At 39.5% G+C, this 106264-nt stretch overlaps 1 protein-coding gene across 2 annotated transcripts; it reads right to left on the bottom strand.

The window, feature by feature from the left end:
* Positions 1–44846: 44846 nt before the first annotated feature.
* Positions 44847–96343, bottom strand: CNIH3 (cornichon family AMPA receptor auxiliary protein 3). 2 transcript variants are annotated; one of them, XM_086460648.1, is made up of 6 exons: positions 96263–96343; positions 71294–71362; positions 68220–68267; positions 49466–49578; positions 46855–46998; positions 44847–44874 (listed from the first exon to the last, which is right to left on the bottom strand). In XM_086460648.1, exons 1-6 carry the CDS (start codon positions 96341–96343, stop codon positions 44847–44849), a joined length of 483 nt encoding a protein of 160 aa, XP_086316774.1. The 2 variants fall into 2 exon arrangements, with proteins under 2 accessions (XP_086316774.1, XP_086316775.1); XM_086460649.1 differs by lacking the exon at positions 68220–68267.
* Between the last annotated feature and the right edge of the window lie 9921 nt (positions 96344–106264).

Raw genomic sequence — 106264 nt, 5'->3', positions numbered from 1 at the left:
CCACTCTGAGGGTGTTCACCATAACACCTTCCGTCAGCAGACTCCAAAAGATCTTTTCTTGGACCTCTACCATATCTTTCCAGTAGGCAAACTACCAAAACAACAGGATAAACAAACAGATTTTCATTCTCCAAAGAGAATGCTCACATCTTTGTGAAAGGGTATAAAATTTACAAATTGTAAATTAGCATAAGTCCTTTGCAAATTATGGACCGGAGTCTGACTGGCAAGGAAACAGTAAAGTGGCAACAGGCAGATGTACTTTTGTAGAAATCTTCCTTACCTTTCACAGAAGTATAGGAGAGAGAGGACTGGCTACTAAGCACTAATTAATTGTTTTGAATGAATCATTCTGTGCTTTAGCCAAAGCAAGTAGCAGATCTTTTATTACAGACGTTTTGAAATGAATCACTTGTATTTAAATCAAGGTTGTATGTCAAATTCTATGCTACAGCAAGCATTCTGAAGGCAAACGAGCAAGATCAAAGCCTCCCCCCCAGTCAGGCTCCCAACATTTATTCTTCTCTTCCAGTTTGGTTTTATAGAAGCTTAGTACCTCCTCTGGTAGAAAATACATTTCCCCCATTTTAACAACAGTAGCTGCATTGGTTTCTAAGCTATGTCTGCAATTTTCTGACATTTAAAACAAGTATCTCATACATACAACAAAAAGTTTAACTTTAGCATCCAGCAACAATCCAATTATGTAAATTATGCAATTATCACTTCTTCCATGCCAGTTTAGTGTCATACTAGTTCTAAAATTTACTGATGCTAAAAAGAAAAAGGGCTTCAAAGTTGAGTTGTCTTCAAAGACATTTAAGAACTGATGAAACATCATGCAGTGTGGTGTTCATATTCTTAAAAGGTATTATTTTTAGTGCTTCTTTTAGGAATATCAGTAGTCTGTGCTCCTGGTGAGATGGATTAGCTCTCTACTCTGACTGAAAGTTAACCCGGCAAGCAGATAAATACACATATAAAGCATTTTCATTCATTTTCAGCTAAATTAGCGAGACAATTCAACATACTGGCCATGAAATCACCGGTTCAAATGCAATAGAGAGGGTGGCTTAAAGCCAGTCTCTCAGCAGCCTTACATGGGGCTAAACAAGTTGTGAGATGTCATTCTGAGATATAGAATGAACTTTAGTCTTTTGTCATTTTTTAAAAGAAAGTGCTGTCAAGACTAAACAAAGACTAATCAATAAGTCACTAAAGGCTTGCCTGTTTACAATGCAAACAGTAAAAGAACAGAAAAAGCAAAGATAAGTCATGAATATTACTAATTTTCACTCACAACTATCAGCAGAGGGTATGCCCCTGTTCAAGATCAGAACACGCAGGATGTGAGTTAGTGGATTACTGGGTGCTAAGTTTTAAGCTAACTGTCTTCTGATACACCTAGTCTTCCACTGTACCACAGTTCGAGATGTAAACACATGCCTGAGCAAAAGGATGAGCTATGTCCAGCTCAAAGCCAACAGAGGACTTGTCTTTAGGAGGGACTAGAAAACTCTTAAAGCAAAGAAAGTAACATAATTGCAATGGGAATACAACATGATAATAAATGAAAAGCACAATGTTCTTTCTGTGGAGATCTCTGGGTTCGTGTTGTTCTGTGTGCTGTGCAATATGTTACCTTAGACACAAATGAAGCTATAACAGTCCAATATTCTTTGTTTTGCATAGCTGTATTCTCAGAGACAGCCTGTAAATCATATGCGTTGTAGGGAGTTTTAAAGTTGTTCCTGTTTCGTTGAAGACAATATATATATCCCCCACTATCTTTTAGCACTAAAGTTTTCTGTCAAAAGAGGAAATTATTTACATATATATATATATAAAATTTATTTTTCATTATTACAAGTTACATATCTGTATATTTTACTATGAGAAGTAAAAAAAGGACCCAAATGTTCTGATGCTTAATAGCAACACTGAATTGATTAGAAAGTTATTCTATTATCATAATTATTTAGAGTGGAAAGAATGGAAAAATGTTCTTTTTGGTTCCACCAACAGCCAGTTAACTATTACTACTTCTTTTTGAGCAAACAGTCTCCTATTGATGTTACAAGCTTTTTATCCAAACCTGGACAAACTTTTTAGTAGTTATGTTTCTCCACCCATAAAAAGTGGTAAGCACTGTTAAGATCAAAAAATCAACATAAAACTCTTTAGTAGCAAATAGCTATACAATTAAAGATTGTAAATATCAATGATACCTAGTTGTTTTGAAAATACGTCATTACAGCCGTAAGAAATTTTAGCTTTGTGTACAACTGTAATGCTTCTTAAAAATTTTGCAGCCATATCTGAAATCAAAAGTCCCAAGGGTCAAAATATAACACAGATTTTTATTGTGCATCTGAAATATTTCGCAACATTGTGCACATTGAAAGAAATCTGATTTTTTTTGGTTGCCTTTTTTTTTACATTAAAAAAACATGTATGCAAGACTGTAATTAAACCAGGTATGTGTCTGTCTGGCTTTGAATGCACCAAACTAGTAAGAGAACACAGGAGGTGTTCCATTTGGCTACATCAAGAGCTGACTCTCCAGTACCACTCACAACAAATACTGGCCTCCTACTTGGCATATCTGATCAGGACAGACATGATGACCACATGACTTAGTGCTAGAATAGCTCAACTATGGGGACCACTGGCTAAGTACTAACTTTAAGGAATTGCTAAGGACCCAGAGATGGAACAAAGAATTCGAGGTACCACTATTCTGACCATTTCCTCCCAGAACTCTGCTAAGGCTATGACCATTGCAAAGTGTAATTTGGCTTCCAATTCCTGTTTTTAAAAATCAGAATTCAATCCTGCTAATTAGAATTCTAATAGTTTATTCTCTTTAAATATTTGGTTGATTCTAAGAACAGATCTATCCTTTTTCAGAGACAAAAGCTTTGAGGAAATAAGTATTTTTGGATTTATAACCAACGTAATTTCTGGACTGTGTAATTGCACAGGATGTGGAGAAGGGAAAGTAAAAATCACTGTAAGCGTGAACTCCTGAAGTCCAGCCACATCAGCCTCTCTAGCTAATTGTTCACACGGCGGCAACTTTGTTTGCCAGCCAAGTTTGCCTCGAAGCCTCAAAATATGCATTATAACATCATCATCATCATCATCATCGTCATCAATTGGCTCTGGTACAATGAGAAAGGAAAAAAAAAAGTATTGTCCCTGTCCCCCCCCCCCCCTAAAATCTTTAGATTCATTACACAAGCCAGCCAGCCATTCATCCTTTAGTTTCATTGCATAAGCCTTAACAAGTGTGGAGGATTAGTCTAATGTTATTCAGACTAAGTTGGAAGACATTGAAAACACGTCTTAAAGTCTTCCTCAAAGAAAATAACAAGCCATCAAATATTCCAAATTTGTTTCACTGCAGTTGAAGGACAGTGGTTCAATTGACTTCAAAGTCATTTCAATTTCCAATGATTTTACATTGATTTGGTGTAATTCACACAGCAAAATTCAAAGTGCTCAAGAGAAAAAACATGATTTACTGCCCAAAGGCCTTCTCAAATGCTAAAAAGAGTGAAAGAATGAGAAAGGGCTCTTAAAGAGCAAAATCTCAGCTAAACAAAAGGAATGGTGAAAATAAAAGAATAACAATAATACTTTTCTTTCTAATGTTGAAAAGAAATTCCTTTTTAAATGGAAGCATATGGTTTCCATAGAAATCGGACCAATCCAGTCCTGTATAGAGCACTTGAGCTGAACAAAAGACTCTGCAACATTATAGAAAACAATCTGAGAAGTCCTGGAAAGCATTAAAAATATTTTTCTCATGGTTTTAATCACATGTAACCAAAATTTAAAAAAGAAAAATAATTGGAATCCAGTTGTGGTATCACTCCCTCCCAGTTTTCAGACTCAGCAATGGATATTTTTAATTCAGAAATAATGATCAAAATCTAGTTTTCCTGACACTAATCCTAGAAGGCAAGTAGGAAAACACGACTACTCTTTACAAACCTTCTACTCTACAAAGTGTAGCTAACTATAAAACATAAACATCATCAAAATAAAAATTCAAATGCCATCTGAAATTCTGCTGTGAGATCAGGCATAAAACCCCCCAAACATCAGAAGGTGAATACAGATGGTAGAGTTGTTAGCTTTTGAAATAAGATTTTAAATGACAGCACTCTCATTTACGGCTCTGTCAGATCTCCCCTACACAGGGATGAGGAAAGGGATGAGGGAAGGCAGTAGTAGTTGAGTATGTTCTCCATTATATCCATGTAAATCTGGAGTAAATACATCAGCTGTACAGGCATAACAGCACCATCTTCCCTTCCAATACTACAGCTTACGTACCTGTTCTGTCATAAGAATGAACTTTGGTTCTCAAAGGCTTTTTAGAAGATCCTTTAACTTTTGGTTTCTCACATGCCTTTTTGTGGCAACTTGCTTCTAGCTATTTTGCTGTTTGCATTTCAGTCTTTCTAATATTATCTGCAACTGACACATTAAAAAAAATTAATTAAAGCAGATCATTATGCACAATTATTTCCTAAATTAAGACAATCTTCCTACAAGTTTACATTTCTGCAACAGCTACTTCCCCAACTGCATTCTGATGGGTTAATATTTGTTTTTAGAGAGACACACCCGCACTCACACACACACGATGCTGTTTCTTTTTGCCAACAGTACATTAAAACTTGTATTCAGACCATCAGTTGATGTCAGATACTTCAGTTTGGTTGGATAAGAAATGTAATACTTGTATTTTGTGTGTCCCATGAGGTAAAGAGGATAACACTCACTTTGACTTTCGTTGTTTGTTTGGCCCTGTTTATTATTAGAAAACCGTTTCACACATTCTGTAAGAGAGAAAGCCTGGACCTCAGGAAAGCAGCACTGCTCAGCAATAGCCAAACATTGGTGCCTTATAGCCACAAATATAAAGCACAGGACCACATGGACTACTTCGAAGAAAGTTAACCCTATCCCAGCCAGACCCAGTACAACCCCACACTTCAATGCCTTTTTTAACAAGGCACTGTTTCTCAGTTTTCATTTTTACTGTACTAAAGACTTATAGGACACAATTATTCAAAAAATATTTTCTGCAAGTTTCATGCAAAGCCTTGTCCAAAAATTACTGATGTACATGAACTCCAGCTTGCAGACTTGCTTGAATTTTGACCTGTTGAAATTAGTTTGAAACTTGCAATGACTTTCAAAGAGCAAGAATTGTGTTCACAAGGCCACCAAGTCTTTGTGAGTAGTTTTACTTCCCCATACATACAACTTCCATGAATTATGGTTTTGTATTTTAGAGAGATGATCTCACTTCACGCTTCAAAAAAACCCAACAAGTTAATTGGAGGACAATAGGAAAGACTCATACATTTAGTTTTCACTAACATCCACTGGAAAAGTTTTCAAGACCCATTACACAGCCTTCTCACTTGAAGAAGCTTTGAATAGTTAAATCTACACAGACAAGAAGCACTGATAACTGTAATATTTTAAAACTTTCTCTTATGCACTTTGCAGTTGGTATACCGAGATAAAGTCAGTGTTACATCTCTACTATTCTATTGTTTCCTTTTTGGCTTTTAAAAGATGTGAATTTTTGTAGGAGTCTTTTTGTGTGTTCACCACCTATAAAGAAAGTGTTGTTTGCATCCCCTGTAATGCCCAGACAAAAAAAAAGATCATTCCCTTCTAAAGGCTTTCAGAGAGGATGGAGTGTATGTTCATGCTACAGCTGCCCACTGCAATATTATATCTCAGCAAATATTAGAAGCCCAGTAAGTTTGCTATTTTTGGCAGAAAACCAGAAAATGAATTATCAGACCACGCTTTGAATAAAAACTGGAATGCCTGTGACTTACAGCACTCTGCTAGAAATGCACTGGAGGACACTGTATATTTACGACTGTTTTGAAAGGAATTGTTACGATGATGCGGAAAGAAAGTCATATCTTTTATTACCGCACTTTCTGTCATTTTAGGTACTTTACCACGTTCAGAAGACTAAGGTGGTGTGCCAAAACCATGCCGAACTCCTTTGCAAGCAGAAGTTGCAGGAAGTGTCTTTTTCAACTTCTCACTCTTTGACATTACAGATGCCAGTTTGGTTATGCTCCTTTTTACCTTCATTGCCTCATGCTCTGACATGCTAGTAGGCTGACAAACAGATTCTTCTCTTCCCTCCTTATGTATTCTTGAGAGTCTAAAAATTGAACAATATACTCTTTTAGGAAAAAACATGAAAATTCAGTCGTACGGGCAAAATTGAACAATCAACTAAAACTCAACTTGTATAACGGTTTGCATTTATGATTAAGGTACATCTGTCCTATGGCACAGAATTAGAACTTTATTCATGATGAATAAAACATGCAGTGAGGGTGAGGAAAGAAAACAAAATAAAATTACAGCCCTGCCTCTTGTGCTCTGACTCTATGGGCATCAGAAGCAATATTACATAAAACCAGATCATTAATTTGCTTTGCCTCAAAATTCATTGAGAGGAAACTGATAGACAAACTACTTTTTTTTTTTTTTTTTTTTAAAAAAAAAAAAAAGGAATTTAGGCTAAAATACTCGAAGTGTGGTTTTAATCCAGTCCACAAAATTCAGGAATGGAGGTTTGCTGTAAGAAAGTGCTTGTGTCTCTTCAGCCTCAATATATTTTCCTTCCTCATTGCCTGTACGAAAGGGAAAGGAAACCAAAAGATGAACTGTGACAGAAGGCTGGGGATTATGAACTTCTAAATCTTCCTGCCACAGGTGTCTGTGGAGGATGACAGTATGAGGAGGTTCAAAAAGGGAAAAGACAAGTTTACGGTCAACAAGTTCATAAACAGATACAAGGCAGCACTACAGCCCCAAACATTCATAATCCAGTAATTATGGATGGGAAACTGACCGCAGAAGGCAGGCAGGCTTGCATGGTCTCCCTAAATAGCCTCTACTCCTGCTAATGTTAGAGACAGGATCCTGGACTTCACTAATCCCACTACAGCAATTTTTCTGAACCTTCAATTCTTGGCAAGTATACATCATCCCTTCATCTTGTCATGCCACTTCAAAGTGTTTTGGTACAGTATTTGAGAGCAATATGAACACTCCTTTAGTTTCACTTCAAGACAATAAACATTAACCAATTAAATCAACTCAGTCTTCGCATCCATTATTACATTTGAAAAATACTAAAGCTTGTCTTCTTTTATACAGGTGAAAGCAACACGGTACAAAGGAATACATTTGCGCAGGTTCACATAATATATAATTCCCCATTGAGTAGACTAGATTCCATTTACAAAGACTTCACTAGCACTTCTTCAGAATTCAGTGAGATAAACTAAATCAGACTCTATGGCAATGGGCAAAAATGTTTACGCTGGAGTGTCAATCCAGGCTTCACAGAATTCACAGGGAAGAAGCCAAAAAATTCAGTAGAGGACATCCACTGCTGTTTCAAATTTTAAGTATCAGTGAACAAAATGCTACCATAAAGAAATATAACTAGACATACATATTTCCAAAACACATGCCTTCTCCCTTATTCCTGTGTAACAGGTCTGCATGGCAAGGTTTTGGTAGCGGGGGGGGGGAGGGTTACAGGGGTGGCTTCTGTATGAAGTTGCTAGAAGTTTCACCTGTGTCGGATATAGCCAACGTCAGCCGGCTTTAAGACGGACTCACCGCTGGCCAAGGCCGAGCCCATCAGCGACAGCATTTTTCGCCTCTGTGATAACGTATCTAAGAGAGTGAAAAAGTTGTTGCACAGCAGTAATTGCAGCAAGAGAGATGAGTGAGAATATGTGAGAGAAACATCCCGCAGACACCAAGGTCAGTGCAGAAGGAGGGGGAGGAGATGCTCCAGGCGCCGGAGCAGCGATTCCCCTGCGGCCTGTGGTGAAGACCATGGTGAGGCAGGCTGTCCCCCTGCAGCCCATGGGCAGTGGAGCAGATGACTGCCTACACCCCGTGGAGGGCCCCCACGCCGGAGTAGGTGGATGCCTGAAGGAAGGTGTGACCCCGTGGGAAGCCTGCACCGGAGCAGGCTCCTGGCAGGACCTGTGGCCTGTGGAGAGAGAGAAGCCCACGCTGGAGCAGGTTTGCTGCCAGAGACCCCATGAGGGGGGCTCACGCTGGAGCAGTCGGTTCCTGAAGGACTGCACACCATGGAGGAGACCCACGCTGGAGCAGTTCGTGGAGAACTGTAGCCTGTGGGTAGGACTCACGCTGGAGAAGTCATGGAGGACTTTCTCCCGTGAGAGGGACCCCACATTGGAGCAGGGGAAGAGTGTGAGGAGTCCTCCCCTGAGGAGGAAGGAGTGGCAGGAACAAGTGTGATGCACTGACCGCAACCCCCATTCCCTGTCCCCCTGCACTGCTCGGGAGTAGGAGGGGGAGAAATTGGGATTAAAGTTAAGGCTGGGAAAGAAGGGAGGGGTGGGGGGAAGGTGTTTTAAGATTCGGTTTTATTTTTCATTACTCCTCTCTGAGTTAATTGGTAATAAATTACATTTTCCTTCAGTTGAGTCTGTTTTGCCCGTGACGGTAAATGCTGAGTGATCTCCCTGTCCTTATCTCAACCCCACAAGCCTGTTGTTTTTTTTTCCTCTCCCCTGTCCAGTGGAGGAGGAGGAGGGATAGAGTGGCTTTGGTGGGCACCTGGCATTTGGCCAGGGTCAACCCACCACGTCCTGGTTTGTGTTTCCTTTCTGTGCTTGCTCTGTAAACTGCTGTGCAAAGAATTGGGTATTTCTTCTCTACTGAGGATGAATGGGAACAAAGGGCAGAGAAATGCACTAATTGCAGTAACTATTGAGGAGTGGTCTTATAATTCAAAAAAACACAAAGAAGGCTTTGGATGGAATGTGGAAAACATTTTCAAAAACGCAACTGACAGCTTAAATCATCTTTCATTGCAAATATACAGCATTTTACATGCATGAAAATGTACTTATTAGAAAGAATCTTACTAAATTACTTGAATAACTGTGCTCAGAGCACTAAAATTAATGTCTAGTACTTTCATATGGAGTATGAAATTGCTTTCTCCTGTTTCCATCAACCTAGGCCTGAAATAGTTACAAACCTTCAGAAAAATAAATTCTAAATTTAGAACAAAAAATTGTTGGTTTTCAGGACACTTGATCCAAACCCTAACTAAATGAAAATACTTCCATTAATCATATAAATTAGATTAATTTACATGGATTTACAGAGGAAGTAAGGGATTCACATTTATAAAATGTAGAGCTCTGATATTGGTTATTCAAATTAGCATTGTAAAATAGAATTTTGCCACCTTATATGAATGACAGGAATAAACAGTTTATACTGGATAAGAAAAAGCTAAGCTAATGTAAAACAGAATATAATACCTCTTTCATATTTAAGAGCTACAATTTACTGCTACGAGAAGATATTTTAAATGATGAAGTCTAACTATACTGTAGTATGTTTGGTAAGAGCAATTAAGTAATGTGAGGCTCTCCGTTGTACTCTGCTTTGGAGAGACAGAGGGTAGTGGGTTAGGAATAAATTAAGTAAATTCCACCAATAATGGCAGGACCATAGCTGGGTTTTAAGCAAAAACTCTTTTCTTCCAAATTCCCATATTTTAATTGTTACTCAATATCAAACACTTCCTCCAGGAAAATGCCTCAAGATAAGTGACAGCCTCTGAGGTTTTCCTTTCAAGGTTCCTAGGAAGAAGACTTTCACTCTTGTGACTACACAAGCATTAAACATGCAATCGACATGTATTTGTATAACATTTTCCCAGGCAGAAGCCAGATTAAAAAAAAAATAAAAAAATGCTGTACATAAAAATAATGTAAATCTAGGATTATCCTAGGTATACCAAGTTTATCCAAACAAAGTCTGCCTGCCTATGCATTAGCTTAACATCACTTTTTTCAGTCTTACAAAACTTCCTAATATCCCCAAAGCTGCACTGGCAAACAAAATGAGTCATAAAAAAATTACTTAAATATTAACACTGTTACAAACTCCCAGAGAGTCTCTACAAGCCCCTATATTGTACAACTTCTGTTTATATTTTGGGGTTTTTGACCACTCTTCAGACACCTCTAACAGCTCAGCAAGGCTACGCTTTCAGCAGTCAAAGCTGGCCAGGCTCAGAGCTCGGTCCAGAAGTGCACATGCAACAGCCCTGGCTTTAATTTAGGAGTGCACAAGCTAACCCTGACTCCAGGATTAGCGGCAACTGACCAGAATTTTTAAAGATTAATTTTGAGGACCCAGATTTAGAAAGGATTCAGGACATATATACTTTTGTATTTAACTCTAGTTTAAGACAGCATATAATTGTTGCAGCAAACTCTAAGTCAGACTTTTAGTGTAATGGAACTATAGCTAGGAGGATATTAACTACAATTAAAATATTAACACATAATCTAGTTTAAAGTCACACACATCCTCACCAGTTCACTGTTGTCTTTTTCACTGCTGTCAGCTGGTTCACACACAATATACCTGCCTTTTACCATATGCAGTACCTCTGTCCTCTCTGGTTCAAACCAGAGATGAGATACTAATTTTTCTTTCAGCATTTTGTTTTGTGTATCAATCTGGGGTAGGTATCCTTCATCCTAACAGTAAGAAAATAACTATTGAATTAAATCTGCAGCAATGGCTGTCTCCCCACTATGCCCTCAGCATGAATTTCATACTTGAGAAGATCTGCATGCCTTATTAGACCTTATTAGAAATCAGGTGGTGTTTGGATATTTGTTTCTGCAGTGTTGGAACTGAAAGATCACACAGTTGACAAATTAAAAATGGTTAATTGTACACTAAGTGGCAAATTAAACATGTATTTGCTTTGAAAAATTAATAATGTAGAACTATATAGGCAAACACATTTACTGCACTGTAACAATTTAGATAAAAGAGAAACATACATTTTTACAAGGAGCTCTACAAGAAAAAATTAATTTCTGAACTTTTAAAGTCATATACACCATATATGAAAAGTATAAAAGACTCTGAAAAGTTATTTTGAGTACTTTTTAAAAATCCTAAATCCAGCAAAAAGTAGTAATCTAAAAAATCCAGTTCAACAAGACCATTGTACTTTTTAACCAGGAAGACATCAATATAGAGTAAAAAAGCATTGAAAACCACGACAGAGCAGCAGTCTTCATTCCCAAGTTGCACATCTCACTCAGATGTCATATTAGCTTAGCTTCCCAGTTAGGTCCCCTTTCTCCATTCCCTCACATACTTCGGAATCACAGCATTATCACACTCCAGTCATGATTATACGTAATGTGGTAAAACTGTCCAGCATTATAAACTCTAACTGGTGTCTCTATCTCCAGAAGTTCATTTGCAACAGTTAATTATGAACTGAATATATATGAAATAAAAATTAGATCAAAATAGATTACTGCAGATCAGCATCTGCAAAACTAGGGGTAGGATCTGGCTCAGCATATGCTAGCTCACTACACAAAACCAGCTTGTTCTGTATTTACCACTTGTAAATTCTGCTCTCTGCTGCCATCTGCTTAAAAGGGTCAAGGAAAAGCAGCTCCCTCCTTCCATTGATTTGGCCTTTGTGACGGACAAGAGGGAGATACATAATAGGAGAAAGCAGTCTGGCAGGATACGCAGTTCCTTGGTCATCCTCATTTCATACGTCACTAGCTTACAGCCTGTAGCTCACAGAATTAAATACTACTGATGACCCAATAGCTGCTATCTAGAAAAAGATGCTTTATTTGCATTCCTTTAAAAATATTATGAACTATTTAGACCAAATGCTTAACTTCAGGAAGTACCTCTGAAATTATGTTGCATATTGCATTTTCAGTGATTTAAACAGAGTAAGTACAAGAATAAATGCTGCTTGAAATGTTGGTCGCTATTGTATATTACATAAAAGAAAGTGTGTGATGTAGACAAAATAGAAAGAGGTGAAGATCTTGCCTTGCTTCGCATTCAAAATCCAAGAGGCTTAATTATTGGCTACAGTGTCTTTTGTCTGGAATTTGAACTTCAGCGTAACAAGTCAATGAGGCAGTTTCCGATGCAAGTTAAGGAAATTCGACAGCAGAACAGAATTTTGAGGCTGCAAACTTAGCTGATCCCCTGACCTCAGTTTTCTTCCCCTGTTTCTCTAGAATCCACAATTAGCCCTGTGCATCAGGGCTCAGGTCGCTTGAAATTAGTAAACGGAAGGAAGGAGGACTTGTTTTATTCCAGTGGCTGGGATGTCTTCTGAAACCACACAATCATCTTTAGGTCTAGCTGTATCCACAGTGACAGCAGGTCACTATGCCTGTTGGATTAAATCATAGAATCATCACAGAACAGTTTGGGTTGGAAGGGACCTTAAAGATCACCTAGTTCCACGCCCCCTGCCATGGGCAGGGACACCTTCCACCAGACCAGGTTGCTCCAAGCCCTATCCAACCTGGCCTTGAACACTGCCAGGGAGGGGGCAGCCACAGCTTCTCTGGGCAACCTGTGCCAGTGCCTCACCACCCTCACACTAAAGAATTTCTTCCTAATTTTTAATCTAAATCTCCCCCCTTTCACTTTGAAACGGTTACCCCTTGTCCTATCACTGCATTCCCTGATAAAAAGTCCCTGCCCTTCTTTCCTGGAAGCCCTGTAAAGATGAAGTGCAAGACAGTAAAGCATGAAGGTATTTCATTCGTAAGGTTATTATGAATACCCTTAAATATCATCATGTGCTGATGATGTTTGCTGAATCCTGATCTAGTATTAATGTGGAAGTTTAGTCTATTTCTAAACATCTGGTAACATTACTTTTTTGTCAACAAAAAAGCACCCTGTGTTGAGAAGTGACACTTTTCCCCTTCTTATAGCACTAGTTTTCAAACTAAGTTTCTAGCACTCTAAGACAGTATCAGCAGGCAAGTGCTGTGAGAATTAATTCTTGAGGCAGCTGCAAGCAAATGATGACAGTAACCTCTTCAAACCACTCCTCCTAGATCCAGGACATCCACTCACATCCCAAGAACACAAAGTGCTGCTCTTTCCTCACCATTTCTTACCACTCAAGTAGTAGCTAATATTCCCACAACCAACACACTTTCAGACATCAGCTGCATGTTCCTCAGTCTCTTTAGTGCAGAGCAGATAGTTCAAAGCAATGCAACAACTAACTGTGCACCAGAACCGATCAGGGCAGTTCACAGGCAAAGTTAGCTGAACTGTGGAAGCGGTAAGCTCTAGCTGAGTAGCAATAAACTCTTTACCCATAACAGCTAGATCCAAAAAGACTACAATCATGGCTCAAGTTGGCATATATGCTAATAATGCTATATACAGGCAAAACGGTTTTTGATACAGAAGCAGCTATACTAACAATAGGTACACAGAAGTAACTAGCGCCTCTAACAGCAATATCTCGCATCTCTTCTAAGAATCAACTGTCACAAGTCTGTCCTGTACCCCTATCCTGTTATGCCTGTCCAGCTACATCCCCAAGCTCCTCCTGTAAAAGCTTGAGATGTAGCATCATTAGTGAAAACAGAGGGGATTTACTGTGGTTCATTTCATTAACTTCTAGAGCAGAGCAAGATGAGAGAGCTAAAAAGGAAGGAAAATGAAGAAGACTGAGGGCACTATTTGTGTTTCTTGAACAGAAACAAAATGTAAGTCTGCCTTTTTTTTGGAACAAGGATCAAAAACTATTAGTTGAAGTATAACAGATATTCAATAGTTTATTAAGGACTCAACTGATCAAATAATATAAGGACTTGAAATCCAGCTGATGGTCAACTGAAACACTTGGTATTCTCAATTGCCCGCAAAAAATGTTGAGAAACTGATAAAATGCATAACTGCTTGAAAAACATGATTTGTGAGAATCTCTACCTCTGTTGTAGATACTTAGTATTCATGCATGTCAGAATTTAAGCATAAGTGTAAATGAAAACCTGCAAATGTTGTGCTGTAATGAAGAGGGACAGGATATTCAAGACATATCAGTGTTATCTTCACCCTCAGCAGTCATAAGAAACTATTTAGTGGCTTCTTATAGCTGACCTATGATATATTTTCAAGAAACAAAACACAAACCTTTCTTAACTGCTCAGCTTTTTCTAACAAGGACCTGTGACACAAGCTCAAAGACAGCCTGCAGGCACTAGGCTATTCATACAGCAATGCTGCCAACAAGCAGCCCTTAGACACTTCTTGAATCAGAAGCTGTACACATTTAGTAACCCTCAACTGGTAATTTATTTTATTGCCTGTAGTATCACACAACCTTAGACTCTTCAGGGTCTGCTTTCTTACTACTCTGAAGAGTTCAGTGGCTTTAACAGGTACAAGTCAACTTGTTTCCACCCCCACCTCATAGTATTGGAGCCCTCTAAACACAGGAAAGGTGGAAAGTTAACATAAACTAAGCCACGACTGAAGATACCTACTTTTCCACTGCGGGCAACAGCTTTAATATTTCTCTGTTTAAGGATCGATTGTGCAAGCCTTCTCTCTGCACTGAAAAAGCATTCAGAGCGCCCAGCTCCACTCGCCATCCCCGCGGCCACTGGCTCGGCCGTTACCTCCAAGCAGGAGCCGCTGGGCAGGATGCGGCAGGGCCGCTGGCCACGAGCGCTGGCCGTTGGCAGGGACCGTTGCAGGTGCCCAAGCGCTAACGGCTCACCCCAGCCAGGCTGTGCTGCCCGGCCTTTGTGGCACCAGCCTCGGTTTGTGACGTACCAACCTCTGATCGGAGGCTGGACATTGCAGCAATAAAACCCCCCAATTGAGAGCTGAAGTATGGTTAATTTTTGTCAAAAAACATTCAATTTTTGGTGAAAACCATTCTGTGGTAATGCTGAGAAAAGACAACAGTAAATTAGTTCATTAACTTCTTTCAACAACTACTGTAGTAGGGCTCTGCGTCATGGAGAGACACTTCAAGCTACTGGAAATTCAAGAAGACATTAATAAAACAAATACTTAGGTGAAATAATCAGATGTTACTACCCACTCACCAAAGTGGATCAATAAAACTATTTAGTACTTTGGTATCTTGAAATCAGTCTGTTTATAAGTTTTCTTGAGTCCTCAGTGCATACAGATTATATCCTTCAACTTGTTTCTCATTAGTCATAACATTATTTCATAATTAAAAGAACAAAGTATACTTTAAGAAATGCAAGAATACTTTATCTGAACTGCCAGACTGTCAGAAATCTGAAAAGGAAAACAAAAGTCTGCTCAGGACTAATTTGTCCGTACTTGATTGGACTATACATGGCTTTCCCTAAAGATGTAAATGGTGACTAATCCTCCATTTGTTAATCTGAAACACTAATCCTCAAATAAAATATTATTTTTTCAAACACATTAATATGAACAAGTCTGTCTTGGTGAATCAGTAACAAGTATCATACTGAGGAAACAGAATCACAAGAGCTACAACAAATAATGAAGTACTTGCAGGAAACTTGTCTGTTCTTACACTTATGCACAGGAGATTTGAATGTAAAGCTCCTATTGAAGCCACTTGTAGTTAACATTGAGCAGTCATAAGAATATAGAAAATTGGAATGCTAAAAAAAAAAAGTAGTATTTTCCAGTCATTAAAATGTATGGCTTAATTTTATCTGCAGATTTTTCTGTTTATAAATGTTTGAGGTTTATGAAAGATTTAGAAAGGATGACTCCTGAGACTTTCAATATTATCCTATTATTCTAGGACAGGTTCAGCTGAAAAATGTTCACTTTTAATCCAAGAACAAAAAAATTATTTTCTAAGTGCTACTACAAATCTGTATCCAATTAATTTGAGAAGTGGTTCCAACTATGTTTGCTGGACTAAATAATTGCATGAGTCTGGTTAATACTTGCACCCAGAAACATTCTATGTGGCTTTGAAATTAGCTTCTAGTGTTTTAAGTTTATTTGTGACATATGACTGTATTGACACATTCTTTTGTGGATTTATGTAGGGTGATTTCTCTTTGTGTAGGAATTTGTGCTGAGATAAATAACATTACTGCAAAACTGATTGAAGGATGAAGTGCTCCTAACCAAATAAAGCAAACAAAATTAAAATGAACACACGCTGACAAATTTACGGTTTGATAAAGCAAGCACTGTATTTCATTAGGGAGTATGAAGTAATGTTTCTAAAAGAATTTTGACCCTAAACCATTACAAAACTAATCTGAGGACATTCAGGAATGGCTGGGGAATAATGTTAAGAGGAATCATGTTTTTCCTGTATGATTTATAAGCTAAGTATATTTAAATAAAAATCTTGAAATAGTTCATTCAGTGTATATAACCAAAAATAAATAGAACACACTAATCAAAGCAGCTTGATCTACCCAAATCCTACCAATTTTCACTGGGTTTTTTTTTGTGTTGTGGTAATGCAAAAGAATATTTGTAACACATGAAGGTCCCACTGTGTTGGGAATCCCAAGAATGACATGGATAAATACCTATGGACTCACAAGAAACCTATTAGTAGTTATGAGTTAGCTTGTATAGGAACTGATATAGGAAAATTTTTACTCACTGTATAAAATGAAGAAGCCAGAATGAAATGTATTTTTGTAGCAGAACCAGAACCCCTCCAAAGAAAAACAGTATCTCACCTTGTTTAGAGTGGTGATGAAGTACCAGAGTATGGCCCTAAATAGCAAAGACTATGGAAGTGTATGCCTCACTTCTGTGGCTGAAGCATTCTGACACTCATGCAGGATCCAGTGGAGAAGAGATTTCTTGAAGAAGCTTTTGTGAGTGGTTTTTGCAGAAGTATGGGCAATAACGTACACCGCTTTTCAGGAAAAAATGGTGGAAGCCAGTGTTTCTTTGCAGCCTCTGAGGGTCTCCTAGCCAAGCCAGCTCAAACGCCCCTTGGGTATCCCTTTGCTGCATGACTGCTCCCATTTACCTTCAAAGCATGCTGAATCTTCACATGCAAAACAGTGCCAGCAGAGTGCCATGTTCTCTGGCTTTACCTTTTTCCAAGTGGTTCTTTTCCTATTGTGAGTGCAGCCTGGTACTGCACACTGAATTGCTTTCACATTAATTACAGTAACACTGATGGGACTGCATTAACTTGACTGCTCCATGGATGTGACATATAGGTTGTTCCCCAACAGATTCTCTGTTATACAGCAAAATGAAATATTTTCTCTTCACAGGAAATATTAAGGCACATAGGTCATGGTCTGTTTGGATCTCTCAAATTTCAGGACGATACTCTGTACATAAAATCTTATTTTATAAGCTTGCTAGGAAAGAAAATAAACACAGCAAACAATGGCTCAGTCCCCTTTGCAAGTGAATTCACCACCTAATTCATGAGCTTTCTAACTCTTAAGTTCTTTTGATGGTACAATTCTCCCTCACCTCCTGGGCCACTCGGTACTTAATGTGATCCCCCCCTCCCTGGGCCACATACCAACTTAGGGCAAGTCAGGTATAGACTGCAAAAGGCAGCAGATCAGAATGCTAAGGCTCCCCTTAACACTACCCGGCCCCTACTTCTCCTGTTGTCCAGGAAGCTGCAATGCCCAACAGCCCTGTACATCTGTACCTACGTCGTGAACAGCGTACTGGAGTGTTAAGGCACTCCCTTAACATACCTGGCTCCTGCTTCCCCTGTTGTTTGAAGAACAATAGTAACAGACAGGCCTAGTACATCTGTATCTGGATTGTGGCCCAAAGGGAGAGATACCAGAACTCTAAGATTTACTGAGTTCTGGGCCTGGGCAACTGGTGGAAAGTACCAGAACATTACATTGTCCGAGTTGGGCTAAAATGGAAAAGTACCTCATGAAAGTCAATTATCTCAGACCCTATAAACAGCGACCCCAAGTGAGACCTGTTGAGTTCTCCTGGATTGCAGTGGGCTGTGACCAGCACCTCCCCTGGGCTGGGACAACTCTCCGTACTGCTGGTGACTGGTCAGGGGTGAGAAACCACCCTCCTCAAGACTCAACCATTGCCCACTGAGGAATGCCAATGCATTGTGAGTATTTACTCCAAAACTTGAAAAGGGAAATTCTAACTATAGGCTTGCCTCTTCACCTCTCTACCTATCTATGTGTTTGTCTGTTTGTGTCGTATACGCATATATGCTTTAATTTAAGATACCTTGTAATAAGTTAGTGTGAATCTTGTCATTCTTGATCCATAACCAAGTCGCTGTTATCATCATGACATCTTCTACTAAAATTACCTTATTAAATTTTAAAAGGGTTGATTAATTCATAACTCTCAACTCTTAACTTGTAACTCATGCACCTGCGAGCAAAGTAGTTCCATAGCCAAAGGTGAGAGGAACCATTAAGGAACAGGATTATATGATATAAAACCCCTCAAATTAAAAAAAATAATTTAAAAAAATTAATAATGATGTGTTGTAGAGATATAGAAACTTGTGGACAAAACCCCAAACATACTGCATCAGAACTGACAAGACTGCAAATCAGACTGTTCCCTGATAAAAAAAAACAACCAACATTGTTGTCCTTACAAACTTTAGCAATACTGTTCTGCACTCTTTCATATTAACTATATTGACTTCAGTCAAATTTCACTATGTCACTGTGAAATACATTTAAGGTTTCTATTTCTGACTTAATTTGAAGGTACCAACAGCACAGAAAATGCCCTCAGAATCGGCCTTGATTGTCAAGCTTACGGTCAGCTTTGCCAGCAGACCTGTGGTGGGTTAACCCTGGCCAAAATGCCACCGAAGCCACTCTATCACTCCCTCTCCTTAACTGGATGGGGAGAGGAAAAAAAAATAACAACAGGCTTGTGGGGTTGAGATAAGGACAGGGAGATCACTCAGCATTTACCGTCACGGGCAAAACAGACTCAACTGAAGGAAAATGTAATTTATTACCAATTAACTCAGAGAGGAGTAATGAGAAATAAAACCAAATCTTAAAACACCTTTCCCTCACCCCTCCCTTCTTTCCGGGCTTAACTATGATCCCGATTTTCTCTCCCTCCTCCTCCCCAGTGGCACAGGGGAAAAACAGGGAATGGGGGTTGGGGTCAATTCATCACACTGTTGTTTTCTGCCACTCCTTCCTCCTCAGGGGAGGACTCCTCACACTCTTCCCCTGCTCCAATGTGGGGTCCCTCTCACGGGAGAAAGTCCTCCATGACTTCTCCAATGTGAGTCTTCCCACGGGTTCAGTTCTCCACGAACTGCTCCAGCGTGGGTCTCCTCCATGGTGTGCAGTCCTTCAGGAACCGACTGCTCCAGCGTGAGCCCCCCTCATGGGGTCTCTGGCAGCAAGCCTGCTCCAGCGTGGGCTTCTCTCTCTCCACAGGCCACAGGTCCTGCCAGGAGCCTGCTCCAGCACAGGCTTCCCACAGGGTCACAGCTTCCTTCAGGCATCCACCTACTCCGGCGTGGGGGCCCTCCATGGGGTGCAGGCAGTCATCTGCTCCACCGCCCATGGGCTGCAGGGGGACAGTCTGCCTCCCCATGGTCTTCACCACAGGCCGCAGGGGAATCGCTGCTCCGGCGCCTGGAGCATCTCCTCCCCCTCCTTCTGCACTGACCTTGGTGTCTGCAGGAGGTTTCTCTCACATATTCTCACTCCTCTCACTCACTGCAATTCCTGCTGCACAACAACTTTTTCACTCTCCTAAATACATTATCACAGAGGCGAAAAACGCTGTCGCTGATGGGCTCAGCCTTGGCCAGCGGTGAGTCCATCTTAAAGCCAGCTGGCGTTGGCTACATCTGACATAGGGAAACTTCTAGCAGCTTTGTACAGAAGTCACCCCTGTAACCCTCCCCCCCTTGCTACCGAAACCTTGCCACGCAGACCTGTTACAAGACCATATAGTGCTGAGAACTTGAAGGCAGCCTAAACATAACACAGAGGTCAGCAATGATTACCATTTAATGTGGCAATTCTTATTAAAAAAAATGAAAAAGAAAAAATCCATGTAGACTGAACCCCTGTGATTTTCTAATAAACATCACTTACTTTTATATGTTATAGTTTTCCACCTTATGAGAGCTGAGCTTTCGCCCTAAAAGGCAGAAACTCCCAATTCTTTTAAAGTAAACTGACAAGGCTGTTCATGACCTTGCCTTCTGCAGGATTTATTTTGTCTTCTGAGTTTCACTTAAGATATAACAACAAATGGTGATGTGTGTCAGCTCTGCAGACTTCACTGAGACTTAATTTCTAGTGTTCTGCAGGGCTAGTCTAGAACCTAATAAGGAAAGTCAAAGAAGATCCTTCAAACAGTATTAATAAAGAAGAAAGATGAATTTTAGCTTCTTTAAAAGCACAGCTTTCATAGTAATCTGCTAGACAAGCTACTGACATTGGACTCCTCTAAAATGTTTTATGTTCTAATCTTTGAAAATGCCAGAAGTGAGAAGCACATACTGGCAACAACTACGCAGTCAGGTGCCTGGTCTAGCCCTTGTTATATATATATCCATTTTTTAGAAAATTTGTGTTCCATGTAACACACTGAAATTCTTCATAGAAAGTATTTTTCCAGCATGTTGGCAAAATATTCTTGATCCAGTTTACAATGGCTTCCACTACTCCCCATTATTGAAAAATGTTAAAAGCAGCAAATTTGACTAAGTAGCCTGAAAGTATACAGCTCTCATTCAATAAAACTCCAAGAGGTTCTGAAAGAACAACCCTAGGAAAAATACCAAATTTTCTTTTTTTTTCCTAATCAGAAGTCGTTATCCAAAGATTTTGTTTTGAGAAGTCAGTATTGTCATTGTCCTACAGATGGTTATGTAGCTATTTGCCTCTATCTCTCCACAACTCCAGTCAGTCAATAACTGTCAGGAAATGCCCTTTACCATCTGTCATTACAAGTTATTCATAAACTTGATGGAACGCTGAGGAAGAGTCTGGGCAATCAGATGATTAAATGTCTGGTGCCTTAAATAGAAATATTAAATAATAATGAAAACTGTCAGCCATTAATGCATAAATACAAACATTACAAACATGCACACAGATTTTTTTCTCATTTCCATTACAAGATTGCTGAAAAAATATTGAGCTGACAAAGATATATACCACTGATTGATTATTCATGCCCATCAATGTTCTCATTTCTCTGGGCTGGAAGATTCAAGCTGAAAGTGGTATCATGAATAATTTTTATATTCATAAAGTAAACTCTGTATTCACAATATGGTAAAAACATTGCTGCTGTTGGCATAGATCATCCCTAGAAAAAGGAAAGAATCTAAGGGAACGTCAAACTGGTATTAATAATGATGTTGGTGATAATGCAGGATTATAGTAACTGTAATAAATTGTTTAAAGAAAGACCTTTTCTATTGTGCATCCAGTAAAAGTAAAACTGATGAAGCAGGACACACAGTTCCAGAAGAGTGTTTTTAACTCTGTATCAAAAGAAACTTTTGGAACTTCCACTTTTCTCTGGAAATGTCACACTGGTTTCCACAAGGTAGTCATAAAAACTAATCCAGCATTCCTGAAATGAAACTCCTCACTGAATCATACACAAACTCCACTTCGTAAGTAGGATAGCTTGTTCTTAAAAAAGAAAAACATAAGCGCTCTGTTGTATTGTCATTAACTGTAATCTTATCAGGGCATCATCCATATCCAGTCAGCAGAAGACCATTAGATCACACATTCTTTTGAGCACAACTCCCACTTTGCCTGAAGGAGGGAGGCAGAGATGTATCAAGGACTGCATTGCAGCAGCGTAGCCACCACGAGCTGTGCAGTTTGCCCACCTTTCTGCTGAAGCTGAGGAGCTGTGTCCTTTGTGTGTTCAAAATGCAGCTGAGCTCGTGTTAGATACGGAGTGCCCAGTAGGAAACCTCTCTCCAGACACTAACTACGGTCCATCCTTAGACAGGATCAAAACATCAAACTGCAGAATGTTATTCAAATAACAGCTGAACGTATATAACAATATTTACAGACAAAGAGGAGGAAAGATACAGAAAAGGTGACTTTTTTAACAGGAACCCTGAGACAGTCTAATTGTATTCCAGAACAAACAAGGTATCTTGCTTTTATTTAGTCATATATTTGCCTCAGCGCTGGTCCCTCCCACCCCCAGTACTGAATGTACCTGATATACAGGAAAGCTTACCGTATGGTAACCAGGAGATACCAGAATCTGCTCTTCTCTCTTGCTGGTAGATGATAAACACACATGCACACGTTACCTCAGACAGAAACACTCACGCACACACAGATGGCACTGGTGGCCTCATCCTGCTCCCTCTCTGGCTGATCAGGATGAATGTCCTTTAGTGGAAAATAGATATAAATGCACATCATGGCCCCAGCAGCTGGCCCTTGGATCCTCTCAGCTCCAGTTGCCTCATACACAGACACAGACATGCAAACTGGTCTCAGCCAGCCCCAGACCACATGGTCTGGCTAGTAGCTGGCTCAGACCTCCTGATCCCCCCAGTAGCCCCCTTGTGACATGGAACTCTTCAGTATCCGACCCAGACTTACAGCCACCTTGATACCTGGCTCTCAAGTCTCTTATCCTGCTTGCTGCTGGTCCTGTTTGATAGTCACTAGTGATTGCACCCGGACAGATGTGCCCAGACGATGGGCACGGACACTCATCTCTCCCATTGGGGATACAAACCCCCTGCTGTGACCTGCTTTTTTTAGCGAGAAAACAGCAGACTGCACTGATGAGGCACAGGCGGCAGTCAGACAACGTACTGAGCAGCCCTGTTGACACGTGTCGTGTCTGTCTCCTCTTATCCCCTTATCCTTCTGTTTTCTCATACTTGTCCCTCCTCAAATCACCTTGATCCTTCCCTTTCCCCACCTTTAGTTCCCCTTCTAAACACCCCATCACAGGTCTTCCTTCCCAAAATCTCTTCCCCCGCATCCCGTAATATCTCCCATACCACCAGGCAGTAACACCCTGACTGACTTATTGGGGCTTCCCCCATCTTCTATGCTTCTTTGTATCATGGAGACAAGCCCTTAATCACATCACCTAACATAACATGTTTAAAAAAACCTATGATTAACCTATTGAGGAAATTGTTATTAGATACTTAATGTTTTATAGGTGCTTCCCCTAGAAGGTTCAGTAAGTGTATAAGGGATCACTGCCTGAGATGCAGTTATTTCTACATAGAAATCAGAGATATGTTCTCACTAATATTACAGGTATATTTTTAGAGGATTTCATCATCTGAAACCATGTCAAGGATAAGGAAAGGGAGGTTAAATAGCAAGAACTAATCCTCGAATTAGCATGACAGACCAGTTTTATATAAAAACACACAGTGAGAGAGTGATCAGGGACTCACTTTCCTCATCTCACAGGAACATTGGTTATTTTATTTCTTTTGCTGAAAATTTTTTAGTTAAATCACATCTAGGTCATCCCTTTTACATTCTTAATAACTACTACGGGCATTTCTCACATAAATTGCATCCTGCATTGTTGACCGCAATTTCAAATTGTTAGCCTAATTAAAGAGTCTCAGACTCACAAAACATTAATCAATCATGAAGTAGCTAGGCAGCACATGTGTATATACTTGCTTAAAATAAAACAGCTAGAAGATTTTTCCCTGGTAGTTGTGCTTCTTAAGCGATTTTGAATACCGAATATTAGCACATAAGTAATCACTTTCCCGTCAAGTTTGCCCAGGCAAAAAATACATCCAAGTCCTCTGCAGCATCACATTCTCAACAGTCAGCAGGAGAGCAGCTTCATTACGTGGAATTGCTTTGTCCCTCACCTACTGCCTGTCACCAGTGCATGGCTTCACACATACAATGTCAACACAGTGGGATGTGTTGTACCTGCCCTTTACCTATGATACAGCTCGCTCTGACATGCTGTAAGTTATTCTTATACTTTGGAAACCAACCATGATGTACTGTGCTCTGTGTCTCAGGACACAGGGAAACCACTGCCAATCTGCCACAGAATCACCTGATCCTGTGCTGTCCCAATGGTCTGGTCCCGCACACTTCACTCAGATTGTAAATTTGGACAATAAAAAGGAAATGCTCTGGTTAACTTAGAGCTACGCTGGGGATAGTTTCATGCAAAGTAAGTCATCATTTTGCCTCACTAGGGAAATTGCTTCCTTTTGATTTATTAAGAGCACCTGATTGAACTGCTGTACCGTAATTTTTCAGTTGTTGCTATCTTGAATCATTAACAACCAACAGTTCAGTAGAATAACAAAATCCATTTCCCTACAGTCATGTGAATTCTTTGCTCTGCCTACATTATATGAGCCCTGCAATAAAAATTTCTCCAGTGTCTGTAGACCATCACTTCAGCCTCCAACAACATAAACCAGAAAGAGCAAAATGTACATGAAAGGTGGTGAACTACAGTGCTGAACAAGACAAGTGGGTCTGAAAAAATTGTGTCTGCACTAGGTTAAGCTAAAAAAGGATGAGTGTCTTACTGGCATTAGAGACAGAGTAAGTTTTCTGGATTTAACCAGGACAGATTTTAGCGAAGTCACAGTGCTAATATAGTAAGATTACAGAAGACATGACCTAGCTGAAACGGAAGTTAAATAGACATAAGCACAAATTAACTTCAGTTAATTTTGTCACTCAGTGTTATTATTTACTGAAAATGGTAGGTCTCCCATTCAAAATCTCACCTTTTTTGAATACAGTTATTTAATAAATATATTTAAACGCCTCTATTTTATTGTTTTGTTCACCTTTTTAAAGAAGGACCTTCTGGCTCACAAAGAGGACAATATATTACTACAACTAGGCAACTAATCTTCATCTAAGAAGGTTAAAGTGACACAATATCATACTTTTCTTTAAAAACCAAACACAAGATATGGATTTGTTTTAGGAAGACTAGGCATGCAAATATCACATTAATTAAAATAATGCAGACTTTTGTACTAACATCTCATATATAAATTGGTATCTCAGTGCAGTTCAGCACCAATTAAAATACAAACATGAACATGCAGAGCAGTAGCAGAAGTGCATAATGCTCTTCAGAGCCACCTGATTGTCACGTATCAATGAACGTTAAGATAAAATGTCATTCTGGCTTAAAGGAGCCTTTGTAGTTAAGAGCACACTGTATCATGTAAAATAGATAAAATATGCTAGACCACTGTGAAACCACTATAGTCCTCACAGACCATCATCAACTCTTACCCACTCTCTCCTCATTAGCTGCCCTTGATAGCAAGCAGCCGCAAAGAAAGGAACTGCAAACCTGGACTCAATATTAGGAATTAGTATTTACAGTAGATGACTGATCAGCGAAATTAATTTTCAGTTTTAATATTGATGCATCAGGTTATCTTTTCTGGTAAAAGAAAAAGGTGAGTTTTATTAAGCCATACACATCTTAAATTGATCATTTGCAATTTGCATTAGGGATGAAGACACCAAACTACAAGAACTAAACAATTCCATGTCAGGCCAGGCAAGGATGAGATAATACACAAAAAGTATGTGAGTTCTTCGAAGAAAAGGTGTTGTCTCAGCACAATCACTAAGGAAATAATCCAATATCTTTAACAAAAGGGAAATCTGGGATGTTAAGACTTCTACTCAAGAAATTAAGAAATGGTAGCATCAAATAACTACAGCTGCAAAGAAGCACGAAACCCCCAAAGAGGTGGTTACTTCCATTGTTTAGTCCCTCCAATTCTCTAAGCAAAATTCAGGCTATGTTGAAGTTAACGTGTCTACGTTTAGCCTGTACCCAAGGCTAAACTATAGCAGTTGCTCTGTCACTGATGACCCCTCACCAGCGAGGGAAGGGAATCAGGAAAAGGAGAGCAGACCTGTGGGGTGAAGTGAAAACAGATTTAATAAAATAGCACCACCAACAACAAAGATATATAGAGCTATACTTAGCCAGATGAATATGCAGTGGTCACGAGCAACTAGAGGGCAGCCCCCAGGAACAGGAAGAAGCCAGAGAAGGAACCTCACAGAACTTCTCCTTCCTCAGCAAACCTTCCCTCTTTATAATGACCACAACGTTACGGTGTGGGCTATACCTGTAGCTGACTCAGGTCAGCTGTCCTGGCTGACTTGAAACTGCTAACAGCCTGCTGAGCATGGGCTGTGGTTCTATCCCAGCCAAACCAGGACATAAAGGTAAAAAAAAAAAACAGGGGGAAACAAAAAAAGGCAAAAAAAAATATATACCCTGTGCAGATCAGTGGCAGGGCTGACCGTCATTTTGTTCTCTGAACTGCTCTTTTGCCCAAAGTTCCCACCTAGAGATTTCTTCCTGGATTGGAAGGAACATGTCAGATGCTTGTACATGCATGTTTTCTGTATAGCCTCTGAGCTGTTACATCTGAAATCAGATATACAATCCCCAAAGGCTGGAAATCCTTTGTGATAATATTCGTACTGTTGCAGGTGTGCAGGTGCTGTGATTATCTCTGCAAATAGCTAATCAGACCTGTTACGCTTAACAAAAACAAGTCAAAGTTTAAGTCACCGTGGAATACTCAGCCCTTCGCTTCAATGCATGAATGAGTTTGAAAGGAGCAGGCTGTTACAATAAAAATAACAGATTTAACTACTAGTTGCTTTTCAGGGAAGAATGCATAATGGAGCAGTTTGGTCTTAGAAACTTTGATGGATTAAAAAGTGAAAAGAAACCAAATGAAGAACAACTTTGGATCTTTCCTTTAATGCCATGTAATGTGGAATTTATAAGCAAATTTAATTAAATAATAGATACAGAATTATCAGACTTCAGTTGTGACAGCAACAAGCTCCTGCAGTGCTTATAATTATCATTTATTCTGCAATATGAGACAGGTCTGATTAGAAATTGAAATCAGCAAGCTGGAGTTCAGGATTGTACTCGCCACTATTATTTCGCTCCTGTGCTCCGAGTAATTGCAAGCTTCCCAGTCTCCACACTTGGAATCATGCTTTCTTGGAACTCAGATGACCAGTAAGAAACATATATGGAAAGACAGAACGAATGTATCAGTTTACTTGTCTATTCTTCTCCCTTGTCAAGTGGACTTTTGCCTTTATCAATTAATTTAGCCTGATATCTCCCTGCTTCTCTTGTCATCTTTATTCTTTCCTCCTGATTTCAGACCGGAGACCCACCAAATATTTATGAGTTATGCTTAGATATTGTGGTAATACACAAGTACGACAGCAGCTCTTGGAACCAGTAACTGCTGACCCTTGCCAGGAACTCTAAACTCCACTTATGCAATTTTACATGCCAAGAAATAAATCACAGTCTGTTGCACATGTTAGTTTGTGTACAGATTTTGCCATTCCCACAAGTGTTCTATCTAGTCCCTTCTCATGCAACAGTTAACTCACGCTCTGTATACATCACATTTACAGAAACTGTACAGCTGCATTTAGACATACAGTTGATACAGACCATAAACTAAAATTACATTTCCTATGTGGCATTTCCTAATTAATAAAAATCCCTCTAATGAATGCTTAAGTTTTGATGAACACATTTCTTTTTATTTGATTTACACTATAATAATGCTGTCAATGTTCATGCAGCACTTAAAAGGTTTTCTGATCCTTCCTCCTCCTGGAAGTCTCACTCAGTCTGGAATATGAAGCACAGCGTCTGCATTAGTATTCACTGTGTGCATGGCAACACTGACCTTGTGTCTCAAGCAATTTTAATATTTTAGAGACATGAGGATTAAACTCCATGGGAACCCAGAACATAATAGTGGCAGGGCAATAAGCGATGAAATAAAAAAGACCAAAAAAATCATGTCCTATGTGACCACACATCTACATCAAAAATAATTTTTCCGTCAAAACAAGCAGTTAACTATGCAACAAGTAATTAGGCAAATAGTGTCATTATTCTTTAAGTCTCTCAGAGGGTGTTTGCTACGGTTAGTGGAGAGCTGGTATTGATAGTGATAGTGAGCATGATAGTGATAGCGATAGTGATAGCTTAGGGGATGACTTTGATTAGTTCCTCCATTATCCGCTGTTTAATCCACAGAATGTCAAATGTCATCACTTTATGGGATGAATGACCTGGATCACAAGTACCCACAGCCCTCAAGCAGACAGCAAATATCTAATCAGTAAGATGGAATTTTTGAAGAGACCTGTTTTGAAGTCCAGGCTGTTTGACCTTCACCTCTCTGTCTTGAATCTCCAGCTGTGAAACAAGGATAAGAGCTGGTGTAATGTGGCTGCTGGAGTAAGCTACAGCGGTACAGCCATTGGCCTGGCCAATCCACCCGGTGTGGCAGAGGCCAGCACTACTCCTGCGTGTCACATCTTTATATAACACTAGTAGAAGTTGAAAATGTCCTAGATTCTTAGGCGTAATGTACAGTGCATGAGTGAAATGTTATTAGTAAAAGTTATCTATGCCACAGAAAGAATTGTTCTGTGCTATAAAAACAATAAAGTGGCTGGCAGTATAGGGAAATGGGTATTACTCATGAAATACAGTCTTCCAGCCTGATGGATGCTTTGGATGCTTCAGAGAAGGGACTGAATTGTCCCTTCAGACTGAATTCTTGCACCTTTAGCTTTTCTGCATTTTTAGCATTTTTAAGTTTTTAGCAATTTTGCTATTTTACCATTTTCTGCAATTTTTTTTTTCCAGTTTAAGCATCTGTGTTGTTCTTACAGTTTTTGCTGGTTTGGTGGGTTTTGAGGGATTTTCATGTTTTATGTGATTTAGCATGTTGTAGCATGTCATACTGTTTTCTGCATTTTTTGCTTTTGTGTATGTGTGCTTTTTTTGTGGGTTTGTGGTTTTTGTTTGTTTTGCGTGCTTTAGCAAGCTTAGTGTACTTCAGTGTTTTAAGCAATTTTTGTATGTTTTAGTGTGTTTTAGCATGTTTTATCAGGTTTATCAGAGCATCTATAGCTTTAATGCAGGTTTTGTGGTGTTTTTGCACTTTTTTTTTCATTTTTAGCAGTTTCAGCAGTAGAGTATATTCCTTTTGCCTTTTTCCAAGCCACAGGGTACTTCATAGCAGCAATAAAAACAGCAGAGAAGTGAGTCTGTCCCCTGGCTACATCAGCCTAATCATCAATTAACTAATTTCTGAAGATGAACCAGCAGGTTTTCCCCAAGACACTACCAAAGCAACAGAGAAAAGTAGAGAAAACATTTTCAAGAACAGCATATTTTTTAAATTTATAAAAAGAAATTAACATTTTTTCTTATTTCTCTCCTCTTGTCTCTAGTGAATATTTACAAATCTTTCCCTCTTCAAATGAATGGAAGGAATTTGGAAACCAGAAAGCCAAATTAGGGCTTAGGCAGAATATTCTCAAATTACAAATAACCCAGTGAGGAGTTTGGTCTCATTGTGAAACTAAAATTGTCATCTGAGAACATAAATATAAAATTGAGTTGTTTAGTATCTATCACAGCTTGGGCTCAGACAGTAAATGTAATGTATAAAATTAACAGCAATTCTACTCTTACTATAGTGTCAGAGCATGACATAAGTTACAGTAAAAATTTGTAGCTGTTGCTTTTAATATGTTTTCTGGTGTGGAGATAGGAAGTGACTCGCAATTCCTGCAATAAATGAAATGCTTTTATGACAACCAGATCCAAACCAAGCCAACTCTAAATCAATTATGTTCTTTACCCCAGGATTTTAAAGAGCCCTAAAAATTCTGGCTTCTGCACATCACTGGTGTGAAGGATCCAGTCCCACCTTGGTAGCCACAGTTCAGAATTTGGAGAACAGAACCACATCATCTCCTTAAGGACTTGCCAAGATTTCAACCAGCCTTTCTGACAGCATAATAAATACCTAGCATGTCATGGGTTTTTTGCTTTTAACTGCCATTTTTTGAGCTGGAAATGTAATGGAATTGCTATACCACTGTGCAACCCCAACTTGCCTAATAAATTAAATACTCCAAATGAAAATGAATGCATTTTTGATCCACCATTACTAACTGTTTCTGTAAGTCAGAGCTCAGCCTGCTGTGCTGCTGAGAGCAAAAATTGCTCTTTGGTAATTGAGTGATCACTTGTTAGGCACCAATATCAGTTATGTGAGTTTTCATTCTCAAGCAGATTCTCAAGCGAATTAACTTCACTGACCTGAATCAGAGGATTGCAGGAGCACTATTTTACAGACTGCTTTAACCATTGTCTTTCCCTTCACTTGCTGATTGCGAATAAAACCAGGTAATTCTGGTAACTATCAGTCAACTAGCATATTCCTAAGAGCTATCATTCAGCCAGACCTGAAAGACTTCTATGCCATGTGTCGCAACCTACAGCTCTATGAACCGCTCAGAGTGCTAACAAAGTGCATTAGATTTCTTACAAACAGGAGCTGAGCTGATGAACTTGTTGGGCTATTATGCAAAGTTAAGGACTTGCAATTTCTTAAAACCAAAATCATTCAACAATACCATTTTAAAGGCTTCTATAGGCAAGGCAGCTTTCATAATAGGACATGCAATTTAAACATTCAAAATTCCTTGATTTCAAGGTACATAGCATTTGTGAGCTGTGATATCAAGACTGTTCTTTCCTCTCCAATATTTTCCATCCAGAAATTTCACTATTCATTACAAAATTGGATATTTCAACATTCACCCAATTTTAGACAGAGGGGAAAATCAATGTTCTTGAAAATGAAGTGATGCCCCATTGGCAATAAGTCATTAGAATAATCAGAAATAAACCTAAGCTTCCCTGTCAAGTATTTAAATATATTAAAATATGCTGTCTGTGTTCATTAGAAAAGGATTTCTTTTGTTAGCAAAATGTGTCACACTCGATGTATTCAAATTCCTTTACAAGCTATAGATAATCCTTTCAATGCAGTGTCGAGACTCAATATCTTAATCTCCATTGTAAGGATGAAAAAACAGAAGTGTAGAAATGTTAGGCCATTTGACCATGATCACATACTGAACCTGTGTCAGAGTACAGTAGTTCATCTGCTTCTCAAGTTTGCAGCAATGACAAAGAAAATGTACCTTAGAAGGTCTGGTGGGCTTGTTCAAATGACCACCTACCCATACTACTGATTATTAAAACAAACCAGCCTTCTCAGATTGGAGGAAGAGAAGTGGCTGCTTGGGAAGAACAGATTTTTGCTTTTTTCTGAATTTTCTCTTCCAGTCCAGCAACAATAGAACAAAGAGACGATCCAAATTCTCTCACTCTCCAAAAAGATTCAGTCCAGATTTTAAGGCCAGGGTAGTTTCAATTCTATCTTAATGTCTTTTCTCATTCCCACTTAGTACATAATGCCCTGAATGCCAGAAAAACAAGTCATTACTTTCCATGTAGGGTCTTTAATGACTCCAGTGGGAGCTCCAGCAGCTTCACCTGCCATGGTTTCAGATGTTTCTGTTTGTGACCACCCAGCCTGCACCACGCTAGAAGCGGCAGAGGCAGCAGATGCGTGCAGGCTCCCCAGACAACACGGTCTGCAGTACTGTCGTATGGGTTCAAAAGGCTGGTAAATGTGAGCTGATACTTTTCACCGGTGTGGATTAGGGAACACTCATACAAAACTGTCTTGTCAGCAGAGGTGCAGGGGCAGTAGCTTCAAGAAGAGAAACGATGATAAGCAGCTAGGTAAGCTGCTTGGGTAAGTACTGATAAACTGCTGCAATGAGACCAGGAAAAGTCACTCCAGCGGTGAGCAGTCAGCTTTGCTCAGGTGAATGGATGGGCCACTAAATACTCCAGTTTATCTGCTACAAGTGTCAAATGGGTTCAGTACTTACACACTTTCCATACTCTCCTGCTTCCCTTCAAAGTTAATTTTCTTCATTCACTTCTGTGTTCCCCTCTCTCCTCTCCTTCTTACAACGCCATACTACTTGGCTTGGGAATAAGGATGAGCAATACTTCTGTTTGGAGTTGTACGTGCCTTTCAGGTGGCTCGTCAGAAGTAATGCTTCTGCTGCAGAATCACAGGCCAGAGCAAAGAAGCTGCCCTACAGCTCTGTTTGGTCAACAGATTGTATGTTGCAAGGGCTAACACACAGCTTTATTTCAGTTTTAAAAGTAGCTGTTTTGGATTCCAAATACAAATAGGGAATTGGTCCAGCTGGGTATCTCAGTCCAGTCTGCCCAGCCGGATAGCTGCCCAACTGGCTATCACAGTTGGAGAGCTCAGGGAAGACTTCTGCTTCACGGCAGCTGTAATTTAAACACACAAAAAATAACCACGCACAGTTGCATGTGGAGCAGAACAATGAGTAACACAGCGAATACAAAAATGTTGTTCAAATCACCCAAACTAAAAATACATGCAATTATGGTATCACAAAAAGGGAGAAAGGCTGAAATAAGGCATAGAAAAATAGGTGCAGAAACACTCAGAATTCTGGTATTGATAGCTAAAAAAAGAAGACAAAGTGGTTCATAACAGAACTTGATAATGAATATTGTAAAGGTGACACATCAGGTACTTCTGTCTTGCCAATCTCGTAACAGAGGGAATGGGGACAACACTGTTAGATGTTCCTCTAAGACTCTGGCCACTGTAGGAAACAGGTGACTGAGCTAGACAGTCAGTATGAACAGTTAGGTATGAACATCAACTGGTACGATCATCCCAGGCACTTCAAGATCAGCACCTATCACAGAATGAGGTCAGTCTACTTTGCCTGCAGTGAAGATACAGAACAGCCACCTCATCCATACTCTGGTTTCCCAGGATTCTGCTGTTTGACCTATGCATGGACACTTCACATAGACACCAAACCTCCCATTTTTTGTGAAAAGTTGTAGCTCCAGACACCACCTAGCAGAAACTGAGGAGACAGGTAATGGAACAAACTTGCCAAGAAGGAACAAAGAGAGACCGCTAGACGTTCAGCCACTGTGACTGATTGTAGGTGGATCAAGAATCCAACCAGTAAGTTTGATCCTCATGTGAAGAGTGGTCACCAGTCACAGTCAAACAAAATACACAGACCAATACTATGAGAGTTTTCTGAACATACTGGAGAAACCACAGACTCAAAGTCAGGTTTAAAAGAGAACACATCACTTCCAATATCGCATGGTAACCTCTTTCACTCACTATTCATGAAGAAGCTTTCCTGATAAACTCACCTCTGCACATATAGCCTGCAGGTTAAGTCATCAGTGACTGAAACCGGAATTTTCATAGTTGGGTAGAATTGATAAATACCTGTCTACCCTGAGAGGACATAAAGAGTCTGTAGCCTCACTACCAATCAGCAGAAGACCATTAAACAAGTTGTATATTTTTGCTCCACCTCTCCAGGGTTACTATATCACTTTAATGTATTGCTGAATGGAAACACTGGAGAAACAAAGCTAGAACTTGCAGATTAATGCATCATTTAACATAATAAGAAAGTTGATCTCAGCATGGAACAGCCAATACCAGTTCCCAAGCCACTCCAGCAGTCAGAATCAGTAAGGCAGGATGGAGTCCTACCAAGAGCCCATCGTTCCTGATCACTGGCAAGGACATGGCAAAGCAGCTCTGCTCCATTTGGGCTTTGCAAGGTTTCAAGAATCTTTTGTAGATCAGTTGCTCTGTCTTTATGAGAGCCTTGAAACAAGGTGCTTAATGAACAATGCCTTAATCCAGGTGAAAAACTATATCCAGAGTTACTGCAAGTCATAAAGTTCCAGGGTAAACTTTTAAAAGGGCAGGTTATTTTCACAGCCAACAATACTGGTGACTGTAAAAGTTGTGTTAACAGTAAACAAATTTCCAGGTCTTTGAGTTCTCAGTGCTTGCATGCAGTACTTCAAACTCTAGCCTCTAGCAGGGTGAGGCACAAAAACAAGATGACAAAATAAGAAATGACAGAAGTAATGTCCTCATTTGAGAACACACTATTTGTCTCTGACAAAATTTGTACCAAGCTCTGGGAACAAGATACCCGCTGGAGACAGAAGTGTGTTTCATGGATGTTAAAACCTGTCGCAGAAAGAAAACAGAGCCCTATGACTGCATGAAAAAAGCATCACATCATAATCACATCACAATTACACAATAATCACATCACATTCATAATTACTCCCAGTGCTCTGGGCTAAGAGGTTATCTCTAGATATGGTCAATGGATTCATTATGATTAAACAACAATATATATATACACATATATATATATTTAAAGATTTTATATATATTCCTGTAGTCTGGCAGCTTTTATTGCGATTTCTCTGGAAAATATCCTTCTAATGTTTGCTACATAGGTTTTGATTTACACTAGAAACACAGGGACAAGACTTTCTAATGTATCAGTGGTCAGCACTGAGTGCTCATAGAGGAAAAAAAAATAGATACAGTCATAACAAATTGTTTCTGAACTTCTTTGAAGCTTAGAAAACTACTACTACAATCCAAAGGAAGCTCGACAAGGTTCATCAAAGATTCATCAGTTGTTGTTGTAGACTTCAAATGATGAATGAGAGAAGGTACATTAAAATTCTGCTGCTGCTACCACTTCAGGAAGCTTTTGGAGGATAAATACTGCTTCTGCTTAAAGGCAACAGGTTTTGAAAGAATGATTCACATTTTCCAATATCATTTAAAAATCTTATTTAATAACTAACTTAAAGGGACATTGCCTGCTCTTGTAAACCAAACCCATGATGGGAAATACAACAGATTCCTTCACAGATATCCAAGGCCCAAACGCTGGCTGCTGCTCTAAGAACGACAGTGCTCTGCATGACAGGCAGGACTGATCAGCTTTAATTTTTCTCCCACAGACCTTGCTAACCGTATTTAGATTTTCAAGGCCAAAGAGTCAAAGAACGAGCACATTCAGGGAGCGCCTTCAACATCCCTTGAAAAAAAGGCTCTCAAATGACCTGAGGTGGTGTGGCTTACAATGACTGCACAGCAGCCCCTCTGAACCTGCCAGCAGCACTTGTCAAAAACGAATTTTAAATGAACTTGTTAGAAAAGCCACTAGAGCCCAGAAATACAGCTTCCTCTTCTTGCTCAGTATAATCCTATAAGTGGTATTACTGCTTGGACCTGCTATAAGTGGTAGATACACAGAGAAACAGAAGAACACTTCCCTTTGTTCATTATATTAACACATAAGAATTTATTTAGCTTCTAGATAGTGTGCGTGTATGTGCATCTCCAGCAGCATGAAGTTAAATACCAAACTATTTAAAGGTTTATAAATGGACAACAAAAGGGATATAGAAAAACCTTAGATTCCTTCACAGTTCATCTCATCCAATCTCTTAGAAAATATATACATACATACAAAAAAAAACCCAAAACCAACGGTCTGCTTGAGTGCTGAACTCAAGGATCTAGAACTGGAATATTAAGTGGCCAAATTCAAGGATGATATAAACTGTGGTGGAAGAAACAAAGGTTAAACATGTATCCACTTTGCAGAAGTTTGGCACTGCTTAATATATTAGCTTCCCAGTTGGTTTTACTTCCCTTCTGATTATAAACAGTGGTCCCATAGCGGAGTTAATCTGTGAACACTCCTCAGCCACTGGCAGTGCAAAATCAAGTGCAATGGCTCAAAGCCCAGATACCCACCAGAGACCTGCATGACTCCACAGCAGGAAAGGTTAGAGAGGGCTCATACCAGTGCTTGCAGCTGGGGCATGTTCCTGTCTGTGAACACAGCTCTGCTGTTTTGCAGCTGGGTTATATCTACAAAAGCCTATCATCCTTTGCCAAATAGAGGCAACTTCTATGCTTCTGACCTAGTCTAAGAACAAATTTGTGCTAATGCAGATAAATACATTTAAACATCATATTCCTGTACACATGTGGCTTTATTCATATTCCAGAATAAAAAGTATTTCTATCAAAACAGCTCATTTCCATTTGTACCTAGTTATAACCAACATAGGATAATTTTATTCTCAAATAAACTTCCACAAGCAGACAAAGTCGGGATGAGAACCAGTGCCGCTGTTCTAGTCTGAGCTTGCACTGCATTTGCTTTCAATGCAACACTGAAAGATGAGTAAAACAGGATGCCACCATGTGATAAAGGAAGAGGATAAAAGGGCAGAGCAAAGAGGAATTAGAAGGGTGCAAAATACTGAAACAGGGAGCTATTCAGATTTTTTTTTAATTTTTTGTATTTTAGTGCTTTTTGGCAGCATCAAAGTACAGCATTACATGTATTCAGAGGCTAAAGCACACTTAAGTTTGTGAGCAGGCCCGAAGACACAGCAACATACCAGGTCAGGTACTGATCTTGGCAGCAGTGGAACAAATACATTTTGACTAATTCCACTGAATTCAATTGCTTCCTCCCATGAGAAAAAGCATTAATTATTTAAAACTATAATACCATCTAGACATGTAATTTGTAGTTTCAGCTATGCAGTGCCAGTCATTACTCAGTGAAAAAAATGGCTCTGTCTCACAAGAGTTCATAATCTGAAGTGACAAGACAGACAAAATGAGGGAGAAAGGAAGTGCTATCTCCTCCAGTTAGGAGATGGCGAGCTGAGAGATTAAGTGCCTGCCCAAAGTAACAAAGGAAGGCTGTGTAATGGGCAAGAACCGAACTCCCATTTTCTCAGTTCTGATAACTCAACCATGAGACCTTCATTTCTTAAAGAGGGATTATCTGGCTTTGCCTTATTTTTATATCCTTTCTGGTTAGCTGATTAGAGGATGGACCCTGCAGTTAACAGGAGTGAGTAGATCGCGCTGAAACAACATTTTAAAGTGCCTAAAGTATTTAGGAGTCTAAGGGTTCATCTGTAGGGAAAGCAAATCTAAAGAGCAGCAGAAGGCCTGAAGAATACGTTAGCTATCCCACGTTAACTTCCTCTGTAGGCACTTGCAGTGCAAACTACCTGTGAAACTGCTGACCTTGCTTTACAAGGCTGTAGCGTATAGAGTGCAAATACAAGGACCTGGTGAGGAAGAGCTACCACACAGCAAATTCTTATTGCTTTCTCCTGAAGTCTTGGTACGCGGACAAGTGTTTCGAACGAACAAACACAGCAATGGTGCACCTGGCCTCAGCTGCTCTCTCTGATAGCAGCTACCTCCAGACATTTCAGAACGAAGTGGAAAATACTTTGTAATACATAAGGTTGTCATAGGCTAAATAGTCTGCTGAACTCAAACCACTGGTAATTGGATGGCTCCTGAAAGCTGCGGGTTTCTAACTCTTATTTAGTTTTATTCTTTCAAATATAACTATGGAAGTGTTTGTTATCTATATGAGGGTATAGGCTTACATGGAACAATACTGAATATTTGGTGTCCTGATACTTGCATCTCCTGTGCCAATGCATTCACTGATTAAAATGGGGCATATATTTCATGTTTCACATCTTTGCCTTTCAACTTTCTTTTACTGCTCCCACTGTTTTTCTGTTATAAGACAGGACAGACAAGAGCCCTCCTCCACTGGTTATTTTATACTACTTTATAACTCATTTATATACCTCTTCATGGCTGGATGACCTCTCAGCACTAGAAGAGCAGAAATGCTGAAAATCAGACCTGAGGAGAAACACATTTCAAAGACATGGATTTAGTACACTTTGATACGTATTAAAATGCACCCAAAAAAAAGGTGGGTGTGAGGAAGGCTTCCAAAACCAATGTTGTGATGCTGGTTATTAGGCACAGGAAATAAATCTTCCTTTCAGACAAATAAAAACCCACCCCAAAACACTAAAAGCTGAAGCTCAAGAAGAGGTCAGTGAAAATCGCTCTTGCCTGATAGTATTTTTCAACCTGGAGACCCGTGTGTGCTTGTAAAGACAAGGTAGGTCAACATCATTGGCTGCAAATGGCTAAGAGGAGTTTTGGACTGTGATGTTCTTACCTTTTGAAAGGGCAAGTGATTCAAAGTGACAAAGTGGATGTCATCTGCTCTGTAGTAAATGTAGCTACATGACGAGATGTTTCTGGGCAGTCTGGAAGATATAACCAAGCTTGTATTCGCTCATATTCTTGCAGAACTGTTGTTGTTGACAAGAGCAGCATTCAAGTGGGCTTCAACAGTCCAGAGACCCACAATAAATGACATCAAACCTAGAAATTACCTTTGAATAACAAGGCTCTCTAGAAATTTATTAATCTGCCATGTTTGCTACAGTTTGTATTTGCATTTTTTTGTTTGTTTGTTTGTTTGTTTTTTGTAATACATTTAAATTTGCTTTATATTCAGAGTCAGGTAAGGTCTGAAAACATGTTATATATGTTTTACAAAGAAACACTGGTTCTTATTCCAAAATAAGCAAATTTTTGTGTTGCCGAAGCTGCTATTTACATCACAATTTGCACCTCCAGTAACTCTGAGCTGTCAATAACTGTCAGAAACAGTAATTATTTGAAATGTCTAGAAATAACTATGGTCAAACGTTGCATTCCTGTTAACTGCCACAGCCTGATTGTCTTCTGTCTTGTAATTTATATTGCTTTTACACTAAGCACAATACTGTATTGCAAAAATGTATTACAGATGGAGCAGAAATTCTGGTTCACTTGTACTATATGCCTTGTACTATGTATTACTTGTACTATTATTTGTTTGATACTCTATAAGACTATGCACAGGTGAGAACTATTCCGCAAGATTAGATCTCTGCTGTGTTACTTAAGACATTTCCATGAATCCTGGCATGGTTTGTAGGAGCTAAGCTTTCCAGTCAGTGTTATATGCTAATGACCAGTGGTTGCAAATCTGCTTAACAAGACTCGAACTGTCTGAACAGCAGGACAATCAGATTTCTTCAGATCTGTCAGGAGGCTGTTGATATTAGGGATACTTCGCAGGAAAAAATGGAGGAACATCCATTCATGCTTTGGACTGAAGAAGAGATTTTGGCTTTCTAACTCTTCATTTCCATAATATATGACCTAAACACGGAGTCTCATTATTAGAAAAAAAAAAAAAAAATAAAAGTGCTTTACATCCCTCAGAGCTTTACTGAGAGTCTGACTACCCAGAAAGTCATGGAATTGGGGCACAGTACATTTTCTCTTACATGAGAGGTTGGCCAGCAACTTACAAGGTAAGAAAATAACTACCTTAATTGTGTAGGCATTTAAAAATATTTCTAGAACTGTGTTTTATTAAATTGCAGCACAATATTATCTGCAGCAAATAGCTCCATTCTTAGGTTGAGGTGTATCACTGAAATACATAATTAGAATTTTGTTACAGTATGTTCATAGGTTATCTGGGAGAAAAAAAAAAGGAATGCTGTACTTCAGAGCAGAATTTTCCCTCCTTCCCACCTACAACTGCATTATTGTGCAGAACAAAAATAAACCAGAACAATGTGTTCGTAAGCAATGAATGATCAAAAAACTCAGCAGAGCAGGAATATGGATTGAGATCACCAATGCAACACTCAGTGCAGCCCAGATGGCAGTCTAATATTTGTTGCATCCCAAAATAAAAAAAAAAATAAATCTTGTTTTATTTCAACCTTTTGAACTCCAGTTCTATTTGTAGCAACCCCAGCTTTATGTAACATCCAATAACATTTTTGATTAACTGATCTTTTTTTTTTTTTTTTCTATTTTTAATTTCCATTGACTTCTTGGTGGAAATTGCACAACGCTAAGTGGGGCTCACATGAAGTAAGAGGTGAGATTTCCATTAATCTCCATGAAGCCAGATTTCTACCAAGTTGGTATAACTTTCTATGACAATCTGGCATGAGCACTGAAATGTTACGCTTATCCCTCTGAAATGCACGTTCCTCTTCCATTAATACAATTCAGTTAAGTGGATGTCATATCAAGATTTAAAGAACGGGATACTTACTGGCAAAACTCCAGGGACTTTCCTGTGTGAACCTATTTCCCATTTAGATCTAGAGAATGGACATTAACTGAAGTCTACTGGAAACAACAGAAAATCTCCAGTAAATTCAAAGATTTTGGATCATGCCCTGTAAAATTTTTTTTTTTACAAAAATATCTGTGTGGAGACAGAATGGAGAAATGAAAAGCAATAGATTGCTAATACCCGTACTAACGTATGAGTAATCACAACCCCAACAGCAGTGCCAGATCATAACACCCTCAGTACAGTTCCTGTAAGAAGGTGTAGGTTGAAGAACTTTTTCTTCCACTTTCTAGTGCAAAAGGAAGAGTATGGCTCAAGGAAACAGATGGAAAAACATTTCTGACAGCTTAAGTGCAGTTAATTATTTGTAGGCGAAGCATTCTGCTATCAGCATTGATTTGCGGTATTTGAAACTGAAACAGTCATAGCAGCAACAATTTTATTGAGCATCGCTGCAATTACCTGACTATAAATAGGACGGGCAAAACCACAGAGCGACACCTTGCCAATGGGGCTGCCTTTTCATCCCTTCCAGGAACAGGCAGCTACAGGCCAGCACACTGTGTAGCTACCTCTTTGGTAAGCAGCTCATTCATGTCTCATCCTCCCACACTTTTTTCCCTCTCCCACCTTTTCCTTTAAGCAGATCCAGCAGTTGGGGGCGGGGGGAAAAGAGGATTATATGTATGGAAAGATTTCACAAGCTGGTTATCACCATTCTCACTTTATAGATGGTGAAAATGAGGAAAATGTTTAAGTGTGTGACATTGCACACCTGTTTGAAGGCGCAAAGGGAGACATGTTTTCTTATGACTTTGGGGGATTTATCTATATCACCAGAGCACGTAAGGGAAGAAAACTGCTGCTCCCAAGTAATGACATTCACGCTTCCAGGAAAACAGAAAAAGGGAACAGGCTTGGTGAGGAAATCTCTAGCCTCCACCACCCAACAAGAAGGAACTGGAGACAAAAGTGGTAGCATAGATTGTTTCTCCCTTAGAAGTGTGACATGGGGAAGAGACTGCCTTGCGACCAAAGATCACGGCATTTTTTCTATTCTTCATCAACAGCTATGTAGTTCTTTACTTCCTTTGCTTTGGTCAAAGTATGCTCGGCTTGTGTTTAGCCAGAGACACAGCCAGGGATTAAGAGGGCAACAGATACCTTGTATCCCTCATTCTTCCTTCCTCATTTGTGCTTCTTCTCTTATAATACAGCTGGCAGTAACAGAGAAGATGACAAATCTGGTCTTCAGAACATCCACTATGCATGAGTACAACTGTTCACAGGACAGAACAACACAGCCACAATGTGGAAGAATCCAGGATAAACTTTCTGGACTTCCTGTTACAACAGAGCTATCTGACTAAAATTTGGGGGGTTCGTACCCTTTGACAAATACAGGGAGACAATTCTGTCATTGTAAGATAATTACTAATTCGAATACCAGTATGTATATGGTATCGAAGTCTACCTGCCAATACAGCAGCACCACTGCGTAATGGTCTAGCGCTGGACTGCAGCCAAGTGGTGGTTGTCTGTTGGAACAGCCCAGCAAGATACTGCAACCCATCTGGGTAACAACATAGAGCAAAGAACATGCTGAGGGTTATATCTCACTCTGCTGTCTGAGGTCCACAGCACTACCAGCTTCTTGATACTGCCACACACCTTACTTAGAAGGTCACATTACTCTTGAGTTCTGGGTTGGAGGAACCTGCCTTACATTAAACTTCCCCCAGTTAATGCTTTGGCCAGTTTCATAAACTATTTCTGCTCAGGAGAAGCTTCACTAAATTCAACGGAAGGGAAAACATCCTCATATTAAACAATTTTTCCATTGATTTCAAATTAAGATTTTTCTTGAAGAGAAACAAAATGCTATTGAGAGCAGTGGGATTACTTTTTTGAGTAAGGATTACTGGAAAGAACTGAGACATTAGCTTTCATTGTCCATTCACAGTAAGGACTAGTTAGGGCAAGATACTCTCCAGAATACTATGAACAGCTGTGATCATCCAGTCTTAAGAAAGATTAATTTGACTGGAAAGACAACAGAGAAAACCTTTAAAGACATGCAGAATGGAAGGCTTTTCTATGGGAGGATGGAAAAAGAGACACTTCGAACAGAATGGAGGCTGGAAAGAACTACTCTCTACATACATCAGGGTCTCAAGCAGCATGAGATAAGGTGTATTTAGGCTAACATTGGCTCAAAAGCAAGCGGAACAAATTATCCAAAAATAAATTTACTGTTGAACCGTGGAAAAACTTTCTAGTACCAGAGCAGTGACATCCTGGAAACACTTGCTTATAGCATTTCTGCCTGAAACAGAGAACTTGTTTCAAATGACCTAGCACATCCATTCAAGCATTACGTCCTTGAGGTCACCTGAAGCCACATTCAGAAGACATGTGTATATAAATATCTCTTGTGCAAAGTCAAGAATCAGATGCCAATGCTAGTTACAAAAACTCACAGAGCTTCTACCCAGCCCTGTAGGCAAGCACTTGACCTCCTAGCAGTCTAGCTCATGCCTAAATCTCAGGATTTGAAAATTGTATTTTCAGGCAAGAAGTGATGATACTTTCACCCATCCAACCTCAGAAAAAAATTCCAGGCCTTTTGATGAGACTGACACCAAAGCACGTATCTGGAATACATGAAACCAGAATTATTTTCTTTCCACCTCCTATGCATCCTGGGAGATGCATGGAATGATCCAGTCACCTGCCCAGAGTTGTGAGTTTTATGAGGTAGCAAGATATCTAGAAGTTATTCACTGTGATTTGATCTTGTGAATCTAGCTCCTATACGTCTGCAGAACTAGATGCTTTAGCTGGGATGTAGAGAAGGAATTCAGCTACAGACAATCATCAGCTTTTTATGGGTTGTGCATTAATTATATCAATCTGGCAGAACGTTATCAGTTAGCTCTGTAACGACCCAGTGAAGTCTTAGCTCAAGCACACTCCACGCAAATACATCTATACTGCTTGCAGGGTCAGTGTGATTTCAAGAGCAGTTTAGCCACTTCTGTAGTCTGTGCTATCCAAACTAATGAACCATCAGAGCTCAAATTAGCTTCCCAAGTAACCTGATCTGGCAGCCTTATTGTGTGCTTCCAGAACTGGGAATACTATGTTGTAAGAAATCAAACTACATCCAGTAAGACCTACTGGCTATGTCTGTATTTGTAAATTAAAGAATGTCAGCACATGGGAGAACTTGGATCATCTTAATATTGTTAGAATGACCCTGGTATAATTTTTGTGCAGGCCAGCTAGCATTATTCCAAGCAATGGTGTGATTTAGAAGTTGGCATGGTTCAGGAGCAAAGAGTTTGCATGCAGCAACTGTGCTTTGCAGGCTAACAGGATTTAATTTTGTTAACGTAGCCAGATCAAACCAGAAGGAGTCTTGGCACTGTACACATGCAGTAACTGCAGCTGAATTTGGACCTTGCCCGACATGAGATGACTCCACTAAGCCATTGCTTCTGCACCATGCTCTGAAACAGGGTATGTTAGCGCAGAGGCAGGCCTGAATGTGAGACTGCATTGCTCCTGCTGAAGTCCTGTGCCTGGACTAAAAAGTCCTCAGAGTTTGGTACAGGAACAATCTACTGGCTCTCAACAGCCAAACCAAATTTGGCAGGGTCAACACGGAGCTAGTGCTAACAAGACCAGCTGTAACTAACGTGGCGTACAGATGGGCCACTCTGCACTGTTCTCTGCAGCATCTCTGGTAGCAACATACCTTATTAGCCCGTTCACAATGAAGATCCAAGAGTGCTCTGTCCATGCACTGCTGTTAGTCTTGATCTTACAGGATTGCCTACTGCCCAGAGCACCAGTGGCTGCATTGAAATACCTTAGTGACTTTAAGGGGACCAGCCCTGGTCCACTAGGTTCAGTGCTGAAATATATTTAGCAGCAGTTCTGGACACCTGATGCCTCCAACCTGTCAACCAAACAGATTAACCTAAAATATAAATAGACTACGAGTATTTACGTAGATGTGTATTTGTATATACATACATACATAAAGATATACAGCCCACATATATGAATTTAAATGAGAACTATATGATAAAAATTAAAAAATTTTAAATTATAAAAACCCAACATCTTTCAAATACGAACCTCATACAAGAACAAAAACATTTTGTACATTTGTTTCAGCTTAAATTTGACAGCAGAAATAAAGCTGCAAAACACAACTACAGACCATGATTAGATGGTCCAGTATTTTGTTATCCAGCATTGTGATTAATATAACACCTATGTTACAATCCTCCTCAATATATGTAGTTTTAACCTTTTTTTTTTTTGCAGTCAGAGGAACACTATTCTGATAAGTGCTTAGCATGATTAGGTCAAACCCAATGCATTTATACGTATCACTGTATGTTAATTGGTGCACCACAAATGAAGTACAGAAATATACTGTATGATCACCTATAGGAATAGCATATCATTAGAAAGCAGAACACTGCAATGGCAAATTCTTTTGTTATTGTTATGGGTGAAAAAAAACACACTAAAGCAATTCCACAAGATCCGACACCCTTGTTTGGTTAGCGTCATGTGAACATCCCTGCAGAACAGTCACTCGTCTTGTCTGAACTCCGGTCAGTGCTCATTTTCACAATGCGTTGTACAGCTGTTCTTTTTGTGTAAAATGATCTTGCCCTCTGCTTCCTCAGTCCAGAACAGTCACTAAGAAAAGAAACTTTGCTCCCTGGAAGACAGTAGAGTCTATAGTTTATAATGAATCCACTACACCAAGCAGCATTATTCCTGGAGAGGTGAATAGTTGTGTAACTTGGCCCACCTTGTTGCAGTTTTTTGTTTTGTGTGGGTTTTGAAAGTCATTTACTGCAACAGATTAAGAAACAGGAGATAAACAGTTAAGTCAGCCATCCTCCCATGGTATTCTGCTTCTTCTTGCTGGTACCTCTTTCATGTACTCTATTTACTTCTTGGGTTCAAAGTTTTCCTCTCTTTGCTTTTTTTTTTTAATCATGCATCACTTGGCTCACTCGTCCTTGCACCTCCAGCCTTTGTTGTTTTCAGTCTTTAATGATGATCTTTCAGTTAAGAGCTCACCAAAGTGTAGATCATGCTGAACGTAAAAGAAAGACACAATATGAAAGAATCCTTTTGAAGCATACAGAGCACTTTGATTTTTATAACCCTTTACTGTCTGTTCCTCAGGTCTGACTGTAATGGCCTATGCTCTCCTTTGCATTCTTTCTATCTCTCCAAAGCATCTTAATTATGGTGTATTCAGGAAAGCACTCAAGAAATAACAAATTCATTATCGACATCCTACTACACCACAAGCTGTGTTTGAGCTTATTAAAGTGCAGTCTGATGTCTGAATTTGAACAGTGAAGAAACAAAACCATTTTGCTTTAGTGTGTTTGATCTTTAAAACTTCAACCAGCAACTCTCAGCAGGGCAGGCAAGGTTTCACATGAAACTGCATTGTTTCCTTTGGAAAAAAACCCATGCAGTACAAGAAACATAAAATGCAGATGCCAGCTGGAGTGAATCCATACATGTTAAATGCAACTCTGAAAAGTGAAGAAATTGCAGTATATTGCCACGGCTCCATTTTACTGCAATTCTGACAACACCCAGGAGAGCACAGAAAAATTTAATGTAATTAATACCATTTTATTTAACACCAGGCAGTGGATTTTGGATTATGGCCACATTTTAGAACGAAGGAAGCTGCACAACAGTAGTCTCAGCAGAAATGCTAGACCACACTACACAGCTGACTTTGACAGGGCCTTTTAGCCATCACAAAAATGTGGGCTTAAAAATGCTTCTCTCCCACCATGCCTTGCCATCCCTCCTTGCACTACCAACAGAGCTTGTCTAGCATAACTGCCACGCTTTCCACTCTCAGTCCTGTGAAGAGGACAGGTGGGCAAAGGTGCTCAGCCCAAATGCACAAAGCTACTGGATGCTAAACTCCTGCTCAGATTTTCAGGCCCCATGCACCTTAGCGTGACTTAGGCCATCTACCAGCTTCTGTGAGTCTGGGCCCTTCTACTTACTTTCTCTCTCTCATGTATGCAGACATAGGCACATACGCATGCACATGTGGACAGAAAACTTTGTTCTCAATAGTATTTAAAAGTAATATTGAGAAACAACAACCTGCAGCAACATCTCCTCAACATATAGGGAACAACAGAACAGGAAACAGACCAGTAACCAAAGGAGAAATAATATTTATCTTCTTCCACCCACATGCAAACCTGCCTTACAGAGGGATGACTGCATGCAAGACTGGCTTGAAGAGGCACTCTATGCAAATACATTATGGAAGAAGGAGTAGAAGAAAGGCATCATAAAACAACACCTCCATTTAAAGTGTGTTAACCTTTGCTGTCAAGTAGTTTTATGGTCTGATTACAGGGGTGACTAAAAGCACAGAGATTCTGCCAAGGCCTTACCTTAAATATGACCCTCACATATTCTTGCACCAGGCATTTGTGCACTAAAGACATCTGACAGCTGAAAGGGGCAGGGGGGACCACACACAATGGGGTTGTGTATTTTCAAAAATGTAAATTAGGGGTTTGAACCACACACAAGCTTACCCTGTCATGAAAGGGAGCATCTAGGAATGACTACAGGCATGGTGCACCCTATGTTCCTACCCACTGTCTACCTACCCATTTACTTAGGATCTTGAGCACCACGACACCAGCAGACAGAGTATTTTTCTTATGATTCAAGATAATCGTAAAAACATTGTATTTTTTTATTTTATGTAACGTCATTATCATAACATTTGCTATTTCACCCATCCTAAGAGACTATGCAGAGGAGCAAAAATTTTTTTCCTTGGGTTGGCCCTGGGGCCTGGCTCAGGCCTTAGATAAGTGCCTAATATTCTGTACTGAGGTGTCAGCAGATATAAGCACATGCTGTTGTAAGCAGGCATGCATCCCTGAATCAAGATCAGAAGCAAGTTTTGTAAGACTAAGGAAATGGGCCAATTGGTTCCTGTCATTCCTAAATACAATTTCACATGTCAAATGAAAAGCAGCTACTGTTTCCTTAATGAAATGACCAGACTTACCAGTACAGATAGTAGAAGAAGGAAAGGAGATAGAAAGCTAGCTTACACCAGGCCTCTTTTTGACAGTAACTCAAGGTATCTGCATTCATGACTGCAGGTGGATCATATGCTAGCTCTGAACTATCTGCTGGGCAACGAAAATACCTGAAAGAGCAGGAGAAGACATCTAGAACGACTCTGTAATTTTCTGTATTAAATATGTGCATATACACCCTCCTGATCACCAGCTCAGAAGACAATCATCTTCCATGATATAGGAGGAATTTTCCTCTCTTTTTGAAGCCTCTATTTCCAGATGTTGTTAAAATCAGGACACTAGTCTAAGCAGACCATTCTTATAGAACCAAGTAGTTAATGGATGTGGATTTCTGTGTTCTATTAATTCTTCAGATTGAAACATTCCCCCTTCCTATATAGTTATTTCTGGCTTACTCACTCATAACTTACACACTGTGAGTGACAATACATGGCGGCTTGTGATCACAGCTTGGAGGAGGAACTACTGGGCTTTAACTGCACCTACACAACTGATTTCAGACATGATGAAAGGTGACAGTCTCAACCAACTGATAGCTGTTCCTCCAACTCTGAAAAGGAAGAAAGTCAATATGGAGTAATGCAAGAGCTGGCTGACTAATGTTTTCTACACATAGCACTGCTCAAAAATGTATCATCCAAATAATTTTAATTGGAAAATTATTTTCTTCTTACATAGGAGAAATTTCTAATTATTCTCAGCAATGACTGGATGTTTGAGAAAATCCTGACAAACGAACTTTTTTGGCAAAGGAGCTTTTGTCTCAGTAGCTTTGCAGTAAAAAGCAAAAGCAAACCTAATCAGAAGACCTCAACATAGTTAATGAACTGCTTTAAGATCAGCATAAATCAGATGCCATGTTATTTCTGTTGCTTTGAAATAGTAACGTAAACACTGAAGACCACTGGGATTGCTTACAGATAGTTAGATAAACAGACAGACCAATTTTGCCTTCCTCCCTTCAATATTAGTCACATGCACTTACAATCTCTAGTAACATTACAAATTCTTTTACAAAAAGCACAGGTGAAACCTTGCTTAATTCTCTTCATGGGGATCAAGATATTACACAGTATCTTCCCATCGTTTTGTGCAGAACTTTACACAATGAATCCAAACCTGTCTGTGGTTAAACCACCAGAAATTATGGAGTAATTATAGCAAAGCATATGGAGAATCACTGAAACACAGACAATTAAAAAGTTCTCACCAAAGGCTGATATAATTATTTAGAGTCTGACCATTTTCACCTTGGGCAAAAAATACAATTTCTTAAATTTGTTTTTAAGAACTTTTTAACTCAGTATTATTGTCATATTTTGGTTGTTAACCCTTAGTAAAACAGCACCATAAAACATTATTATTTTTATTGCACACAACCAATAGGGAGAAAAACACTCACAGGGTCATTTCATTTAGCTTTCTGAGAACTATGCTGGCACTGTTAACCTCTGAACAATACACTTTATCATATGATTCTGCATTACTACCAAGCTCTTGCAGAAAATACTGTAAAAAAGCTGCTACTTTTTAGTTCCTGGTTGAGATAACAGTTTTGCCTTCTTTACAGAATTATTCTTCAAGCTACTTCACAACAGCAGATATCTGCTACCATATGTATCTTTGTAACACAAAGAGACCCTGACAGACAATAATCATCTGTGCTTTCACAAACACTGTAGAAATTCAAAACTAGTGAAGACTCCAGACTGAAAACCACAAAACCTGATGTTTTTTGGTTATTTTCAGAGGCAACAGAAAGCTGACTCTCCACTAGAACACAGAGGAAGATGGAGCAGCAGCAGCTGCGCTGCCTGTCCAGAACACATTAAAGCTGCTCAACGGCAGGTCTTACGTGATCAACTCTGAAAGCCCCTCAGTGCATATCCAAACATAGCAGAGATCCAGAGTGAAAACACTCCCCACTTTTTCATGTGGACAGGGTGAAGACAACAGGTCTTCATCTACTGCAATCCCTACTCCAAGAGTCTCTAAAAGAGACTTCACTTGCAGAACAGAAATTCTATACTGTACAGCAAGAAACAACTTATTTTATACCAGAAAAAAAAAAAAAAAAAAAAAGCATAAAGCTGCCAAAGAAGATGAGAAGCAGAAATGTGTCAACCTGCCCAGTCATTATTTTACAACTCCAATAGAAAGGCTTCCTTGCTAGGGCTGAATGAATAGGTACACAATCTTTCAGATATGAACCACCTTACAACTTCCTATCTGTGAAGTATTTAGAGCCTCACCAAGTTCCACTTTCATATTCCAGCCTATTTAATTTCCAAGTTTTCATTAAGTTGTGGTAAGTGCATCCTGACACCCTTTCGAATATTTATCTAAGTTAGTAACTGAAAGCCACATTTTTATTCTTATGTGTTTTCTTTACCTATCCTAAATGTTCATGAAAAATATTTACTTTTTCTCTGGAAAGATAAGTTTCAGCTGCTTCTAGGCAAAAGATACTCAGCCATACTCCTATCACTGCACTTCATAGTTCATACAATCTGCATGTGTGCTGAGTTGGCAAATAAGGCTAACAGTCAGTCAGCATATAAAAGACGGGCTTACCTCCAGAAGTGATAAAAAAGCAAAGGAACATTTAACCCCAGCGTGAGCCACTCCTGAGCACACAAAAACATTATGCAGAAAAGACTATGGATAGAATACTCCGGCAACACCAGCTAAAAAGAAAGGAACAGAAATAAGAGATGTCAGTAAAACACCTTATTGTTTTAGTCACATAAGCAGTTTTTCAGAAAACAAACCGATTCTGCAGGTCTCCTGTGTGTCTGTGTCAGTCTCTAGACACACCCCAGTTGACAGACAGCTTTGGCTATGAGCAATGAGCTCAAGATGCAGGTCCAGGTTTGTTCAGGTTCTAACCATGGCTGTACTCAAGGGGCTTGTTGAGAGGCATGGGACAAATCACTTACTGTTTTAGCTTGTGCTCCAGATTTCTGCATATGATTATACTACTGCCCCCCCCCCCCCCCCCGAAGCATTGTGAGACTAAATGAATGTCTGTAAAAAGAGTTCTTAAAGAACTAAGTTTCATTACTGATGCATTCAGAAAGGAAATAACAAGCTATTATGAGGCTTCACTTCTATATTGGAGAAGCATCCTTGGAAAAGTAAAAGGCTGATTCTACCATTTTGATACGTTAACATACACCCTAAAGAGTTCAAATGCGTTACTAAGTCAGCGTTGCGAGCTAAAACCCACTAAGAGAGGAAACTCACTTCCCTAGTAAATCCATGGCTCCCCACACTACTTTTTTCAAACCCAAGATGGTTCTTTCTATTAAAAGAGAAAATGAGTGGGCAGCTGGTAGAAGCAGAAATTTATGTGATGTTGATTCAGAGTAGTTATTTCTAAAGGCACTTTGCTTTTTTCACTGCTTTCCTATTTCTTAGCTGGCTTTCTTTTCTTGTTTTCTTCCAATGCCTCTTCTCAGAAATCTCTATTTCTTTTCAACTCATAGAAGAGATTCATTTCTCAAAGCTAGACAATCCCATACACAGTTCATCTGCCTCCCTTGTTGCTTTGTGGAGCTACATCAACCAAAGTTAAATCACAAAAAGCATTTGAAGGCCTTCTTTTGATGTAAATTCATTTTCATGTCAAGTAATTAAAGTGAACCCTATTGTTTAAAACAATGTGAAACCCACTATACAGCTACTCCCAATGCCTACATACTCCCATACAGCTGTGCTGCAATGAATTCCATCTTCTCGGTTCTAGGAGTCTTTCCACCTCACAAAGAACCTATTTTTTTACTTTCACTTAACTTCACTACTTGAAGCAATTAACAGATTTGGATATCTCTGTGTCTACACCTTCAACTTATTCTCAAAAGCCTATCTTATGTGGATGACAGATCATAATACAATTACACAGTTCAAATTCCAGATGGTAGTTTTATTTATCACTGCTGGATGGTTTTTTTGCATTTTTAAAATGTGATTTACAACATGACTATAACCTTTCCCCAAAGAATGATTCACCTTCATCACAAATTGCAGACAAGAAAGGTCTTCGTGATGTACATCTACCCACTAAACATCACAAAACTTAAAAGCATATTACGTTCGTTATCACATATTTGATTTCCGATTCGAACACAATCCACAAACTTAGCAAGAACACAACCCTGGTGCCTGATCAGTGGGCTGGCTAGTAGTAACAGGGAAGGAAACCCATGGTGAAAATTTATGCAGAGCTTAAACAAAACAAAACAAAAAATCTGCTGTGCAGTTAGAAAGGAAACAAAGGAAGCAGTGGACTCTCAGAAACGGACTCACTTTCCAGTCACAGGTTTTGGTGTAAATTAAATCTACCAATGCTTTTGATAGAACAACAAATGGGTCATTTATGTCTCTCCATCCTTTTCTTGGAGTGATATTTTCCTGTAGACATAAATAAATAAAGGATCAGTGCTGATCACAGTTTCTGAAGAGAATTCATGCAAAGAAGTAAACAAAGCCCAGCCTGCAAAGCGAATTACAATTTATATTCAGGCAATTTACCTAAGAGACCAAATCTAAAAGGAGGTGAGAGAATTGAAAGCTTGAAGTGTAGAGAGGCACTAAGAGCAAGGCTTGTGAGGAAAAGTAAACTGAATAACTAAATAGCTAAAAATTAACACTGCCTAAGTTCTTGGCTGTAAGAATCATTCTGCAGTTTGACACAACGTCCTCTGAAACCCAGGGAAAATTTCAATCAACTTTAGCAAACACGGGATTCAGCTCCTGGAGAGAAGCAAGCTAGCTGAGAAACAAACAATAGTCGATCCTTGTTGTTCCTGCTGAGGTAGTTAACTGCAATAGTAAGTTCTGTGATACAGATAGATGTGCAACAGGAATTAAACTAACATCTTTGATTCACTCCTGGGAGAACACATGAAGCTGTCAGATTGTAAACATGTTAGGTTATAAACAGTATACTTCTATTTTGAACTAGGAACATCCTGATTCAGGTAATGACCTCAGCTAAAGATGAAGTCTTGAGATGGTTACAGAACACAGAGTTGAAGGAGAAACTGGCAAATCAGCACAATTCTTAAGAGTTGCAAGCTGGTCACTTTGAGTCCCAAGCTAATGAACAGCATTACAAATTTATCACCAGAAATTCTGCTGGCTGACATTTACCTACGGAAAACCACAGGAAAGCTTGAAAAGGAAGTTAGCTTCTAGACCAAAATGCTGCTAGTCAGAAACACCTTTTGCTAGAACATAAGCAAGGGAAAGAAACTACTATGCCTCTCTAAGTTTTGCTCTGATATGTAAAATAAGTAAATATCCATATCAGTAAATACTCAGAATCCTTATTCACAATCCACCGTTTGCATTTAAAATGTAAAATCTTAGGTAGATATCACGCTCATATCATTACCATCTCACCATAAATATTCAATATATCATCATACATGCACATGTGGATGCATTCTTCCCCTCTAATTCCAAAGAAAATAAGGCAGGCTTTGCTGTGTATAGACATCTAGGTTTGGCTGAACTTAAAGCATCGGAAAACAAGCACTGAAGCTAAGCACCTGTCAGCAGCTTCTTTGTGTTTATAGGAATACAAAGACCTCTGTAGATTGCAAATGCAGAAGGGCATCTCTTGGGAAACTCATTCCTAAATCATTTTATTCAGTTTCCTGTTTCCTGAATATATTCTGTTGTTCTTATACAAAAGATAAACCCACCTTTTTCTGTCAGTACTTCTCCTCCTTATTCTGTTTGTCTCTTACAGTTTGTCTTGCCAGTGAACAGGGCACATAAAATACCTCACATAAACCAAAACTAGGAAGATATTATAGTAGGAATAGTAATCTCCCTTCATCAGTGCTATTAAATTCTCATGCTTAGAAAATCAGCTGCAACAAGTGAATCAAACTGTTTTCCCAGTCAAGACCTCATGCTTCCTTCCAGCACTTTACTTAGGACCAATACTCCTGAGCGCTACATAGGAATAGTAATTCTCACAGAATTGCTGTTTCTTCCCCCAAAAGACTCTGAGTCTACATCAGTCTCCATCTGTCCATGCCAGCCTCCATACTGTAACCACAGATTTTACACCGTACCCAGAAATTGCGAGCCATTAGACACCCTTTCCTGGGTTTCTGAGAGTCTTCATTACAATTGTTAGAGGCTGAGGCAACTTCCCTTATTAATGCCTTCCTTCTCCTCCCACAGATGGCAGGAAAAAGCTGAAAAGAGGAGGCTGAATCTCCATCACGTAACGTAAGAGCTCTGCTGATTACCTAAGTGGAAACAAGTTGTTCACCTTGCAAACACACAAGCCCTTTTCTGTTCACCTGAAAGCAACAAGAAGCTGAAAACACCATGCATGCATAGAATCACTCCAGGGCCCCAAATCAGGTCTGATCGAAGCGCATGCTGCTTTATGCAGTGGTTAATGATACTGCACCTACTTGCACTAAAGGACAGCTGCAGCTTGTTACTCCGGTGCTCACTTTGCTGCTTTTTTCCACCATACCCCTTGCTAAAAGTGACATGTAGAATTGGTCCTCATCGGTAGCAGGGAAAGAGGGGATGGACATGTACCCAAGGTTTTCAGAACACAAGAGTTATTTTAATTACACTTTAAAGCCCACCCTAATAGAGCTTGCTAGAGCTAACCTGGGTTACTGGGGAGTATCAGCTGCTGAATTAAAGACGTTTTGAGAACAAAGGGAGATGACGATTTAATGACTCTGCAATTCTCCTAAATGAACAACACAGACCACAAAAGTCAGCAGCATAGGGCAAGCAAGTGAAAAAAAAGAAAGCAGAAACACACAGAAAAATGGCAGTAGCATGTGCGTTTGCCCAAACTGTACATGTATGTGGAATGTACATACACTGTAACAAATCATATCTGTTTGCTCCTGTTCCTGCACAAACCAAAGAAACAGAGTCAACTGTGTATAACTTAAATACACAGACCATACATCTTAACATTTGCAACAGTTTTAAACATACTGCTTGTATTGATCAAACACAAGAAAAATTAAATTCACTGTCGAAAAAAAAGGAAGGCTTCCCACTTACATTTTCCAGAATATCTTTCTCATCTACTTTAAATTATTTACGCTACTTAAGTTCCAAAAACTCCTCTGAAAGGCTGCCCTAGAGGCCAATACAATGCTGTCCCAGTAAATATACTAAGGTTTTCAGTCCAAATTTTCAGGTTCAATTTCTTTCAATCCTCCTGTTAAAATCCACACTTGTGTCTCTTCAAGCTCTGTTCTCTAGTCACTTATAGCAATCACTTCAAAATTCAGTTGCGTAGTTAAAATTGCTGTAACACAAAGCTATAACCAAAGCATTTTAAGTAATGCAAAACCATGTTATGCAAACCTCTAGAAGTATTTAGCAGTTTGCTGTGCAGATGCATGCCACTAGCTGAAAGGAAAATGTCTGGAAAATGGATTCCAGATCATCAAAACAACAACCTGCAGCTGAACCTACGAAGTTCATATACACAGCTTTACATTTTTTCTAGGGGAGAGCAATGGTGCATGCATGCAAGACTTGACATTACAGACCAAATGCAGAGCACAATTAAAAGAAAGGATGTAACATCTGTGTTTTCACCCCTCCACCTTTCTAGATCACAATGAAGCAAAGCAGCACAAAGCTAATGCTTTGTAAACCTAATTTCATTATTCTAATGCTCTACTGGAATTTCTTTAAAGAGTAATAAGTGGATGTGAACATAGTACTCTACAGCACAAACACCAGACAACGAAATGAATAACACAAAGAACCTAATTATCATTCTAACAAAGCACTCCATATCCATCTGCAACACAGTACCAGATCTAATATTAAAATACAGGACTTCTGGATGCTCTTCCCATCTCAGCTACTAAACACCTCTATATTTAGGCCTATCATTTCACTTCTCATTGTCTCATTTTTGTCTTCTGTAACATGGTGATAATTATATTCAAAATCTATAGATTCAACTGGAGCTAGTTTATGGCTAGAATATTTAACTTTGTCTTACTACAAACAGTAACTTTTTAACAAGAGTGACAGAGGAAGATCAGGTCTTTATGGCACATCCATCAAGGAAATCTATAAATATTTCCGGATTGCAGAGCCTATGGGAGGTCATAACAGCCAACAGGTAAAGAGGTTATGAAATCGATTTAAAAAAAAAAAGACTTCTCCACTGTAAGGCCTGCAGGGCACTGGCACAATTCAGAAAGTGCCCCATCCTTGGACGGCACGTCATTAAGGCAGATGTGCTGTGATCTTACAAGTGTATCTCCTCTGCAAACTGTTCTTTTCCACTCAGCAGGGATCAGGAGATATCTTCACAACCTTTCTTTTTTTAACATTAATTCAGAATCAGTAACAGAAGCTGGGTTAGCAACCCTGGAGAGTGAACTTCTCTAATTTTCACAACACTGACATGAACCAGGGTAACAAAGGCTTTCTTGCCCCACCTCACTGCTGTGTTTCAGACACAACCAGCCAGGACGCCCCACAGCTGGGTTATTCCAAGAGCTCATGCAGTCTTTGTCTGCTCGCCCAAAACTGGTGAGAATGACAATTAGTACCACAGCTGTTCATTAAGATCTAGAAAACCAGCCCCTCCTTTCCCAGGCAGGTATATGAATGCAGAAATCTCAGTGATCATTAAAACGAAGTTCAGCCATCTGCACGGCACGGGAAGGGCCCTCAGGCCTTCTCCCGGGGGTCTGCCTAAGATTGACAGTTTCATAAATGCTGAAAACTAAGTGTTCACTAAAGGGCTGTTTCCATATCTGGCATGTAAAGACTGTCAGTCTGAGGAAGCAGATTTGGTACAGTGCAGGCATGGTAAAGACAATCCCTGCCCTGTTACTCTAACGGCTTTATTGAAAACATCAGCATCTAAATGCAAGGTAGGACATTTAACTCCCAGCAGAAACAACTTTCATCCATATAACGGGTATGATGTAAAATCATTGCACTCTATTTTTATGTATTATACTGCTTTTTGTATTTGCATAGTGGCTTTATAGGTCTGATCCTGACCTAAATCCACAGTGAACATTCTGCTAAACATAACAGTGACATTTGATTTAACCCCAATTTCTTTAGTTTTATTAAAATGCAAATATTTACTTAATTGCATACCAAATTAGAGCAAATACAGTCCATTAGCAAGTCAAATTTTGCCAATGTCTTCAACACAGCTTTGAGGAACAGATGCATAAATTACATTACCCCAAGCAGCTGAGAAGTACACTGCTCTCAGGAGTACATTACAGGCAACAGTTACTCATGAACATTTTGCTGCATCTTCAGCATTATTCTGCTGCTACCTGTGATGTTTTGATACTATAAGGACATATGTTTACATATGCTCCAGAACAGTAATAGAAGAAGCTGAATTATAAAGCAAGAGGTTGTCTATTACAGGGTGATACTTGTCGGCCACTACGATTATTGAGTAAACATCTAAAAGATGAGATTAACAGCAAAGTACAGTCGTTAGCCTGACATAGTTTTATATGTGAATATTTTCATGAGTAATAATATTATGAATAACCATATGTATCTTCCTTCAAAGGCTATTTCCATTTCCATCAGGCATCGTACTGGTGAATCTTACTTCCTCCCTGGAGTTAAAGTGGGTAAGAACCAAACTGCAACGGAGTCACAAGTTTGAACTCTTCACTCTTGCAATAGTTTTGTAACTTTTTACCTTATAAGCTACCCCTGCTTTGAACACCTGTGCAGGCACAGCAGGATGTGTCTTTTCATTATCCTTAGGTAAGTACACAGACATCCTTAGGTAATGACTGCTGAAAATAACAACTGTTATGTTCTAACTTTTGAAAAGCGCTGGATTCAGGAACTTGTAAATTTGACTAAAAACAGTGCTGGCACAATGCACATACTAAAAGAAGTCATTGCTAGACCACTCTCCACCATCTTTGCTAAGTCGTGGGGAACAGGTGAGGTACCCGAGGAGTGTAGGAAAGCAAATGTCACTCCAGTCTTCAAAAAGGGCCAGAAGGAGGACCCAGGTAACTACAGACCGGTACTGGTCAGCCTCACCTCCATCCCTGGAAAAGTGATGGAACAACATATCCTCGGAGCTGTCTCTAGGCATATCAAGGACAAAAGGGTCATTAGGAGCAGTCAACGTGGCTTCACCAAGGGGAAGTCATGTTTGACCAACCTCGTAGCCTTTTATGAAGACATAACCAGGTGGATAGATGATGGTAGTGCAGTGGATGCGGTTTATCTTGATTTCAGTAAAGCATTTGACACCGTCTCCCACAGCATCCTTGCAGCTGAACTGAGGAAGTGTGGTCTAGATGATCGTGTAGTGAGATGGATTGTGAATTGGTTGAATGAAAGAAGTAAGAGAGTTGTGGTCAATAGGACAGAGTCTAGTTGGAGGCCTGTATCTAGTGGAGTCCCTCAGGGGTCAGTACTGGGACCAGTACTATTCAATATATTCATCAATGACCTGGATGAGGGAGCAGCATGCACTGTCAGCCAGTTTGCTGATGACACAAAACTTGGAGGAGTGGCTGACACACCAGAAGGCTGTGCTGCCGTTCAGAGAGACCTGGACAGGCTGGAGAGCTGGGTGGGGAGAAATTTAATAAAATACAACAAGGGCACCTGGGAAAGAACAACCCCATGCACGAGTATAGGTTGGGGACGGAGTTGTTAGAGAGTAGCATAGGGGAAAGGGACGTGGGGGTCCTGGTGGACAGCAGGATGACCATGAGCCAGCAATGTGCCCTCGTGGCCAAGAAGGCCAATGGCATCCTGGGGTGGATTAGAAGCAGTGTGGTCAGTAGGTCGAGAGAGGTTCTCCTACCCCTCTACTCTGCCCTGGTGAGACCACGTCTGGAATATTGCATCCAGTTCTGGGCCCCTCAGTTCAAGAAGGACAGGGAACTGCTTGAAGGAGTCCAGTACAGAGCCACAAAGATGATTAAGAGGGTGGAACATCTCTCTTATGATGAAAGGCTGAGGGAGCTGGGTCTCTTTAGTTTGGAGGAGACCGAGGGGTGACCTCATTAATGTTTATAAATACGTAAAGGGTGTGTCAGGAGGATGGAGCCAGGCTCTTCTCGGTGATGGCCAAGGATAGGACAAGGGGCAATGGGTGCAAGCTGGAGCGTAAGAGGTTCCACATTAACATAAGGAAAAACTTTTTCACTGTGAAGGTGACAGAGCACTGGAACAGGCTGCCCAGAGACGTTGTGGAGTCTCCTTCTCTGGAGACATTCAAAACCCGCCTGGATGCATTCCTGTGTGATCTACTCTAGGTGGTCCTGCTCTGGCACAGGGCTTGGACTAGATGGTCTTTTGAGGTCCCTTCCAACCCTTAACATTCTGTGATTCTGTGATAAATGAGCGTCAGTAGCGAATTAATTGCCTGCCAGAAATACTATACTTCCTCTAAGTTCTTAAGTCCTATCCTAAGGACTTTCCTTCCTGACATACAGGACTGTATACAAGGAAAGGACAAAAGGGATTATGTTTGTTATTTTTATTGCAATATCTTTCTAGTAAATGTGAACCCAATATATTTACAATAAAATAAAAAAGTGTGAAGAAGAGATGCACTATCTCTAGTCAAGCAACATTTATGAGATTATTTGTGCAGAAAGTCTAAATACTGCCAGCTCTTTGGTCCCAATTCAACTTTTAGTTCTCCAAAATAGCTACTGTGCCAAGTTCCACTCTTTCTGATGAAATTAAAACTATGTGGGTGCCCGAGAGACTAATTGAATAGGGCACACCCCCATTTTATGCCATTCCACACTTCATAGATAGTAAATGTAACAGAAGAGGAGGAGGCAGAAAAGACTTCACAGAGGGAAGAGGAGAAGCTTTTAGATGTTCTGTAGTGAATTTCCTATCAGAGTGCAAAAGAGGAAAAGGCAGCTCAGCAACAAAGGTACTGAGGGTCTAAGTTTTGTCTATACTGCAAATTTATTGCAAGATTTAAGGAAAATCATTATGTCCCTCAGATTTCCAGATGCAAACAAAATCTCTACCGAGCGTGAATCACTATCAATATGTTAACTCCATTCTCTTTTAGGCAAGGTGCAGAAAACAATTAAACCAACACAGAGCTTGTGAAAGTGCATAAAACTTCAGTTAAAAATATTTTATTTGCTTCCCCTGTGAAGCTACATTCTTTCTTTCACATGTACAACCTAAGGACAGCCTCACTGTTTACAGGAACAGCAGATTTAAAACTTAACTTATTTATGTTATTTAAAATTAACAAAAGAAGCCATACAAAAAATATCTAAAAAGAACTCATCCCTAAGTCACGATTTCCATAAACTAAAAATTGTGCACTAATGCATTTTTAGCTAACTTCAAATTTTATCCTTGGAGTGTAAAGTTTCTCGTTCCTAATATAAAAATACCTTGTCAGAGCCACTCTGAAGGCCAGAAGAACGTTGGCTTTATCATCTAACAGCAGCATTTTTCAAATAAGTACTGAGTACTGAAATAGACACTCACCAGTTTTAGGTGTCTCACACATGCCCAGAGTCTACTGTACTTTAAAAAGCCCAAGGTTACTTCAAACAAAAGAGAACTTAAATTCAGATTTATGAAAGATCTTGTAATTGCAATCCAAGTCCTAACTGACAGCATGGCAAGCTTACATCCTACAAAATCTGCAGGTCTAATTAATGCTTAGAAACAGCAATATCTTTTCTTCTAGTGCCTGCATGCAAACTCTAGAATTTCTTCTGAGGCAGCTTAGGAGCTAATTATGTATGCATATGTATAGCAGGGGGGTGTAGCTCATACTCACTATGACGTTGACAGAGATCTCATCACATTGTCTATGTTTATTGGTATTTCTGTAGAGCAAGCATCACAAGTTTCTAAGCATACTATACATGATAATTTTACTCCCAACACTCATCAATTGGACTACAGCAGTTTGAGTCTGATTGCAGACTGGGCTGGATTTGAACAGCTGCTGTAGAGATTAAAGACCACATGCAATTATTAACTCAATGAACCATCAGAGCCCTCAAAACCAGTAAACAAATTTTTAGCTTCAATTAAAAATAAAAGGTTCAAACTATACCTGCTAGCAAGAAAATTTAGCTCTCCGAAAACAGGATTCAGCTGCACCACCTTTCCTTTCCTGTTGTGTACATGTCTTGTGAGTGTAAATAAACGTTCTTCATATTTATTACCATGTGGGTTTTGTAGCACCTGGCACAATAAGACTTTATTCTTTACCTGAGTCTGGAAGCATTGCTGTAACACAAACACTACTGAAAACATAATGGAAAAAGACAGCCAAGTCTTGCTGAAAGGAATCTCTGGCTGAAGCAAAACAGGGCTTTTAAAAGATCAAAGTATCCAATTAAGAAAATAAAAGAATGCAAAATTCGAAGACTGGCAAAATGTAAGACAGTAGAAGCAGATTTGCTCCTGCATTATATTTTCTTTCAGAAAGAAGATAAATAGAACAGTCTGAAACCACCCTTTTGAATTTACTGAAGACACCTTTAAAATGCGATGAGTTTTCATACAATAACATTAATTCAGAATATCACCGCAGTCCCAATAACAGACCATATATTTAAACCTCTAAAAAAAGGACTACTGAACAACTGTTTCATATTTATATTGTTTATCAGTCCAGTTAATAGAAAGTTCAGATCTTGATAAAACTACCTGATGCAATCTGATCAAAAGGCACCCTGACTTCTTGGAAATACGTACCAGCCACCTTCCTTCACAACACAGTCCTCTCCCAGTAATAGCTAATCCCAAAGGGAAGAAAATTATGATTTTTCACGGAGTAAAGCATTACTAGCTCAAGTGAAGTGTTACAAAGGCGCGTGCTGAATTGTCGACTCAAAAACTTGTATTTCTTCCCCTCATTCTGCTCAGAGTTCGACCTTTGCTGTTTCTCCTGAGTTTCACTGGGAATTTCTACACAAATTCAGCCATATTTGGTCATAACTACCAACAATGCACTACACAGTTTTTATCTAAATAGTCTAAATTACAAGAACTTCAAATCCAAATCTAAATCCAGGCCTATTACACATGGGTTTATGCTTGAATATCAACATGTTTCTCATCTCAGAGCAATAAACAAAGATTGCTCCAAGTTGTCAATGTCAAGGAGAGACTGAGTGCCCACAGAGGGCTGTCACAGCGGCTTTTGTTGTTCAATTTTAGAGATGAACGGTAAGCATGAATGTCAAACATGAAGTTGAACTCTTCCTAAATCCAGGGACATTCAGAAAGCTTTTTGATATAAACCAATTCTGTTTTGAAACACTAAATTGCAGTGCAAAGATTGAGGAAAAAAAATTAAAAAGCATTTGAGAGGATAAAAATAATTTTAAAAATTTATTTACTTAAATTGTTTTATACACAGCAATGCCTGCTTGGGTATAAGCTTCTGTATTGCACTGAGTCACAGGGAGACATTGAATAACTAGCTGGCTACCTGCAGATTAATTCTAAACACATAATTTTATATTCATTCTTCAGAAGTTATCCATATGGTCTCTTTGATTAGGGTTTACGCTCCCAGTCACCCAGCAGGAAGGGTCTCCTAACAGGTTTTCCTGCTTGCCCAGATGATTAGTCAAAACTCAGCAGTTTCATCACATTGATGAGGTATGAAAAGAGAGAGCATTAGATACATCAAGAAATACAACACATACTGAGAAATCAGTTAACAATGATGAACTCCTTGGTCTCTAATGAGAGTGGACAAAGTTCATGTGCTCCATCATTGTAACAATCACCGTTAACGGGAAAAATGTCACATGGCACCATTTTTTGTTCCCTTTGTGCTTTTTGTTACAGCAGCAGTTTATCAGAACTCTGGAAATATCAGCCTCTTTGTCCTGCAAGGCAGAATACCACTGCTATTTCCACAGTCAAAAATACCTTATGACTAGACTAAAAATTCCGTTTTCCTCTCAGATAACACAAGCACCTAAAATTCAAAGATGAAATGTTGACTACCGGTTAGGACGTGCTGAATAGAATGCATACCACACACCTGGTATGCATTTACCCTGCAGACTTAGTCCTCTAGTGTGACTACGCCACAACATTTTATTTTTCTGTCAAGTGCAACTAAATGAGGAATTAAAACATCTTTACTGAAGTTGTAAAAAATTTATAGCACTACAAAAGGTAAAACTATTGCTGCTATTCCCAGTTCTGCAACAAACTGTCTTATTGCTGTAGTTTCTGCCTATCAGATTTTTCAACCCCAAGAAAAATGTATGATTCCTTCTTACATATGGATGCATATTTTCCTTGTGATTATACATTTGCTAAATGTGCTTATATAACCTTACATTAAGTGTTTTAATGAACCATGCTATAGGCTTACAGAAGTAACCCTGCTAATGACTCTCAGCCTGCAGACTAGCTAAAAGAATGTCACACATTATAAATCCCTAAATCCATGATGAAGCAATCCACTGACATACTCAGAAACACACACTTAAAATCCATCACATTATCTCAGGCTTGCTGGTGACTATGAGGCAGAAAAACAGAAGGAGTGATCATTGTAATAACCAGCAAATTTATCAAGAAGAAAAGAATATGATCAGTCAATTGAAATCAGTTACTGTGATACCTGACACTCTCCAAAGGGGTATGTCCACCATAGCTGCCACATGCAGAGAATGGTAGGAGTTACTGGTAGGTTAAGGTCTGGAACCTAACAAGGTCCAAGCACAAAAATTATTTCACATGGCAATTACTTTAGTGCACACTGATCAGTCTCCTTCATCCAAAATACGCAGGGAAAAAAAAAAGGAAACAAGGAGAGATATGCTCCTTTTTAAAAATGCTGATTTCCCTTAATAATTATCTACGCATAAAGTAGAAGAACCTCCATACTCAGAAAATACTGTTTTCATCTGCTATTAAGGAAAAGCTAAAAAGCTAACTTGTTCCTGTTAGCTGATCCAAGCTCAGTAATGTTTCACTGAACTCAGTGTGGGTTTTTTTCCAAGCTTTGAGTATGTGCATTCAACACTGACAAACAGGCATGATGCAGACACAGGATTAAGCCCTGTCTTGTTCCTTGGAATGCTCTGTCCACAGTTGAACCTGTGGTGTTAATCCACAACCCTTCAAACAAAATTGTATGCAGACACTCAGGTGTCTGGAATTATATATTATGCTCACCAGGTTTTACATTTCACTTATAGTATCTCAGTCTGAATGAAATGTCTTCTATAATTGCTCTTTAAGGTAACACTGGTTTTGGCTATTTACCAAAATCTGTAAATACAGTAAAACATAGGTGTGATGTGTATTAGGTATATATTACAGAATATAAATTTAAAATATAAAAGATCGATTTATTTTATTTTTGCAGAATAGTAAAAACCAGAATTGATTGTAGTAAACACCAGAACTACTGAGTACAGAATAAATTTCCACCACTACTATGGCAGATTCAGCTTCACTGGAAAGCACAGTGACAGAAGCACTGGCAATCCGCAGCCTCCTAACTAAAATGTTGAAACTTGCTTCAAAAAAGATTCAGTGAAGAGGTTTCGGTTTGGGGGTTGTTTTTTTTTTTAAACACCCTAGCTCCTGATTTACAATCTACTGTTGGTTGCTACTGCTAGTACTGGAGGGCTGAATTGGGAAGTTTGGTTATTCAAAAGTTTTCCCTGCAGGGTTTTTTGTCTGTGTATTTGTATTTTTCAAGACAGTTCAAGTTCATCTGGAACATCTTTGAGATTAATGTCACCTTGCCTGTGGTTAGATTTCTTGCTGAATTTGCTCTCTTCCAACCATCCCTTCAGAACTTGCAAAAAAAAAAAAAAAATCAAGAAAAAGGATTGAGCTCTGGTACATTTTCTTACACTTGCAGTTTTAAGAATTTTATGCCTAACTTAACTAAAATGCTCCACTACAGTAGGAAAATGACTGTCTGTCATTTATCTACCTCAATTCCCTCCCAGGTGAGTTCCAGTTCCAGTTCTGCTGTTCATACTCTTACTTTAGCTTAATGGGGTTTAAAAACAAATATTTGCTGATAATTTGAGAAAGGTCACTTAACACTGTTCAGCAGTGTTTGGCATGAGCAAACTGAAGTCTGAAATACATTAGCTGAGCAGGAAGCAAGTCCAATTAACTCCCCTCCTTAGTAAGGATTTATCAAATTAATTCAAAAATTACAATGCATAACCTAATCACAACTTAATTTAAATTTCCTCAAAGGTAAAGTAATAATATTACAGTGGTTGATTAAAGAAATAGACTGTGTTTTCATTGAAGAAATTCCTAATCGTCCTTAGTGCTAAAGTAAATGCAACAGGAATCAATCAGATAGGTAGTTTTCTTGAAATACAACTGCAATTACAATTATGCAACATTGCTGTCATCATTAACTGAATATATTTTAATAACCCCACCAAAACATTTAATCACAAAAATCATGGTAGACCTATAGGGCACACCTCACCTATCCCACTCCTCAGCAGGGCTAATGAGCCCAAGGAGCCTCTGCTGCTGTATACTGTACTGCTTCCACTAGCTCAAGACAGCTCATTCTCAACTACTTTGTGTAACCTCTGTGCAGCATTGTAGTTTGTCACATAATCGTATCCCTAGAAAAACAAAGGCAATTTAGCAAAAAAGATAGCACAAATACAGACTCCACAGCATTCCCCAACACTAGTGTGAGCCCTATGTGAATCACGTAACACTAGTATGACACACCACTGTCCACACAACAGTTCACTGCACATGCACGAGCACAAATCTGTACTATAATGTCCCCAAAACACACCGCTGAGTCAAATGAGATATCTGTATCCTGAGAGAACCTCACTTTGTGCTGACTTCAGAAAATAGGTCCTTCCCCTCATTTACTTCAGAATAGAAGAGATTTGACCATAGCTATACAAAGTTCATAGCTTCTTTATACATAACCAATCATTCTTCAATAACCAGAAAACTTAGGCAGATCTAATTCTAATTCTACAGCACCATAAAAACACGGACCCATGTATACATGCATGTACACATCAGCATCATACACACCTGCTTCACATAATCCCTACTTGTTTTAATGACATAGAAACGTTTTCCCCAAACCAAATGTCAGAAAACGCCCGGCTGCAGAAAAATTACATCCTCCATTCAATTTTGGAAAATGTAAATAAGTTACATAATATCCAGTAACATATCACATACCTGGTCACAGTTTGCTAATAATCTTCTCCGAGTATTTTGGAGATAAAATCAAAAATCCATCCTTAAGAGACTCTCTGCTCACTGGGATCAGATTTACACAACATATTGTATGTCCATTTAACAATTCCCAAGAACCCCTTCTAAAAACAGCATATAATGAAACTGAACATATTTTTATAGTCCACCTATAACCTCTTTAAAAACAGCAGCTCTTAAGCATTACGTTCTGATTTCATAAATAGCAAGATATCAGTGTTTTCAAAGGCCGTTTAAAAGAATTATCTGACTTCAAGACACAGAAAAACAGATACGTTGTTGTTTCACAGAAAGAGAAACAGACCTGAAGCCACACAATGTTATAATGAGGGACATACTTAGTGCTTGCTGAAAGCATCCTTACTGCTGTTTGCCTTTATCTACATAGCTGGCACTCAGTTCTTTACTGTTTTTCCAGAATTTTCCCCAACAGTGAATCCTTTATACTACATAAACTAAAGCTATTTTTAGTGATTGTCAGATTTCGACTACAAATCTCTGTTACTGCACCTTCCTCCTCTTGCATATAATCTCTCAATTAAAACAAATGTGTCCCCAAAGAACTTTGAAGAAGAGGCTGAATTAATAAACTGTTTAAGTGAACCAGGAGCAAGACAATCCCTTATGAATACACAGTTTGTAATTAGCCAAAATGCTCCATTTTGCTGTTCACAGGGAGGCTGAGGCTCAACCAAAGCTAAGCACTGATGCAGGCAAGGCATTCCCATGGGGCTCACATATATTAATACATTACCACTCACCAGTTGCTTTACATCAAAGAAACTGGGACACAGCTTGAAATTAGCTGGCTGCCTATTTGATAAAATGGAAAGCTATTGGTGGTGATTATTTTCTCTTATTTTCATATCTCTAGTGTCATAAACAGGTTAAGTAAGTACTTAAATGTGGCTCCTAACAGTCACATGCTCATAATGGTGCCAAACGGATACAAGTCACATTCTGACTGATCATGGAATGACACTTCATAGATTCTGCATGGAGTCACGGTTATGCCTTTTGATCACCCCAAACCATAATCCCTAACACTGTCTTTCCTAAAACCTCTAAGGATCACAGAACCACAGAATGGTAGGAGTTGGAAGGGACCTCTGGAGATCATCTAGTCCAACTCCCCTGCTAAAGCAGGTTCACCTAGAGCAGGTTGCCCAGGACTCTGTCCAGGTGGGTTTTGAGTATCTCCAGAGAAGGAGACGCCACAACCTCTCTGGGCAGCCTGTTCCAGTGCTCTGTCACCCTCAAAGTAAAGAAGTTTTTCCTCATGTTCAGATGGAATTTCCTGTGCTCCAGTTTGTGTCTGTTGCCCCTTGTCCTGTCACTGGGCATCACTGAAAAAAGTCAGGCCCCATCCTCTTGGCACATGCCCTTTAGATATTTATAAGCATTGATAAAGTCCCCTCTCAGTCTTCTCTTCTCCAGGCTAAACAGCCCCACATCTCTCAGCCTTTCCTCGTAGGAAAGATGCTCCAGTCCCCTCATCATCTTAGTAGCCCTCCATTGGACTCTTCCTGTCTCTCTTGAACTGGGGAGCCCAGAACTGGACACAGTACTCCAGATGTGGCCTCACCAGGGCAGAGTAAAGGGGGAGAATAACCTCCCTCGACCTGCTGGCCACACTTTTCTTAATACATCCCAGGACACCATTAGCCTTTTTGGCCACAAGGCCACATTGCTGGCTCATGGTTAACTTGCTGTCCACCAGGACACCCAGGTCCTTCTCCACAGAGCTGCTCTCCAGCAGATTGACCCTCAGCCTGTACTGGTGTATGGGGTTATTCCTCCCCAAGTGCAGGACCTTGCACTTGCCTTTGCTGAACGTCATTAGGTTCCTCTCTGCTCAGCTCTCCAGCCTGTCCAGGTCTCGCTGGATGGCAGCACAGCCTTCTGGCGTATCAGCCACTCCTCCCAGTTTAGTACCATCAGCAAACTTGCTGAGGGTGCACTCTGTTCCTTCATCCAGGTCATTGATGGATATGTTGAATAAGACTGGACCCAGTACTGGCCCCTTGGGAACACCGATAACCAAAGGCCTCCAACCAGACTCTGTGCCACTGATCACAACTCTGTGAGCTCTGTCCTTCAGCCAGTTCTCAATCCACCTCACTGTCCACTCATTTATCCCACACTTCCTAAGCTTACCTAGAAGGAAGTTGTGGGAGACAGTATCAAAAGCCTTGCTGAAGTCGAGGTAGATGACATCCACTGCTTTCCCCTCATCTAATCAGCCAGTCATGCCATCATAGAAGGCCATCAGTTTCTTAAAACCATATCTGAATTTAGTTCTTAGCTTGATTAGGATGCAGGCAGCAGTCCACACTTCAGTAACGACCTTTATAAGCAAAAATGCAGAATAATTTAAGTGGTTCCATTACTACTCTGCAGAAGGAAATTTATAGAAACTTAAATATATAGAATAAAATAGTTTGGTAGTACGATTATTTTTACTTCAGTGGGACAGAGTCAGGAGAACAATGAATGTTTATGAAAACCCCCTTTCAAGCTACAGATGAGTAACCCACGAATGCATCAATCCTACAATTTACCAGCTCCTTAAAATCCCTTAGAATCTGAGGCACTCAGCATCTCTCTTGTGTCAGGTTAAAATAAGTACTATATCAACTTTTTTATTCAGCCAATTAAAAAACTTAAACATTAAATATGTAGCTAATAAAAGGTTTAGTTTATCAAATAGTAAGACGCTGTTCAAAAAAAAGGGTATTTCTGAAGCCCGGACTACAACAATATCATCAGTTGACAGGGCTATAAAAGCACCTCAAGCTGCAACTTCAAAATGATTCACCACCTTTGAAAAGTATGTTCCAAAATGAACAGGCTGATGTTCTGAAGTGTCAGTTCTTATCCAGAAATGCTCTATTATGTTAACCTTTTATGATTTGTCTTACTCTGTCTTTACAAGGTCATCATGACTTCCACTTCTGCAGTAGAATCGAGGCTTTCATCAATGGAGTGTGAGGATCATTTAAAGAGAAAATGAATGCACATCACCACTGGATGGCTTTAATTCTTGTAAATCTCACAAATCCTAGGCTATGCTCACCTTTCGCAGGAGGAAGCAAATACGCTCAATATTTCTCAGCCGCTCTCTCTGTCAAAAGAAAGTGGGAAAAAAGTAGGAGATTAGCTGGTGTTATAAATTGAAGACAATATATTACAATTGCAATGGGTCAAGATCATAATTAATGGCTGCAGGGAACCAAAACACGCTATTAACCACAGAATGCTAGGGGTTGGAAGGGACCTCTGGAGATCATCTAGTCCAATCTGAAATGACAGTCTAATCTGAAACGATAGTATTCACTTCTTACCTACTGCTTGCAAGCCAAATGATTTACCCTTTTCAAAGTCCTAATAAGGTGGGGTTTTTTTCATCTGTGGCTGGATATAAAAATATAAACTTGAAATTCAAGTCTGTGTTAACCTTGAGCCAGAGACTCTAACTTCTTTTTAAGTCAACATTTGTGGCTCTATGCAATAGTGCCAATCTATACCATAGAGACTTGGTCTTGTGTTTTCAGGTACCCAACCTCTGGCTTCCAGATAATTCTGAATGGGAAAAAACAACTACAAAGTTGGTATGGCAGCCCTTCCTCTATCACTAAGAGGGTGCCTGAGCAACATGGGATATTAGAATTTAACCCATTAGTGAAGAATATCTGAAATGTCCTAGAAATGCCACTTCAAATAACAGACGCATTCATAAATACTGAAAGTTCCTGTAATTAAGCACTGCGACTCAAAAGATGCTCTAAGCTCGATTCACAGAAAGAAGGCAAGTCAAACACAGGTTTTCTTTTAAATGGCTCATAGTAAGAAATTCACTAGTAAAGTCAGACTTCACTCTGCATAACCCCATCACTGGAGTTGCTGTGAAAGATCCTACTGTTGGTTACACTGCAGAAGGCAGACTGGTTTTGTTGTCCTCAGAAGATTATCTGGTAATATTTTCATTTAGACATGGGAAAAAATACTCTGAACAATCATCTTTTTTAAGCAGGTAATGTAGTATACCAACGTGAGAAGCAACTCTCGGTATGTTTCTTGCTTTTCAAATGTTTTAAATTTGCACCAAGTTTGAGTTTTACTTCTGTTCTCCAAAGAAATGTCTTTTCCTTTCCTTCCACAAGTTTAAGCCATTTTTTTAAAAAAGCACTATTTTGGAAAGATAACGAGACAGTGACAGCTTGATAGGTACCAGACAAATATTGTGCCTCTCTCTGATGTCTGTGATCTAAAAGAGATTCAGAAATTTTATGCTTATGGTTGCAAACATGATAACGGACACGTGAGGATGTGCCTGTGAAGCCGCAGAAAGCTTTCTTGCCTTTAGTAGGAGGTAAGTGTAGAGGCAAAGATAATTCTTTCAATTCCCCTTAGAAGACAGATGCCTAACTGCAGCTGGCCTTGGAGAAGTAGGAAATCTATCTTTGAACTGTAGGTAACAGAGTGTGAACTTGGAAATTTGAATTAAATTCTCAGTACTATCGTTGGTTTTGCTGCTGCTTTCTCCTTAATTCATCCTTTTCTGGTCAAAAAGGCTCTACTATCTGTCATGAAAATGTTGTGGAAGACACGTGAGTAAACATCAGACATTTTTATAGTGCAATAAAGAAAACTATCCCACCAAATAAATGGAATTTGGGCATGAGTAACTATGTACAGGGAAAAACGAAAATACACTTGACCAATAATACAAGAAATACCTACTAAAAATCTTCCTTTTATGTCAATATAAAAGGCATCAACATGTATAGTGTGCAGAAGAAAGCAATCTGAGATTACTGCTTGAGTTACCACAGAAAGCTTCATAGAAGAGAGTCAAATATGTCAACTAATCACAGAATACTTTGCTGTGTTTTACTGTAAACTCTACAATTAACTTTTTGATTACAGCACTAATACGACTGAAACAGTGACTTATTTACTTTTTTTTATCCTGAAGACCAATTCCATTACTGATTTAAAATAAGAGGAAATTATCTCCATGGAGCATCTTACAAGTTTTAGGAAAAGAACAAATTACTGGAATTTGGTACATATAAATGCACATTCCTTGTGTGCAGTTCTCGAGATGGGAAGTAAAAACAGTAAATTCAAAATAAGATTACTTCCACTAAATTCAAAACCAGATTACTTCCACTGAAGTCCTCTATAGGATTTCTTCATATAATTTCTTTCTTCTGCTCTCATTCTTTGCTTATGTGTTAGTGAACAGTAAATAACTTTTCTTATTTGAAGATCCATGTAAAAATTATTCTTAAAATCATCCATGTTCTAAGCAGTACCACAAATCCTCTGCTGAGTTATGAAACAAGGCTAAATGGCAAAGGACTAGCTACTGAATCTGGTTATCATTTGTAGGCAATTCAGTAACGATACTCTGTAGCGATCAAATTCAGCACCTGTCATAATCACTGTAATTTCCACTGAGATGACGGGGAGCCAAGTTCTGCTCTCAGTTCTGGTGGTACAAGTCTGATGCATGTTTAACTGTAGTCAGCTAAATCACCCTAGACTACAGCTTTAATTAACAGAGGAATTTTCATATGCTTAAATCTGGGTTGCATTTTGGTTCATTAGGTAAAACTGAGTTTACAGTCCCAGGGTGATACTTAACCTTTCCCACAGCAGATGCAGCAGAATGTGTTATTTACTCTTAAAGCACAGGAGAATTTAGAGCCCTACCATGGGACAAAGAGGTCTAGGAATGCACCTCTTCTCAAATCCCTTCAAGTTTTTGACTCATTGATACAGACAGTATGGGAGAAGGCGGTCAACCCATGCTTGAATGCAGAGAAAGCACATGATTTCAAAAAGGAAAACTTGTGCCACAGAATTAAAAGATAAAAAGCAAGCATTAGCATCACATTATATATCCTTCAGTTTTTGAACTTTTGAATTACTTTCCTGCCTCCTTCAGCAAAAACGCAAGCTATTAGCATAAAGAGTCACCATCTGGCTTCCTAAGACTGGCCCAATGAATCAATTTTCCAAACTACAGTTGACTTCACAACAGACTCTACATTCATTTCCATACTCATACTTTCACTGACAGCTCAGTGCATCTCCCTTTCTTTAGCAGCTGTTGCTTAGCAAGTCACTGCTTGTACTCACCGCATGGACTGGGTTGCACTGATCTATTGGGCTTTTGAAGTCTGTCCGAAGTTCATCAAAGGCGATTATCTGAAAAATAATTTTTTTCAAATATTGTAATGAATGCTCATTCAAACACCTACTCTTCCTTTAGGGACTAGTTAGATGCATCACCTCCCTTTCTCCCTTTCCAGAAAAAATATGGGAAACTAGCTTCCCCGACACACTCCCTCCAGAACTAACTAGTTAAAACAAGACATGGGATATTCCTACACATGACACCTAGAATCCATTAATCCATCTCACTCTGTAAAATCATATCTATAGTATTTTCAGCATTGTTGCTGTCCAGATTTCTTCCCTTATATCAGCTAGAAATCTTTTCTCAAACTTCCAAATGGCATAAAACTATTTTACAAATGAATACATCTCCAGACTTGATGGAAAGAGTCATTAGCTGCCTAAAACACAGAGATGCATCAGATATGTAAGTACTGAACCTGTCATGGCATAACAACTCCATTTTATTAGTTGTTAAACCTACTTCAGATATTAATTCTGAATTAGTATCAGCTTAATTACTATTAAGCCGCTCTTCATTATCAAGCCAACTCCTCAAAACGTAAACCACGCTAGAGCAAAACATGCCTTTCCTAAATTCCAGTGGGTTTTAGAACCTTACTTCAGACCTCATTAATGGAGAGATGCCTTTTGGTCATGTCTTTTAGTTTCCTCCATTAACTGATGGATCGAGACACATTGGTAACTAACGCCTGCTTTTAAAGTACAGCAGGTAACAGTGCGTGTACAGATAATAATGTTTGACAATGTTTTCTTTCCAAGAAAATGGCTGTAATAACCCTCAGCATATTTCATTCAAAGATCTCAAAGCATGTTCTTAACTTTATGAGGAATGAAAGCTCACTATGACAGGGGCCACGTAAATAGATGTTAAAACAATTACTCCTTTTTAGACAATTTAAAGATGATGGAAGTACAAGGTAGCAGTTGGGTAATTAGTATGAGTGCAACAACCATTCTATGACATGTTACAGCACGCCTGCTGCTAGCTATTCAAAAAATAACCAACTGGGTGTCAACACATACCTGCTGTATAGGTAAAACACATTCATTTTACAGATATGGAATGCAGGAGCAGAAATCCTGGAAATAGCCTATCCACGAATCAGATCATAATCTGGCGAGAGGCTTGAGAATAAAACCTAGAGCTACAATCCACAAACCTAAGCACTACTCCGCATCCTACTCTAGTGCTGCATTCATCACACTGAAGCACGTTTAAAATCAAAAGTGTGGCATTTTACAAGAGCACTCTACAGAATTCAATTTATTCAACGATGACAAGTCAAAGTGCCAGAATAAACCACAAAGGGAACTATAAAATGCAATTATAAGTGAAGCATTTCTCCCCATGGATGCAGCATCTCTACAAGTTAGGAATTAGATCTGCAATGGATGTTTAGACTAAAGTAAAAGAGCAAGTAATACAAACTGTGAGAGGGTCAGAGTACAATTGTGAAGAATAAGGCTCATGACACCTCTATATCTAGTAATGCTTGAACAGGTCTTCATATTCTCAAGCTGGGCCAACTGTTAAGAGAGTAACAATCACGCGCTTCTGTTTGTAATTGGGTATCAACGTCGGCACTGACAGTATTGAAAGAATGGCCCCATACCAGGTCAGAGACCTGCCTCTATTCTTAGCTGTGCCGCTGATTTACTCCGGGATCCTGTGCATCTCCCTCAAATTCTCTTTGCCTCACTGCATTGCTACTTACAGACGTAGCTCTAAGATAGAAAACTGTCAGGAGCTTTGAGTGACAACTGTTTTTAATAATGTACGGTGGTAACAGCTTTTCATCTGTTATAAATGTAGAGATGAGTGAAATTTCCGGGGTGGGGGGGAAGAGTGAATGTAAATGTGCTGTGCTTTTCCTTTAGGTAGTCAGTAACAGCAACCAGGAGTTTGAGATAATAATGAAACAACAGCCAGCACAAGATCCAGCTCATGCTGTGAGGAAAGTCTGGTTTGAGACAACAACACGGGGAACCCAAATACTAGAATCATAAGATGGACTCCCTTCAAGAAGTCCAGGAATGCCTCTAAAGATTCACTGAACACAGAGGTCGGATGATAACCCTGAAGCATGTTTAGATGAAGAAGAACTAGGTTGCTCTGAAAGACAGAACCATTAAGGCAGGACTCTGTTAGGTTAGCCTTAACTAATGCAGCTAAGTCTTGAAGAAATCCTAAATGACAGTTTGGAAAAGAGATTAGCCTCAAATACACTACACATTCAGATTTCCTCTCTCTCTCTTTTTTTTTTTTTTTTTTTTTTGAACCAGCATTCCCAACTCTGTAGTCAAAAACTTACTCTTCATTTGCTGGCACGCAATTTACTTTATGTTGTTCTTGCACTATATCTAAGTGCATTGAAACAAATTTGACAATATTAAGCACATCGTTTTCATGTGCCCAGTAAGTGTAAACACAATAGTCTCGCAGACAAACCTTTTGGGACACCTGCAAATTACGACAATGTTAAGAGACATTTCGGCTACACCTGCAAGAAACCAGACCACAATCTGTAACTAGCACACAGGATTGGAGGAAAGTTTCTTCGTTAAAAGTTTCAGTGTCTCTCTGGAAGGAGTATGACAGAAATAAATCCTCAATTCTTAGTATTTTATTTCATAAAAGTTCCATAATAGTTTATATTTTGTTAAATCTCCAGGAACAGAAATCCCACGATGACATGAAGCTATCTATTTTAATTTTTGAAAAAAAAAAATTGCTATTTCTCAGTCACAGTGAAAAGCTTGAAAGTGTAACATTAGAAGGTTCACAATTAGAAAGGACATAGAGAAAACCCCAAAGGGGGGGGGGGCATTTTTTTTTTGTATTGTGGTTGTTTTGTTGGGGTTTTTTTTTAAATCTCAAAATGTTCTGCGTCCCCAATTCTTAAACTGCAATTGAGATACGAGGGAAACAAAGCTGTAGCTTATTACGATCAGCAGTTGCCCACAACACACTACATAACTGCTGTGCAACAAATTATAAAGTAGTACTGAAAATAAGGCTGGGTTGTGCTGAAGTGTGGTTTACATAATTAATTAGCAGACTTCTTCCTTTTTCAATTATAACTAGCCTTCTGTAGCAGTTTAATGCCCCAGGGCATTATGTGGCTGGAGTTGCTGTTTTTCCCTACAAAAACCAAAAAACTACTTGCCCCCATTAAGTATTTCGCAATGCCTTCACAGGAGGTGCAGGGTTCTGGCCAAACTCCAGAGCAACAATCTTCTGCCCGTTTACATCTCAGCTGGATGCCATACAGCTACCTGCTTCCCATAGATCAGCTGACCAGAGTCGCTGAATGCTCTGGGACAGCATCAGAGTACGCTCAAGGTCTGTTTCACCTCTGAAATTGCCACATTTATCAACACCTTGACAGAGTAGATCCCAGTCAGGGCACTTCACCATACGAGCTGCCATCATTTCACCTTTGTAAATTAATGTATTTTATAAACCGTTCAATATCATTTAGTTAACCAATCTAATTTGATCCAGGGTGGCAATTAAGGCTACAAAACATACGTAGGCGTGGACATCAGCGACCCCCTCTCTCCAAAGGCCACACAATAAACAGACCATTCCAAAGAAAAATTACTAGCCTCTAGTCACAAAGCTAAACAGATCGCTAAGCAGAGAGCATTTTGGAAACACGGGCCAGGGACTGATCTTACACAGAGCAGAAATTTATTTCTATTAGTAAACATTAATTTGTACACAGCTTCATAGAAAGAAAATAAGAACCATTTGATATTTATTTAGGAACAACAAAAAAAAAATATCTAAGTTATCTTGTTTATTTGCAAAGCTATATCCAAAAAAAAAAAAAAAGGCATCACGTTTAGCAGTAATTTTTATCATTACTGCAGAATGGGGCCAGGAATTGAACGAGCAACAGATATTGAACTACCTTCTGACTTGGGGAATTTTCCCTATGATTTCACATTGCAAAATATTGCAGGAAGTTTGTTCTGCTGCTGCCCTAGCCCTGCTTTTTTTCTGTTGATAGAAGTGTACTTGTGGGTGTTATACACCTAATAAAACTAAAGGTTTATAAAAATACTGGCTGCATTCTCTGGTGATTCACACTATCCGCCAATCTCAAAACTCCAAGTGTAAGTCAGCAAGGAGTTTGCCCCAGTTTAAACACACTGAACAGATGAGATTGCGATGACAACGTATGTTTCAGTACAGCTACAATTGCAATGATATTTATAAAGTTTGTTTTCATTACTCACACTCTCTGTGCTCATCTCTCCAGACAATAGCAGCTTTGAATAATGAAGTATTCACATAAGATTGAACCTGAATTTTGTTTTCTTCCTATGCTTAAGCACCATCAAATTGAAAATTTCACCTATTAACGGTAGGAATTAATTATGATCTCACTTTTTGGGAAATACATTTTAATTGAGAATGTGATGGTTTAGGGTGGCAGTGGAGCTAGTGTGGGTGTGAATTCAGTGACAGCAAAGATGATGTATATTATTGCTTATTGGCATCTCAGAAAAGTTAAGATAAAACAGAACTTGATGACAACCAGACTAACCACAGAAGAGAACAGTAACACTTAACATATGTTTCCTTGCCACCACCCTGTCAACCCACCACAATCCCAGCTTGAAGAAACTGTCTTTAATGGTTCATTTAAACAATTTGTCTACCCCTCCACTCTCATACATAGCTTTCACAGCGCCCAACCTGGCAGTTCATAGGATGTCTGCAAGTCGGCACATGGACAGAAGGTGGACAGGTTTAGGAGCACGCTGCGCTCCTAAACTTCATGCCTGCCCATCGACTGCTGTATAAACATATTTACTGTGTTTGGGAAATAGCACTGCACATGTATCACGTTTGAATCACGTTGATGCAAACTGGGTGAGTTACTTTGTTGGATTTTATTGAGCAGAAGCAGCAATTGACAAAATATAAGAGAGTCAGTCAGTCAGGTAAGAATGCAAAAGGACCCAAAACAGAAGGTAAGTCACTGCCTTGACATGATGGAGTAACAGGAGCCCATAGAGAGATGCAGAGAATGGTGAATCCACAAAGTGACAGACTGAGAGAACAATTTTTGCTACCCAGTTCTTATCATTACATGCAATTAATCTGAACAAGAAATTTATATGTATGTGGTTGATGAACATTTGTTCAAGACGGTTGTTCCTCTTCTCTTTCTCTTCTGGTTGAACCAGTCTGGTTCATGCTACCAAGCAACATAAACACAGCAAGGAAAACACTTCCCCTTCCATAAGGGTTCCTCCGAGTTGGCACCTCCACTGCAATCTCCAATGAGAACGGTCATTTTGGCTTAAGTGCCTATTGGTCACAATACTTTCACTATTCTTGTAATACCCTATAAATCATAAGAGGTGTTAACTGTAAAATAATTTTATTCATGTTATAGTCTCTGATATGGCCTAAAGACCATCCATGACATATCAAGTAATACAGATGTGAGATTTAAACTGTGTTTTAAGCACAGCCTTCCTCCCCCTCACCAGGACCAATTTTTGTTAAATTCTGCACTCATAGTGTCACAGATGACTGAAACCAGGTCTGAATCAACCTTACAATCTTCTTTTACGAACGTCATAAAGTGCTGACATTAGGCTAGGTAGAGAAAAAAAATGAAATCAAATTACTGGGAAAAATTCTGCCTGTGATGCTAACAAATCCTGTTATACGATGCTAAACTATACGTGAGTACACCAGAGAACAATTTGGCCTACTTTGGTTCATTAGCACAGGAAAAGGATGGAATGCGGGCTGTACTATGACAGGAGGTATCTTCTTTTTTTTGTTGTTTTTTTTTGTTTTTACTTGCCAGTGCTTGAGTGTATTGTTCATTACTTTTTTCTACTAAACGTCTTATGGGCTGGGGTTTTTAAGGCCCTGAAATGAAGCGCTGGCTGCTCAGAGGAAATAGTGTTCAGCTCTCACCTCATATTGTATTGTAATAAATCAATGTCTTCCTACATCTTGATTTCCTCTGAGCTGCACAGCACAACTTTCACAGCCTCTGAAGGCAGAAAAGACAGAACTTCTACCATTGCACTCTATCATCTACCTGCAGCCCCTTAAAAAAAGGGGCATCAAATAAAAACATGAAGGTACAGTGATGGGAAAACATCCCAAAGGTGCACATATGGACTTTATAAACACTCTGTAATTACTACTTAAATAGAAAATTAACTTCATGGAAAGGCTGCAGGCTCACAGTTAAGAATATGCACAAAGCCTTTAGACCATAGTTGCATTTCTTTGTAACACAGAGGTTATTAGCTGATTTACTTTTTAGAACATCTAGAGCTGGGTAAACATGCAGCAAATAAGTAGTTCTCAGACTCCCTTCACAAGTCACTTTCTGCCTTCAGAATCAGGGACGAAGCAGGCTCTACTGCTCAAGAAGTGAAATAGGCTAAAAAGAGGCCAACACTGCACAGCATCATTGTATATGCTGAGAGGAAGCTGAAGAGAAAGCTGAAAAACAATCCTTGTTTTAAGTCTTGGGGGTAACTTTCAAACCCTTTGGAAAATCTCCAGATCAGTATAACTCTTTGCTTTTCATTTCTCAAAGGGGGAACTTTTATATTATTATTTCGTACTTACTTCCTAAGATAACCATTTATGGTGCTACTCACTCATGTTCTTCTTAACAGTAATGGTCTGTACCCAGTATCGGATTTGTACTTAACACAGCTCATGAAGGTTTTCTGGCAAGCCTCAGAGCTGCTTCATGTTCAGGTTCACAAATTCAACCTATGACCCACTGAAAGAGCACAAAGTTATTCATTAAGGTTACAACCGTAACTATAGTAAATTCAGTATTTCAGCCAGGTAGATACTAAAGCATATTGACTTTAAAACGCTGGAGCTGTGCATTATTACAAGTTTACAAAGCTGTTCTCACTCATGCTCCCAATGAGTACCTTTTTGTATAAACAAGATCCCAAACAAAGTAATAGTTCTTCATAAAAAGCAATTTACTGGGGATCTAAAACATGTTATAGCACACACTCACACTCACTTGCTCAGGGGGGCATACAGCTGCTCTGTAATCATTAGCATCAGTACTATGTAAACCGTTCAGAGAAGGAAATGAAGAAATACATATCAAAACTGCAGTACTGGAGGATGTAAGGCAACAGAAAGTAAAACTTAAGCTATAGTTTGACCAAAGCATGGAAGTCAAAAAACATACAAACTTTCAAGGAAATGTTTCAGGTCTATTTTAGCCTCCTATTTCACCCAGGAAGAATAGCTACCAACGATCCTGCAACCTAGCACTTTGTTAAATAGCACAAGCAATCAGATCCTCATTTTCAGTAAGAAGAGAATTAGGTGTACATATCTGAGTTTTCAAAATAATGTATTTTCTCTAAGTCAGAAGAACAAATATTTCCAACATTTCTAATAAATTGATTCTGAAATAATTTCCAGATTTAAGACAAAAAGCAAAATTTTGATCCAACACTGCATTTCTGCTTTGAAATTTATTTGGGGTTTAGGAAAATTAGTAATATGACATCGTTCAATATTTTATCATATTTATTTTAAAGAAAACACACTGCTTAGTAGATTGAAACATTTTCTCTTGCTTTCTAGATCAAAGATCTTGTTTGTCCTGTAATGAAACAGTAATGCCAGCAAATGTTATTAATTTATTCTCACTTAGTTTGAAACAAAATAGAATCCAGGAAAGAGAACTGGAGGGGACTTCCTGGGCTGTCAGCTTCAGCCCCCAATTTCTGCAGACACCACATCAGAAGATCCAAGTGGTAAATACACCAAGCTTATTTTTAAAACAGGGAGGAGGCATATGATTTCCCTTTTCACTGCTCCATTTGGAACACAGCACAAACCTGCTGTGAAAGTTGGGAGCCTTCTCCTAACTTTTAAATTTGTTCAGAGATAACATGAACCACGTTACCATTGCCAAGACTGCTTCATTACAAAGCTATTTAGTAAAATGAGAAAGTTTTATTTTGCAGGAACTTGCATCAAAATTGGCACAACTCCAAAACCATTTGTCTTCAATTCAGCAGAAACTCCATCCCAGCTCATGCTAATTGACATTCATACAAACCCACACACACATATACAAGTCTTATGCTTTACAGCCCTTATATGTGAATTAATAACAGAGCTAGATGATGCTGGCACTAAATCCCTACTACTTTTTTCCTCCCTAAATTAGTGGGCTAACTCTTGGATGTCTGAAGCTGTTCATACCAACACCTGTCAACAGAAAACATCTAACCCATCCCTTTTCTGAAGAAGTCAAAACCTTTTTCTTGCCCAGTTTCCTTAAGAGCCTTTATACATAAGTTACGTGTCAAATTATCCCTGCATTTTTAACCCCTCACCTCTAACAGCAGGCAGAAGAAGGAAGATCTTTACGAACATGAGAAAAGGGCCATGGATAGTGTGATAGTTCACAATGAGTAACAGAGAAATAAAGAATGATGAAAAAAAGGTTCCTGTTTCAGGCTTCACCTAGTTATCCAGCAGGCTCAGCTCTCTGTGGCTGAGGGGACACCATACTCTCCCCTTGCTGATCTAAGCTGAGACCAAGCCCAAAAATAACTCCATGCCTGCTACCGCATCCCAAGGGAAGAGGTGTCCCTGACAAGGAAGCGCAGCAGGTATTTCCTCTGAAGACAACTCGGATGGCAGGGAAATCTACCCACTCAAGCTGTGGCCAAAGAGGTAAAAAAGCTGCTTGTACGCTACCCAGATGACTGCATGTTTACAGCTTCAGTTTGATTAGGAACTGTCTGAGCAGAGAGGTCTGATACAGCCCTACTCTCCACCTGGGCATCAAAGCCACATTGCAGGAATTTATATATGGTATGTGTAGGAATTGTCTCACTAGTCAGGAGCTTCCACATTAGTAATGGCATTCAGCATATCATCTAGAAACTGGAAAGAGTTTTATACTGGCAGATATCAGCACTGCTATTTATGGTCGTCAATACCCCTTATTTGAAAAGAAAACCCAAAGACGGACTAAAATCTGCTTCTTCAGATAGCAGTTCAGATTCAGGAGAATGGTGTTAGAAAGCCCTGTAGGCCAAATACCTACAGTATTTGTGTGGGTTTGTACTTCAGATAAGGAACCTATTAATGGAGTTAAGAAATACTGCCTGCCTTGTTCACATCACAAGCCTTCAGAATACAGTCTTAGCTCCCAATGACATGCACAAACGACGTATTACCTCTGTCTCTTCATAGCAGGCAGACTACTGCAAAATATGTGCAAGTTTAAACATACATGCCCCAAAAAAGTGCTAGATAAAGTCAGAAAGACAAAAGCCATCATTTGGCTTAAATCACTACTGTTGTAATTTTATACGGATATATTATCTTCATAAAGTGAAATATGCAACTCCATGTTGCATGTTGGTGTCAAAGAATAAACCTTTAATCCTTGCCTATCCTTGACAATGTTCCTTCCCTCTCCCCTTTATTTGACTGGTTTTAACTGCTTATCTCTGAAACCCAGCAAATGCTCTGATATTTGTAACAGCATTTCCCTGTGAGCCAGGTGGGTTGCCACGGTTTAACCCTGACCAGCAACTCAGCACCACACAGCTGGTCACTCACTTCCTTCTCTGTGGAACGGGGAAAGAATCACAAGGCTAAAAGTGAGAAAACTTGTGGTCTGAGATAAAGACAGTTTAATAGGTGAAGTAAAAGCCGCGCACTCAAGCAAAGCAAAAGAAGGAATTCATTCACCACTTCCCATGGACAGGCAGGTGTTCAGCCATCTCCAGGAGATCAGGGCTCCATCACACGTAACTGTTACTTGGGAAGACAAATGCCACCACTCCAAACGTCCCCCCTTCCTTCTTCTTCCCCATCTTTATACGCTGACCACGATATCATATGGTATGGAATATCCATTTGGTCCGTTGGGGCCAGCTGTCCCAGCCATGTCCCCTCTCAGTTTCTTGTGTACCCCAGCCTACTTGCTGGTGGGGTGGGGTGAGAAGCAGAAGAGGCCTTGACTCTGTGCAAGCACTGCTCAGCAACAAGGGAAACATCTCCGTATTACTGACACTGTTTTCAGCACAAATCCAGAACATAGCCCCATACTAGCTACTATGAAGAAAATTAACTCTATCCCAGCCAAAACCAGCACATGGGTTTATCAGTCAATGTTTCAATGTTATCTCACATGACTTAGCTCTCTGCCTTTCTCCATATGATCTGAGCTACAACCTGCCTGGTATTTCAAGTTGTGATATTGGGGCACATTTGCATCCTAATTACATTTAAAGTGAGGCTTAAATCCCTCTGGAAGTTGCAGTTAAATGATCAATGAAGCAAGGTCAGGACATAACGCAAAATAATTCGGAGTGATCTTCGCACTGTCAAGTATAATTCTAGCGGAAATCACTCCTCCTGACTCTGTTAGAACGAAGAGATCTTCTCTCCTCTATTAGAGAGTAACAGGCAGCAATTGCTTAGAAAGATTATTAAAAATTGCATGAATGGATAGGCAACCTGCCTCAAAAGCCAGAGAATTTTATCCTTTTTGTCATATTTTTTCCTTGTCTATATCCTTTTGTTAAACATCTCCTACCAAAAAAGAAAAAAGGCTCAAATCTTGGTTTTCATCATACCTGCCCACGTAACTCGGTAGCTTTCCAGACCAGTGTAGATGAAATGCTGGTTTTGATGAGAATCTTAACACTGCTGCCAAATAAAGTGCAGAGAGGAAAGCAAGACGAAAGGTATTAGTTTCTTCTCTTATCTCTCCCCAATGTATTTACTTTTCTGAACACTACACTTATTAATTCACCACATACTAATAAAAGTAAACAATAATAACTAACAATGCCTTGCAGTTACGAATCTCCCTTCAAGGCAATGAAAGCCTTAACAAATGCAAGGAAAATATCACTTTCATTTTTTATACAAGGGAAAAAATGAAGATCAGAGAAATTGAACAATTTACAGAATCAGTGCCAGAAGAACCAAAGCCTTCAGAGTGCTGCACCATATAAAATGCTAGGGGAAACAAAGAACACCGGCAGTAGACTAATAACATATGAGAAGTGAAACTATGCATTTCTGTCCGATTATTGAACTGTTGTTTATCTCTCGAGCAGAGCATTGCTTTAAGCAGTGCCTTTTCGGATTAAGATTGCAAATGGTTTTAAATCACTCAAGGGTAGAAAATTGTTCTATTTGTCAGATTTCACACTACCAATTGTATGGCATTTTCTTGGTCTACTTAACTTGAATTTCATATGCTGCCACTATTAAACAACTCTCCACGCAGAAATCCAAACACATTGCTAATGCAAACAAAGCTCTTGTGGCTCCATCCAGGGCTGCACAAAGATACACCTGAGCATCTAGAATTCATCTTTTTATTGAAGTTCTTTTCCCTATCAAAGGATGTTACATTTAGGCGAGCACAATTTCAACTTTTTAGGCTCTAACTGGAAGCTTAAGCTACCTTAACATTCATGAAAATCTTATTGTAATTTCTCAGGCATTTAAGCCAGATCCTAAGTCTTTTCCATCAGAAACTCCAATATGTAAATTTTAAAATAATCTCCATTCTGCAAACATGATTCAAAAGGATTTCTCATCTATCTATGGAAATGCAGAGGTATAATTATGCTTCTCTAATTAAATATTGATGAAAATCCATAGAGGAAGGCTCTTTTGCTGAGAGCACACGTGCACAAACATAACAGTCTGTATTGGTATAGTTACACCACTGTATTCTCCTACATAAATAAAAACTATACAAACCCCCCCCAAAAAACTATATAGATGGACAAAAGCAGTGTTACTGCTTCAGCTACGCCAAGTCTGCAGAGAGATGCAGTAGAAACCCCTAAGAATAATTATTTGGCAGTCACCTGAAACAGTCACCCATTAGTAGGTTGTGAAAAAGACAGAAGTTTATCTTCAGGAATACAGCCACACTACACAGAGCTTTGAATGGGAAGTTACTATCTCCATGAGTTACTGATTATCATTGCAAAATTGCAGACAATTTGAAAAAGCAACCTGATTTCTGAATTTAAAGAACTCACTTGTTATTATTAGTTTTGACAAAACCACTTAAAAAACCCTCAGCAGTTCTGTTGCGAACACAATGTTCCCAGAAGGACAACTTGACAAGCATCTATTGACAGATTTCTACAACTGCTGTGAAACAGGGTTTTCTAAATAATTTCATCCAACTGCAAGGAGAAACAGTTTTACTGGCTAACAACAGGATTCCGGACACAGATTTCATTGCTCACCACAGACACTGAAATATATTCCCCAGTTATCTTGAAACTGAGAGATGTCAACCCTCTCCCTCCAGAAGAGAAACAAATCTCCCACCTACTCCCCAAACACAGAGTTCAGAGATTACCCGTGCTTGTACCACAACTTCATACCCACTCACTCTCTTCCAGTCTAGACCAGCTGAAATCCAGCCAGGCAAAAATCAGCTGTGGACGTAATACACTGCAGTTCATTTAAGAGAAGGAAGACAAACAAGCAAGCTGTGCAGGAGGGATGATGCTAATACAGCTGTACAGAGCCTGTTTCTAAATAGGCTAATAATTTTGCTCCCTGCAGCTAGAAACACACTTCAAAATAGACCTCAAGCAGAGGAGGAATTTTTAAGGTAAGTCCAGACTGCCACGCTTCCCTCCTGCCCCAAAGGATTTCATCATCTTCTCACAATTCTTTTTTTCTTTTTTTTCTTTTTTTTTTTTTTTTTTTAAACCTTACATTACTGCATTCAGTACAGGGAAACAGTTCAGCAAGTAGCAGTATTCTGTGAATCAAACACACCCCTCAACTTTTTTTTTAAAGGTACAGTTCTTACCAATATTAAGAAAAAAACCCCACATTTTCAATTAGCAACAAAACTGGCGAATACACCTCATTGTTCTGAACAGAAAAAAGCTTGCATGTACACAGAGATGCATTACTTAAGTTTAACTGCATTCAGCATGGTAGAAACAATTCTTCTGCCTCAGCTGACTTAAAAAAATCATGTCTTCTAGCCCTCACAAGAGAACTTGAACCATCAGTCTACTCATTTTTTTTTAAACATGGATATAACAGTGTCAGTCCCACTGCTGGTATCATGCTACCATGCATAAATATACACTTCACTGAAGGGATTATAGAGGCAAGAAACCTACTCTTATTTTTCTGTATAAGAATTTTATACAATGTGAGACCATTCCACTTAGCAGGATACCTGTGCTGGAGACTCTACAGATCAGTGGTGAAGCTGTCAGGGTCTGAATCAAAGGCAGCAGACAGGAAGCTGGCACTCCCAAGCGGTTGCATGCGTGCTCTTCTCTTAACAACAAAATCTTACAGAGAATTTGACCATGTTTCCCACCGGCCCAAAAGGCCCCACATCTATGCACCTTTGTAGGCTATGCAAACTACAGGTTGAATCTCTGCAGTAACACGGAACTGAGTATAAATCTCCCACACTCCTTGTACTTTTGACACAAGCAGGCCACCAATACTCTGCCCTGCATATGGTCTCCTCCTCCTACACAGAGTATTTTACGTGGATTCTTTCTAAAACAAGCAGGTTTTTCGATTTAGATAATAAGATCAAAACCTTTTAAACATTTCAGTATCTAACTGCTTTTGATTTCTTCAGTTCAGCACCGAAACCCCAAGATCAGTTACTCACTGAGCACCAGTGACAACAAATTGACATGCCGTATCAGGAACACTGTCACTTGTTAGACAGGTACTAACTTCATCTGATAGTTCAGGACTGTTTCGAAAAGCAAACAAGCTGTTACAGCATGGATTCCCAGTCACAGCCACACATTCAGCAAGCTAAGAATGGGCAGCCTAGCCAAGGTCTTACAGACTCCTGCACCAACTTTTTCTTCCATCTTAGAAAGGATGCAAACAAAGACCATATCTGCAGATAAACTGAACAAGCAGATGTATAAAGTCAGGCCAAAGTTTCACCCCTAGTTGAGCTCAGATTTGTGGCGCTGATTCAGGTAACAGCTAGTGCAGATGACCTGGTTTGCAGACCTCTCAACCAGCAAGGGTGAGAAGAAAACAGCATTATTTTCTACCCATGCCCAGGAGAGGCTGGGGAACTCTGCTTTCAGTACAAGACAGAGCACTGCTTTGCCCTTGCTCCTGTTTATACTAAACTCCATATCAACTAAGAAAGCAATAAGAAATAAACCAACTAAGATGTATTTCTCCCTACCTCTGTATCACAGACTCATTGCTACAGATTTGTATATCTTCTACTTGCATAGGCCAAGTTCTTCACTACCCACCTTTTTCCACACCAAACCAGGAACAGGTTAGAAGTGAGCTGGTGAAAGACCTAATACAAAAGGCCAGATGCAGAAGGTCGGAGGAAAGGTGGCCTGGTCACATTGGACCAATAGCAGGTTAATTCTGGCTGGAGGCAATAGAACTGGCTACCTATAGATGTGAGAGGTTGTATTCTTCCAGTTTTGTTTTTCCCGAAAATTACAAATAATTTCTAATTTTCCTCACTCTAAGTGCACTGTGCTACCATGCAACATTTATACTTGTCTTTTTCTTCTCATCAAACCTATGATATGGAGGATACGCAAGGAGAAAGACACAGACACATTAAAGCCACAAAGCTCCGTCTTCATAAATTATTCTCAAAATGAACTGAAGCACTTTTTCTATTAGTTAACATCACAAAGCTTAGATAATCCCAAAGCTACGAATAAACAGGATGTTTCTGCAGAATAAATTCAGGGAAAGGGTAGTAAACAGATGGAAAATTGTACCAGAATAGATACAACTAGAAAAATATTTTTCCAAAGAAGGACGTAAGAGAATTAAATCAAAAGAGATTATTTTTTTTCAGTATCAGTAAAATAAAAATCACGCATGAGAGACTGGCCAATTGGCCAGTGCTGTGTCTAAGCAAGTTCCCTATCTTATCACCACACCACCATTTATTCTATTCCTGAGCTTTCAAAGATTCCTATATATTGTTACAAATTATTATTTTGACATTTTTAATTTCTGTTACACTGATATATGGTAGGGAGAAATATTATCTTCTTTTCCTTCACACGCTCCTTATGTTAAGTTCTATTCCATTTCCTCACAGGTTTCACATCGTTGCTGTTACTTCTTTTCCCCTCTCTCACATTCTCCATTCCTATCAGCAGTGATTTATGCACATTCACCAAAATACAGGAAACACATAGGGGAATGTGGGTTCTGTCGCTAAAAAATCTGTTCAAGCCTGTCACATTATTACACCATACCCACACAGAAGACTCATTACACAGGCTGTCCAAAAATGTCCACCACCTGAGTTCAACCATACTTCCTGGATTCAGGCAGCCTTTCCTTCTCAAATAATTGTCTCCCAAACAAGAATTCTGTGTTCTCAATCCTTCCTCTTGTTAGTCCCTTACTCATACATATATTTTCTTCCTCTTATTTGCTCTTTCCTTCACATCTTCCTCCCCGAACTCCTCCCTCCTACAGTCCCATTTCCCCACTTCCCACACCATTTTTATTCCCTATTACCCACTCAGAAAGGGTCTCAGAAAGGAGCCCGCTGTGAGGTAGCAGGCAGAAATCCTGCCAGATCTGTGCTTCCTGCCTCCCAGTGGCACAGCAGGAGCCCAGCTGGACCAGCATGAGGCAGGACAAGGGAACAGGGGCTGTTCTAAAGCAGGCAGCATCAGGCAGGGATGACCAGATTCAAGACTTTCCCAAGTTTTCTTTCTTTCCCAAAGAGAGGGCAAGCAGAACTTGGAGGAAATAACTCCAAGGCCAAGACACATCCACGGAACAGGCATCAGTCACATAACTGTGTTTCCAGAAATAAGGTAAGGGGAAGTAATACCGCAGCAAGCAGCTGTGGCTGCAGAAACAGGGCAAGGGGAAGGGAGACAGCAGAGGTAAAAATGATCAAATGTTGGAGAGTAAAATAACAGCAGCCTAAAAAGCATCCTCATCTGTTCACCTACGTTCCTAGTTTAGTTACAGGAACATGATTAAGGCTAAGGACACATTTCAGTATAGCTCCAAACAGGCCTGCCACTTAAATGATCAGCAAAGCAATTTTCTAAAGGATCTGCTAATAGTGTTTCTATAATACTGAGGCAAGAACAACTCTGAAGCACACACAATCAAATTGATCTCAGTGGAGCCTTCATTATGCTTGCTTATGAATGCCCATTCTGTCAATGTACAAGGCAGTTTATACTTAGATGGTGATACAATGTGAACTACTTAGCCAGAACTCATAACGCAATAAAATAATAATGCAACAGAAGAATGACTAAACAATCAAACACTTGAAACAGTGACTCACAGCATGAAGATGGTTGGCATTTAAATGCATTCAAAAATCAAATGTCATTCTATTCAAAAAAATGGCGCTTTTATCAACAATGCCTGGCACTTGCACAGTATCTGTTATCAGAGAACTGCAAGGACTGTAACTTACTAATTCTCACCATTTTACTGTAGATCTTAATTTTTTAAACTTTGGTTCCTCCAAAGACTTCCAGCTGTTTTTTAAAAAAAAATAATAATAAATCTGTCTCTGATAGCTAGAATATGACATGACCTGCAAAAGTGTAGAAATACAAAAGGACCCAAAGCCAACACAAAGCTTTTTCATGACCTATTGCCTTGGTGAGGAGTTGCAAGCAGCATACTATGGGACAACTCAATGAAGGAACTATTTCTTCATCTGCCTTATGTTCTGCTTCATATGCTCACATTATCAAAACTGGAGCTGTAAGTTCAGCACTCCTGCGGTATCTTGCTGAGAAAACCTACTTCCATTGTAAATGTTTTGTGATTTTCAATGTCTTCTAATGTAACTTTTCACAATGACGTTCCTAAAATAATCCTTGCTTTATATAGTAATACTTTTTCAATGGGAAGTCAAGAAAAATATAGACTCTTGTCCTGCCTTCACAAAGTGCATTGATGTTCCTCTGAATTTTCCTGGGCACACACTAAGCAAGAGGCTGTGTCACAGCAGAAAAGTTTTGTACTCAAACTGGGGGGACAGTATGGGCCAACTACAAGGTGAAAAACTGGCTGTACCATCAGACTGAAAGCATAGTGGTTACTGGTTTGAAGTCTGACTGATGCCCAGTTAGGAGTGGAGTTCCTCAAGTATCAATACTGGAGCAAGTCTTGTTCGACATCTTCATCAATGACTTGGAAGATGAGACAGATGGGGGAAGTTTGCAGATGACACCAGATTGGGGAGACCAGCTGACATACTGGAGAGCACGGCTACCATTAAGAGCAGTCTTGATAAGCTGGAGGAATCGGCCAGCAAGAGCCATTCATGATGGTCTACCAAGACAAGGGCAAAGTCCTGCACCTGGGACAGACTGTCCACATGTAACACTACAGCCTGGTGTAACACTACAGCAAAAAAGGACCTGGCTGTTCCGGTAAACAGAAGAAGTTTGCAGCACATGACATACAAGGAGAGACTAAGGGAAGTGGGTTTGGCCATGGTGAGATGTAATTACTGCATTCAGTTTCCTGGGGTAGGTTAGATAGAAGCAAGCACAAAGCTTTTCTCAGAGACATGCACCAAGAGGTCAAAACACAAAAGTCAGAAGTTGCACCTCTAGAAATCCCAGCTGTGTGTAAGAAAACAATGTGGACAAGTGAAGTGAGAAAAGTACTGCAACAGGTTCCTGGAGAGACAGGACCTACATAGACTTCATATGTCATCTGGACAAGGCCCTGAGCAGCATGGCCTAATTTTGAAATCAGGCCTGAATCGAATAAGAGATCTGGCTAGATGATTTCCTAGGTCCCTTCCAATTGAAATTATTCTATGAACCTTTTGTTATTTCTTTTAACAGGAGCTGGATGTTTCTGGACTTTAATTATTACCAAAGAACATAAGAACCATTCTGTCAATAAAACTGCTCTCTGCACAGCATCATGGTCACAAACTGATTTTTTTTTTATGGGAATTTCCAACTGCGAAACACTGCAAGTTGATCTAGTAAATCAAGTAGTATTTTACATTCTTCAACCTCTACCTCACCAGCTGACTCTGTCCTGTGACTTTAAGTGACTATCTCCTTGCAGAGTGGAAATCATAATTATTATTGCCCACTTCATATGGGAGAGATGAAGGTTCCACAGAAGGTGGAAGTGTTTTCCAAACCACCAACCTCCAGAAGACTGTCTCAATATCCCCAGCTTATGACTTAAGTGAGACCTAGTTTCATTGCCTTGTAGAGTCACCTCCAGCTGTCAGCAGCAACACTGGTTATAAATGAACTACATGTCAGAGGCACTGAGGAAGAGGAACAGGTCAAAGACAGGTCTAGTATCTGTAAGGAGAAGTTTCTTATTCTTTGCTGAGTTTCTTCCTCTTTCTGAAAAATATTTTGATAAAAGGATATTTATGTTGGAGTGGGGGGAATCAACTAAGCCAGAGGTCTGAGGGTTGAATTCCATGTTTTAAATGTGATTTAACGTAGTATGTGGTGTCTGAATAAACAAATACATGTAACAAGAGCTATAACCTCATGCCTCACTCAATCTAAGAATTGTACTCACGGTCTAATAAAATATGACAGCTATATTGCCTTGCTTATTAACAAGCATAGCAGTTTAAAAAAAGCACTAGAAATACTTATTTACCAATCTGGACATAAAATCCCTTCAGTAAGTAGATTTTCCAACTAATCTTAAGACCAAAAAAATATCAGATATGAGATAACCAAATAACATTTAAATATTTCTCTGCACATTTTTGTGGAAGGCACGAGACTCCACAGAATAATTTATTTTACACAGATAATGAAGTCACTATGACTTGTGAAGCATCTGGAATTGCAGCCAGTGGCAATCACTCACAATTTAAAGCCTTTCTCGAAATAAATCTCATCATGACAGTTCAAGCATACACAAGATCCATTTTAATCTTTCCACAGCATTTAAGTCTGTGGTAAAGTCCAAAGACTTGTATGATTTTTTAATTATTATTTAAGCATAGATAACTAAACTGAAATATACTTACTTTCTAATTTATAAAATATAGTTTGCTCCACAGCCTGTGCTGTCTGGCCTAGTATCTGTCTGTCAGCATTAATGTGACAAACTTCTGAAAGAAAAGTTGTAAGGGAACTGTCAAGCTATGTTACAGCCAGACCAATCTGGTTGTGCTCCGTCTTTAAAAAGAGTGCAAATATCAGACTCATTCCTTAAACTGTCATGACTATGAAACCTTCAGGGACAATGTGCTTAGCCGCTTAGAGAAGAGAAAATGTCTTCAAGAAATATGTATAACATACAGCAACAGCATTTGTGCTCCTGTTCATCAAACCTTAATCTGATTTTATTTTTAATCATGTAATTATCCAATATTCTCAGAGAACTGAATTAATGACTCATTAAAAGACAGCACTGCACATCAATATCTGAAAGAAAATTCACACTTGACCACAAGTCTGTAAGGAAATTACTTTCTGTTCAAAAGAGGCTCTAAAGCATCGTAAAGAGGCTCAATTGAGACAACTGGCAGCCTTTACTGAAGAGAAGCACAGGTTCAAGTGAGCTAATGGATCTCCTTACTGATTTCAGGTATGATAGATGGCTATCCTTGAAACCAAAGTTACAGAAACAATAAGACACTGATACACAGAGAACACAGACAGACTAGTCAACTAGTTTGTGACTGAAGCGCTTTGCTCAACTGAATTTGCTATCGACCCAAGCTTTAAATGATTCCCTTGTGTATTTTTTGTGTATATTTAAAATTAAGCCTGTTAGGCTAGGAATTTTATGAGGAAGCCTAAGTGAGTCAGATACCAAATACTCACCAAATTCCACATATAGAACTCTAGGAGAGCTTTTGAATTTTTTACATAAGCTACCACAACATGGGTACTAATAAACACGGTCCACATCACCAGGACAGTACAGGGACAAATAACAGAAGTGGCAACATCTTACACGTATATAGCACCTTCTGTCAGAAAGCAAAGGAATTTTAGGGATAGATGTCAAATAAAATGGCATGCAGTACTTGGAGTTTAGTTCTATTATCCACACTCAGTAAATGAGAAAACAAGGCATAGATAATTCAAGCTGTCTGCTAAACATAATAAGCACTGCCAATAGCAGAAATAGCACTGAATATAGATTCCAAGGGCTTCTTCCCCTGGTGTCTGCAAAAAAGGATGCTTTAATTGAAAACCAAAAGTCTGTCTTAACCTATATTACTCTCTTCAATCACTGCCTCCCACTGTTTTTAAGTATACCTGTGAATTTGTAACTGTTAAGTCAAGCCAAAGTCGTATTAAGGTAGTTTATCAGGACTAATACTATCCTCACGCTTCGAAAGAAAAACAAGGAGGGGGAAAAAAAAAGCATAAAACAAAAAAGCAAAAAATGGCCACGGTCTGATGCTTTATTCTTCTTATGCTGGGTTCCAGTAACTGTCACCAATTTCAGTGCACACAACTCTTGTCATGCCAGAGAGCTGTTCCCAGATTCATTTGAATTCACAATTATATCAGAATACTGCAAAAAGCATTTGGTTTGGTACAATTTCCTAGGCTGGCACCATTAATTTTTTCACTGGCATGACACTCCTAATACTTGCTGGCAATCCTTAAGTACTACTGGTTATGAAGCAGTCACACACGTTCAAAGATATGCTGGTATGAGTTCAGAAAGAGATGGCCCACCACACAAATTCTTTTTTTTAAAAAAAAAAAAAAAAAAACAGTAATGTTCTTGGTATTTATGAATTGGTTTACTGTGGTATTATAAAATGGAACCCTTGGAAAAGCTTTTTTCTTAAAGCTTTCCTTAAAATAACAAATCTCAAAAGCAGATAATTTCATCTTAAAATATTAAAAAAAGGAAGGCCTCAGATTACCCAAAACCAACGTATTTGAAGAGAATAATAGCGCTGCGGGACTTCAAACAAGCATGCCACATTTTGCTGACAAATAAACCATGATTTGGTCAACTTCAGTCAACTTCAGACACAACTCAGTGGAGCTACACTAGAAATGAAAGTGGTATGTCAAATCTTGTTGGGAATTCAAACAGACTTGACATAGCTCAGTTAGATGTTAACAGGAAGCTAAATCTTAGTTCAAGATGGTTTAGGAATGGAGTAAAACTGACTAGTAAAAAGCTGTTTATAAAGAAGAACAAGAGCCGAGGACAGCAAAACAAAGTGTCTGTGAGCGTTAGTAAAACAACCATATACTCTGGTTTTGAGGTTTTAACACGATCAGGCAAGGATATAATACCATGTTGTTTGTAGACCAAATTCTGCTGTTAGTTGTATCATGCAACCGCACCAAGATATGCTTAGCTGCATTAGTCCAGACAAGAGGACACCTTGGCCAAAACTCATTTAAATGATCCCTCAGCCAGTAAAGCAGAGTGCTCTTGTAACTGCACTCCTGCAACGAGTCACACACAGTATATACTCAAATCAACTGTGCTGAGGTATGTCTATGTATTACTTTTTCCACCCACAAGATATTCACTCACCACAGTTCACTCAACATTTTGATGCTCACTAACTTCATTTTAAGACAGTTTCATTTAGCTGATATACGTTCACCCAATATGGCTTCAAATATAACTGACTTTACCAAACTACATACTTAGGAGAACTGAAAGAACTCATGGAAAATTCCTGAATTTTGAAAGGACTAATTCATAGTGTTACATAAAGTTTACTCTGAACACCAAAAGAGCTGTTTGAAACAGCCTGTATAGTTCTAAACGGGAATGTAAAGGCTTTATTAAATTACAGAGGCTGGTTAGAAGAAACCAAGCAGAAAGGCCACCATCTTCTAGCAAATTCTCTAGTACTTCCCACAATAGTGGCATGAAAATATCCGCTTCTACAAGATGTTTCTAATTTGTGTTATTACAGATAGAGGTAATGTGGTCACTGAACAACCTAAATGCTTAAAAAATCCACATACCATCGATAGTGGTATTGGTACTATGTAGTACATGGAGAATTTGATTTTTCAGCCCTTTTCTTTCATTTAAGATGTATAAGTGAAAGTCCAGCAATAATACATTAAGATAAATCTCGCGTATAGTTTAAACAAATTTTTCTGATAGAATCTAATCTGCTTTTTGGTTTGGTTTTTTTTTTTTATCATGACAGACACCACTGGCAACCTACATAAGATGACTCAGAAGCAGGAAAAAAATTATTACATGTTCTAGATGTCTGAAGGAGTTTCTGTATTTTATTTACAATTCCTTTAAAATATTCTGACCATTCTGTCTGCCCCAAAGAGTACAGAACACAAGAGCAAATATAGAGCCTTTAACTTCTTGTAGGAAAGGCATCAGAAAAGCAGTTTCCAAAAATAAAAATCCTCATTTTACCCTCTTCTTTTGTTTTGGTTTCACAGTTATTATTGAACATATTACATCAATATTAATGAAAATTATAATTCATCTTGCTTCCCAGCAGGAAGAAAATGAGATTTTATTTGATCCACTGTTAGTTCATTCCAGATAACTGCCCAAACCTCAGCCAGCTTCAGGTTAGAACAATATGAAGTCCAAATGCTAGTTTTTTCTTGTCCTTCAAAATCATTTACAAAATACAAATTCTTGTTCAGTCTTAGAACCTCTAAAATCTTTCAGAGTGATGGGCGCTCAAATTAACCAACAGCTTAGTAACCAAACGTGGTTTTCAAAAATACAAAACCACTTTTAAATCATTTTAACAGGAAAATATATTTACTAAAATCCTCCACTGCTCTTAGGAGAACCTATGTAAAATATATCTACTGTCCCTTACAAGTATATTACAGTGAAAAAAATCAGGTCACAGGGAAGGAGTAGGAGTTTTGTTTCTTGGGAAGATTTTCACAATGAGATGTTTAAGGTAAAAGAAACTCCTATGACTCAGTACATAAGCTACACGTTAGACTACATTTTAGTAGAAATAAGAAACCAGATTGTAACAGTTCTTACAGAAAAGGATAAAACCCCTTGTGTTTAGTATATGTGGGTTATGAGTATGCTTAAAAGTTTATTCTGGCAGCGCGTTAAATGTGTTACCCTGTGACCTTCACAAACCATGTATTTTAATAGAATTATTATCTATTTATAAGAAAAGAAGACATCAAGTCTTGCTCTAGTAAAAGCATTTCCAGCCATTTTCAATTTCAATCCCTCAACAGTTTTTCAACAGATGTAAGAAATATGCACCATAAACATAAGCCTATTGACAAAAGGCTTCCCTTCCTAGTTGCCTCATAAGAGGCTCTAGAACTAATGGATTGCTCTCCATGAGTTTACAGACTGAAAGCTGAAAAACGTTTCACTAAGTAAATCTGCGGTGACTACACTGATTTACAGGAGAACAATTTGCCAGATTTTCTAGAAGTACTGTATGTCTTCAGAATACAACAACTTCAGTCCAGGAAAAAGATAACATGGTAACAGACTTCAAATATATTTAAAAAAAAAACCACTAAAATTGTGATAGTAATCAAGAAAATGTTTAATTTATAGCAAGAGATTCAGAGTAGAATACACTTTTAACTCTAAACCCTTTGAAGCTGTAGCATCTCACTTTTGGAGACCTAAAGGTTTGTGGAAGTGGAGGAAAGAAAATACGAGTAATCATCTAAACTTTACTATGCCTTTTTTCAGAGGAGTGCAGTAGTTGACTGCTAGAGACCCTTTTCAGCCTTTAAGTACTTGACATCACTACAGTACTTGGTATTACCATCACACTTCTGTAGTTTCATTAATAAGAAAAAACTTGTAACTGCACCATTAAGAGTTGTTCAAAATAATTCCATTTTAAAGAGTTCTCAACAAGACAGTGATCTGTTTCACTCTTGTAATACACGTACATAAAACTAAGCCAGCAGCTTTACTCTCATTTCAATAATTTCTTATCTCCCTTGCTTGTCAGTTGAAGGTTTTTTTAACCTTACTCCATCAGGTATCTGTAGAGGCATTCATGAGACTTGTTTTATTTTTCAACTTATCCTATACCATCCTGAACATTTATGGTACGAAGTTATTTGTGCAGCACACACATAGCCTAAGTAATTCCGAAATATGTAACCCTTTAAAAGAATTGCAAGTTATGCATAACAATAATTTCACTACTAGGGCAATAAACACCGTCCAAGTTGCCTGCTTACACCTACCACAGTCACCCTATGTACAGCAAGGAACGAACACCACCACTTTCGAGTGAAGTTAATGAAGATGGACACCGATATCCAGCTGGTGCATTAGAAGGATGAGGAAGTTTCACATTCAAATCCGACTTTTGAAGAAGTTATTAACGTAATTACTGAAGGAACAACAACCTTCACTGCTTCATCAGGTATGGGGCGGTTTCTCCCTCACAACGCTCTGTTCTCAGGCAAGAAAAACAGTCGTTCTTACCTGGACGACCTCACGTTCCAGCACAGGCAGTACTGGAGTCCCGAGTACCTTTTAGCTCCGCCAAAGCCAACGGCGCAGGGAGGTCTCCACACGCCCAAGGCGAGGGCAGCTTCCAAGCTGCAAGCGCTTCCCAGGAGCGCGGTCCGCCGGGTACATAAGCTATGGCAGAAGCGCCGCCGTTGGTCTTTACGCTTGTAAAAACTTAATAAATGAAGTGACCCGCGCAGGGGTTTCACGGCGCGGTCTGGCTGCCCTGGCCCGGCCAGGCGGGGGAAGCGCGGGAAGCGCCCGCTCCCGCCGTGGGACGCCGGCAGCGGGGTCTTCGCCTCGGCTCCCCGGACACGGGGCTGCCCGCCCCGCCGCCCCTCTCCCCTCACAGCAAGACCTCCACCCCCTGCAAACGGTGCCCCTACCCTACGGTTTCCGCGGGCGGCGGAGGGGCCGAGGGGCGGTGGGGTACTCACATGCCAGATGGCGAAGAAGATGAGGGCAGCGCAGAGGACCAGCGACAGCATGTAGCAGAAGGCGGCGAAGGTGAAGGCCATGGCGGGGAGAGCCCTCCGCGCCCCCCGCCGCCGCCCGAGGGGTGCCGGCGGGTGACCTGGAGAACAGCGACCCCCGAAATCCCAACGGGGAGAGCGGCGAAGCGACCAGGCGCCCTCACGGCGGAGGGGAGTGTCACACACACACACCGCGGGGACGGGCGGGCGGTCGCCCCGCCGCGCCCCTCGCAGCCCCTCCCTTCGCTCCGCCGAGACCGCCCCAGCCCCCGCAGCGCCGTCAGCGTCTGGGGTGCCCGGCCCGTCCCCTCCGCCGCCTCCGCCGCCGCTCTCCCCTCCCCGCTGAGGCGCGGCGGTGGGCGGCCCCCGCCGCCAGGGCGCCCCCGGGGGGCGGCTCCCCTCAGCGGGGCCGGGGGTGGCTGCGGGGGCTCGGCGGCGGGGCTGGCGGGGTCCTGCCGCCCCTCGGGCGGCGTCTGCCGTCACGGCAGCGTGGGGCTGGCTGAAACCGTGTGTCACGACAGCGTGAGAGGAACGAGCGTGGGCTGGGATCAGCTGAGGCCAAATCCTGAGAAGATAATTATATGCCTAAACTTGAAGTGTTTGGGTTTGGTTTTGGTGTTGTTTTTTTTAAAAAATATTTTTTTTTCCTTTTAGGCCCAGGTAAATCTGGTGAGCCGTGCCCCAAGGCCCAGGCGCCTGGGCCGCGCCGAGGAGGGGAGCGCGGCCGGCGGCGGAGGCCGGTGCTGGAGTGTCCGTGGGGTGGTGGGGAGAGGGGAGACAGAAATCCAGCGAGGGGCTGATGAGCCGAGGGGGAGTAGCTGAGCGAAGTAGGATCAGCCCACCCCTTCCCACTAGACGAGAAAGATATTTACAGTTAGAGCAAATAAAGACAAGGCTTTCTTAAATGCCACAAACTGGGAGAGCACTTCTGATGACTTCCAGGTACGTGCCATGTCCAAATAGCTGAAGGTACGTATTTAGAACAAGGAAGGAAGGGTAAGCCCCTGCCTTCTTACCCTGTCTTTAACAACATCCATAGTGTCTCCAGACGTGACTTAGCCATTTCTGCAGGAGGTCTGGTTCAGGTTTACCTTCAAAAGTTCTTCCACTTCTTGGGAGCATGTCAGCTGACACAACACTGCAGGTTTGTAAGCAAAAAGTTTTCAGGAGAAAATACCACAGAACCACCAGAAGTCCCGTTTAAAAATACTGAAAACCATAGATGAAAGCTATGTATTTGAAATATTCTTACAAAACTTCAGAAGAATTTCAGTTCACTGCATTTTTTCTAACCTTTTATGGATGGAAAGGGATTTGGTAACGAAAGTATTTAGAAACTTGCCAGTGGTCACTTGTGAAAAGTCAGGCTTTGTGATACAAGAGACTGTGATTCCATCAAAGCCAAGTTCAGTACAAGCTTTCTTTTTAAATGTTTACAATGCATTTTTGTTTAAAATTATGGTGTATGATTTTTAACATAATACGCACTTTTATCCTGAGGAAAGAGTGCTGATTTGAATCAAGAGTCAAGGCCACTAATTAATAAACCAATCAGGAATAAACTGATGGATATAACCTTTTATAATCGAGCTGCTCCAGACTGTACATGTGGTTTGATGCTTTAATTAAGAAGGACAGAACACAGCAAATGGTAATGAGCTTTGCTGTCATACAGGGATGCAGTAAATGCATTGTAATCCTCTGACCTTTTAATTCTTTTGTATCTGAAATCCTGCAGAGCGTGTGCTCACGAAAGTACATGGTTTATTCATAGCCACACATTTTGAGAAGAGTTGTAAATTAGGTACAGAAGAAGTCTTGGGATTTTTTTTTTTTTTTGCTATGGTTACTTTAATATCTGGATATATATTACCTATGTTAAGACTCAACACAAAAACTGGTGCTTCCAAGAAAACCAAAATAAAACATTACTTTCTAGAGCATTTTTATGTATGCACACACACACATACATACATGTATCTATAAAAAATATAAAAACACTGTAGGTATCATAAAAGATAAAGTGGAAACAACCATTAAATCTCGGTTTAGGACTACACTCCAAGGTAAATATTCTCCTGCTTTTCACCATCTCTCATCTGCATTTACATTCCAGCTGTGCATTTGGAGCTCTTCAGTGAACACACAAGCAAAATATTTGTTTCTCATTTTGCAAGGAGACAGTTCCACAGCCCAACACTTCCAGATCACATAGTCTTTCCTGATACAAGTTTTGAAGCACATATTGCCCATTAGCCATATTTCTAGTCATTAATCATTGCTAGCAGCTCACTAATTACGGAAGTTTCTGATACACAGTGAAAAGAAAATCTATCAAGATGCCTTTAGGACATTTTTGTCCTACTGATTTCTTCTTACATTATACCATGAGGATACCTTAAGTATCCTGAGATATTTAAGTGATGGAGAGTGGTGAGAAGATCTACCCTTCACTCAGTACATCTGAGATTTGTCTCAGTAATCACCTAAAAGTCTTCCTTATCTCCTTCTTGTTGCAAATTCATTACAGCTGTCTGTGGCATGAGGACCTTACAGCAGGGAGCCATTCCTTTGTCATTTCTGAACGAGACTGCTGCAAACCACGGCATCTGAGGCAAAAGGTGAAAATAATAGGGATGTGCCCGACCCTTTTCTCACTGGTTTAAGCCTCTGTGAACACAGCAGGAACATCAGTTTGTCTATTAGCTCCCCATCACCTTCTAAGGTCTTGGTCCTAGCCTTCGAATAAATTGATGGGCCTGATCCTAGATGCAGGAGAAATTACAGTCCAACACCCAGCTGTGCTCCTTTGAAATCATACGTATCACAGAGGCCAGAACGGAGGGTATGGGAGCTGATGATGCAGCATCGTCAGCTGAAGGGATCCAGAATAAGCACACTAGCCAAATACAAAATATAACCACCTTCAGAAAAAAACCTGTTGCTTTCAAATCTGCTGTTTTAACACTTCCCAATACAAACAAAATACCATCCACATGTTGAGATACACCTGTTACTGGAAATAAAAGGCCCAGATGTTCTGCAGCAGTCCGTTAGGAAATGCACTAATCCTTAGTCTCACCGCAGTGTTCAGCAGCTCATTTTGGCAGCCACAGTCTCAGATCGAGCACCGCATCTCTTGTTCTGCTGTCTTCAAAATTTCGCAAGTGCTCGTGCTTCCTCCAGGTTGTGTATTCCCAAGCTGTTCCCAGAAGGGACTGCTGTTCTTGCCCTGCAGCACACATCTGTAACCTGGGAATGGAGCAGCAAAAAATATTCAGAAAACTGAAGCATGGAGATGAATTTCAGACAAAGTAGAAAGGCGGTAAGAAGCGGGAAGTACATTCATGTTAAGACTGATAAAAAAAATTGGTTTGTATTCTCTCCTCACACCTTTAACCAGAGGCGATTTCTTTTAAATGTATTTGCTGATGGGTCACACAAGGTACTTCAAGCTTAACAACACTTCCTAGCACAAGTTTTTACATGAACTAGTTTTGTAGGCTGTATCCCGTGACACACACAAACAGATCATGAGAGTATGTTTGTAAAACTGTCAGAGAAAGGGTTTTTACAAAAGACTGTTAATGGTTCTTGCTTTACTTGAGCAGATTAAATTTTTGAATGATACAGTTATCGCTGCAGCATGTTTTGTGGTTTGGATTTGCTGTTTGTAAACATCAAGTCTTTGTCTTTGCCATGCATATTTATTGGAAAACGTGATTGCAGGTTCCTGAAGGAATTAGAGAATCAAGCAGACCTTTTCTTTTGCAATACAGTCTGATCCCATTTTCATACAGAGTCATCACAAGAGGTGATGGCGGAGCTGCTTTTGTACAACTGGTACTTAGATGCTGATTTTCAAAGGTATCACTGCAAATATTATCATAGGTCAAAGCACAAACACAGAGGATTTGGGATTTTTTACTTAAGGATGGCTTTTTACTTTGTGAGGACCACTATGAAGGAACCATAAAAATTCAGTCACCAGATAAATAGCAACAAAGGGGTACATCTGGTGAGCAACAGACGGCCCTCAAAACCAATGGCATCCAATGTTCCTATAGATGTTGTGAAAATAGATTTAGTAGATTTATGAGTTTAGGTTGTCCTTATGTTAGCAGGTCTTGGAGGACTTGGTTTTATGAAATGACCTTTTGTGGTAGATAATGAAAGAACTTGAAGGTATTGAAAGAAATTTCCAGTGGCTAATTTATGGAATGGCATCAGAGATGAGAAGGGACTGCTAACAAGTCCTTTCAACTCCCAATTGAGTACCACAACTGCATAAACCTAAAGGAAAAGTCTTTATAAGACCAGCAGTCCCTGAAGTGAGAGGCTAAAATCACTATAAATCCACCAGCAAGGTGGTGTACCCTCAGCCAAGGTGGTTCACATTTTTAAGATTCATATATTATTGTTACAACACATAGTTTTAAGTCTAACATATTACTGAGTGCCTGTTAGTGTAAAAACCATTACATTAACTATAGTAGAGAATTGTCATTATTTAGACTGAGTATATTTTAATAATACATCTGACTGTCTCTTTTGGGCACCTTAAGTAATACTAAATTATTAACGATGCTTATATACAAACTGCCATCATTGGGCTTTACTGCTAATACCCCACAGAGATTAACAGAACCACTTCATACTCTTGCACATCATTATTTCAGATTATTTGCAGATTCCAGATGAAACGACTGTATTACTTCATGGTCAGTTCATTTTCAAAATGTTACCTTTGCAATAATAAAGGCAAGTGACATTTTGTTAATGAAGTCTTATTCCCAGACACCAGGAATGTGATAGTTCACAAACCCACCGACAATAATTTCATTTTACTGCCGGGTGAATAAATACACTATTTCACCAGCAGTTAGCAAGAATACTGTTCTCACCTTCTTTTGTAGAAACTGGCTGAATAAATTTTAACTACATTATCATAGGATCATAGGGAAGTTGATTTTGGAAGGGACCTCAGGAGGTGTCTAGTCCAACCTCCTGCTCAAAGCAGGGCCAAATGCAAGGTCAGACTAGTTGCTGAGGGCTTCATCCGGTCAAGTCTTGAAAACCTCCAAGGACAGAGATGGCTCAAGCTCTCCGGGCAACCTGTTCCACTGCTGCTCTCAGGCTGTCTTCATCAAACTTGTCATTTCCCAGCCTGTATCATTGCCAGAGTTTATTCCTTTCCTTAGTATATGACTTTGCATTTGTCCTTGTTGAATTTCATAAGGTTCCTGTCAGGCTATGATCATAGAATCACCTTGGTTGGAAAAGACCTTTAAGATCATCAGGTCCAACCATTATCCTAACACTACCAAGCCCACCACGTAGAATCATAGTCATGATCTCTGTGTTTAATTATTGAAATCCACTTTAGAAAGGTATAGATTAATATGCAATACAGAAATATTCCTAAATAGCGAAATAAGACTGTTCTTAGAGCATGACACTATACTGCTTTGCTTCTACTATTCATTTGTCAGCCAGTATCAGAATTATACACTATCACACTCGTGCCCGTAATGGCCGCTGGCAAAACTCGGGCTTCAGATTTGCAACTTAGATCGCTCACCTGAACTAATTGAACTCAGTCTGTTCTGTCCCGTGCTTTGATAACAGCACGACAGAGGCATGATACACATTTTGACTCTTCATGTCACTGATAGTTTGCTAGCAAATAGAAGAGTGCTTGACAACAGGGAATCTGGGACTTTTTATCTCCAGGGTTAGTGGAGCAATTTTGTGAGCATAGATATCACTGCACCTCTTAATTCCTACGCTATACTTTTCTGCCCTATTTCTCCAGCCTCCTCTCCCCTCTACTGCACAGCTCTTTCCCATTAGCCTGTCTTTCCCTCATCTTCTTGCTAGTTCATACTCTCACTGGTATCACCCACTGCCTCACACTTCCTCACCTCCTCCAGATTCAGCTTTTGTCTCCTAGGAGTTCATTAAGACTGCTTCCTCACCAGGGATGAACTATCTGACAGGATACTATGCACTCCAGAAAGACAGGATCTCTGCTCTTGATTCCAGGACAGACTAGAAAAAGCAAGTGGAAATAGCAATTGCAGGGGAGGTCCTGCTTTAAAGCACAGCCATTGAAATGGAATGGAGAAAGAATTTGCTTAATTTCCACAGATCTCTAATAACTATGGGTGAAATTTTCAGAAGGATTAGAATTAGCCAAAGACCATAATTATTCCTGGCAATTGCAGAAGTCATGTTCATCTTACTAAAATCACCTCCTTCCAGATGTGAAGTTCTTCCAACTCACGGAGAAGGCAGGAACCTTCTATAAATTAGCAATAAGATTTTCAGCATTGGCAACATAACATGTCTCCTTCTTTTTCTGTGAACATTTTTCTGAAGTGTTAAAGACCTTTAGTCTGGAGAGGAAGCCCAACATAAAAATGGGAGCCCATGCAGGGAATAGAAAGTAAGATCTTAACGTGGAATATCTGAAACATTCTCAATTGCCTTTGACATTACCTGTTTTGCATCAAATCAATACATGGAAACTTTACACAAGTAATTCTTGCTAACATTGCTTAATCCTGCTAAGAAGGAATTTAATTTGGGTCTGTGCTGGGGAGAGAGTGGGCTCCAACTTTATCAATTCTGAATAAATGAATTCCATCAAAGGAATGCAAATGGAATAACAAATTTTCTGAATAAGTAACCTATAAGAAATCGTCAGTCACTGAAGATCCTGCAGAGCTAGCTATGCTAATAAGACAATTTCATAAGATACAAATTTGTGCAAACACTGAAATAACATTCTGGGCCAAATTCCTCTGATTTTAATGGTCCTTTTTTTTCCACCCCAGAGCTTGAAATATACTGCTAATCTACAAGCCCTGCTGGTTGCTCCCACCCATTGCAGGCTATATCAGATCACACCTCATGGCTCCATCATTCTGAACAGAGAAGCCAGAACAAAGTCAAATATGTGATGCCCTTCAACAGTTCTCCTCAGAGGAAGATTAAATTCTCTCTTATTAAACCAAATGCTCTTCCTCTTTATCTCTTTATACTGAGACTGTTACTGAATGCTCAGCCCTGCTGTCCAGAAAACAACAATCTGGTGCAGTAAACCAAGGCCTGGTGTCTTCGCTATAGTTTAGAAAAAAATCAGTATTTCACCAAACTGACATATGTGTTCTAACTGAATTAATGGTCTTAGTCATTTTTAACTTGCACACATAAGTGAATAGTTGCAATATGGTCTGCATAAATAACGATGTTGACTAATGAATACATAAACATGAAATTATTCAGGAAAAGTGTTTTTACTTTTGATGCAGTTTTGTGAGAGGTGGGTACATCTGTGATATGGAAGGAAGGAAAGGCTCTACAGACGTACAGCAGCATGCGCTGCAGTGGCAGTACAAATGGGCTGGTTGCTAACAGCTGAGGACCCTTATAACCCTGCCTCCTTGTCCTCTACCTCTGCTAAATTAGTATCAGGTTTTACTGACCTCTGTTTAAAGGAAAAAAAAAAAAAAATCAATTGCCCAAAACCCAGGAGTTGTATTATTAGCATATCAATAACAGAACTCTATCAAATGCTTAATTTAATTAAAGATTGTTCAAACTGATCCCCTAAGCTTTTGTAACTTTGAAACATATTCCTCATCTTATACTAGAGAGAAAATGAAAAATCTATAAATATGGATATTTTTAACTGTAGGAGTTAAACTAATGATTGTAGCACTCTGTATCACTCAGAATTTCTAGTCAGTTCAGCTAAAGTCCTTTATAAAAACTATTTTAGCATTTGACAACAAGATCTGAAGAATTCATACTGTAAATTGGAAAAATACCAGAAGAAAAGGTTGGAGGTGGCAATGGAGGAGTGGGAACATGTTTAGCAAGAAGTCTCATGAGAATGCTGTGCTGAAAGATCATTCCTATTCTAAATATAAACCTTTAATACATTAGCCATCCTGGTTACAACATCCTATAAAATATTTCCAGTCTGAAGCAGAACCAGCAAGACACAATGATTCTCTGCAATTTACCTGTCTTTTATGAAGAAGAGAACAGAAAAGGTTTGAAATCCTGGTTGGAGGTTCTAGTGCATTTTATACCACAAATATATTATCTTAATTTGTGTTCTGTCTTCTTTTTCTTTCTGTTATCTTAAAATGTCTAAATAAACTTGCCTAAACCACAAGAGTCAGATAATGAAAGTTTGGGTCTAGATCTTTAGTAAATATTCAGAATGCCATCTGAAGTAGTCAACTCTAGGAATAGCTAGGAGAAACAGTGATTGTGAGGTAGTAAGTAAAAATTCTGCCCTCATTTGGCTTATTTTTGGAAGTTAATACAAAATCTATGTCATTCAGAGTTGCCTTTTCCCAAGTTCTATATGTTTTGTACCTACGTTAATCAGTAAGGACAAGGTATGCTCTCTTTTGGTAAACCAATTGTCACTTCTATTTCTGAGACAAAGTAGCTGAGCAGTAACAGGTGCCAGCTCTAGTCATCCATGCTCTCCAAATGGAGCTCTTGTGTTATTTCTTAAAGCCTTTACTTGTCACTCAGAACTCTGAAGCAGTTGTTCACCGAAAGATCAATGAAATACAAGTCTCAGATTACTAGAGAAATGGAAAATCTAAATGTGATCTTAACTAATCATTACTTGGGAAGAGAACAATGACTCATGCCAACTTCAGAAAGTTAAACAGCCTGTAAGAAACTACCATGACTCACAAGTACTGTGTGCGTGTGCGCACACACACACACATACAAAGAGCTGTGTCTCAGTTCAAGGCATTCAGTTCTTCTGCGGAGAAACTAAGCTCTCTTCTTGAACCTGCAACAGCCTTACACTAATGTAATTGCCTTGACATCAGCTAGCTAATTGATTCAGAGAGGTAGATGCTATATACATGTTTCTTGCTGGCTGGGTTACATAAATTGTTGATCTATAAACTGCTGTGAAACAGCACATAATAGGAATGAACTTTTTTTTTTCCCCCTAACAGGTATTGTAAGAGTTTGCTTTGGAGTGCAATTTAAGCAATTCTCAAAATCAAACTGACTCCAGGCAGGTTTTCTTTGTGGACATGGTTATCTAAAAGAAAAGTATTTTTCAGCAAGTATTTAGGTGGGGGAGTTATTTCGGCTTCTGAAGCATTCATTTTAGTGACAATAATTCTGTATCCTTTGAAACAATTAACATCAGTGAAACTATTCAGTTAAGCAAAGCTAATCAAGTTGGCAGACTCAGGCTTGAAATGGAAGCAAAAATGACATCTTAGCAGTACTGGTATTTACAACTCATATAATGATCTATCAGTTACTGTTGTCACTAACATGTATATATGTATGCTGCCTTCCAAGAGGTACTTTGAACATCCAGATAAATGAGAATCAGAAAGCATTGTTGCTGATTTGAACTGCTGAAGAGTTTTCCACTGGGATGATCTGAATATGACCAGACAAATATCAGTGGAGGTTGTACTGCTGGAAAAGGTAACACACCAGACAACCTCCTGAGTATTCTTCTTATATTTGTTCTGGCCCAGATGGAGAAGTTAATTTGTGATAATTAGGGTTTAAATTTCCAAGTACTGCATTTTAGCTGCCCTAATTCCCACTAAGGCCACTTTGTCTTGCTAGGAGAACGTAATCTTGCTTTGAAAGTACAGTAAGCTATTTTGCCTTTAGCACTGAACCACCTCCAGTGAGAACAGTGTGAATTAGTCTACTGTAAACTCACACCCAATGTGGATTCCTATTAATTTCCTTCTGTTAAAATGTCCATGATCATGGGAGGTGGCTTGGAGCTGACTAGCAGGCCAATAGATGCCCAGAAAGAAAAATGTGTATCACAAAAGTCACTGGGAAAATTAAGGTGATCTATGTCCACAAATGGGATTACTGAGTTCATTTTCACCTTGAAGAGGAGGGACTAGTACATCCCAAGGAAGAAGGCAGAATTATTGG

The sequence above is a fragment of the Leptosomus discolor genome, chromosome 2 (genome assembly GCF_034619465.1).
Source record: "Leptosomus discolor isolate bLepDis1 chromosome 2, bLepDis1.hap2, whole genome shotgun sequence".
Classification (NCBI taxonomy): domain Eukaryota; kingdom Metazoa; phylum Chordata; class Aves; order Leptosomiformes; family Leptosomidae; genus Leptosomus; species Leptosomus discolor.
Note: the sequence above shows the minus strand (reverse complement) of the source record. Positions and strands in the feature narration are given on the sequence as shown.

Excerpts from the sequence above, each read along its gene's own strand:
- CNIH3 (XM_086460648.1), bottom strand. The coding sequence starts at position 96,343 with ATGGCCTTCACCTTCGCCGCCTTCTGCTACATGCTGTCGCTGGTCCTC. Across the intron at positions 71,363-96,262 it reads TCTTCTTCGCCATCTGGCAT|ATAATCGCCTTTGATGAACT; the intron begins GTGAGTACCCCA and ends ATTATTTTTCAG. Across the intron at positions 46,999-49,465 it reads CTTTTTTATCACTTCTGGAG|GTATTTTCGTTGCCCAGCAG; the intron begins GTAAGCCCGTCT and ends CTGCTCTTTCAG.